We start from the raw sequence: 139459 nt of genomic DNA, 5'->3' as shown, positions 1-139459 counted from the left end.
TGGTTGGAAGTCCGTTTTTTTTACGTCGTGTCGTTGGTTTCGATGATGAAAAAAAAACACGGGAAATTACCACGGAACCCGTTCAATAGGCCCGTTTGCGTCGAAGCACTGCGGTTGGAAGTCCGCTTTGGGGCTCGAGCTGATTCTTCGCCGAACTTCGCTCGTAACGTACGCCACGAGAATTCGAAAATTACTTTTCGTGTCATTTGTATCGCCTTTCAAGACGAGTTATGCGCAATTACAGGAGCAGTCTTCACTTGGGGTAGCTTAGAAAATGCCAGCAATAAACTAGGTTATGTTGATAAATGTTTTTGTGCTCGTTTGGTCATCGTTTTTGCTGTTTCCCGACAATCCTGTTTTTGCTGTTTGCCGATTATCACAAGGTGCAAGGTGTAAGGTGTATAAAATTACGATAATGGTTGCAAAAAAATGTTAATAGTATCAACCTTCGCAGATGCTCGTTTTGTTTGCCTAAGTTACCAAAGTACACTCGGCCCCGTTGTGCACTTCCTTTTGTAACAGACACGATTCAACATCAGCTTTCGAGAGGATCAATTTCCATTCCGAAGATCAACACGAGAACTCCACCATCGGAAATGTAAAGGACGAAATTCGGCGTGAGTCCTTCGGCCGCCGCCCCTTTCAGGGTCGGCCACCGCCTGGTCGCTGGTGCAAAGGAGCTCCATAAACAAGGTCAGCGACTGTCGCGAGCGACCATAAGCTCGCATCACGTGCCCTGCATTCGAAACAGCGTCAATTCGGGCTGCCAGTCTCTCGGACGTGCCATCCACTCGCATCCCGGCTCCACCCGGGGGCTGCAGAAATCTGTCCTTTTATCGGTTTGCTCTCGATGGCCGGAGAGTGGTTCGCCCTTCACGGTGCCGTTCGTTCCAAGCCATCATCGTCGTCGTCGACCTTTTCAATCGTCCTGGCCACAGGCACGGCGCTTCAAAACACCACTCAATTCGCTTCCGTTTGCCGAGCGTGAGGCGAAGTCGGAAGTCCAGGGCGGCCCCGCCAGAAATCGATGGCTGTGAGGACCGGCAAAATGGGCACCGTTAAGTGGATCGTGGTGGAGCGCTGGGGCAAATTATTCGGAGGTGATTTCGAAATTCCCTCGGCACCACGAGCCGGCTGGTGCCGAAGACTTAATCCCTGCGTTTTGGCAGCAGGATCTTCGTTGCCTTTTTCGTTTGTTAGATGCGATGTCATATCCACCAGCTACATTTGGTGCCAATTTTTATGACACTCCCCTTTCCGAGCTGTTTACAGTGCCGGCGCATGTTTCGTTGGTGCCCTTACAACATTTTCGCGAACTTTCGGTATTTGAACCGTTTTTGACAATTGTTAGTTATGGTTTTACAGCTTTCGTTTACGTCCATTCGATGATTGCCACCAATTAATGGTCTTCTCGTTGAATGTCACAATGCAATTGATTGGATTAAAGAATTTGGCGATTTGTTTACAGGCTTTGCTACTTACCTAATTATATTTGTCCGTTACATTCAACCGGCGCCTTTCCATCTTGAAACTAGGCTCAGTTTCTCTCTTTGATACTGAGTTCTTTTGTTTCTTTATTGGATACTTTGCTTCACACGAATATGTTTGTGCTTTACTTGTAATTTTGCAGTCTACATATAGATGTATCTGTTTACTGATCTCTGTCGAGGATCATTTTCATTAGGTTTATCTGGACCCGTCTTCTAATTTATTACGTTGTTTGAGGTCTCATGAATTCACTTTCGGTTTGTTAGGTAAAGACGTATCTCATCGTTTCAGGACCCGGTTTACTTTTACAAATAATTTAATACAATCTAGAAACAGTATGTTAACACTTTACTCGATTGGACGTTGCGATGCGCTTGGTGGTGTTGCTTACAACCGTTCCCCACTGTGTGTGTGTGTGTGGGGCATCTCGGTTCGTCCCCAGTTTATTTGGGAAGCGACTCTTTTTGTTCGCTTCTTCCGTTTCTTCATTTCCACCGGCGAATTCGAACACGATTTTTTCCTCCGCTGAGCAAATCCCCCATTTCCGTGGCCATTTCCTGCCTTCCGCCTTCCCGCCTTCTGCTCAATATTGCACATTTTTATCGGAAATCTCCAGTCGGCCGCGAGAGCAGCCGCTCGTGCTCGTTGCCGACACCACGCAGACCCCTCCAGCTTGGCGTTCTGGGAGGATAAAATCGAAAATCGACATACAAAAAAAAACAAGAAGAGAAGAGGCACAGATCGCACAGGAGGACAGGACAGAACACCAACGTAATCAGAAATGCAGCACCAACAAGAAACAGCGACTCCTCGGAGCACGCACGGGGCGGCAACGTGTGCGACTCTCTTGCCCACACGGATGCACGTGGGATGAAGGTAAGGATCAGCGTCCGGGGACACACGTACTTTTTTAAGACGTTTTTTATTTCATTTTCCGCCCATGGCTCATGCCACCCCCGCTCCGCAGCATGGGATCCTTCGTCGTGCAATGGCGATTTCAGCCGAACTGAGGCTTCCAGCGAGAGAACAGTGAAACAGAACCATTTTTTGTGTGCCCGTAAGAGTCAGGCATTGGTTTTGGTGAAAAATTTTCAAAATTTTTTGAATAAGATTATGAAAACGAAATAGAAACAAAGACTTACGAACAAAACCTACTAATAAACTAATACTAATAAAACTAATAATTCCTAAGAGAGAGAGAAACAAAACATAATAAAAGAAGAGGGAAACAATTATAAAAGGTTAACATGAAACAAATTACACAAACAACGAAAACCGTTAACAAAGACTTACTAACAGGACCGCAAAACTAACCACTCCAAACCAGCAGGACATTCCAAAAAAGTTCTTACAAACTACAAAACATGGTACGTGCAAAGTTAGCCCCTCGGCAGACTGTAAAATCGATGGCACGGCACGAAACGGAACGGAAGGAACCAACCAGCCGTATGAAAAATGAAATAAAGGTTGACCATCTGAGCAAAAACTAAAACATACCACTCGCCAAACTGGTGAACACGAAAGAAAGAACGACAGTGAGAGAGAGAGAGACAAAGAGAGAAAAAGAAGCAAACAAACCGAATGCTGGACACAGCAAGAGGGCAGACAAAGCAGGAGGAAAAAAAAGAGCATAAAACGCTGCCAAGGGCGTCGACACGCGGCGAATGATCATCGGAATAATAGTAAAGGCATCGTTTTTTTTTGTACATTTTGGTTCCTCTCTTTTTCATGTTTCTCATGTTTTTTCATTTTTTAAATTATGCCAGGACGGTGGTCCTGACAGTTCCCGGTTCTGACGGCCGGCAGGACAACGGCCGGGTGAGCGGAAGAAGCGTGAGAAGAACACCGTTGGCCAGAGCGTTTCGCCAGGGAACGGGAAGGGACCGAAGAAGCGGTGGCTAAACGAAAGCGCAAAAAAAAAGGAAACGAATTGCTGACTGCTTCTCGGCTCCATTTCTCGGTCCCGTAAACGCTTCCGAAGCCCGCAAGGATGCTGCAAACGTCCCATCTCCCGCAGGCCACACGGCCGCGACTGAGGAGGACGGAAGAAGTGCACCTTGGGATTGAATTTCTGTGCCAAGAAGCCCGACGGCGACGACGACGGGGCGAGTATTTCACATTCTCACTTGCGGCGCCGCGAGCGGTTGGATGGAATCGAAGACCGAAGAATGGCTCTTCCGCTTCGCATGACGAATGTGCATCTTCCATTTACCTTGCCAGGAACGACCGAAGTAGGGAACGCCATGAAAAACGTCTTGGAAAATAGTTTGGCACAGGAATGGGCCATCTTCATACCACGGGCACGGGCGATAAGCGACGGCCATGAAATGGGAATGCTTCCGCTTATGATCGATCATTTCCATTATTGGACCATCATTTCTTTTTTATGTAATACATTGAAGGTTTGGTTAGTTTTGAATGTTTTTGTTTTATGGAAGTCAGGACTTTCTAATCAAACGTGTCATTTATTTGTGACTTGTTTTTTGAGAAGTATATTTATTCAGTTATTGGAGTTGACGGACTTGTAAAAGAGTGTTCATCTGTAAAAAAATATTAACTAAATGCAATAACTAGTGTTTCTCGACCTACTCGACCTTACGACCACTTTACCACCAACTTTAGATCCGCAGCACAAGTCATATCATTGTTCCAAACAAGAAAACCACTACCATGTGAGTTATCTTAACTCTAATCGATCTGTTCGTCTAATTAGGCTCGATTCTTTGCAATATGGACAACCCTAGACCCAGGTACCCAGTGACCGATAGAAAAAGATTCCAGGTGAACCAGGCGAAAGTGGATCAGCTTCAGTGTCAGGGGAACTCTAATCTCCCTGTATCCCTAGCCTGTACCCTTTATAGGATCCGAGACTCTGGAGTGAAGATCTCAGGGATCATCTACTTCAAGTTCAGCCAGATCTTGGCATATGCTGAGCACATAGACATTATCGTTCGCAGGTTCTCCGATGTAGCTCGGGGTTTCATAGACATTGAGCTGTCATCAAGCTGAGGACAATCTCGGTTCACAGATAATCAAGAAATGGACAAAATTTATAGTTGCACCACCAGCAGCAGGCCTTCCAACAACATCGGTGCACATACGTGACGTCCTAATAGATGACCAAAATTCGAAAGTCATCTTCGGCTATTTTGGTTCAAAGGTTAGCACCAACAAAAACATAATGGAGGTGATTCACTGATAAGGTGCTAGCAGGTCATTCTACAATCTGAAGAAACTATTTCGCTCACAGCTCATGTCGAGACAGCGTATACGCCTTGCCAGGTTCCGGTGGTCTAGGAAGATCGTGACGACGTTAAGAATGACAGGCCTTCCAGAAGGACAGAGTCCAGTATTGATGTAGGGATTAGATTCGGGTCGGAAATGCACCTACTCCAACTAGAACGCTGAGAGGTGGTAACAATGCATTAGCGAACCGGACTTAAAGCCTTTGATTGTGCAGCACTGGAAATGTTAGGGGGCCATCTATCAGACCTCTACGGGACCAGAAACATTAGGCCACACCTGCCACTGTTAATTTCGCGTATCTTTGGCAATGCTTCATGGAATTTATGTGGTTTCTACAGTCAACAGCACCATTGCGGTCCGTTACTAAAGGAAGCGCATTTCTAGAAAGGCAATCCACACACACAGACACACGGCAAGATCGAACAACAGGTGAACCCGGCGGCGAAAGAAGTCAAAATAGAACGCTCGCAGGACATGGGCGTAGAAAGTGCAACTGACCCAACGACCGGTGAAATAGAACCGGTGCCGTCGGCGTCTGGTGAGGTAGGTAAAAAGCGACCCAAAACGCCAAAACTAGAAGCATACTGCATGGCCTGGAACAAATAGAATAAATGCTGTGATCCCCGAACCCGCGGAAAGTGATCCCGTCAGCGGAGGCTGGCATCGTCTGGAGTCGCCGGCAAAGCAAAAAGGACGAGACTCAACGGTGCACCTCTGCCTAAACCTAAAAGGAGAGGCGCTTCGTGGAAGAATCCCCAGACAAAAGTAAGGCAAACTGGAAAGGCGCGCTTGGGAGAGACCAGGCACACAAATGGCACGCCAAAGTGACGGACAAAGGAGACGCTGAGGAAGGGAACCCCGCCGCCCGGAGTGTCCTTCCGGGCCAAGGCACACTGGCACTCCTGCCAACCTCTAACGCCAAGAAACTGTAGGTGAAGAAATAATCCTGAGAGGTTTGTGTCATCTTCGGGCGAATGAAGCAGCAGAAGAAGAAGTGCAAACGAAGCGGCGATGCAACCACCGCGATGCACCGCACACACACACACACACACACGCAGGGACACGCAAAAGGACTCACCAAACCGCGCGGCTCACTCACTCGCGGGAAAGTTTCTCGCTTCCGGCTGGCGGGGCGTGAGAAGTGCGAGAGTGAGCGAGAGCGAGCGCGGTGTGAGTGAGCGAGAGAAGGGAGGCACGGGCACGGAAATCGTTAGATGAAGTGGTTTATCAGAAAAGGAGCGCCGAGAAGCAGCAGCAGCAAGAAGCAGCAGAAGGCGAAGCACTCCAGCCGGCCAAACGCGCACAGAAAATAGGATAAACTCTCTGGCTCGCGCTGCCCTCAAGTGTGTGTGTGTGTGTCGGGGTTGTTGTAGGCCAGGGGGGTTGGGTAGGTAGGTGGTGGGTAACCATCCGGTGGTGGTCGTCGAGTGATGTGTTGAGGTTGGCCCCTAACAGAACACGAAGCAGCAGAAGCAACGGCAGCAGCAGAAGAAAACGAAGAAGAAGGATAAGAAGAAGAAGAGGAGAAGGAGAAAGAGGCAACGGACGGGGGGAAGGACAGGAGGGAACAACTGTTTGGGTTGTTTCGCTTTTTTCCCATCTTCTCGCTGCCTGCTGGGTTCGGGCTCCTGTCAGACGAAGAAGAAGAAGACCAGGGTAAGAGCTGGTTGGGCAGGGCAGGGCAGGTAGTGCTCAGCCGACCCTACCTACCCCCTTCCACCAACAACACGCAGCAGGCGACGGCGAACAAATGAAAACGTTCCGTCCGACCGTCCCCCGACCGCCCCGTCCAACGACGCGCCGGTCGGATCGAAGTAGGCGAGTGTGTCTAATGGGCTGCAGAAAAGGGCGGTGGTGGGAAGGGAGAGGAGCCCTCCGCACTCTGCACCCCGCACCCTTCCCCATGACAAGGGCGCACACTCTGAAATGAGTTTCGGAACGGCGACGGCGACTCGAGTGTTGCGTGTAAACAGAGACGGCGACTGTGTGAGAGCGAAAGAGAGAGAAAGAGAGAGACTCGGGTTCGGTTCGACTCCACGTGGAGTCACCCCTATGGCAACCCCTATTACAACGCAGCCACGGCAGCAGCAGCAGCAGGCGGCGAGGCTCTCTCGACCAATGAAAATCCGCCGTTCGGCGGCTATTTATGAAAAGAAACCTCTCTTTTTTCTCTCTCACTCTCTCACTTACTCTCGCCTGCTCGTGGCCTCCCGTTCACTCCTGTGTGGGCGCGCACGAGGGTTTATGTCAAGCGTGAAGGGGTTCGGGCTGGGTGGCGGCGGTGCAGGGTCTTCTTCGCTTCGTTTCGCACCCTGCCGCTGCGCACACCATCACCTCTACCTGCGTCCTCGTATCTTTACCCAGCTGCCAGCACCACGGTTCCCCCTGCCCACCACTACGCCACCTCATGACACGGACCAGACCCAACCCCCTCCCGACTCAACCGACCGCCAACGACATACCGGGGCCTGCGCCACCCGTACCGCCCACCCGCCCCATCCCACACCACCGCACACCCACATGGCAAACCAATCATTCTAGATCTCGTGCTTACACCCTCCCCCCTCGGACCCTGCCATCCTACCCACCCCCTCCCACCCGGCATCGCCTGCGTCGGGTGGGGGCTTTCCGCGTATTTTAGTCGTTGTCGCTCCTCGACAATCTCACCCGCCGTGGTCCCCACCGCCATCGCCGATCACCCCGTCGTTCATTCAACGTTTCTTCAATAATGCTCCCCCGACCACCCACCGCCACCCACCGCCATCCAACGCCATCGACCGCAGAGCACAAACCCGAAAACCTCATTCCTTGCGCGCGCGCGCGCTCTCGAGCGCCTCCCCCCCTGCCGGGGGCCCTTCCCGCGGGTTGGGGTTTTTCGAGCGAAAATATATTTCTCTCCGCCACCCACACGCCCCCCCACCGGGTCCTCGGGCCCGGCCAGGGTGTTGTTGTTGTTGGGGAGAAGTTTTTTGTTGATTGCCGCGAGCCGCGGATCGATTCGCGGCCGACGGTGGGTTGATGGTAGGTGGGAAGGGTCGCGCGGACTCGACGAAATCTCGAACCTCGCGATTGAGTTTCGGTCGGTCGCCCGTCCTCCCGTGTGTGTGTGTGTGTGCGAGTATATTGACATTATTAAAGCATAGGAGCGTCAGACGAGGGGGCGATGTGGTGCGGTGCAGCAGAAGGACAACAATTTAAATAAATAAATCGGAAACGATTGCCGCCGCCGCCGCCGTCGGGCGTCGGCGATGATGATGAACGGGCGGCGTCGGCGGCGTTGGGCCTTCGGGAGGTTAACAGAAGAGCATCAGCCGGACTGGTGCATCTTTGGGTGCTGCACTCCAGAACCGCGGTCTGGGCTGGTGGGGGTGGGTGCAATTTACGTCGATCAAAACGGCGGCTCCACGAAGCGGATGCACACACACACAGCTAACGCAATTTTGTAGATAAGTAAAGCCTTATGATGGATTTCAATTACAGTTGAGGCTCCGATTTTAATTCAAAAAAAGGCTCTGAAACGCCAACTAGGGGCTAGGTTAAACGAAGAATTGTCCATTGTAGGAGATCCGCCTGTTTTAGAATAAGTAACGTGTAGTCACACTACACTTCAGTTTGACTGTTAGTTTTATTGTCAAGAAGTTTTCAAAGTTGATTGGTGACAGTTCGTTTGAAGTTAGTAGAGAGCGACCAGCAATAGTAACACCTTTTTCTGTGTCAGAAGTGCACACTACCTAGCAACACTGGACTTTGACTGGAACACTCTAGAAATCTGGACACTTTTGGAGAATCTCAACTTTTCGTGTAAACATCAATCTGGCAGATCAATCAATGTACACAACGCAATGAGACGTCAAGAATTAGGATAACCAAAAGTACAAAAGGATAGCGAAACCAAGTCCATCATCTGAACATTTGGATATTATGAAAACATTCGTGTCCATCTTCCTTGGGCAGGATGTTTAATGTTAGTTCAACTAATAGCAAAACTTTGATGAATTATTGACATTTTGACAGTTGACAAACAAGGTTTATTTTGCAGTTTAAATAGACAGATAGAAGAATAGATGGCAAAAACCTAGAAATATTGTAAACTAATCGATGAAGAACGTCAAATGATCATAAATATGAGTTTGCGTGACACAAGTAAGGTCAGTTTGAAACAAAGAATCGCATCTTAGCGACACGCTTTAGCAACATGCTTTGAAACCTCCCTTATTCAAGAAGCTCTGGAATTGTTGGTAAGACTCAACTCCAGCCTTGAAGAGCAGAACTTGTCTCCTATAAGCATGCTAAATTAACGTTGGGAAGCATTAACCTGAACCTGATGCATTAGGGTCTAGGGATGCATTTTTGTTAAATTCGTGACATTTTCTGATAGTGTTGAGAAAATAACATTCATGAAGCTAAATGTCGTATTGGTTAAGATTTCACGCTCCACAGTTCAATGCACCAATCCACAGGGAATAAATAGTCTTGTACTACCTGAAGGATGATGAAATTAGGGTTAGGAACTGTCGACCAATATGCTCGGTGCATTGAGACTGTCCGTCAACCATTGAGCACATATGGATAAAACCTGGAGTAACTGAGAAGATCCCACGGAATTTAACAGAATTCGTTGAATTAAGTAAGTATCCGGTCAACAATAATATCCGGTTAAGTATCCGGTCAACAATAATAATACCTGGAGACCTGCGTCTAGGCGATCATACACGCGATTACAACACAAACATTCCAATTTATCAATTTCTCACGAAGTGAACCTCAAAGCGCCAAGACAATTCAACCCTCAGAATGGCTACCCACAGTTATTTCTTGTCTTAAATATTGGTTAGAAAAGGTGACGGACACTCTTCAGATACTGGTGTCAAAGCCAATGCCACTTTTTACGGGAAAATGTTTCTGGAACAGTTTAACTAGAAACATTAGCGAATCGTTTGAATATTAAGGTTCTCTCAAATACATGTTATCACCACAGGACAATACATGGGAAAGGTGACAACTTCGATCAAATAAATGGCAGATAGGTAATTTCACATCCGTTCTACTAATAAGATTACGGTATATTGGACTATCAATTCTCATAATGAAATTGTATGAAAAAGAAAATTAACTTTCTCCTCACGTTGGTACTCGATTGGGGGTTATGGAAGAGCGTAATGACTTTATGGCATCCTGAATGTCACCTTTTCGATCCGAGAAAGTAATAGATTTCCTCTCCAGACGTAGCCGCCACTCGGGACGGGATTATTGGAATATTTTACGGACATTAGTCACGAAAATTAGACACATCTCAGCCCCGGGGTGCCGCGTGGCGAATCGTGGTATCGATTCCAGCCCCGGAGCCCTTTTTGGCGAACCGCGGCGAGCGTATGCTCTTCGATGCCGCCGTTTCTGTTGAGGCGGAGAGCGGCAACATCGGCGGTAACATAAAAAAAAACGCCATTAACTCCCTATCATCAACAATCTAAAATGGTTTCGAATTGATTTCATACATCCACTTTGGCCGTAATGTTTATCGTTATTGCGCCTTGTGGGGGGTTGTTTGTGGTGTTAACACCGTCATCGTCGTCGTCCTCGTCGTGGGTGCGTTCCGCGATAGCACGCAACAAGAATCGCCTCGAATTGGCGACGGCAACGACGATGGGAAATTGAAGGAAAGAAATTGGAAAATTAAATCGGAAAATGATTACTCCGCGGAAACTCCGCGTTCAACCTTGGTACCTGACTTTAATAGCTTTATTTGATGGATTAGATTAGATTGGAAAGCGAGCGTAATAGTTTTCCAATCAAACACTTAGCACGTTTAAAAGGTTGTGTGTAGAATAAAGTATTTTTTCGATTTACTATTTACTATTTTTTACTGTTTTATTCATGTATCTCTCAGTATATCAGTATACCAGTTTCTGCGTTCATTTCGCCTGTTTTGGTTAGTTGTGCTATTTGTTCCAAGTTAGTTCTGTTAGTTGTAAATCGGGCTGCGTTGCCCGTTGATTGTGTTTTTTGTAATTAATGAATAAACAAATAAGTCAACAAGCGTCGGGATAAAGAAAAATGTTTCAAAAGTCCAGTAAGTATAAGATAAAAATCATTAGGAAGGGAAATCATAAATAAATTATTGAAATGACATAAAAAAACACACACAGGCAGAAAGAAAGAGCAAAACAAAAACCCTCACAACGAAAAAGGTGATAAATGTAATGAATGTGAATGGGCGTCCGAGCATCCGAAATCAAATAAAACAGAACGAAACACTCATAATGAAAGAGAGATAAATGATCACTCATAATCGGATCAAATCGAGTCAACACCACAAACATTAATCAACTCAAATAAGGATATGCGGCACACAACACGCGCCTGAATGGGGAGTAAGCAGCGCAGAAAAAATTCGGCAATTCATTCGACGATCGGAACAGCGGAATGAATTCTTAACCATATCTTGAAAGCGGCAGATCGTCCGGGTGTCCGGGTTTTTTTTTGTCTGTAAACAAAGTCTTCGATAAGCTATCAATCGTATCGTGTATGTGTGTGTGCGTGAGTGTGTGCTAGTTTATTATCTTGTTTCGTCTTGTAATATTCGCGTCTTTTGCGTCCATTGGCCTTCGTTTTTTGTTTTCGGGTTTTTTCTCTCGCTTCGAACTTGTTTTCTTGTTCTTTGTACTCTTTCTTTTCTCACTCCTAATGAAGGACGAATTCACACGAAGGACGGCGATGACGGCGGCGACGGCCAGATAACGGTTGGGAAATTGGGAAGGAAAAATAAATAATGCAACACTAATTTCGCCCTTTTCTGTCTCGGCCACGGCCCCCGGGGGTAACGCGCGCTGTTCTTCTTGCTGTTATTATTAAAGATCCTTTTTCACTCTGCCGTTAGCGAACTGCCCGTCTTCTTGGTGTTCCGTTTTGCCTCTTCTTCGGTCCTCAGCACACGGCAGATTAGGTTGCTAGGGCGCGGGTTTTTTGTGTACGTTTCAATATCCTCAAATCCCTAGCCGGCTTTAGTCGAGCGTCATACATAAATGCTGCTGCCAGTCAGATGTGCGCACGAAATCCTGTTTGCTGTCACACTCGCTCTCTCTCGCTCTCTCTTTTTCTTTGTGTTGTCTAGTTTCCATCCGTCTTGTCGCCGTTGCTCCTTGCGCTCGGAAGGGCGATAAGATCTTAAAGAGGCGACTAACGACGATGGCCCAAGAGGGTCTCCGGCGACGAGCGCGAGGTAAGCGGAGCACCATTGTTGCTGGCAAGAGCACAGCAGCCACAGCAGGCGGTGCGAAGGGAGGGACAGAAAACAGAGGAACCGTAGCGAAAATAAAACGAAAAAAAAACACGCACACCGAGAAATGGGGAAAAAATGGCCAACAGCCACCGGTAAGGGCGGTCGGTAAGGTGTTTTTATTACCTAGCAACAGAGAACGGGGTAGAGAAAGGACGCGCCAGCCGCCGCTACTGCCTCCGTCACCTCCGCCCCCGCCGAAGAAGACTTTCCTTTTGCTCCCGGACCCTTCGGGGCCTTAATTCCTGGGTAAATAAATAATAAGGAACCCGAGCTCGGTGGCCCGTGCAGGAGGCGACCCAAACAGAAGCTCTACTCTACCGGATCCACTCCTTGACCCGGACTCCCATACCGCGGATGCCGGCTCGTCTCTCGAATCGAATCTTTCTTATCTCCTCGTGGAGATGGTGGATGAGTTCTTCGTTCTTCGCATTGCCATTTCTGAAGACTTCGGGCGAGTTTTCTTCAGTTGCGGACCACTCAAAATGAAGACAGAACTCGAGAGGGGGCCCGGCGGGGCGTTCTCTGCTCCACGTTGACGAGGGTCCTTGAGACGCGTGGTCCTTTGGTTGCGCGATCTGCGACCTCTCGGCCGAGGCCAGAGGCCAGAGAAGACTCTTCAATTATACTTTGGTTGAATGATTCAAATCAGCTCCCACTTCCGGGTGCCATCGTCCTCGCCAAAAGGGATGGCTGAATTTTTCAACCATGGAACCACCCACCCCACCGCCGACCCGATTGTCATCCTTGGTTTTCCGTCGGGTGCCGGGAAATCGGAAAAGCGACCCAAAAGAGGCACGACTTACAGGCATCGCTCAAAAGGTTTTGGTTTTTAGTTTAAAGTGAGTTTTCGAAAAGTTTCTTTAAGTGCTACAAAACATTTTGCTAAGCCAGAGTATAGGAAATCCTCCGCTACAAAGGTACATAAGTCCCTATTTATCTATTTGTGTAGTAAGTTTTCAACTAACAACCTTCTTTTAAACGCTCTCATAACGGTCTGTCGCTGTGGTAGTAAGACATTTGTTGTGATGCATCAGAAAGTGATCGATAAAGGTATTCGATTGATGTCATTGATTTGGAGCAACACGTAACATTGACAATTGACACATGTGTAACGTTGGCCTGGTTGTTGTTGCTTTTTCGTGTTAAAAATGAAAGACACAAAGTTGGGTACGACGTTCGCTTGTCCACTTTGATTTTCTCGTTCAAATGCCTGTTTCGGATTGAAAATGTTCAAAATTATCGAAGCGTGTAAAGTTTTGAAACAAAACCTGATGATTCGTCATTCCATCATTTTCATCATCATTTTTAAAGACGTCATTTTATTTTGTGTCAGTGATCCACAATTATAGCAAAATTATTACTTACAAGCCTTATATAAAGTTGTTGATTGATTTTTGAGAGACTAAAGTAAATATTTCATCATCGTAATTCATAAAATCTTTTGTGCTCTTGAACTAAACTTCTTTTCGCTATCTACTGTACTAAAAAGTCCAAACCATTCTGTTTATAGTGCTCCATTCTCGCTACCAGTGTGCCGAAAAGCAAAGAACAGGATGACCTTCTTTGAGTGCCGTTTTACAAGAGCGTGCCGATGTTGCTTGAGGGCTTTTAGATATTTTAGAAAATTTGGACAAATTTTCGATTTGAATAGTTGACAGTTGGCAGCCAAATGAGCGGACATTATAAAAAAACCCAAGCCCACGGCGAAAATAAATGTCAAGCCTACCAATTGAAGCTTCCATTTCTGGTATTTACTCAAAAAAGAACAGAAAAGGATCTGTAGAGATTGTCTGAAGTGGTTTGCTAAATGTATGAAAACCCAAATAAACCACTGTTAACAATTCAGCTTAACGACTTACTGACGACGTAATTATCCTTTTGCCGTTAAAATACTACAACGAAAAGGCACCAATATTTACAAGGACTTTTATTAACGGCACGAGTTCAGTAAATGGTCGGATAGGCTCTAGTATTAGCGTTACGGTCATAACTATTTGTTAAATCACACCATCTGTTTCCCTTATCGTCGCCAGTTTTGATCACATTCGATAGCCAAAAAAGCCTATCAGCGATGTCCTTGGCCGTAAGGCTTAAAAAACAACTTCCAAAAACGCACGTACCAATCCACATCAGGGTTCCGAGAGAGAGAGAGAGAGAGAGTGAGTAAATTGGAAATCAATTTACCGTCAACATCGTCCCATGGGCCGGGCTCGGCTTAAATCCACCGTCACCAAGGACATGGCCGCAGGAGCCACCCTGCGATTGCTGGGATCGCTTCGTCTCGCTTTCACCAACCGCGCCCCTCGTGAGAGGGTACCGGCTCGAAGGCTCCGAAATGGCTCTGGTAACGATCGGGTTAAACGTCGTCGTGGTCCTTTCCTCAAGGATCAAGGGTGCTTGTGGGTACCTGTAGAGCCCGGTTATGATAGCACCGGCCCGGTCCCTTCGGTGTTACGGGGGGAATTATCGAGCCACCCCGCACTCGACCCATGGAGAAGTCAAAGCAATCAATTTCGGTTCGTTTCGCCCGTTGCCGTTGCGGGAAAAGGATTTGGCGCCCCGATGGGCGCCGGATGGGAGGCTTGTCTGAAGTGTGATGAAGTGAGGTGGAAATTAAAAATGTATGCTGCCCCTCCCTGTAGACCCATGAGGTGGGTGTGTGTGTGTGTGTGACAGAGAGAGGGTGCGCAATCTGCAGCGCAGCGCAGCGAACTGCTCTGCAGGACCCGGGTTCCCGAAGGGTCTAATGTAATTAGTTTCCTGGAAGCCCACCCGTAACCGGGGCTCGAAAGTGCTAAACTTTACCGTGGACATCACCGTGACACCGTGGCCGTCCTTTCCTCCATACACACAGATTTCCACACCGTCCCTAGGGTGGTTAGAAAATGAGTATAAGCTCACTGACCTTCGATGCTAGCGGTGGTGAGGGATGTAAAACAGTCACCACGACCCGATTGCTGACCCTCCCGTCCTCTCTCTTTCTAATTCCGCCGGGTGTCGGTGGTGCGCTAAGAGGCCTTGGTCGGCAGGCAGCCCAAGCTACCACCGGTCGCATCGGTTCGATTCGTTCCGTTCAATTGGCCGCTGGGAGTTTAGGACCGAAGGAGGCCGTCTAAGTGCAAGCCGGCCGCCGCAGGGCAACATGTGTTTCACCGGGTCTTACCTGGGCTTTCGGGGCCTCGAAATATGAGTGCCCCGGGACTCCGGCGGACCGTTTGTTCGGGCATTGTTTTCCATTCTCCCAACATCTATATGCAGTGTGTTTCTAATTAATAAACTTTGAGCGAAACATCTGTTCGTTTTGGCTTCCTTTTTTTGCTTCTTGCAAGTTTATTGTTTTTCTAATTGCACAACGGAATGGTTTCATATTTTGACCTTTTTTATTTGACTTTCAACGTTATCAGTCTTTATGGCTCTGGTGCTGGCATGTCTTATATTTTCGTTTACTTTTGTAATGTTATGTTTCTCGATACAGCTTTAGTTTGCAGCTAAGCTTTGAATACTGTAAAAAGTTTTTATTGCTCATGTTTTCTACTTTTCATTTTTCATTTACTATCTTCTTGTTTCATGTTTCTTATTTTTCGTTCTTCATTTATTGTTCTTCACATCTTCCAACATTATAATGGAACTTCCTCTCGACTTCACTTGACTAATGTTTTATTTTTACATAACTCATAATTTCTTATTAATAAACAAAAACAATCCGTTTCTCAACTCCATTCTACACCTTTTTTCGGACATCCGATTGCTAACGCAGCGGCCTACGTATCGGTTTCTACCGCTCAAAGCCTATTGTTTATGGCCGCACATGTTTGTCACATCATTGGCCGGTGTTGAAATCTCCTCTATGGACCAAACTCCAGGCTAGCCATCAAATCCCATGAATATTACCTCGCATTTAGTGTCGGCGTGTCAGCTTCGGGACCTTCCGAGCCCAACCAGAACGGTTCCCCGTAAAACCGTTCTGCGGCGACCGCGGCGACGTAGCGAATTCCTCACCCTGAAATCGCCCTAAGGACACCGACACACACACACACATGTGCAACGGTTAGCGGTTCGCTCAACCTTCACCCAGTTCCCAGAGGCGGGTGTCTTATTGATTTTCTTCTTTTATTTACCACTTGCCTTTTTAAGCGACAAATATTTGGGGTGCCATTCGAGCGAGGCTTAGGACCGCAGGACCTGCCCATCCTGTCCCGAAGGCCCAGCAGCCTTCCCTGGCCTCATCGTATTTTATTTTACGACAGCACACCCCGCCAGCCTGGGTTTCTTGGCGGTCTGATCCCGGGGACAACCTTCGGATTAAATCGCCCTCCTAACCCTCCGGGAGTCCTTACGCGAACCCGAGGGAGGAGGGAGTGAGCCCCGCTCGACTTTGGGATAATCTTTGACGGGTGCGTTTCGTCATTCTCATCCCGACATCCTTCTCGGCTTGGTTTCTCTTCTTGGGCTTGTTGGCTTAATGGAGCCCCTGGCACCGTTGCGGAACCTTTCTCGAGTGCGCCTCGAGGGCGCAAACTCTGGCACCCTCAATTTATGCACAATCTTCACGGGAAAACTGTGAGAAAGAAAAATAATGGTACGTCTCGAGTTCGCGCGAATCCACAATCTTCGCAAGGGACCAAACTTTGCCCGCTCGTGATTAGAAATGTACCGCCCGCTCGAGCGCGCTGTGGAATGCGCAATAAGAGAGCATAAGTGGTGCCGGGCCAAGTGCCCGGCGCCTCGGAACGGCGAGCGTTCCATTTGAGAAAAACAGAAAATTAACTTCGAAGTGTTGAGCATGAAAAAAAACAACGACCCCATCGACCGTGTCGATCCTTGGCGCTGGATGGCCGATAATGTTTAATCATTAAATTATCACGGCTGCTGCCTCGACGACGAAACGACTGGAACGAAAGGACCAACATCGGATGGAAGCAAAAACCATGGCCGAACCATGTAATACGATTCCTCGGGGAGGTGTTGGTTTGTGTGGACCTTCGGGACTTCAAGAAACTCCCACGCGTTCCCGACGTTTAATTAAATTCTGTGACGCGAAAAGAGCTCATTTGCCGGTAATGCTATTCTACTTCAGAAATGCTACGGAAATCGCGAGTCACATTTTGCATAACACTGTGGCCCAAAAGTAGTGGGAATTTTTATGTTGAACTTGTTTGTGAACCCCATTCGGTCTTCGGTTAACTTTTATTTTATTTGCTTTCAAATAGTTTACGCTAACATCGAGAGACGTCCTTATAATTTGTGTTTTGGACATTTTTAAACTGAGTATAACACAAAATATATTGGTTCCCTCCGTGTGACTCGTGACGAGAGAAAGTCTGCAAAACAAATCAATATATTAGATCAAATCGATCAAATCGAATCTAAAAATGCGCTTCGCCACCCTCTACACTCGTGCCCGGGCATCAATAACTGCCACCAGTGCCATTCTTCAGCGCTGTTTTAATTTGATTTGGGTGTGGAACAGCACTCAGCCCAGTTTGGTCGTGGCTCGGGAACTCCACCAGCAACTTCATCACCAGCGCGCCGGATGCAGGAACAGAACTGAAAATGAACACTTTAAAACACGGGACGCCTTCCGGGAGTCGGAAACGAAATGGCTGCGAGCGGTTCCGGTACCGCCGGGACTCAACTTTTTCGCTGGCAGCCCGCGAAGTGCCTGGGCAACCCGGGAGGCTACGTGGGACGATATGAAGACGAAAAAGAAAATTACAAAAATAATATCACTCAAAGAGTTGTGCGCCGGTGCTCCATCCGGCTGGCGTAATTGGAAAGCCGAGCCCTCTTCTGGTAAGTAATATGACGCGCGGATTGCACTCGGGACTGCCACTGCCGGGATGCGTGCCGGGACTCCGAAGCACTTTATGAAACGGTAGGACCCAACTTGGCACACGGCAGCGAAAGGGAAATGATTTTATGCTGGTACGCTTTTCTCGTTTTTAAATTAAATTAAGTGGAGATTTTTCCTCTTTCTTTTGCAATTTGTATGATCGCATGTGTTTTGTACTTAAGGTTCTGTGTTTACGTAGATTTTTTTTTTAAATCTAGGTTCTTGACTTGAACATTATTGTCGGAAAGCAAATTAACAGAAAGAAAACTCTAGCAAAAAATTAATTTTACAATTTAGATAAAATTTTGTTTATCGTGGAGTATGTCAACGAATTGCACAACAAAACGTCCATTTGCCACATGTTTCACATTCATTCAACACTCTAAAGCAACAAGATAAAGTTTTTTTTCTCCCAATACTTGTTATTTTACTTGTCGCACAAGGCCGCACATAAGTGTTTTTCATTACACACAGATGGTATGCAAAAGATACGGATTATTGTATAAGCTTTGCATTCAAGTTGATGCATTGTCCGGGTCTTAAGTGATGTATTTCGCATATGAACCGATTGTTCCATGCATCCTACACGAAGAATCTGCTACACTAGCAAACGGACTACTTTTTCTATACTGTCAGGGCGCATCCAAACGTAACTGCTTACTTTAAGGACCATCTGCGCTATCGCCTCACTGAGCCACCGTCCGAAGGTAATCAATTCTTCTGGTTTTTAGCTGGGCAGATTGTGACGTTCCTTTCGGGCTATTTACTTGGTTCAACGCCACACCCACCGAGCGAGAGAGCCGCAGATCCGCCCGATAGTGCATGTCCTGGCAGAGTGGGTCCATTATGGGTAATGAAAGTCGAATAAAAACCTTTCCGGGTTTTCACTGGCCCTGCCGAAGCATGGGAGCATAAGAAAAAAAGAAACACACAGAAAACATAGCCCCCTGTGGGAGGTTCGCTTGTCTTCCCTGTTTCTGTTTCTTTTTTCTTTCGGTTATTATCTCCAAGTCCTGCGCGCCAGCGAAATGTACATCCGTACCGTACACCTTTTTTACACCACACTTCCGGTACTGAATCATCGCCACCACGGGAGAAGACGGGACGGGAGAGGACATTACCCACCCCGGTGGCAAAGTTCGGACCCGGACTCTCTGGTTTTAACCGGGCTCGGTTCGGTCGTTATCCTGTTGCTGGCTGGCAGCAGACACTAGATCTTCGCTATCGTGCCGTTGGCCCGGACTAATGGGCGAGAAATTGAAGTGGCAAATGTGCCCAGGGAACCCTCGTTTTTTTCTCCGCCCGGGCGGTGTCCTTCGGGTGTGTCGAGTGTAAATCTTTTACATTTTTTATATCCCCTCTCTTTCTCTATCATGAGAGAGAAAGAGCCAACAAACGAAGAAAGTAGCACTTGTCACACACAAAAAACGAGACGACATTGTCACAAAATAAATAAAAAACAAGTCCATCTGACAAGGTATCGCTGAGCGTGGGGTCCGAAAGGATTGCGAGAGGGGAAAACCCAATTTCCCGAAGGGATTACACCCGTATCGTCGTCCCCGTCGCACACCGAAAAACGGGGTGAAATTAAATTTTATAGCATTGCGTTCGTGTTTTCGGTTCACCATCCCTTCCCGGTCCGGTCGTAGTGGAAAGTAATTATCTCCAACCGACACTAACCGGGGCCGTGGAACCACCACCGAGGGCTTGGCTTGCCCAGCTGAAGATGGCTGGTTCCCGCAGCCCTCGGGTGCTACGAGGAGGCGATTCGGTGTCCTTTAAATTGATATGATTGCCCGCCATCGTTAAGTGATTAAGGTCTGTGTATCGGAGTTTGCGGTTCGACAAGTGGACCCCTTTTTACAAGTGGTTGATTAGTGTAATATCCCTTCGCTTCGAAGCAGCTTTTTTGGTGTCGGTTCATTAGGCTGCTGTTTTATTCATATGGCTAGTTAGTAGCGTCCATTAACAGGTTTTTGACGACGACAGGTTCCTTGCTTGGAGTGTTGGAGATTTTCAAAAGAAGAAGTCACGTTTGGGTTTTTAACTTAATTTGTTGGTTTTTTAACACACTAAATGAATGATCAACAAGTTTGAATGAGTTTTACATAAGTTTAAAAAAATATTAATTAATCTATTTGTGATAAATGATTAAACGAACATTTTTCTATCATGATTTTAACTCTTTACTGTGCAAACGTCAGTGCGAACACAGTAAACCAATCGCTCTGGGTGACATTTTTTAACTTCTTTTACTGATGTTTTTGTCTGGTTTCGTTGGGCAGCTTCATTTCGGCTTCATCGTAGCCTTGGATGTCGGAATGCAATGGATCCAAAAGACAGTTTTTGAAGTATTTTCAGCAGTTAATTTGTTCGATGTACAATTGTGGACAAAAAAGGTCCGAAATTCGCTTATAAATCGAAAAATCTTTTCTTTTTCTTCTAAATCTATGACACTACTTTAAATTAATCCCTACTCGATCCAATACGTCGATGTCTACATTTGGTCCAATTTTTGAAACGGTTCGAAAAGTTCTGTTTAGCACATTCAACAATATGGCTCGAGTTTGTGGCAAAATGACCACAAAAATGTGATACAAAAACATCACGAGGAAGTTTCCGGTATTTTTTGGCAACATTGGTTGGTGCGTCGATCTCGGGTTGACTGTTGGAGCATTCTTCAAAAGCGATACAGATGGCAATTGTCCGCGACCGAAAGAATTGACAAAGGATCTTGTTGTTCGGTGCCGCGAGTACTCCGTTCAATACAAACAAACTGTAGAGCGGTGAACTTAAAGAACTTAGCTCTCCGATCACCTCTGCTTTGTCCAAATGCTGCTGCCCAAAAAAATTAAAACCAAAGGTATGCTCTCTTGTTACTTTGGATATAATCTAATCAGCTATTGCGAGTATTAAAAACGAACGATAAAATTGCTAGTAGTCGATGCAATGCCACTGCCTGGACCTGGCTCATTATTGTGAGAGGTACACAAATATCCTAATTAGCATCTACCGCATAACAGGCCCTACACTGCAACTTGCATCGATCCGGTGGCCAACCATTACGCCAGACGGTACCGACAGTAAGCGCACAACGAGGTCCCGGACCGAGACGGTCAGAAATTCGTCTACGACCGGCAACGCTCGGACGCCATCGCCACATCGCAGAGTCACGAGCGGTGACCGGCGACAAATGTGGTCTGTGACCACCGCCAGGCGGCGAAGGGAGCGGTGACGGTGAGTTGCGGTTGCTAAACTACCGAGCATTGCACTCCCGCCCGCCCCAGAACCCCACCGCTGGTCTGTGGCTTGAGAAACTCTGTCTCGAGCCGCCCGACACCGAGCCGCATCTCGAGCGTCTCGGCTCGGTTTTGCAGTGTCACTTGACCGAAATCAACATCCAAGCGGGCCCCGCCGATCCGTGGTTGAGGCAGGTCATCCGACGGCGGCCGGGGCTCACGCCGCCTGACAAGAATGTGGCGAATTCCTCGTAGCTCCGCCTGGGGGATTATAATTAGCGAACGGGGCGAACGCGACTCAAGACAAGCGAACGTCACAGCGCCCCATCCACTAGCATTAGGCGGTTCCTTTGAAATGGACCACTGCGGACGGTTTCAGTTAGAGTTAGTTTGCTTCTTTTGCCGACATTTTATCAGCAAAACGTTCGAGCTTTTTTGGGTTTGTTTCATGCGTTTCATACTGTAATACAGAAACCACCTTCCCGCGGAAGACTGGTGGGCCTAATCAGGGGCTGCGTCTATTGCCTAAATTTCGCAGCTCGTTGCCGGTGAACCGGCCGAGACCGACGCTCCGAACCGATTGGATGGCATGAATCATGCAAATCGTAAAGTCAGCCACTTGAAAACCTCGACTACGGCACCAGCAGCAACGGCGGCGGCAGTCTCGCATGTGTCATATCAAATTATAGTGGGAATTAATTATTAATCGCTTCGCGTCAACGGTCCACAACCGCCGGTCTTTGGTTTGGCGCGAGCGCGCGAGAGTTCGGCGAGACCTGGTCTGGCCGACGCCGACGGTTTGTGGGTTTGCGGTTACGGTACCAACCGACTGGTAGGGCCGGGAGATAGCTCAGGGTAGGTGCACAAGGGTAGGTTAGGACGCCGAGGGCCCCCCCGACACACACACACACACTTGTCACAACACTCGCGGTGCGGCCCTGTTCCGAGCTAATGCCCCGTTTTGCAGTGTGTCTTGTGATGCTACCGGCGCGATTGAAGATACAGTTGAGCAGGCATTCCTCAACTGTGTGGAGAGGATACGACCGTTTTAAATAATTAATACTACGCCTTCTTGCTTAAGTTCAATTTGGCACAATTTCCTTTATTTTTGTTTATTAAATTTATACTACAATCACCGGAAACTAAAAATAAATTGTAACTTACCAAATACTGGGGCCAAAAAGTATCCAGAATTCGCCTATAACTAGAAAAACCTTTCTTCATTCTTCTAATTCTATGTTATTATCCTAAAAAAAATCCATATTCTTTGCAATACATCAATGTCTACATTTGGTCTAATTTTCAAAAAGGTCCGAAAAGTTCTTTTTAGCAATAGCCTTCAACGCATTCTTCGTTTTGACTCCGAACTCTGAACTATTGACCGCAAAAGGTTTCCACGGAGCGGCCTCTTGAGTTTAACGATTAACAAAAGTCACATGAGGTCTAAGTCAGGCGATTCTGGTTATGGCGTGTTGCACAAACATCACGAAGAAGTTGAACCAAGAACTATTTCTTGGACCAAGAATTGAAGAATTGACTAAATAATATTAGGTGTATTCCTAGTAGTCCATCGTTTACATATAGGTGGCGCTACTGTTGGATAGAAGGCACAAATATCATCAAATAACTGTCAAATGTCAAGCTTAGGCATCTGTCAACAAATTTGCATCATCACATTTGTCAATTTTTCCATTGTGAGATTGTTATTAACACGAAACCATGTGCAAATTCGAGCCAAAAAAGCGTCATTTGCGGGAAATGTTGTTGTATCACTTTCATCTGAAGAAAACAGCAGCCGAAGCATGCCGGTTGCTTAGAAAGGCTTATGACGATGCTGTTATAGGCGAAACCGGTTGGTTTGATCGGTTTCGGCGCTTCAAAAGAGGTGATTTTTGCACTGAGGACAAGGAGCACCCGGGACCAGTGAAGACGTTCGCAGATGAAGATTTGGAAGCATTGCTGGAAGATGACCCGTGCCAAACACAACAAGAGCTTGCAGATGCATGTGGAGTGGACTAAGGAACAACTTGCAGACGTTTGAAAGCGTTGGGAATGGTCCAAAAGCTGGGAAACTGACTGCCTTACGAGTTGAAGCCAAGGGATGTGGAACGCCGTTTATGCATGAGTGAACAACTGCTCCAACGACACATCCGCAAAGGTTTTTTGGATTGAATAGTTACTGGCGATGAAAAGTGGATTCATTATGATAATCCCAAGCGCAAAAAATCGTATGGATATCCTGGTCATGCGACAACATCGACGACCAAGCAGAATCTCCATGGAGCCAAGCTTCTGCTCTGCATTTGGTGGGATCAGCGTGGCGGAATTTATTATGAGCTGCTGCATCCAAATGAAACAACTGCCGGAGACCGCTACCGACTCCAACTAATGCATTTGAGCCGAGCATTGAAGGAGAAACGGCCAGAATATGGCCAAAGGCATGATAAGATCATTCTGTAGCACGACAATGCTCGGCCGCATGTCGCGCAACGGGTGAAAACATATCTTCAAATGCTAAAATGAGAGGTCCTAACCCCCCCGCTGTATTCCCCAGATCTGGCTCCTTCGGATTACCATCTCTTTAGATCAATGGCACATGGATTGGCTAAGGAGTGGTTCACTTCGTATGAAGAATGTAAAAATTGGGTTGATCGGTGGATTGCCTTGAAAGATAAGGCATTCTTCCGCGATGGAATCCGAAAATTACCAGAAAGATGGCAAAAAGTAGTGGCTAGCGACGGACAGTACTTTGAGTGACCAGTTTGTTAAGAGGTTTGAACAATAAACGATTCAATTTGGTAAAAAAACGATGGATTTCCAGGAATACACCTAATAGTTTCTCTAATTTTCACTTAGCTTCATAGTGATCTAAGGTTACACATGGAGTGATTTATAGGAATACGTTAATTCAAAATCATCAACGGCACAAACACGTATAAAGTAAGGGTTTTATTGAAAGTTATAGTTTCTATAGCTACAGTAAGTGTCCCTGGTACTTATCAACCCGTGGGGCGTTGAGTGATGCGCAGTTTCGTCGACGAAACTTATTTCTTCACGAGCATCCTTTCTTTAAAGCATCCGACAGCGGAGACGAGACACACACGCTGGGCCAACGCGGCCACGGCATACGCTAAGCGGCCCACCGAAGAATCCGGCCCACGGGTTTGGTACGTGTTGATTGTTGCGATAATGATAATGACTTAACCACAGCAAGCACCCACCGAGCTACTCAGTCGGTGGTATCTGTATCCTCTTAAATACTTTTCCACCCAACAGCGACCGTGGCAGTGCACCCGTCTGCTTGCCACCCGACAAACGTCTTCCGTCGGAGCCGGAAGACTCCGACTCCGGAGTCCGCTGCTGACGCAGAAGAAGAAGATGATGATGATGATGATTGTGTTATGTGGTGAATTTAGATTGCGCACCACAGCACACTCCACAGCCTCCGGGCGGGGCCATCGGTCGGGTGGGAAACGGTCGCCGCACGCGTCTAATGTCTCGGGCCGCTCAGCATAATTGTATGCTGGCGGTGCTGCGCTGGTGATCGCCCTAGCCACTCCTCGCCATTGCGGTGGTGGTCTCCGGCCGGTGATTATCTTGGTGCCTGGGAACGGCCCCGGAGAAAGTCGGATTGTCTCGAGCTACCGCCCGACCGAGCCGGGCCGGGTGACCGAAAATAAATCCGGAACACACACGGCATCCGGTGGCTCGGGACCGAATCTTGGGTGTGCTCGCGTGGGTGGACCAAAGCGGGCAACGCGGGTTCGGGGCAATCGAACCTGAAAGGTGGCAATTTCCCCCGGCGGTTACGTGGTCTTTAGGGACAGGAAACCAGTGCCGGAAGCCGTGCATGGGTAGCTTAATGGACTGATAAATTGTAACTGTTGCATCCAATCCGAAGCAAGGCTGCAATCCATTTGGGACTAATTGAATGTTTGAAGCTGAACTTTGCCACTTTATGTGTGAAAAAACGTTTAGAGCACTCGGTCACTTCCAAAACAATGTTGAACCCTCGACAACAAACATTCGTTGGGCCCCTATTCGTTGGGCCAATTCGTAACAAACGCATGAAAAACTTCGTAACAAACGCAAATAAAAACACAGAAAACATCGTGCATTGGAACGCCTTGTCTGTTACAATATAATTTTCGCATTTGGCAGTAAGACATGCTGTAATTCGGTCCGCAAATGATTCCCGTTTCGTTATGACCAACACCGTAATTTACATATCTCATTCAAAACCAACAGAGGATGGCAGATAAAGAATGGATTTTCTATCCTATTCCAATATATTCGTCAAATAATACTTTGATTGCTAATGATGTTGGATCTAACGAAACTATTTTATTACAACACTAATTGCCTGTGACTCGCGATTCGCGCTAGGGTTCTAGCAGCCGCAAGGTCATTCCGCAGTCTGAAGAAACTATGTCGTGGCGGTCGAAGCTGGGGTTACACAGAACCTTTATAATCCCAGTGCTCGCAATACGCATCTGAGACAACTCGCGAATCTCGCTTAGCCGCATTCAAGAGAAAGATGCTTTTTGCGATGACCTCACTGTAGTGCAGTGTATGTGTCTCGCTAGGCTTCGATAGGCTGGTTATTGTATGGGAATGGCGGATGACGAATCAGCCCGCAAAGTCTTCTAAGACCGTCCAGAAAGATAGACAGGTTATAGCTGTCAGATAAGAAGAACGGTCTCCGATTGAGACATCAACAAGTGATTTATCATGTCTCTGTACCATTGACCATTGATTTCAACGTGCTTATCACCATTGTTTTTGTAGATGAATTGGGCTTTCAAATCATGTCGTGCAAGGTCTTAGACGGTATAGTTGAACAACTCTACTTTACTGAACATTAGGAAAGATGTAGTTTCTTTTATCTAATTTGAGCGCTGACGGTCCACAATTGACCATTTAAAAAGTACGACGAAAAATATTAAAAAAAAACCGCTTACGAATAAGTTTACCTGTACCTGTTTACCACCCTGTAATAAAGAAGCATTAGGAAGCTCGGTAGAGTACATAGATCTACACTATGGTGGTAGGACACCGTCTGGAAAGTTCTCCTGTTACATTTGCTTTGCTGGAATTTTCCAAAATTCCTTGTTTCGAATTTTGTGAAATATGGAGGTATTTTCGTTCATTAAGCAGCTTTAAAAACCCCGCCAGACATCGTCGTATTCAATTAAATTTGTGGAAGATTCCTGCCCAGTTACGGTCGATTCTAATTCAGTTACTCACTCCGGTAGCCTGTCCGGTACCGCAGAGTCAGAACTCTTCTCCGCCGAGCGATGGCGTTTCGAATCGGGGGATAGTTTGTGAAGTGAACGGCCGTTAGGATCGTTACGCGTAATTAAGTTAGAAATCACTCCATTTCGCACCCGACCCGGGAGTCGCCCGGACTCGATCTCGTCTTCAGGGCTCATTCATCTTGTACCGCCGCCCCGGACCATCATCACTCGGCGACAAAGAATGTAAATCCCCGATGCGCACAATCACTGTACGCCCGGTCCGAATAGTTGTTTCCAAAAATCTCGAACCTAATTCGTGTTACGAATTAATTCTCAAACAACGACCCGGACCCGGATCGGATCCCTTCCCGACCCGACCACTACACAGCGAACCTCGGTCAGCTCTGGAAAAAAAGGAACACGGAGAGTGGAGAGCGGTGCCCGACGCCCGGTAGCTGCCTCGTTTCGCCCGCCTCTAATTTGATTAGTCATTGTTCCGGTCTCCTGAGACCGGTCCGTGGCGTCGGCGTCGGCGTACAGCGTCTTAAGCTCGCCAAACATTCGAAACATCTCGGAACGCAACGAGCCACAGCGAAGAAACGGGTTGAAGGAGAGCTGCACCTGAACCTCCCTGAGGGCGCTGAGACACTTGCGGCCGCCTGCGAGAAGAAGCAGCTCGTAATTTGTCTGCTACCAAGCCTGCGAGTGGGTTGGCCCGGGGGGTGCGGAGTCCCGCGGCAGTCCCGCGGCGGGGCCCAAGTACATCCCGGTTTCACAATTGGCATCTTGGAAATTTTCTAAACCCACTTGAGCCGTCGAACCGCCGCCGCCAACGACGGCAGGAAAGGGTGGATGAGAATCAATTTCCATCACTAATTTACTGCGAGTTCTTCAAAACCCACGGACCCCAGGCGGTGGGGATGGGCGGGCACAGGGCGGGCACCCTCCCGGCCCGGCCCGGCCCGGAGTTGAAGAATTCCGTCGAGTTCTCGAGTTTGGGCACGACCGGTACCGGGCGAGCGGTCCTGCCACCACAAAGTGGGGCCTCTTCCTTTTAAACGGCATGTTTGACGGCCGTCGAGAGCAGCGAGTGCTCGAGACCGACCCAACTCGAGAGCGGCGTCCGCACCAGCTGCGCCCGGGTGCGCCCCCTTCCCCAGCCCCCAGCCGAGCGTGGTCAGTGGCGCGTCTTTCGCGTGGATCCAGTTTTCTCCACTATTAACTCGGACCACTTAGCTGAAGAATGCCGGGCCGAGGCCGACGTTCCAGCGAGCGAACCGGAACCTAATCTGCCATATCTAACCTACCGCAAGCCGTATTTTGGAATCACTTGTCACCGCTGGTATGCTGGTGCGCGTCGTGCTTGGCTGGGCGTCTCCGGCCGAGCGGACACACCACAGTAAAACCACACTGGAAAGCACAAACTGAAAGAAAAATCGGTCGCTGGGTATCACAAAATTAGTAAGCACAAAAAGTAGTTCAATGAGTAACTGGCAAACCAAGAGTGAAATCATTCAAATCAAGAGTATCCACCAAAGCAAATGCAAACTATTTCTATGTTCCAGGAAGAAGCAATAACTTAAGTAAAAGTAATGACTAAAGAATTAGAAAACGAAACTATTAAACAGTGAAACACAGTACTGAATTATTGCATTGGATAGTAATTAATTAAGGGCAATGAACGTATAGATTACAACTAAACGCAAACACATTTTGTAATGAGAAGAAAAGTGCTTAGTTTACATTCCTTGTCTTTGCAATTGGATATTGGAGTAAAACAATCCAGGATAATACAAAAATAACAAAACATAAAGAAAGCAGAACATTTACAACATGAAAACAAAAAACGAAAACTAATATCACAAAACCAACAAAAAGTGAAATCATTATTGTCAATAGTAATAACAAAACAAATGCGAATTATTTAACTGTTCCAAGAAGAAGCAATAACTTAATTAATGATCAAAGGACTAGAAAATAAAACTATTTGATTGAACACAGTACTGAACTAACACATTGGATTCCGATCATTAAAATTAATTTTTTTTTTGTTTTAGCAATAAGTAAATCAATCCATGATAATATTAAGACATAAGAAGAAGAGAAAAGAGTAAAATACATCCAACATTAAAACAAAGTACGAAACCTAACAGCATATGAATGACAGAATTTATAAAGAAAGAAAAGAACATAAAGGCACATGAAAATTACACCCAAAATTATTCGAAACCAACAGAAAACAGTTTTAACGCTAACTGGAAAGTTTTTGACATCACACTGCGCCGTAATGTGCCGCAATGTGCTCCGCAGCACCAAAAAGCAAACGAACAAAAAACACCGGGGAAGGTTTATGCTTACGCGCTCTTTGTGCCGGGAAGGGTGCAAATGATCTGATCATTTACCAGCGAGCCGCCGGAGGCAGTCGGGCGCCCGTGAAGATTCAATTAAATCACCATGCTCGGCAAAGCATAACATGCCACCGCCGTTGCGCTGCGCTCCGCTGTCCACCGCCCCGACCCCGGGGCCTGGCGGTGATCGTTTGCTACCGTCGAGTGCGCTGCGTTCTCTCCCCCTTCACCACCTCACCAACCCTCTCTCTCCCTCCCTCTCACTATTCTCGGTTTTCTTTTATTTATTTACCTTTCTACATCCTTAGCCAGGAAAGGATTTTTTTTTTCAGAGGCCCCGTTTCGCCCCCTTATTGGTAGGTTTTACTGTACCGCCACCCGTTTCCCACCGATCCACCGGTCGGCCGCCGCGTTGGCCATCTGTTGATTTCTTGCCCCGTCATCGGGCTCCTTAACGCGGGCTCACCCGCCGGCTCGTTCGGGCGGAAAAATCAGTGCGCAATGAGCCGAGCATAAAAGGTGTCAAGGGATTTATGGGCAGGGGGCGCAGATTAGTGCCGCCTCGGGTAACCTAGGCCACCTACCCTACCCTACCAACCCACCAGCATTCAGCCCGCCTGGACCTGAGTAAACAATAATCATGGAGTGTTTAGTACGGTCTGCAGTAATCGTGACACCGGGCGACAGATTTCTGCGCCAATTGCGGGTCCCCCCTCCCGGGGTTTCCCCTTGACATGCCCTCCCTCGGGTTACCTTCGGTGCGCCGAAGCGCACTCGTCTGGCGCAGCGCACTTCTTACACAATTTGTTACGAAAGTTCGGCCACCGAGAAGTCCTCCCGGCTGCCACTTGGACTGACTCCCTGAGTGGAGTGGTCCTCGTCGTCGACTTCCACACCGCACTCCGGCGGCGGCGGCCGCGGCGGCGGTGGTGAGTGGAGGGGCTTGGAGATCGCCAGGGGTACGCCACCGAGCACCGAGGGCTGCCTCGGTCGGGCTCAAGTGTGTGCAATTGTCCAAGACGAACCTCTTCACCGTGGAGTGGCCGTGTGTCTGTGTGTGTGTGAATGTAACCTATGCTAAAATGGTGGCGACGGTAAGGTGGGCCCGCTCTCGAGGGTCGTGGCTCGAGTGGGTTGCACGGGTTCTGGACAGACCTGGCGACGGCGGAACAACTACTGCGATGGTGCTCTCGAGACGAGTTCGCTCTCGTAAACCACTCAGACCCAGGACCCGGTTCGGGGCGTTTTGTGGTGGCCGCGGCCGGTGCCGCTACCGGCCGGTGGTGTCCAGTGTCGAAATCAATCCGCCTGCCAACGATAGCGGGTCGTCGTCGCCGTGCTCGAGGAGCTAATCACTTCGCCGAAGGCTGGCCCGGGGGTTTTGTCTGACGTTTAATTATTACATTAAGCAATCGGAGGCAACTCACCAGAGTGGTCCTCTCGTGAAGCACCCACCCAAGTTATCGGTGTCCGAAGGTGAGCCGTAGTCAGGAAGAGGAGGAATTAGTTTAGAGAGCAGCACGACTGAAGTACTGCCCCGGACAACCTATATATCGGGACCTTGTAAGGTTTATTCCGGTGTTGCTCTGTCAAATGAAATTCCATAAGCTTTTTGCGTACAAAACCAGGCTTTCATGGTCTTCTAGGAACACGAAGACCAGACGGTTGAAGACCATTAGAACTCACTTCTATCAACCCCATTCTCATCAAATCTGATCAAATCTGCACCCTCCAAAAGCGATCCGATCAGAAGCGTCACACAGAACGTCAAGATTTTAATTGAAATAATAATACCCCACGACAGACCTGCTGCAGGGTGGTGCTGCTGCTGTCGCCCGGGGGTTTGGCCAGTCATCCACCGGGTGGCGACCGGGAGGCGGACTCGACACTCGACCCGCGCGCGCGACCGTAATTTGTAATTTGCTCTTCGACACACAAACTCACTCCGTCGCGGTCCGCGGGCAAAGTGAGTGAATCACGCGAAGCGGAGCACTCGCCAAGCACGGCCACGGCCCCACTCGAACTCCAACCTCCCCAACACCGGCACCTTCCCGGAGCCTTACGTCGTCGTCGACGGTGGTGCTCGAAGATAAGAGTCTTAAACCAAGCCAAGACTCGTCGCCCCGGCGCCCATTCGTAGACGCAAAAAGCTACCGGAGCGAGGAAAATGTTTCAATTCCAATGTAAACGACTCCGTGGGCCCCGCAGCATAGGTCGTCGGCTTGCGGCCCACTGGAAGTCCCACTCTCAGGAATATTATGTGTGAGATGATCGTTATAAAATGGAATGGCTGCAATTAAAGATAGGGCGCGGTGCAGGTGCAGTCACGGCGCTCGGCTACCGGTTTTTATTTTCTGCTGTGCGTGCACTTTCTTGGGAGAAAGCCCCTGTGGAGTCACCGCCGGGGCCAGTCTAATAGATTTGTACTTTTTATCGGCAAAGGAAGTGGCTAATTTTCACCACCTACCTACCAGCCACCTACCGTTTGAACTGCTGTGGTGTGGTGGGTTTCTGATTTGTTTCCCTCTATATACTTCTCATAAATATTGTAACTTTATCAGATCAATTTAAATGTTTAGCTTAGTTGTATTAGGTCTGTTGGGTCACAAACTTATACTCCCAACTCTCGGCAGGAAGTCCATAAAACAGCTACATGATCCTACCTAAACTCTAGCTCCAGCGTAAATGATATAGACCAACTCACTAGCGGTGAATGATGCCCGAGCTGGTACTGTGCACAAGGACTACCTCTTGGCTGCCTCCCCTCGCTGGCTGCCACTGTAACCACTCTACGGCGTATGGCGTCCGGTGTTCCAAAGTGGCAGCAAGCAAAAAAAAAAACCTACGGTCCCCTTCGAAATTGTCGAACTGGAATTTGTCAACTTCCAGTCAAGCTCGGTTCAAGTGGGCCCGAAAGTGGCGTTCGACGAAAAAGGGCAGTCAAGCGGCGGGTGTCGAGCTACGCCGTGTTGCCGGCTCAAGTGCTTCCCGAGTGCTTCCGCCGCCGCTGCCGCCAGAAGGCCACACGATGGCCACACAAACGGCATCGAGGCAGAGATCGATGGCAGGCAGGTCAGCGCGTCAGCCGAGCAGAGTCGGCGGTCCACGAAATCGTGTGAAGTGGATCGTTTGAGTGGATCAATTAGGATTTCTCCTACGCGGCGGGGCAACGATCAAGACATCGGTAAGGCGGCCGGCTCCAGTTACTAATTTGTCACCGGCGCTCGCGCGTTGATCATGCTACATTATTCACTGCCACTTGGAGCGCTTTCGAACGACATTTCGATGCACTGCGACAGATTGTTGCCGGAAGCGGGTCTCCATGGCGCTCGAGCCGCTTCTTAGTCTCGGTCTTTAGCTAATACACTTTGGAACGTGTTTCGCCGTGGCCCCGAAGATTAATATGTGAAGCGTATGTTCAATTTAACCGATTGGAAACGAATCATGTAAACAAAAAAAGAAGCGCACGAAACTAGTAAAGAAACACAAGACAAGTCTTTCATATAAACATGGCAACATTTCATGGCAACACTGTTTTATTTTAATTCGTAATTCTCTGCCCAGCAGAAGTGTAATTTGAAGCAAATTCTAGAAAAAAAGTGTGTTGTGTGTGATATAAATGAAGAATTCAAATGAAACTCATATATGCTCTAAGCTCAGTTTATTTTATGATAAAAAAGGATCAAATGTCTAGTTATTAAAGACGAAGAAAGCAAACAGAGGTTCAAAAAATGCCTCTTTAATGAAAACAAAGTAAAACTAGGGAACAAAATCCTGCAAACGATCAACTAAACACCAAAACAAACAAACGAACAACGGCTTCCAAAAGAACACTCAATAAGATAGAAAAGTAGACATGTACTATCTTCGAAACGGTGAATATGACAGAAAAAAACACGCACACAAAACATAAGCCCAACAGCCATTCCCTTAAACTCCAAAACCTATCGGTATGCTATTGATCTATTGGTCAAGCAATCATCGTGGAACATTCTTAAACACTTAAACAATAAATGCTTCTATTATTTAAAGAAAAGGTTCACAATAAAACCCACCTTCACGTCACATCGTCATTGGAGCGCGGCTCAGAAGTGGTGCCGTATTAAACAAATAGTAAACCCAACGTGTCCGTGTCTTAAACTCAACGGCGCTGGAGGTGGGCAAACAGTCGTTAAAAGTGAACGGTGACGATGTTTGCCCACGGCCACAGAGTGCGCGCGCGCATCATATCAGCTCGTCCCGAAATGGGAGCAACCGGGAAGGCCAGCCGAGGGCTGTAGAGCAAATATTGGGTTTCTTAGGTTCACCAAAAGGAAGGCAAGTCGCGTAGGCAAGAGGCCCGTCAATCGTTCGAGGTTCTGAAGAATTACTTGATTTTATTTTTCATTTTCTGTTACTTCACCAAGTCCAACTCCTGCTCCGCAATTACAGGAATCTCCGATGCTCAGCAAACAGGCCAATCTGGGGTGTCTCAACAGCCAGCCAGTCAGCCGGTTCACGTTCGCAACACATGTGACGGTTTTGTAAGCTAAACGGTACTTTTACCCCGCCACCCGACCATCGCCACGATGTGTCAACGCCATCGGGCGCTCGGTCGGTCAACACAATTTAGTCCCCGCCGTGGTCCGCCGTGGTCGGACCGATGTTTGCATACACATGTTTGTCCAGCAGTTGCCTCCGGGTGCGCCGTTCCGGGCGCGGGTCGGAAATCAAACAGGAGGCAGCGCCGTTCGTTTGCGGTCAAAGATAACAAACACCAGCTCTCAAACAGATCTTCCCGGGCGTCGGCGTCAGATAGCGAGAAAGAACCGCGAACCGTGCAAACAACTCATCCGGCAACAACACTGCGGAGACCCTGCTCCGGACCGCAGCTCTGGACGTCTGGACGGTCTTGCTTGACGCTAACGTCGGTGGTCCAGAAGCTGTTTCGGTGGACACAATCGATCGGGTCTAGCCATCCATCAGCCATCCACTGTAGTGACAGAGACCGGCTAGCCTAGATTGACGAGTCCAGCTGAGGTCTGCGGCGAAGTGAAGGAAACCAGAATAGCGAATCCTATCTACTGGCTGCCAGTGCGTTGGCAGTGCGACGCAACAACTGCTCGTCCCACTGATAACGGCTGATCAACAATGGATGCTACCCTCCCCCCGGGGGGGTGGGGGGACTGGTTGGTGGGGTTCGGTCGGAAGTAGTACTTGAGTTTTCATTTCGAAAATCAGTGTTTCGCCTCGTAGTAACACTTGTTTACGCTTGTTGGGCTCACGTTCCCACCCGAGCCGTCGGGGAGTTCGGTGGACCGATGTCTTTAATTGGCCGTGTTTAATTAATGATTGTAACGCGAGCGAACGAGCGCGGCCGTGGGGGTTCCCGGTGCGCGGTGGGGGTATTGCAGGCTGGCGGACGTGTGTACGCATGTGTGTAGAGTGCAGTACATCGGGTCCGTGGAACCGGGTCGCAAGGTGCTATCAGGCGCGCTGCGATAGTGTTACTTTGTTCAGCGTACTCCCGACGCAGCCTTTGACACGCTTTGACGGTTCCGAGCGCGTCGCGATCGGTAGTTTGTTGCGTGTTTTGCGCGCGTCTCCAGCGCCACTTGGAAGGCTAACTTGGTCGATAAGCCGTTCAATCGGAACATCACATGAGCGTGTTTTTATTACTGCAAAACCGCAACCGTACCATGCTTGCGGTGCCGTCAATGGAAATATGATGGATGAGGCACCGAGGCCATCCGAGGTAGTGCAAAAGTAACAGGAGAACATACTTTAATTTTCTCGCCGTCAGCCACTAAATGTGCGCCTAAATGTAGCCACCCGTGCGCCTGTAGCCACCCCTAAATGTAGCCACCCGTGCGCCTAAATGTAGCTTGCTTTCTTGTTATGTTCTTTGTCTATCCAATAGATTGTTTCTCATATGTTTTGTTTGATGAATTAATTTATATCCACCAAATCGAACCAAATGATCCCGCTTATGTCAAATCGTATAGGATCGAATTCGAAACCACAGACTCATAAACGATTTGACGTTAAAGAATAATGTCAAACCTTTTTTTTCCGCTTCGTGCGGCCCTCCAGTAACAGTTTTGCGACTCCAATCGGAGTCTCGCCAGATTTGTAAGTAGATGCTGCTTCTAAAAGCTGCTGAATATCAGAAAACGAACTGGTAACGAATGAACGAGCCTGTAACTTCTCATACTACTCAGCTTAGCATTGGGTATAGAATATTTTCAATGGCGGCTCAGATGCCAGAGCTTGGCCAGTTATGCCAAGCTCCCATCCGAAACCTAACCCGTTTAGGGATCCGTTATTTCATCCGTGCCGCAAAGTTGTGCCATTCTTCGAACTTTCTCTAAATTAAAACCTTCCACTAGTCTGAACACTTAATTACGACTGCAACAATAATCTGCCGACGGCGCTGGTGCCTGCCAGTGCCAGTCAGTGGCTGCAGGTCCCACCACCCCATTACGGTAGCCCTTTTCCCGGAACCGACAATGGCGGCCGCGAAGTGGCGCGAAGTGCGAACGCCGTCGTGGCAGCCCCAGACCGGCACTCATATTTCACCACCACGACGCGCCCCTGTCAGACGCTTCTGTTACGGCAGCGTTTTTTTTTGTCGTCCAACCCCCTTCGAGGCTTTGGCCGTGCCGCGGCGTAATCGTCGTCGTCGCCCTCAAAAGCCGGGTGTTGACGACTTTGAAAACTGTTGTTCAGCGTCCCCATTTCGCCGGAGCGGCCCGGGTCCCGGGGATACTTAAATGCCCCAATAACCGCCCACTGCGACGTGCCACTCGCCACTGCGTCCCCGTCGGGACCGGAAGTGGGCGTTTGCCATTTTACCATAACCGCCTCCCCCTGGCTGCCGCCGCCCCTCCGCCGGGGTGAGAACTTCTGCCATCGGTTTCCGGGGGGCCGCAGGAATCGAGTGTGATTTACGCAGTCGACGGCAAAAATTTATGTTTAATGATCGCGTGACCGACGCCACGATGCACGACGACGACGCGGTCTCGTCGTCGACATCGTCGTGCCACAGCCCAGCGCTGCCTTGTGGCTGCCTTGTGACCTACCAATCGCGGGCCGAACTGTCGACTGAAGAAAAAGTATTGCAACCGTGGCAAAAAGGGTGATCCGTTGCCGGCTTTTTGTAGAATAAATTACACTAAAGCTATACAAGAAAGAAAGGAAGGATTTGAAGAAAGGAAGCAAGAGTTTTTCGTTCAACTAAATCAATTAAATCGACTACGAAATGAAGTTAAAAGATGCGTGCAACTTAAACACAGAATAAAAACCACCAAAAGTTAATATTTTTACTTACAAAGTATAAGAACGAACCTTAAAACCTAAACGAAATTTCTATATTTATTATTAATACGAATTTGTTTGAAAAGGCACAAGAATCTAACTAAAGAAAATAAAGAAAAAGTTTTAAAAAACAAGAACTAAGATAAACGACAAAAAACTCATACATAAAATGCAAAGCATTATTTATTATATTCAACAATTGAAGTGTAAAAGTCGCATCGATTCACTGCACCGACTAATCGGACGTCAGAGCGAACCTTGAACTAATAGTAAGAACTGACTAGACTAGCAAAGTTTAATACGTTAGACGTACAACTCCTTCTCTTTTTAAAGAAATCAGAAACTACATTAGAACAAAACCTTATTTTCTCGCTCAAAAGGCACAATAAGTAAAAGTAAGCGAAAGACGAACGGATTAATCCGTAATACGAACATTGAAAAACTCACATCTTATAAGTAAGAGTCTAACCGCACAACCAATCAAATCTGAATAAACCATCGCAGCTAAGTGAAAAAAAAATTACAGGAAGCGACAAAACGAAAGTTACCAACTCTAAAACTCCATTTGGTTTTCAAAAGGAAAAAAACCCCATCAAGAGTGCTAAACGAATGCTCGAAACAATTACAACCGTTTAATTATCTTCCAGCCTGCTAAACACCTTAATTATCATCAACCCGCCCTCGGGCGGGACACTAATCCTCTGGGCGGCTCGGGGTTCGTTCCGTTTCTTTTTCTTCCCGGTCCGGATTAACATAAAAACGACACTTCAATTAGAAAATAATAGTCATCAACCAATGCTCGATTTGTTACTTCCTTTTGCATCCTTTCGGCCAACCATTAGTCATTGCCGGTGGCGTCGGCACCCGGTCCCGGGCCCGGGCCGACCCGACTGGATATGGGGTAATGAAAGTAAACACGCCGGGTCCGGGGTGTTTCCCCCCTTGTCATTCCCGCCCCCCTGGGTCCGTTGGTTTAGTTTTTAGCGTCCAAGGCGCTCGGTCGGAGGCTGAACGGCGCTGGCGGAATGAAATATGTACCACTTTCGGCGCCAAAGCCGAAACGGGCGAAACCCTGAAAATATGCGCAAAGCTCGTCGGGCCCTCGTCGGCTACCCGTGTTGACCTCCCCGTCGCCCGCACACGGTGGGTGCCCCTGCGAGGGGGATGTCAGGGCCTGACGTAATTCGCTCCGACGGCGGCACAAAGGTGACGGGGACCCCCGTCATGGCTTCACAGAGAGAGAAAAAACCCACACACACACGTACTGCGGCGGCGGGGGGCCAGTGGAACAGGGCAAACATAACAAAGTGTTACTCGAACATGAACATACGGACGGACCTAACCGCCAGTACCTCCGCGGACCTCCCCCCACCCCGCCACACACGCACGCTACGACACTGATCGGTACACGACCCCGCGACGCGATAGGCCGGCCCGGGGGGGCTTGTTGGCCACCGTTGTTGGCCGGGTCATCGTGTTCGGGGCGCAGCGCCAGAAGACGACGAAGAGGGCGAAGAAATAAAAGCATTAAACATCGGCGAAACAAGCGCGAACGGTGCATGCAATTTTGTGGCCGACCCCCGCTCGGTCCGGTTCCGTCCCGTCCCGTGGCGTGTCGTGTCATTCCTTCGTTCGGTTCGCGTTGTGCGCTTTTTTCCATGTTCTGCCTGTTCGGCGTCGGGTCGGGTTTGGTTTGTTTGTTTGTTTGTCTGTTTTTTTTTCTATTCCGTCTACAGTTCTTGTAAACATTTTCGACGGCTCTGTCCACCTTTCCGCGGAATGGTGGGTTTTGATTAATACGATTTCCACATTCACTTACTATTTGCTTGCATCTGTGCAGCAGCTGTGTTCGTTGCATTTCATGATATTCACAGCAACACTTTAGGAAACATTATGTAAATTACTACTAAACTGAGTGTTGCCAGTAATTTTCTCTTGTTTAACACACATATTTTCGAATTTTATTCTTATTAATTATTAATTGTTTATTGTTTGTCACTCTTGTCACTTCTAGAGGAACTGTTTGTTGTATTGTTTGTTTCGAACACATAGTTTTATGATTTGTTCTCATTATTTAACATTTGTTTTTTATTTATTGTCACTTTCGCAGCTTTGCTTTCTATGTTTCTATTCTTTCCTTCCTTCGCTTTGTTTGTGTTTTTGTTTCTATCATTGTAAAATCATTAATTAATTTACTCATCATACGAACTCTAAGTTAGCTACCTAATTTTATCATTTCTAAGTTATCTCTTTCGATGCAAATGCCGATGTTTGTGTAAACCCCGATAAAGGTAAACAAACCTCCACGTGAACCGAATTCCGATCAGACCGATTTGTGGGCCACAAAGTCTGTGGGGTTCTCGCATTTCAGATAGCCGAGTGTGTTGTTTCGTCGTTCTGTTTGCCGTTTTCTTTTTGCATTTTGCAACACCTTCGTCAAACAACCGATTCAGCCACGGCGCGTAGGCCGTTGACAACTGCTGACGAGCCTCGCCGTCGCCGGCCCCCGTCAAGTCGCGTCAAACGATCGCTCGCCCGGAACAACCAATTTCTGTTTCTCGATTTCACGTGCGCGGCCCGTTCCGGTGCTTGGCGTTGTTGTTGTTGTTGATGGTGCTGTTTTCTTGAAACCGCCCCGCCGTTGTTTGTGTACGCGGTTCACTTGCGCCTCCTGTTTGATCAGCCATATTTTGCTCGCCGATGTTGCTGTTGCCCGTCGTCCGCCGCCGCCGCGGGTGAGTTGACTCAAGTTTTCTTTCACCATGTGCGTCTTCACGGGCTCTTGGTGGCCCCAAAAAGGAGTCCGAGAGCGCATGAAAACGCGAGCTGCTTTGCTAACAACCAGACAGACAACACACAGTTTGCACGTCGTCGGTCGGCAAAACTTAACGCAAACGCAAAAAAAATGGGTGGAAAACAAAACCCCCAAACAAGAGCGCGCCCAGGTTCACAACAAAACCTGTTATTTGGAAAACGATCGCCGACCTCCTGAGTCCTCCCCCCCGAGTACCACGAAGAAATAGAAACAAAACAAACGCTTTTATGGGACGCTCCTCGTGTTGTGCTACTCAAGTTGTTTCAGGTCTAGTTGAAAACAAACCCCCCCGGGAAGGGTGTTTGGAGTTAGGTCTGGCGGCTTTTATTATGATTTATTTGATTCGCTCTACCCTAATAAGCCGTTCGGGGTTGATATCGAGTAATTTTATGTTCCCAACACCCCTTCGAAACCCCACACGGTGGGTAACGTGTTGTTTCACGCACTTCCAGCTTCTTGGTCAAATGTTTGCCCGCCGCATTATCATCGGGACACACATTTTTTATTTGTTCCGTTCACATCGTCCAATGTTTAGTTTTTCTATTATCGTGCAATACCTTCCCGTTTGCTTGACTAGTTAGCGCACAGCGCTCCACTTCACCGGTGACTGCAGTGTGTGTTTCTTACCTTCCTTTGCGTCTTCGGGTTTCCTGAATTTTCATCTTATGTTTCACAGTTTTACGTTCTGTTTGCACTCTGTTCTCACGTTTCTTTTCCCCCCGGGTTTTTTTTACACTCGAGTGTTGTTGTTTGTTCTCGTCCTCACCCCCCTCGATTTTTGTCTTCTCCGCGCTTCTCATTTGCCGGTGTTTACTTAATTTTATTATTCCATACCCTTTCTTTATTAGCCACCGTTGTGTGCGAGGGGGGGGGGCCCGAGAGTTTACTGTCGTTTGCTGCGGATATTTTCTCACTTTCCTCCGCGGCCACAGCGGAAACATACCGCAACACAAAGCCACACGGCCACAGAGCGGAAGCAATTACACTAAAATCACAGGCCCCTTCTTCGCCGCCTTTTCGGCCACCCCACCGATCCGGCCCCGCATAAATGTGTTCTTCTTATCGTCCTTCGCCTTGTTTCGTCTGTACACAAGTTAATGCTGCTGCTGCTGTTTGCCTTCCTTTTCTCCGTTCACCTCTTTTGTCTTTCGCAACTGGTTCTCGCCGCTGCTGCTGCTGTGTATATTTTATTGTTTTCGGGCGGCTTCTCTTGTTTGCTTATCTGATTCGCATGTTCTGAATCTTTCGGCCTGTTACTCGCTGGCGCTGTTCGCGCGTGTACTCTGCCTCGGCTCTGACATAGTTCTCGCGTTGATTAGCCCCTCTCGGCTTTCGTCGTTTTGTTCCGAACGCTGATATGCACCACTTTCAATGCCGGGGTTTTTGTGGGGCGGATTCTCACACTCACACACTTTGTTGCATGTTTTATGCATGCGCATTCATCAGCAAGCAAAAAAACGGGGCAAATTTTAAATTAACCACAAAAATGCATTGGAAAGTTCCGTTTGCATAAGTGGACTGGAACACCGTCATCGGGAAATTGATGGCCAATTAAGCTTACATTCCGTGGCATAAGTCACAATCAGGGTTGCGCATGTGGGAGGAAAACCACAGCCTTGCGTAGAGCGCCGCCATATGGGACAATGTGACTTCACATTGACGACATCATCGCCTCACACTGTAGAAGGTTTTAGTAAAAATTAGTAATGGATTAGTATTGCTCAAAATCGATATTGTCTCCTTTAAAGTAGTTCTCACTTATGCCAACCCTTGATTCAACAAAAGAACTGTGTCAAAAAACGTTGACAGCTATACACGATACCACAGAACAAAATATTAAGAACTAAATATGTGATCAATAAAAAAGAGTTATAAGGAACATAAAAATAAATTGCGTAATTTAATAAAACATTATTTATAATACTGATTTTCTTCTTATTTTACTAGAGTTGCACACACTCGTCAGTGTTGGTAATTATCACAAAATAAAAAGAACGTAATCTACAATAAGTGTGTATATCGAAGCATTTTCGAGCAACTTTTCCGTTTTTCGGTGAACCTCAGTGAACTTCAGTGAACAAATTGCACTTCAGCAGGTTGCCCGTCCGTTTTTTTGCGCTTCTTGGAAAATCGATCCACTTTAACGGGATTACAGGAAACAACAACAACCCGTGCCCGACGGAAGTCCTTCTTGAAGTGGCAGCGCTGGCGGAGGGCAACAGCAGCAAAGGGGAAGGAAAAATCGTCCCTTTCACCACCCGCGAGCAATCGAACTCCACACCGAGCGTGCCGAGCGAGGCCAATGCAATGGAGTGGAAATCGAATCGAATTCAAGTCACAATCACGACAGAAGCCTCGCAAAAAATCCTTCCGCCCACCTCGCCACCCACCTCGGGCCAACCTTTCCTTTTTTTGGGTCCATCCCCCCGTTCCCCCGTCGATTTTCGCCCCCCACCCGTTTGCCGTCCACGTGCTCGGGAGGACACGTCGAATCAATCGCCCGGTTTTCCGCCCGAAAAACTCACGTCCCAACCTCAGACCCGTCGCAACGGTCGGTCGGACGGTCAATGGCGAAAGGGTTTCCGGTTGATCGACTCCGGTCGGCGGCCAGGATGGCGTTTTTTCCAGCCCCATTCGAGGTTTTCCTGGCAACCCCCGACAAAACAAAAAAGAAAAGAAAAGGAAAATGGATGGATGAGAAAATGCCCAAAAAATGACAGCCACAGTGATGGCCGGATTTTGTCGGCAGCCCAAGTTGGGCGACGGAAGTGACACACTTTGTCTTAGTCTTTGCAATTTTATTCATTTTAATTGGAAAAAGAACTTAATGAAGGATAAGCTCCACGAAGAGTTCTTTTAGCAAATAATTATTGGCCCAAAGCGCACAAAGTGGGAAGTGCAATCCTGCGGAGGGACCTGTGGAGCAATTGAACCGCATGTAAATCAGCCCTTATGGCGGCGGCCGCGTTGGGTGGTGCAATATATTTTCAACTGCCGCACTCTTATTTTGTCTCCGTATTTCGAATTTGCTGAATAGCGACCGAAGGACGACGGGGACGGCGACGACGAAAAGCTTCCGCTTCGCCCGGAATGCAATATTAAAATTGAACAGAGAAAAAGAAGTGCGGACTAAATGGGACGTGGAGTCGGTGAAAGTACTCCGGGCGCTGGGTGGGAAAAGTGGAAAGCGGATGGAAAAATCGAAAAATCCCCAATAAAGGGTGTCCCTGCTGGGCGGGGGTTCGCTGGAGCGGACTCGGTACAACTCGCAAAGGCCAACCTATCCCGCTCCCTCTCTCTCACTCTTTCTCTGTAACTCGATTTCGTCGGAGGTCGTTCCACTCATAGGAAATGATTGCTCGAAGCGCAAGTGGAAGGCAAAAAAGCGTATCCACTCCCAAGGACCTCTTAATAATAAACCCACCACCACCGTTGCCAACCGGCAAAAGCGGGGGGTTCTCGGTGAACCCGCCAGACCAGAAGTCCTTCGCCTTCGTTACGACAATACGCTCGGGGAGGTGTGCGGGCTTCCTACGGGCCGGGCACATCTTGGGTGAATTATGCAAAAGTTGGAAAACTCTCAAAGCTACTCCGGGGCAACACCCATTTCCATGGTTGCTTTCGTCCGGAAGTGGTCCGTCCTCTGCTCCCTCCTGGGTCACCGGGCATCGCATCGAACGCAATGATCAATAAATTTATAATCTTTTATTTCCTTAGGCGAACCGCGTTTTCCATGCCAGCCAGACAGCCTGGTGATGAGCTCCATAGTGGACCACCGCCAACATCAACCGTGCAGAGCCACAAACTGACAATTCTGTGCCATGGCGAATAATTGTGCCAGGGGGCCAAGGCGAACATTCTATTTGGTTAGTTGTCCGTAGAGGGGTTGATTTTTGTTAGTTTTTGGACAAATCTAGAGGATGATTAAATTGAGATGTTTGTGTATGGAAAGGATAGCCTGTCTCATACTGGAAATACTAAAGGACTCTCATTGTGGAGCAACATTTCAAACCCAGATTTCTGTAAACAAACTGTGTCAAAATATTGAAGAAAACATTTTCAGCATAAATCATGAGCTAACGTTTCATACAATATCTTCATAAGCAACCATGAAATGGCTAAGAATCAGTCCAAAAAAGTTATCTACTCGAGTTATTGGGATGCCAGTGTAGCCCTCAGTTATGCCGATGGACCGAAAATGGACCGTACAGATTTTTGTTGGAATAGCTTTCAACACATGCTTTCTTGCGACTCCTATCTTAACTATTGACCGCAAATGATGTCTACGGAGCGGTCTCGGAGTTAGCCCGCGGAGTTTAGCTGGTGGCGGAAAGATATGGGTCAAGTTTGTGACGAATTGATCACGAAACGATCATGAAAATGTGATGCAAAATCATTACGTCGTCGACACCAATCGACATTTCACTTTTCTGAGGTCCAAACAGTCACCCATTATGGTTTCCACTGATTTTTTTGATAACACAACAACGGACGGTCAATCGACGATTTTGGTCCACTAATTCTTTGAGCTCCTAGCCATGCCTTCAATGCTTTCCCTACACTCTTTGATCATTTTGTATCTCTTGTAGCTTTCGATAGAGTTTGCTCACCGAAAGCCTTTTGCAACATTTTCAACGTTTTGGCAGTAGAAATTTTATTCTAAACACAAATCTCAAAGGAACTGCGCTGTTGAAGTAGTTTCTGAAGTAATGAAAAACGAAGAATATACTTTGGCCATAGTGTTAATCAATGTTTTGTGAACCAATGAAACGCATTTGCTTTATCCATACGATAACTTAAAGCATTTAAATCATTCCTTCCTTAAAAAATCATCACGAAATTGATAGCTCCTGTCGTAGCAAATCGTGTACAATGTTGGTACACTTTCGCACTCGGGACACACACGGCTCGCCGTCGCACGCCTCGCCTACGGTGGTAGTGGTGCAATGTTTTGCCTCCGACTCAAGCTAGTGTGCGTTCGCCGCTCGAGTGTGCTGCGGTGTGTTGGTGCACTGCTCTCCGTTCACTACCACCAGGCCAGGACAACGGATGGCAACAGGGGAAGCGAGTGGGAAGCGGCGAGAGCTGAAATGGCTTCATCGCTTAGCGCACACACACACACTAGAGCTGGCGAGACGAGATCTTCGAGTAGCCCGCAACCCAAATAATGGCGCCGAAACGTGGCCAAATGTGTTTTCGGCGGCGGCGTTGTTGTTGTTTCTATTGCTACGCAGCGAGTGCCGCCGGACTTTGGGAAGAAACAATTTTCGCCCAGAGCACCGTCAGCAGAAAAAAAACCATTCGAGTACCAGCAGGAAAGGCGCAAAAAAGGAAGGAAACGGAGCCTCTTCTCTCGGAAGGCGACTGTAACACAAAAAAAAACCGAAACACACACACACACAGGGCGACCAAAAATTCTCGCTTTTCACGAAAGAAAAAAAAATGGGGAAAAAGGGCAAAAAAAACGGGCCACGGAGAGACAGAAGGCGCGCAAAGAAGGAAGAAAAAAAAAAGCAGAATGCGGCGGCGGCCCGAGAAATGGGAACCGATATTCGTGTTTTCTTTTTCGCTTCGTTCTTTTCCTTTTGCCGCCGTCGCTCGGTCATGACCACCCTGTGGGCGAGAGCGAGAGCCACCCGCGGGGCGGCCAGAGTTCGAAGAAAGAGCGACTTTCGTGTGCCGAAAGTCGTGTTTGTGTGTCGACTCACCCCCCGTGTGTGAGAGCGAGAGAGAGAGACTCAACTTTGTGTTCCGCTCCGCGGTTCCACCACTCCGCATGCCTCCGCGCCCCACCCTGTGACAACCACTTTACCAAATAACTGCCCTGACACTCGCTCGCACCGCCCGCCTGAGCCGGCCACCACCACCATCACCACCAACATTCGTGGTGGCCTTCTGCGGGGATCGCGAGGGAGCGGGACACGCAAACCAAACCCAAAACCGAAGCCATCGTCAACCAACACAACCAACAGCAGCAACAGCAACAGCAACAACAACAACAGCACCATTGGTGAAGGCGACGGGACGGCGGCAGCGGAGACGTCTGCGACGACGATGGCGTGTTGGTTCCAAGAACCCCGCCACCCCGGCATCCACCGACGGTCCAACATCCTGAACCTTTTTTTATGCTCTCCCCGCAGCCTGCCCAGCGGTGGCAACCATCATAGCAACGTACGGAGTAAAGGCATCACACTCTCTCGCTCACTCTCCCACTCTTCCTCTCTCACTCTCTCTCACTCGGCACCAATAATACGTTCGCGCGAACCGAGTGTCCTGATTGGTCGCGCCGAGCACCGCCACGGCCACCGGCGACCGACTCCACGTGGAGTCGACCGCCGCCGACCGACCGAGAGCATCGGTCGCGCCGTGTGGTAGCGGACGAGGCGAGGAGGAGGCGCGCGGACCGCTATGTAGGGAACCTTTGGTTGAGCTGAAAAATGCGCCCCCGGTTCCGTCCGTCCGTCGGTCCCCGCGGGAGGGTCGCTCTCTCCTCTCTCTGACCACCCCTCATACCCCGTGCACGTCCTGTGAGGGCCCTTCGCTAAGAGTCTCACCCCGCCGCCGCCGCCAGGGCCCCGTTCGCTTCCGTCCACACTGCGCACACTTTAATCATCGCGCATAAAAACCGTTTCGAACCGTTTCGACCTGCCCGCCGTTCGCCGTCTCGCTCTCTCTCACTCTCTCGCTCTCTCTCTCTCTGTCGGTTGTACTACACCCCGCCCAACCCCACCGGTTCCACAAACGAAAGCCCATTTGGTAGCGCGACGTCGACGTTCTTGAAGCTCTCGAAATCGGTCGAGCGAGTGAGAGAGCGAAGCATCTATCGCTCTCTCTCACTCTCACACATGGCAGCGGCGGGTTGCTGTTCGCATCGCCGTCTCTCGGTGGAAAGGGTATTGGAATCGGGGTGATGATATTATGGGAATTTCAAGGCCCCCTCGTATCCCTCTTCCGACTGGGTCCAGAATGGGCGAGGGGGGTAGGGGGTGCGGAACGGCAGAAAGAAGTTTGGAACCAGGCCCAGGCCAGGGGACCACCGGTGGCCCCCGTCGCTCCTGCCCGTGACCCTTTCGGAACCTTTCCGGTGGGGCTCTCGATGGCGAGTCGATTTCCTCACGTAGTTTTCCCGCCCACGCCCACCTACTTGCCAGTGCCGTCCACCCACCCACGCTCCTTCGCCTCCCCGGGGGGACGGTTTCATGATTGGTCTCCCCTCGCGACCGACCCCGCTACGCCACGCCACAGCCTAGCGACGCTCATTTTCTCGACGTTCGTTTCCTGCCCGTCGGTTGATGGTGGGCCGCTGGGGATGGGGTGGGGACACTATCCACCCCCCGTGGTACTACCTCGCCCGTATCGGCACCACCACAGCCCACGACGACGACTTTTTCACGCGGCCACCATCGCAATTCCGCAAGCCACAGCCCCCACTCCTCTGCCCACCGCGGCAAAATTCTTCGAACGTCCGCAAAAACCGTAAACCCCCCGCCGGGCCTTCCGCGACCACCACGCACCACGCAATCCCTTTCGCCGGGGCCTTATTATTATTTTGCTTCTTTCTTTCCGCGTCTTCGTGTCTTCGACGGTGGCGGCGGCGGCGGCGGCGAAATGAAACGAAACGGCAAAAAATGCCACAACGACGATGGTGAAGAAGAGAGGAAGAGGGAACGGAAAGGGGAAAAGGGGAAAATATACAACCTCACCCGCGCGCGCGCGCACGCTCGCGCTCGCGGGTGCGCGCCACACTCGCGCCCGGACCTTTCCTCTTTGACGGATGTTCTACGCCTTTTTACGCGACCAACCGGCGGAACCGAAACGAAGGCAAAGAAGAGGCGAAGAAGACGCGAAGAAGAGGCGAGCCGATGATATTACCACCATCAGCCCCGGGTCGGTCGGTCGCTTATGAACCCCGCGCGCATTATAAACGGCTGCTGCCGGCCACACGCGGCCTGCTTCGCGATTTGCGCTGCACCCGACGTACGCCCCGCATCCCATCCCATCCCGTTTCCCACCCGCTGGCTGCGTGGGATTTTTTCGGGGTCCTGGGCCACGGGTCCCCACCGACACCAGCGCCATCTTGCGGGGGGCTTAGTTGAGAGCATTACAACTGTCGCGACTCAACTTAATCGGGTAATTGGGATTAGCTGGCTTTCGGGGAATCGCCTCCTACAATAGTGCCGTGAGGCGTGTCAAGTGCGTCTAATCAGTGACCCTCTCTCAGCGATATGGACCGAACACGGTTTTGTTGGAATAGCCTTCGACACCTACTTCGGTTCCGGCTCCAAGCACTCCACTTGTCGAATGTAAACGGAGTGGTCTCGGAGTCACGAAGTCAGAAGTCACATGTGGTGACTGCAAGTCCTCGTCCGAGAACGGGATCCAAAAGTCAAGAATTGGACACTGGAAGTGTTCTTTGTTGAAGGTTTTGGGCCCCGTTGGAAAGAATTCCTACTGCACTAGAGTCTATACCTCTGTTTGACGCCATACTAAATTTTGGACATTTGATGTCCATCTGGTCGACAAATGTCAAAGCTGTGGAATGTTCTTCGCGAGGGCAGTAATTTGTTTCCAACGACGTCAGGACTCAAACATGGGCTCGCCGTTTTCTAACATTACCCAAAACTTCAGGTGTTTGTCCATGTAACGCTTTTAAGAAATATCGAAACAAAGTTCAGGTTGCTTTCCCCAGAAGAAATTGCGTAACCGAGTTCTACAAGAGAATGTTGGAAAATGGGTGCTCAGAAAGTAAAGTAGTTTCAACTTTTCGGTTCTAGAAGTGAAGTAGTTTGATAATTTGAATTCGTTCGATTCGTGCGTATGTATGGTAAGACCCAGTTGGAGTTTGGTTCCTTAACAGGGGAGACCTAACGATGTTAAGCTTTTGTACCGAACTAAGTTTGTAAGAGTTGGACATGGCGAGAGCCGCCCAGAACGCTTCTAACGACTGCAACCAGCCTAGTTCTAACATTCTTTCAATAGAAATGAAACGTACAAGTTTCCTTCTTCAGAATTAAAGGTGTTCATAGGTATCTGTCATATGTAATTCTGTTCTACTATTTACACACATGTTGATACCTCAACAAATAGAGGAGATTTAAGTTTTGTCTAGAAAAGTCTAAGCTTAAAGTAAACCTCAGTTGATTTTGAGGAGTTGCCCGAGTCCGTAGAATTTCGTCTTCAATATTGTCCTATATTTCCTATACCAGACACCTCGAAAAAAGGCATGACGGAAGTACTTTAATAAGTATTATTTCTTTCAAAGCTTCAAGTTCTGTCCGACCATTGTTTACATTGTTGTTAGTTAACCAAGGCGGAAATGCATCGCGTACGTGTAAGTGCTCCGTGCGCGTCTAAGACATGATACAAAGGCCCGTTCACAAGCATTTCTCGCCACGCCATTTGTTCCGTTGATCTACGCTTCACTGCTCTCGTTGTGATATGTTTCTAGGCTCTCCAAATCTCATCTCAAGTCAGGCGCTGTGGTCTACATCAAACTCCCAAACCTCAACCTGTTACAGCCCGAGTCTAAACTCCAACTGTCAGTGTCGGTAGACGGTAGCCAACGCCAAATGGCGCCGGCTTCCGGTATCTACTACTGCTGCTGCCAGACGCCGGTCTACGCTGACGGCGATCAGCGCCCCGTGGCACGTGGTAAGTATGAATTTACAGCCGCCGGGAAATGAATACCACGTGCAGCTGGGTGAACCCCATTTACCTGTGCCCCCACTGAGAAGAAGATGCCCCCGTCGAGGGACATCAAATTTTGCCACCAAAGCAGTAAAACTGTACCGCGCACCTGCTTCGGTTCACTCTTTCCGGTTTTATGCCTGGCCTGGGTTGTGGTCGCGCGGTCTTGCGTGCTCGTTGGCCAACGATTGCCGCGGTGAAATGGCACTCTCCCGGTTGCCGGATGGGAACGCAGATGCTTTAGGAACCTCCCGGCGCCGGTTGCTGAGCGGTCGATTAGGTGGCATTTGAGTGCAATAAAAACCAATTCGCACACAAGCGGATCGAGCCTGTGAGAGTTGAGCTGCGCAAAAACGGAGTACTAAATTAGAAAGGAGTGTTTATGGCTTGCTTACTAATTGTTTCACTTTAATTGCCTACTTTCTGGTTCTCTTTTTACCGATTATGGTTCACTTTATCACACTGCTTCATGTTTACGCTACGCTCCTTACGGAGCGCTCCTTCCCGGGTCCCTTTTGCCGAAAGTGAAGCCCTTTCTCGGCCGACAGCGCAAGAAATCGTAATCGCATTCAATTGCTCATCGTCACGTCGGTTCCCGCTCATTTACGCTTCATTACCGATTTAAACGGTCCGAACGGCTCACCACTTTTTCTTCTACTTTGGGCGTCCGTTTTCCTGTCTGTTTGCCCTCTCTGTTCGCCTCGATGCATGACAAATTTGTCGAACCAATCGACTTGTTGTTGCGGATTAGTCGTTGCGCTGTTGCGTTTGTTCGTTTAGGCGTTTTTTCTCTCTTGCTCACTCCTATTTGCTTCCCGTTTTCCTATTCGCTCTTCACTATCATCTTCTTTGACTCTTTTTTATCCTTTTCCCTTGGTTTTATACCTTTTCTAACCTCTTTTTCGGACCCCTTCCGTCTGCTGAGAGTTTATATCGCTCCTTTTTTGTCTGTTTTACCTTTCCGCTCAATGATGCTTTCGATTTAATTTTGTCCCACAACATCAACCGCCGTTCCCGATCCGTTTCATTCCCTGTTTCGCTTGCTCGGCTCAGGACCGGGCGCGTTTGCGTAAGTCGGGTCCCATGTCGGGATTCTGGCTTCTCCCGTGCGCGGCGACTTCTAGCATCGCATTAATGGTTCTAATAATAAATTATGAGTTTCCCTCTGCGTTCTTCTGTCTCTCTCTCTTACACTCTGCCGGCACGCTCTGGCGCTTACCGCGAATGTACGCAATTTGTACGGGTAAACTAGAAACGGCCCGATCCGAAACGGAGATACAGGAATGATGGATAGCGAAAGCGAGATGCAAGCCACCGCGCCGTATTCGCCGGCGGCCGTCCGGCAGGATCGTGCCGGACCGGATCCGTATAATATTAGATGGGTATTTAATTGTTATCTTGGAATAATTTACACTTATGTTCCGCCCCTTGTGTCACTCGCGCGTTTTTGGCGGGTTTGGCCCGCTCCGAAGAAGTTTGTGGTTTATGTTTTTGCCTTTTTCAGAAGTTTCACTCCCCTCGTTTGTTCTGTTCTCGCCGATTCCGGGCCTTGTTTTCTTTCGGTTTCGCTGCTCTTCTCTTCAATGTTGGCCCTGGAGCTATTGAAAAAAAGAAAAACCTGCGAACGAAAACGAACGGAAAAAGGAGACGGTTTCAGCAAAAAGACCGACAGCGAACAAGACACACGAAAGACGTAAATAAAGTATCCGCGAAAGATGTCGGAACGACACGGACCGGCTTCTCAAGACCGCCCCACGGTGGAATTGTTAGCAAAATTGATTAGTGACGGGGCGATATTAGAAGGCGACCCGTGTGTGTGTGTGTGTCGTGCGGGATGCACCGAAAGCGATCCGGATCGCACCCTACCGTCGGGACAAACGGAAAGCATAAAGAGCATAAAACAGAAGTTCTCGAACGATCATCGAAATGTGCGAACGAAATTAAACGGCCGAAGACGCTGTTGGGGAGCGGACACTGCCACGAAAAAAAAACCGAGCCCCCGGTTTTTGTTTTTTTGCACATAAGAAACGGTGTGCCCCCGATCCCTTCGGGATCCTACCGGCCAGGGTGTCACCGAAGCCGGACGAATTGATGTTGAGTGAAAAAGGGCGTAACGGCAAATGGGATCGATTAGGGAGTCCTTTTTGACGCCCGATTTTCGCCAATAATCGGGGCATTGCGCTCCGATTGGCACCCATCCTTACCCTTTTCGGGATTAATGTTTAACTCGCTTTGCGGCCTGATTGAACGTTGATTGGATTTTTTGTCCCGATGCAATGCGCTGTTGCATCGTTAACTTTTACTTTTACTTCAACCAATTGTCAAACTAATGAAACGCTTCTTTCTTTTCAACATACACTTTGATAGTTTACTTATTAGTAACTAGTACTTTACTTCGTCTGTTGGTTTTTCTTTATTTTAGTTGCTTCTACCTCTGATCGACTTTTAAATTTTTTATTACAAGCCTATAATGTTGCGAATCTTTCCAATATTTCCTTTATGTTCGCATTAATATAGCGCAAGGCTCTGATTTGATAAACTAGTTGAAACACTGATCACTGAAACACTAAATCAATCAACATAAAAATAATAAACTATTGAGAATGTTTCAAAAACAAACGAAAGGAAAATGAAATCCGAAATACTATTATAAAAGTTACGTTTACTTCAAAATAAGTTAACAAATGTATTAATACTTCAAAAGATTTGAGGCGCTCAAACGAGAAATAGTTTAGTGTCTAGGCAAAAAGAGTAGAAACGAAGAGAAACGAAGAAAACAAAGGCGCATTTTTAAGTTCTTAATTTACGAGACGAAAATGCAGATCCAAAGCAAACACCTGAAAATACTTTTGGGCAGTAAAGAGTAAAGAGGATGAAAAAATCGTCTCTTTCATTCTAGCAGAAATTGTAATGCAAACCTATCCACTGCCGGTTGGGCTCATTAGCCATAGGCTAACGATTTTATTTCTAGCCCGAAGCCGACGAAGCGGGAGGCCTAAAGGCCAAGCCGGAGTAGTGGGTGGGCGATCACCCGCCCTCAACTTCCTCCGTGCGGCAGATGCTTACGTCTGCGTGTTTAATTTTTAATTTCATAAATTACCATTTCAAAAGTTACGAGCCGAGAAAATATCGCGCCTCCGTCGCGCCACCGGAGTGTCACCGGAAAGCTCACGGTGGAGGTGCTCGAGGGAGCCAACCACCAAACGGGTGGGTTGGGTCTGTAGCATCGTTATGGTGGGCCGGGGAACCTTGAACCGCGAACCTCGGCTCATCATTTCCATTTCGTTGACGTCCGCCGGCGGGCAAAGGTCGCACACGGAAAGTGTGCGAGAGAGAGAGAGAGATGTGTGACGGGAAGATTAACTACCGAACCATTTATTGTAGTCCACCTTCCGGCGGGGCGTTGGAAGGTGGAAATTCACCCAAGAATTTCCCGGAGAGCGAGTCTTGATTGCTTAATAGGATAGGAAAACCCCGAAGGACTTTTGCTGGACAAGAAAAAGTGGAAAAGAAGGCAACGACAGCAATGGGGCCGTCATCGAAGAGGGGCGCCAGGGATCAGGGGCCAGGGACCAGACCGGGGTTTCGCCTCACGCCCCGCTTCCAGGCGGAGAACGGCGAAAGCAAAGGCAAATCTGGATAATTTGAATATTCCCTTCGCTGGGGCACACTCCGGACCGAAGGACTCCCGACGCAATAAACCGGACGACGGGGACGACGGCTACTACATTTCGCCCCCGGGCCGGCGGGACGGGACGGGGTGGGCGGTCTAGGGTGGCTCACACCCGGGCACATTCTTTCCGTGGTTCCGAGCGAGGCCGGCCCCAGGATTTTACGCTTTTCCAGCTGCCTTTGCGTCCTGCAATTTTCCTAAGTGCCATAAAACTAATTAAATTAATTTTTGCACTAATTTGGTCTCGTTCGGGCGCAACTTGGGCCCCGGGAGCGCGAGCGAGAAAGAATGTAGCGCGGTCCCTCGGATGCTCGGAGATGCCGAAAAATGTTTAAGAAAATGTTGCGAAACTATTTTTCTATTTAAAATTCAATACCGGTTTTCTGGAGGGGCCGTCTGTGTGACGTCAATGGGGTAGGAAGTGCCAACATTATCTCCATTTTAACGAAAACTGCATGTTATTTGCATAACTTTGTGCTAACTCGTGCACCGGAGCATAGCCCGAAGCGGGAATAGCAGTCCGGGAGGTAGTGGACAGTGGCCTGTGGCAGTCATGGGCGTGCATTGGCAACGATGCATCCGCCGCGAAGAAGCAGGAAATGAGTGTTTTGGGGGCGTCTATAATTATCATAATTTGCACTCACACATTCCGCAGCCCCCGGGCTGCCGAGCCGAGCGTCGATCGCTGTGGGATGGAATTGAAATTGCAACATGTAGATGGAACCCAAGTTTTGCTCTCTAGCCGTACGCTTCAGGTTTCGGGTCCGACTTTAAAACGGAACTCGAAGGTACGGTGGCATGGACAGAACAGTCAGTGGCCGTTAAACAGAAAATGCAGAAGCACTAACTAAAATGTAAAATAATAAAATGGTTCCTACATTAGATTAAGCACATGTTGGATTAGGAACGGTAGACATGCTACGTTAGTAATCTTGGAGTCTGGAAACTTTGACCTATATTGGGTGTCATATCAATCATACTAGCCAATTAGAAAGGACGAAGATAGTGCATCAGTGAAAGACATTCAGCACATGAGGCACAGGTAGCGTTTGTCAGTTCAAGTTTGTCACCAATCAAGTTCATCAACTAGACTCTAAAACTCTTAAGACACTGTCAAATTGAACCTGTATCAATAAACTCGGGCATCAATGTTCAGTCTTGGTCTCTTGGTGTACTGGCGTGGACAGCTTCAACCTCGGACACAGAGCGCAGATCTGACTGTAAGAGTTCCACTGGGAGCGTAAAGGTTAATCACGTAAAGTAAGGCTGATAGACCAAATTGACCTCAGAGGAGTTGCGATAACTGCGTTACGTTCTAAGGTGTCAAGTCTCAGAAGAAGGCCATAGGAGTTCCTGTGGCCAAGAAAATCGGGTACGTCCATAGGCACTGTGGCACTGGTCTTCGATGTTCCCGTGGGTCAATTCCTGACGGTTAATGTCTAGTTCGATAGTTGGGAACGATTCCTGGCACTGGAATTGAGCACCCAAACAATGCTAGGTTATTCCAATGTGATCCTGGCGGACGGACTTGGAATCTAGACATGGAATCTCTTAGAATATCCAGAATCTCCAGATTGACACTACCCAGAAATAGGAATGTCTGAGATGACACCTCAAAGCTAGGCATCTTCAGTGCAGGCTACTAATGATTTCATGGCGCAATGGGCTCAAGAAGTAATTGGGAATCTTTAATGCTTTGCCTCGTACGTTCAATATCGCAACATAATTGCCGCACCCCTCAGTGAGGTCCCAAGTGAGGTCCCCTGTCAGCGAATCAAAAACGGTAAACACAAAACACGCGTCAAGGTGTGTGTCAACCCACCTTGTCGCCTCCCGCATCACTTGATTGAAACGGGGGCGCGGGCGGGGGCCCGTTAATTACCCGCCGCAGCGCAAGGCTCCCTTCGGCTACACAATATAACGCCAATTTACAAAAGGGTTAACAACTCAGGAACATTATTTGCCTGGTTGACCTCACCTCGGTTTGGCGGTGGTGGGGACAGGGGCGTGACACATATTTACCCACCACCCAGCCAGCCCAGCCGACATGCGACCACGTGCCACGTGTGTGTTGGTTGGGCTCCGAAGGTGGCAGGCACCTAAGCCGCCCGGCGACGGCGACAACGTCGTAAATCATCGTGGTGGCGGCGGCGGCGGCGGCTGAGGTGCTGATGAGGGAGGTGTGGTGGGCGATAATGGGAAGTTTGTGGGGTCCCCAAACATGCTACAACCCGCACCCGGTGGGTGGTGGGCGAGTAATTGATTAATTATGTAATGTAAAACCCTGCACACCGGCGGATTCGGCACGGGCTACTCTGTGATGATGATGATGATGATGGGGGCCGTTAACCTCGCCCGCGGTGGCCATAATAAGGGCTCCCGAGTGGGTTCGTGACACGGTGCGTGCGTGCGAGTTTGTGTGTGTGGGCGTGTGATGTGGTCAGCTGGATGGTAATTGGAAATTAATTAACGAATGCCAGGTGCCTGGGAGTTGGAGTGGTGCTCGCGAATCGCTGAGATCGGTGCCGCCGCCAACTTAACTATTGTTTTGGGAGTTAAAGTTTTTAGGAACGTTGCCAATTACACTGCCAATTTGCCCGATTGCCACCTCATTCATCCGCTCGGAGGTCGCATTTAAAGGCGCCAATTACCATGTGAGGTAACGGAGCTGTTGGAATGTATAGAACAAGCACGCGACCTTCGCAACCCACAAGCCTAAAGGATAATCACATTACATTAAATTAAAGAAACATTTCTACTGATAACATTTGTGATCTGTGATCAATAATGCTAGTAAACATCTTCTCGGTACAGCTCTAAATACAGGCCTAGTGTTTACATCGATAAATCCACAATGCAGCAGAAACTCACAGACAAATTCGAGAAGCTTTTGATTTCAATTTCAGTGTGGTTTCAAAAAAGCTTCGTAACTTCGGACTCGTCACTTTTCACGTCAAAAGCATAACGAATAAAAATACCATTCTGTGAGTTGCAACGACTGAAACAAAAAGGAGTATCCGTAAAACTGAATAATAATTTCACTTGATGAAATTTTTTAAATATTTTTGAAGGTGGCGCAGTACGATTGACCAAAATTACGTCATACGGATCGCGCTTTGACATTGAAAAATGATTGGAACGAACGAAACCAAAAGTTGGCAAATTCCGTCCCATTCCCTACGCTTGGCGGACGGGGCACTAATCCATTCCGTAACGCAAACGTCACGTTTCGAGAGTGTCCAAGTGGCCGGCTCGGTGGCCGGCGCGTGCAAAAACCTCCAGATGAATCTAATAACCGGGGGCACAACCGGGGGTGAGTGTGTGCACGCGCCCATGAGTGAGGTTTGACGAATGATACACGGGATTGACCATCTTTCGTCCGTTCGTTCGTCCGAAAAGGGTCTCCCGACTGGCTTAGGCAGTGACAGTAATCCGCCATCTGACACGTGGTGGCTTCCTCGCATTTGAATGTTGGCCAAAGACGGTCAAAGGAAAAAGAACGATCCTTGATTCCGAAACCCGAACCTCCGAACGGTCATAAGTGTACCAGGCGGCTCGCCGGTTCGCCGACACCGGGTTGTCCTTTTCGTGTGTTTGAGGAGGGAAATTTAAAAGTTAGCATTTCTGATCCTTTTATCATTTACCAATTATTCATAGCTTGTGCTTTGGGTTCGGTTTGGACGCTCCCTGGCCACCATATGTTCGGCACCATCCATGGAGGGAATGGAGTTGTTAAAATTGGAACTCTTTGTTCACGAGAACTGAAGTACTTTGCGACGAAAGGAAGCGTCATTTGTTGGCCATTGTGTCGGCCTTTTTCTTTTCTGCTTTTTCTTGTGACTTTATCGAATATGTTTTCGTCTTTTTACCAAATCGTTGGCCTTGTTTGTTCGGGAAATGTTTTATCATCCACCGCTCACTGCAGGCGAAAGTAATTTTCCCATTGCGACATAACGAAGTTTGGCCAACACACTGAGACCCACTTTAATGAAGACCATTGTGGTACGCGCGCCAGCCAGTCAGCCAGCGTGGAGTAAAGTCAACCCCTCACATAATTTCATTTTATGCTTCCGATTCCGGCGAACCAAAAAAAAAAATCGCGGCCGATCACTCGACAACCGATATGCACCGTTTCGTGAGGATACCCGTCCGGCCGTCAGGAATCAGGCGGAGGCCCTCGGAAAAATAATAATGGCAAATAATTTAATAATCCACTTATGATTGTCCTGCTCGCACCGCGGGCTGGCAGCATAAGCCCCTCTCCGGGGACCACGGGCAAAAGCGGGCCAAAAGGCGAATCAGGGCTGTCACGGAACCAGAGGGCCTCCGATGGCGTTTGATTCGATCAATTGCCAACAAAATGAACCGCGTGCGCGCACAAAATGCGCAAGGGTGCCGATGCAACATCATCATCATCAGCCGGGACCGGCTATCATCGGGCCCCGGCGGGGTCAAAGTTTGGTAGCGGTTTTTATGCTCGTCAGGAACTGAAGAGCGGGACGCTTGGCCACTCATCACAATGCAGATGTCATAATGCAACGCATATGAAGTGCCCTGCATTGCCACGAGAAATAGAGCGAGCGGCAAAAAAATGGCAACTTATTCGTGTCGTAATATTATATTATGGATCCGATTGTTGTTCCGGTGTGTGGCATAATTTACGATTGATGTCCTGCGACGAATGAAGCCTGGCTCCGCGAAACAGTTATTATAATTAGGAACTACGTTTGTGCGAATGAAGCGGCGTTTGCTGTCGTTTTCGGGAAACTGCACATAAACATCGTTTATAGCAATTGCAAGAAAATGTCACACCGGCCGTATGTGAAGTTGACTGTTTACAGTTACCCAACATTCAAATGAACGATGGTGAGATACAGAAAGAAACTTCATCATTTTGAGCTGTACTTATGGACTTATCTATTATTATTATAAAACAAAGTCAACGGGCAATTTAGCCCGAGTGACAGCTTACAGGACTAACATAGAACTGGTGAAACGATCGCTGAAGCGAAAAGAATTTCTAGTAAGTACTAGGTACTAGTACTATTCCTGTTTGTAAAGTTACAAAATTACGTTAATTCCAGGTTAACTTCTAGGTGATCTACGGGGCATAGGAATGGAAAATGAAGCATCAACCGCAGGAGCATGAATTATCATTTCTCAGTGTTAGCAAAATTATACAATAATCACTTGCTGGAATTATTTATCTGTTAATTTTAATCTCTTAGTAAAATCTGTGTTAACTATGCGACCACTGTTACCAACTTAAAGGTCGTTCGTCAAAATATTTTAAAACATATTCAATTATTAGTAAGCAAATAAAAGATGAAAACTTCAAGGAAAAGTTCCTGCAAAGAACTCGGACTCTCGGAATGGAAAAGAACAATATTATCAATAAACCAAACAAAAGAATATTTGTCGATAAACAAGTTTCACGAAGTGACTTTAAGCACAACGTTTTTAATGTTCTACAATCGCTCAAATTTTAATTGCCTCCGAACCGGACCAGCAATAAATCGATTCCTGTGCCAATCTAAAACAATCGCCACAAAGGACGGAAATAAAAGGTGAATAATTGAAATTTTATTCGATAATTTTAACTGGCCCTCGAAGTTTCTGCAACTCCTATCCGCCGACGGGAAAGAGACAGCCAGCGAGCGAGTGAGAGAGACAGGGAGAAGCGTAATGAACGTCGCAAAAAATGGACAACGTCTGTAAAAAAGGCAGCAGCGCCGCTGCAAAGAGCAGGTTGTAAAAGTGTCATAAAAAAGTGTTTTATCTCTTGCGGCATTCCGAGGCCGAGCGCGGAGGACCTCAAGGACCGAGAGAACGGGCGGGCAATGAGAGCAGCCTCTCTCGAGTGGCCTCGAGTCCCCCGGGGGCGGCCACTCGTGCACGGGAGGGCCGTGGCCGCGCACATAAATATGGGGGTCAGTGCTGTTATCTGATTACATATGCATTAAATGTTGCACCGCACCAGCGCGCCGCCCCTCCACGGCGGCACTTCATCACTTCCACACTTCCCGGCGTGTAATGACTGGCCGCTCCCTGTTTATGTTTGGTCAACGCTGCCCTTCGTTGCTAGCGTCCGTTTAACGCACAAACGCCGTGGCCTGCTGCCGCGGTGGATGGATGCACCGGAATGCAGGGAACGACGACGGGAAGGGAGAACACGGTGGGTGCAGTAGGACACAATGCACACCGGTTGACATGGAGAAACCGCAAAAAAAGGAACATGCAAAACTGCTACCCGGAGGGGCCACTGGTGCAACGGGTGCAACGGTGCACATGTCGGTGGGCTGTGTTTTGGGCCCACGGTGCATGCGTTAGGCTTTCAGAAAATGTGCAACAGAAACACCTCACTACGGAATTGGAAACGTGGAATGTGATCATATTCGCTCATAGGATTCATTGTATCGAATGTAATGTGTTGGAGCCGATCAACGGAAATGTTTAAACGCTCTTTACTAAAACGCAATAGCCATTGAGCTACATCTACCTTATAAAATAAATAATAAAAGGTAACAATTCAAACAAACTTAAAAAACAGTCGCAGTTATGGAAGTGATATTTATGGAGAAAGTACACCAAATATTAGTTACATAAAAGGGCATAGGCCCATGTCACTGTGTAAAGTCTTGCCAGACAGACAGACCTTCGATTTTCTGCGCAGGAGTTTAAGTGTTTCAACTGTAAGTAGCTTGTTTTAATTACTCAATGTAATAAAATATATATTGAATAGGAAGGAACTTGTGCACATCAATAGTTCGCCGTCAACTTCTTATTATGAAAACTCATATTATAAACATTTAATCTAACACCTTTAAAGTAAGCGTTTTCTGAGCCAACAAAAATACACCAGCGATCCCAATTTAAATCTTTCGATTTTTCAATATAATTTTTTGGTGTTGAATATTTCGCTGAAAACTCCGTAAAAAGGGTAAGTTATCGGGAGGGCTCCTGTAACAATCCTTGTCAAATAAATAAATTCCTGCATCTTTGAGATGAGTATATTCCGAACTCAACGCCCATAAAGAGCTCTAGAAATTGATTTGTTATTTTGTGTAGCAACCTTGAGCAAGTTTAAGACTCCTAGCACTACACTTTACCCTTCGCTCAATTATTAAAAAAAATCGAAAACATGCTCACCGTGACACGACCTGAGCAGACAACTGGATCGATCGAGATCGCTGTCATGAGGCTAGAAAATATAATACCAAACTACCCAAAATATGTGGTGCGCCTCTACGCCCAAACGCTTAACTGGTTCGAGTACCAATCTCCGTTTGGCTGGACTTTTTGCGATGAATAAGTACTAAATTACCAGCCAAAAGGCACGGTTGACGAGCGTCTTCTTGAGCCGCGGCATGCGACATGTAAACGATGGCGAAAACAAGAGCACACACGCACCGAAGCGACAGCAACCTGAACCTGGCCCTGGTGGAGCAGGACGAAGATGATGATGATGAGTCGTAAAAGGGGGCGCTTAAGGCGGTACGCGGCACCGGCGATGCCAAGTGGCGCCATTGCTGGCGCGGCCACCTCGCAACGAACATCCCAGGCGCTGGCTGGCGAAGGGATCAATTGATTGGTAGTTAGCGGCGACGGAAAATTGGTCTTTATGATGATGATGGCCCGGTTTCCTTCCGCTCCGGGGCCGCAGGACGGGCCGGACCGGCCCCCGGCGAGCTGGAAGATCTTCGATAGGCGGCATGATCGACGGTCCGTCGGCGGTCGTCCGCCGATTGGCAGCCGAAGATTGGCTCCGGAGCCCAACGCCCGTTGCCCCTGTCGCGGTGACGGTCGAATTCTGAAAATCGGAGTGGGCCTTCCACACGGGCTTTCGTCAAGGATACGGCCAACCGCACCGCGAAACATACATGCGATATCGCGCGAAACATAATGATGGGGTTTCGGGGCTATTGTTTTCAGGTGTAGCGCAGACCCGTGTTTCGTTCGATTTCTTCGTTTCTTTCCAGCCAGCCCCGGGGTGATGAATGTGGTGACTGAGACAGGACTGAGCGAGTGCAAGAAAAAACATTGATGTGGAGCACGACAAACCGCGGACGCAGCCCCTGACGTAGAGTGTAATGAGAAACCGTTGCGAACTGAATTATTTTTAAAACACCCGCTAAATCGGCGCACAAAATCAACGCAACATTATGAATATTATTGTAACATTATGTGGGACTGGTTTGAGGTATCGCACGCGGCCGAAGAATAATGTTCAGGCTCCGAAGGGTTCAGCCCAAAAGCAATTAACAAACACTCGGTCGCCGCTGGCAGCCCGCGATTGCCACAAATCAAAATCGGTTCGCATTAACTTTAACGCTTCTCATCCGTTGCAGGGCATTAAATATTTACTCTAAGCTCCACCGCTGTGTAAACATACGGTTAAAATCTGTTCAAACACAGCAAAGTATACACACACGCGCAGTACCCGCGGAGAGTTCTCGGGAATCGCTGATATTGGAACGGCTACAGAAACGCTGATGAAGCGATTGGGAAGGTTGCTTGCTCAGCGGTAAGTTGGAGTCGCATTTTGGAGAGTTAAAAAATTGTTTACTGAAAGGAGTTTTGGATTTGAACTGCAATCCGTCCGTCGAATTGATCCCTCATAAGTTTCAATAAATCGTTAAAACCAATTAAACCGTTAAAATTAAAAACCAAAGTGTTGTGTTACGGCAATCGTGGAGAAAGGTTTTAATACATTTATTCAATAATTCAATGGTTTTTTTTGGTTGTATAGCTTTTATTAAAATTCTCGAATTAGTTTTCCTCTTAATAATGTTACCTTTCAACCGTTTTACCCTTCAAAAAAACTTAGCCTTAAGGATATTACTCCCAACAAGAGGGAACAGCTTAACGTTAAATATTCAGTTTTGAAAAATTCACAAACACAACATGCAACGGTTTGTTTAGGAACGAGTTAGTTTCAATGCTTATGTTTATACATACAGACCAGTTAGTGGGTCATAAGTTGATCAACGAACTAGATAACTTAGGCCGTAGGCTAAAATAGTTTAATGGAATACCCTTGAAAAACATTATTCTACGCCGGCCAAACCTCAATCCTTCGCCATTCACTGCCAGCTTCGTAGTCAACAACGAAAACAATGGAGAACAAAATGGAAAACAAAAACCAGCACAGGTCGCCGCAGGACTGTTCCAATCGTCATAATCCGTCCGAACGTAAAATCCGTTCCAACCACACACACACACACACACGCCAGCAATCCTTTCACCCACCGAGGCCCGGCCACAAAGGCCCGGGGACGGAGGATTTATCATCCAGCAAATTCATCAACATAATCATGATCACTTTCGCTTGCATGATTTTCATGCAATCTCCCGTGGTCCGTGACCCTCCGTGCCCTTTTACCCTCCCTACGATGGGCGGGTTGGGCGGCCGACGGTCGGGCGGGTGCGATGCGATGTTGGCGCAAGTGTGAACATTACAATCATCATTACTGGAATTGGCCGGGAACGGAGCCGGGAGAGCGAAGATTGGATCTGCGGAATGTGGCAAACGCGGGCCCGGATGAAGAGGATACTGGGAACGGGACGATGGAGGAGCAGGACACTCCCGCTCACTCCCGGCACCCTCCGATGTCCTTCTCGTCGAGCCTCGCCGAACGGATTATAATCATATCAAAGGCTCGCAGACTTGGCCGCGTGCTTGCCGGCAGCGTAGGCAGGCCCCCTTTTCGGGGTCCCCCGAGCGGTCCTGTGCGAAGCGCCCTTTGGTAGGCGAAGCAAAAAAATGGCGCAAGCCCGGGAAGGTTTTACAATTTGCACGCCAACCGGGCGGAAAAGAGAATTGAAATTACTTTAAATGAACGGAGAGAAGCAAAAAAAAAAACACCGCACCAGCACGCAGGAGGCACCCAAGATTGGGGGCGGCAAAGGATCACGAATGGCGAAGGCCCGAGCGCCACAGGATCACCGGACGCGCGGGCCGTTCACGCCCTTGCCCGCCGGGTCGACGGGGGGGTGGCCTGCGATACTCGGCCGCAGAAGGAAAATCATTTTCAGTCACGCAAAACGTAATCGCTTCGCTCGAAATCACGACGCTGCGCCATCCGACTCTAGCCGTGCGGCAGATCTTCTTTTCCCCCTCTCTCTCTCTCTCTCTCTCTGCCAACGCCAACGTTGCCGAAAAGGTTCTAACTATGGGCCCATTTTTGAACTTCAGCTTTGAGCAATTCAATCCCTACTTTTTGGATGTAATACTTGAATTTCGATTAAAAATAGTAACACAAAATGAAAGGGATGTTAGCTTCTAGACAAACCATTACATTCAATCTGTGAAACTATTAGTTTGAGTATTGTTTCACCAATGAAATGGCTACAACGCTTTCTTTTCTAACAGAGTTTTGTTTTATTTGTTTTCATATTGCTTATTTTGTCTACTTTACTGATTTAACTTTACTTAACTTCTTAAATTTTTCCTCGTTTCCTTACTTTTGTACTTTATTGCTTTCCTATCTTTCTTATTTTCCTTTCAGTTTCCTTTTACTCGCAGTCCGTTTTTCTAAGATTAAAAAGAATCCTTTCACTATTTTAAATGTCCTTATTGTGATTTTCGTATATACTTATTGTCATTTCTGCATTTTTGCTATGCCTTGAACTTGAGAGTTGTCGTGTTATCTCTCTCTTTTGTTGTGGTTTTACTATGTTGTGATAAAAATAATGTTTTCGTTATTGTGTTTTCCGGTATATTTGAACGACAGATGTTTATGTTTTAAAGTTTGTTCTTTTGAAGTAACATTAGATCGTTTCATACTTTTATTGCTTGAAACTTGTATAAACATTTCGTATCCTCGCGAAAAAAAGGTTACAGTTTGCGAAAAAAATTTAGCTTACTCAATATATTGATTTGAAATGCTAACTATATTGTTAACGGCGACAAACGGGCATTTTTGCCCAGTTCATCGCACCCGCTGTGCGTGTGCTGGGCGTTTGATCGTTGAGCCCGAACCGTATAGCAGCCCGTCAATCCCGTCGAACGTGTTTTCGTTATTTATTATCGTCGTGGATATAAATTAAATTACATTAACATGTTCCCGGCCACCGGCCCGCCACTCGTACGCCTCGCGTACCGGCGAAACAAATCAGTGAGCCACAAATCCGCCAACCACCCGCCTAACCACCACCACCATAAACCCCGAAAGCACCCTTCGGGGATTTCGGTGATTTCCGTGGAAATTGTACCCACAACACCCCGGAATGGGTGAGGGAAAACACATCGGCACTAGGCAACGGAGGGAAAATCGGCATTACCGAGAGGCCCTTCGGGAGGGCAGCGTTCGGAGCATCATCATTATAAAACCTTTCATGTGACGGTGGCAGGGCAGGGGTGTGCTGGAACCGGAAATCATAACAACATCACGTGTAACCCCTCGGCGGACGGTCCACCGCCAGAGCTGACCCTAGCAAATAGCCGCCCATCCCCTAGGCGCTCTAGCACCGGTTAATCAACTTATTGCTCAAGGACACACGTGATTTATGCGTTGCCGGTACCGCCGGCATTAGGGAGGTCTATTGATCCTTCGCCCAGACACTTCGATAATTTCACCAAAATCGCCGCTGACACCTACTTCTTGATCACCATAAACAAACCATATGATAAATGATCCTCCGGCATCCTCCGAGGTGGGTACGGGGGCCACGTGTACACGCACCGGTGGGTCGCCACGGCCACCGCCGTCTGCCGCCGCTGGTCGCGGTTAATTGGAAGCCGTGGGGCCGTGGCGAAAGGCGTACCGAATTCAATTTCATCGAAATCTCGTTTCAAACAATAATAACAAGCTGCAACATTGTTCGGGTTCGGGGTGTTCGGCTGGCACTCGGAGGGACGGGATTAATGGCCGGTAGGGCGGTGGCACCCCGTGGGAGGATGATACGCGCGTTGGTGATTAACCTTGCCGTGAACCCTCTCGCAGGGGTTGGAAAATGCAGCGCAGCAGGGCGGCTAGGCAGTCTGGCACACTGATACGTTTAGTGTTGTTTCGTACAAAAATTACGGACTTTGGCACTGTTTTTCATATGCCTGTACCTGCCTACCTGCCTGGCTGTTAAAGAGTGTCCATCCACAAATTATTCATGGAGCATTGATTTTTTGTAACGCGTCACAATGTAGCATGTCGCGATGGAACACAACGGAACGCACTGTTTAATGATTTAAAGTGCTGTTGTTTTCAACAACTTTTCAGTTTTTGATTCTTACTTTGTCACATTGATTTGCGATAGTCAACTTTTATTGTTTAAAACATTTTACATTTTTGCATTGATGTGTACATTATCTATTATCAGTACACCTATTACTATTAATTCAACCATTGGTGATAGTTTGAGTTATAAACTTTCAATTATCGTGAAGCGAAAACATTACTTCAATGCCTTAGAAATAAAGTTTTTCGTTCCTGTTTTAAGAATGATTGAGGTTTGAGCAAATTGTTAACAAACGTTGACTAAGTTATCAAATGGGCGTCTGCGGTGTATCGGCATAGAATGAAACACGAATGAAAAAACAGACAGAAAGAAAGAAATGAAAGAAAAAAAGAAACAAGCGAACAAATAAGAACATGAAGAATGTAATGGTAGCAATGGTAGTACCTTCAATTTAAACTTTGGATTCACTTATTTGAAGTGTTACATTAAGCATTAATTCAACCAACAACGCTGTAACACTGTTTTTTCATGTTTTGTTTTGTTTTATTGTCTATAATATTTTGTATTATTACAATTATTTGTATTATTTTGAAAAAAGAAAGAAAAAACAAAAAAGAAACGAAGAAAGAAAGAAAGAAAGAAAGAAAGAAAGAACGAAAGAAATAAAGTAAGGAAGATACCAAGAAAGAATGAAATAAATGAATTGATAAAGAATAAATGAACGAGAAACTTTTTTCAGTAATTCTCTGACCTTGGCGGAAACATGCATAGTCTTTGAGTGCGCCAGATGTCTCATTGGGGACGACAGCAATGCAATAAGAAAACAGCAAACAATAGGGGCGATGAAATGTAGAACAAACGGACCGACAAGCGACGAGCCGTAACTTCACACACCTGAGAACCCGTTGAAGGAGTTGCGTTACTAAATTAGAGGGGCTTGGAACTGCGAGAGCTGCTCTCTTCTCCTCTGTTCGCCCGTTGGAAGGTGCGCATCGCTCGTTATCGCCTCCGAGATAAGCACCGAGGCGCACCAACAGCATGTTCGACAGCAAACTTGTTGTAAAACCTCCCCTCCGCGCGCCGCGTTGGGACACTTTGGCGACAGGAATTGGGAAACAACCCGCTTTCCTTGTAGCTGGAACCGGGACTCTCGATTTGGGGAGATACTTATAATCCACTTCGATGATTTCTTCCGGGACCACTTCTGGCGCGCGGCGTGGCCCTGGAGTCGGAAAGGTACCGCGCGCGAACCATTAGCGAAATCGATTACCCGATAAGTGCCGAGAGTCGAGCGCAAAATGGCCCCCGGTTCGGAGGCTATCGGCCACCCCGCCGTGGGCCCACCTCCCGATGCCGGTTACACGGGTCGTAAATCGTGCTGAAACGTGCGATGGATCCACAATCAATCATTCAGGTCGATGGTGTCACGTACCGTACCGCTGCGAAGTTGACGGGAGGGAACCGATCGCCTAACCAGATGTCTGGGCCACCCGTTGGTGGCCCCCGTACCTCTTTGTGATTAAGGCTCACGGCGTCACGGGGCGCGTCTGGCCGTGTACACGAACAAATTAAGCTTGGCGCCTAGGGGACGACGGCGTTACACATGTCGACTTGCAGCTGTCCGGGTCCGGGTCCGGGTGGCAGAAGGTCGCTGTGTGGGAGTTGTATCCTTCTTCGCTGTGCGAATCAATTTCGGTCAGCCATTGACCAGTCCTGCGGTAATCAGCTCGTGACAACTCGTTATCTGACCCGAAGTTTTATAGCGCCCCAGCACGACCCGTTTATCGCGCGAAACCCACAACTGCGGTCACAAAAGGGCTTCCGCCAGGTTTTTGTTTTGACATCATTCAATTGATTTATTTTATTTTTTGCCTTAAACGTGATGGCACGGTTCGATTAAGGCATACGATAAAGGCAAAGTGTGTCGCTACACGTCTTTATTTATTGCAACCCGTCGGCTACGGGATAATCAGTTTTTGGTGATAGCGACGGTGAGATTGACAAAGGAGCTTAAGTGAGTCACGGATGGGCTGTTACCGCGAGTCGAGAGTGTCCTAACGTCAATGACACATCCGTAATCGATGATGGATTATGATTCAATTATTCGCTCTAATTATAAGCAATCGTTGGAGGGTTCCGTGACTCCTAATCCTTGCTCTCAATCCTATCTCAACGAGTTGATTTAATAAACGATTTGCCTTTGAATGACTCTTATCTTCAAGCTGTTGACGATTGCTGCGCTTCCGGTTGGCGCACTCGGGGTAATTTGAAAAAAGAATCAACAGCCTCGTAGCCTTTTTTGATCCTTTGCTAAGGGCAAATAAGACGCAAGGGTCTGAAACTGTTTGAAACACTCGAATAAACCTAGGTTCCGCCATAGTAAGATTATGGGGCTAATAGTGTTGGGCCCTAGCAAGGTATAAGTTGCTCAACAAGATCGACTACAAACCTTAATTCACCTAAACGACGGGCTTCGAATGAGAACAGAGTTCCCTCACAATTAAACACAAAAGGATTAATGTTAAAACAAGTTTTGTTCAATTTTGTGACATGTAAGAAATTGAAAATTATCTGTCTACTTATTTCAGTTTGATGGTGTTTCTAATACTGTTTAAGTATCCGTATAGTAAAGTGTGTCGAAGGTTCTCCTGCTGATTTCTGAGGTCATGAATTACTGACGTTAGGAGTACTTAAAATAATTTTGCAGCTACGCACATACGAAAAGATGAACGGTGTGGCTACGTACAAAGTTGCAGCGTTAGAATGGGCCGGTCAATGTCAAAGTATGACAAAAAAAACATGATGTAAATTTGCAGTAACCACTATTGACCATGAAACTTTAATGAACCTTATCGCAGCTTGAAAACACTAGACGCCCGGTAGCCCCCTTCGCGCCATTACGGCGACTTTTCTCCGACGACTCCTCTGCGATGCTTCCAGCCACCCGAGCCCACCCCTACATTCGCAGCCTAATACGCAGCGGAGTCATTAGGCTTCCGCGCGCCCTAGTAAGCAAATCGACTCTCGTGCGCGCGCGCTCTACTGCAATAATTCAACCATAAATTTTTAATTACTATATCAGCTGTCGACTTAATAACAAAACGGTTTCACCTCCGCCCGAAAGCTGCGAGACCCTTGGAGCTGCACTGCCTCGGCCTCGGTCATAAACCAGGCCGGCCCGTGGATCAGGCCGCGAGCCATCGCACTTCGAACCGCGATGCGATGGCTGCCCCCTGCTCGCTGATTAAAAGATATAAAAATTTATGATACCCATTAACGCCAGGGCGGCCGAACGGCTCGGTCTGGCATTCGGTTGTCGATGGGCACAGCCTACTACGCACCCCACTCGAGAGTGGCAGCTCTTCTCTTCCGGGACTTTTTATTGTATCTTTCCGATTGATGATTTTATTGTCCGTTTTTTCATCTTACTTGTACCCGCCGCTGGTGCTGCTTGTTTGCATTACGAGGAGCATGCGAAGTGCAAAGTTCTAATTAATTTGTATTTTCACCTCTCATTAAATTATTAATTTTCTATGAATTTTGTATCGCGCTCTTCTTCAAGATCGTTAACTGCGAATACAATGTACTACTGATTCTGTTTTCTGTTTGAAGTAATCAACTAATTTTTCGTAATTTCTGTATTTATTTCTTACCTTCTTTCTAACTTTGGCACCGTTCTTACGTTCTTTTGGCGTCAACAATATTCTAATCAATTTGAAACTAGATTTTTTTTATCAATAAAACAATTTATTAGACACTGTGAATATGTTAAAGCGATAATTAGTTATTAAATAAATTGACCAATTGTGTTTATCCAATTATTTTCTATTTGAAAATGCTGTGTGCAGATTTCTATAAACATAAACAATGACAAAAGTCGTGAGCAATCGTTGCACTCTTAGCTACGTTTTGTTCATTTTACTTTACTCAGTGTTGCTTCTTTGTTGGAAATCCATCCCGCATCCCAGACACCAAGTTCCCGGAGGGCAGCATAAATAGCGCTCTTTCGTCAAATCACTCTTTCGCTGATGTGACGAAGATCCGCATAAGGCGATGTTTGAACTGTACGGTTGAAGTCGTGTTTGCCATGTTGCCGGGCCCGCTGGAGCACCCTTGTCTGCCCGCTCCGAGCCCGTAGGCCGGTGTTGCCGGTGTTTCGGCGCTAATTAAACACAAGAAGTTGTATTGTTTACACGGAAATTAACATTTTAAAAGTATGAAGTATGGGCCACGAAACACCGGCAAAGCCGTGATCGCGACGATGGAGGGAAGACGATCGCTGCCCGAGGCTGCCGGGGAGAGGGGAAGAAGTTTGTGGCATGTTGTGGGTTGTTGATTCAAGCACTTGAGCGCCGTCCCCATGTCGCGCGAAGTCGGCCGGTTTATGGTGGTAAAGGTTTGCTCACCGCACGACCGCACTCAGCATTGACGCCATGTTGGGCTTAGCGAAATTGTAGAAATTGTGCAGCCCTACGGAAGGCAACTTTAACCAGATGATTGTTTCAATCCGACAATAATTCAAACGTCAACTTGTTTACTCCTTCAATGGAGGCGCATGGTGCTGTCAGTGCTCTTATTATTCTTCATCATTTTAACTTTGCCATCAAAGGGTGATGTTGCGTAATAGATTTATATTGACATATTTTTACCCTATAATCGGAGTTACCGAAAGTCCCTGTTGTCGTTGGTGAGTCCTTGGCGGTTTGTCTTTTTCGTGCCGCTTTAAACCGTAAAAGGACACCCATATTGAGAAGTTCAAAGAAATGTGCAAACAGTAAAAGAAATATGTGGTCCCTCTGAAAACAGATGCTCGGAACAGTTCCGAATGACATAAGCAGACCAGCCTTAAGTGTTTTATTTCCCAAATAGCCTTTACCCGTAAGGGTTTTTACTGTCCGAAGACGACAGTGACCATAAACCAATGGGACGAAGTAGGCAACCGTGGCCTTGACCTTCGACGGTACACTGGACAGGTTGTAAAATTCCATTTCGTTTAACCAATAAGCCTCAGAGAGCGTTAATAAAAACACAGATGTTGTGTTCCTATAGTGCGATGGTCCACTACTTTATTGCTTCACCAACACCAGATCGGTGACGTTGGTGACTTTTTGATATTTTAAATTTTAAATCCTATTTATGCTTCTGTTTTGCGAAACTTTTTTCCCCTTTTTACATATTGGCCAAACGTTTAAAAAATGTTTGTAGTGTTTCTAATAGTTTCTAATCTGTTACTTATGCAATTAACTATAAGTTATTTAAAAGATAAACGCACTTTTCTTGTTCAATGTGTACATTTATTACTCAGTTCCAAGCTATAGAGGAAGTAGCAAAAGAAATAGTTCAAAGAAAGTAGCAAACATTGCAATTAGGTGGAAATTTTGTTGAATTTCTTCAGTTCGTATAATTTAGGTTATTTTTAATTCTCTTTCTTTTGCTTAAATGAGCTCAACAAGTTAGATTATGTTTTGTAAACATTCATCTTCTTTCTAATCGTGTTTCGCAATTTCTTGGCCCCTTTTGTCCACCGTTTGTCGGAAATGGTGTGACTCCCAACGTACTCGCACTCCTGACCGGCACTCCCGGGAGATTCGCTGGATGATAAATCCGCATCGGCAGGCTTCTAATTTCCACTTCCTTCCTTCCAATGCCAGACTTCCTGCATCCCACGTCGCCACCGTCACGACCCAACCGACCGAGACCAACCGTAAATATGACCCTGTTTTTCTTCTTTTTGGTGTGTGATGTTGACTTTACTATTTAACAAAGTTTTATTTACTCTGGCGCAGCCGAGCAGGGAGAGAGATCGAGAGAGAGAGATGGAGCAGCGTGCTAATAGCAACACTAAAAGGAAGCCATGTGAGCGAAACCACGTTTTGGAACCGAACCTACAAAGAGCGGATTCTTGCTCTCTCTCACACACACCTTCCGCTCGGGTGCTCCTTCAGCCTCTTTGTGGGTCAGATGTAATGTTTGTTTGTTTTATTTTAACGATTTATTGCTTGTGCGGCACCAACTCGGAGTCGGAGTCGCCGCCCGTCGAACGGGGTAACTGCCCCAGTGCCTGCCGCACAACGCAAACATGCGCTCGCCCTCCCCCGAGGGCACCCAGGAGCCATTCCATAGTCCGCCCCAGAGATTCAAGGGAAAAAGAACGCTATGTCGGAAGGAAGGAACATTCCAAAAAACCGAACCGTTACGGTGGCGTTTCTCGGTAGGCAGCATGTGGAATGTCCAAACCAGAGTTCAATAGAACGCGCAACATATTGGTTTCCGACCCCGTGCGTCACCCAGGGTGCGGCCCCCTTCCGGTGGGGTGTGATAATTACTCAGATGTTTGCCTTTTTCTTCGGGCTGTGTAACAACTTCACCTTGTTTCTTCGCTTCTTTCGTCGCCTAACCTCGAACTCCGGTAACGCGCGCCGGGAGGCAATGTTTGCTGTTGCAGCCAGCCTGCCCCCGTTTTCGTCTGCCGAAGGCCGGGAACGTTCCTGTTTGTTTTCGTTCCCGATTATTTTTTTAACCGATTCCCCGTGGAGCTGGCGGAGACGTGTCTGCTGCACTTCCGGCGGGTCTTGTGGCCTTTTGATCGTCTCATTGTCTTGCGGCGGTGCGCGTGGATCGATATGCAGTACTTTGAATGTAATCACCCCCATTGCCACAGGGTGTTACAGGTTACTACAGGGCCACCAAACGTTTCGGTCCGCAAGAGCGCGGTCGCGGTTTGGTAGAATCCGAAGCATCCGAATGATTCGTCGGCGGCCGTCGAAGAAAGCAAACAAAAATGATTTGGATCACAAACAGGTTCCCAGTGTTTTTGAAGCTTTTTGGCGCCATCTTGAACCGCACGAGGCAGGGCGGCGAACCGCGGCCGCGCGTACTTAGCTGGTACTTGTTTGGACGCCGACACGCCACGTACTTCGCGTTTGCTTTCCGCGAGGCTCCCAGGCTTGATATGTTTGAACAATCGTTTGACGCTGGCGGTCGGTTGCGGTTGCTATAAGTGGTCAATATTTGAGCCACACGGTGACTCACTCGCTGCAGGCGGCGGGTTTGTTGGAATGTTGAAAAAGATGTGTGCATACTCCAGCGAAGGCGTTCCGGCGGCGGCAGTTGTTGGCGCTGGTTTGTTTAATCTGAATCCGAGCGACACACCACGGCACGCCTATTGATCAAACATGCCACAACTGGCACAGCCCTGGTAGTTCTTGGAAGCGTCAGAAAATGGCCAAACCCTGTTGGACGAGGTGATAGAGAGTGTAGAGAGTTTCGGTACGGTGATTGCAATCGGATTGCGTTAATCATTAGGACCCAGATTGTTGAGCTGTTAACATTCGCGCAAAGAGGGGCGCCTTGGAGGGAGACATCTTTGAACGTGAACGACACCATTCGGAGCATCTTCACGTGGCAGAGGTTGTGGGATGAGGACGATCTCCGAAGGTTCTTCTGTATTATAACTTGCTCTCCAACACCGAGGTTTGTGGCTGTGGCTTCGGTAACATGGATCATCTTCTGGGGTCGTGTCTATAAAGTAAATTTAATAAACTCCGCTCAGCCCATCCTTCGAAGAAAAAAGGAAAACATTCGGGAACATAGATTGTTGGTACAGTCTGGCACTCGGGAACAAGCACGATGGCCGACCGGGCAACTCGAGCGCCCTCGAAGCTGTCACTTTGTTTCGGATTATTGCTGGCCATGCGCCCAAAACGAGCTTTGCAAATCTGTTTGGTATCAGCAAAGGCTCAATATAATGCGGAAAAGGAAACAATCAGCAATGTTTCGCGAAACTCACAATAAACAAACGATAAAGGCGAATTCGTTTCGACTTTGAACGTGGTTCGAACGCCCGAAACATGCGTTGTAAACGCACCGGGGCGCTCCGTCGTACGACACAACGTATCCGTACACGAGCGTTGGCCAAGCGCCTCCACCACTACATACGAGCGCGTGTACGCGTCCGTAGTGGTAGTTAGTCTTACGCCGTGGTTCGGTGGTATGCGTTAGGTCTTTCACTCGTCCGGCGTTCGTAGGTTGACTCGGGTGTCAGGTTCGAAAACTCAAAGTCAGGTTCAAAAATCTGTCCCAATCCAGAGAAGGAGAGAAACAAATTAAAAAAATTCAACTTCCAACCGAGAAGGTTGCGCTCCTTTTTGCGCTTGATTTTCATCTTACGCCGTGGTTGAGTCGTCGTCGTCGTTCCGTGTTATTCGTGCGTGGCCGACAGCGTCACATCAGTTGATTTCGCAGTTTCGTTCGTCAGCAGCAGCAGCATCGTGTCGTCACTTTGGACGTGGAATCTGGTACGCAGCTCGTTTGTACACACGCGAAGCTTTCCGCAGATCGGCTGAAACATGGCCAAGTGATCCCCCGCCGGGTTACTGTTTTTTTTATCTGGTGTTCAGTGCAAAGCCTTCTACGGTGGCTCCGGGCCGCCGACGGCTATTTGTATGCGACGTGGTGCTTGGTTCGGTGAAACATTCGCGTTCGTTTCTGCATCGTGGAGATGGGAAGATTTTTCCAACACAACACGGGAGACCGGCTAGATTCCGGGGAATGTAGTTTTTACCTCCACTAGGCCGTTATAGTGTGTGAATGTGTGTGTGCATGGGTAACCGGGCCCTTTTTTCGGTTCATTTCATTAGTGACCAGCAGCAGCAGCAGCAGCGTCAGCAATTATTTTTCTCTGGAAGCCCCCACGAGAAGGAAGATAGTGTGTTTGCGCCTTTTTGTGTGTGCGTGCACGTCCGTGGGTCCCGGTGTGTGCTCGTACCCGCAGAATTAAGGGCACCCGGGAGCAATAGTCGGGCACCTAGAGTGAAAGAGGGAGAGAAAGAAAAGTGAAAAGGGCAAAGCGGCGCGCCATTGGGTTGCCCGGTGGCCGCCGCCGTAGAGACCTTTTTTACGGGTCGCTGGTAATTAATTGCCTCACATCACACACAAGCCCGGCCAAGAAGTGAGTCAAGCGCGACCGCGACAGAGTGAGAGAGAGAGCGCACGCGCTAGCGACTTATTTTCGAAGCAATCGATGTGAACACGGAGAAAGAAAATGGGCGAAAGATCGAGTGTGTGTGGTGGCAATGAGGTGCCCAGCAGCACACGGCGCACGTTTGTCACCGTCCGACGACGGCGTGAATACGCGCATTAGCGCGTAATATGGTGTGCACAGCGCGCGCGGCCTGCTACTGTCACCTACGGACCCGGTCAGAGTGAGCGGTGAGAGAGCGAGTGAGCGAGCGAGAAGGAACGCGTGTGAACACGAGTGGAAAGTGAAATCGGTTGATAATTGAATTTGGCGTCAACGTCGCCGCCGCGCCACCGGAGGATTGTGGGCAACGACACGAGAGAGCGACCATTGTACCGCGAAGAGGAGGAAAAAAACAAGGATCACTACACACCGCCGCCGCCGCCGATGACCCCGGGTGGGTGCGAGGGGAGGTCCGCCCGCTCGCGACACAAATTGGATTACTTCGGTTGCTCGCTTTGAAATGCTTGAGCGCACTTGACGTCGTGTGCGCGCGTGCCTGTGCGTGTGCTTCTTCGTTTATAAAAATGTTTTGTGAAGAGTTCCTTTTTTCTGTGTTTAAAAGTGCTTAAAAAACGAAGAAGAAGATAAAAGAAGTCATTGTTTCAAGTTTACCTTCTATTTAGTAACCAAAACGGGTCTTTTGGTCGGAAAAACTCGGAACAATGTGGTGCGTTATTTGGGTGAGCGAAAGAAATGTAAGCCCGCGGGTTGCTTTGACAAGTCAGCTCAGTAAGTGCGTGGCTTTGTTGTGTTCTGCATTTTGACAGTTTGTTTAAATGTAATCAAACCGAATGGTCGTCAAAAGTCCTTCAGAGTCCATTCGAACGATCGAAAAGTATGATTTATGACTGTAGAAAGCATAATTGCAACGGTGTGTTTGTACGCGTCACACGAATGCCGTCGGCCGTCGGGGTTTCGAAGGATCAACCGTTTTGGTGACTTGTTGGTTGCTCACAGTAAGGGTGACCAAGATACGATCCGATAATTTACCAGCTTTCAATCAAGGTGTCAAGGTCAGCCACTAACACTCAAGATGGGTGGTACCAGGTGGCCGATATATGATGGATTACCAGTGAACGCAGCAGGAGGACACGAAGCAGGGATTGGTGCCTTTTAATAGTAATCCGTTTCTTTCTCCGATTTCCGTAGATATTACTGTCAACCTGAGTTTGGTGCAAGGTGCCGAAATAAATGGGTGGTAGTCACCCGGAGTGAGGAAAGTGTCCGATCCGATCGGAAGAGAGAGAGTGTTTCAAGCAAAAAAACCCCCCGTGGGGTCACAAAACCCCCATTGTGAATCACCGTGTGGAACTGTGCAGTGCAGTGTGTGCTTGCCACCGAAACATAATTCAAACCGTTGATATTACGCGCCGTCGGCGACCAAGAAGATGTACCCGAATGCTGGCATCAATGCGGCTGCGGTTGCGGCCCGCCATCCGGTAAGTGTTGATACACACACACACGCGTGCGTCGTCGTGGGTGTGCTCTAAGCCAACATACATTGCATGCCGTTCCAGGGGGACGTCCAGGTTTATTTTAGAATTTTGCCCGAAAGAAACGTCGGAATCGGAAGCCCCGGTGGCGGGCGGAATGGAAATACTACAACGCGGTACCGTATCACGCATTTTGTGGCGTACTTCTTGGCGGCGCCCACAAGTGGGATGTTTCGGTTTTTTCGGTTTAAGAAAAATCCCCGTTTCTGCCCTGTCATCACGTTGTTAGTTGGGACCTTTCTGTGGAGGGCCCTTTTTTAAAATCGCCCCCCGAGGGAGGGTCTTGCGGCGTGGCCAAAAATAATACCACACACACCGGAGAGACGGAGGAGGGAGAGGGCGCGAGCGAAGAGGGCCCCGTGAAGATTGTGTTGTGAGATTCCGATTTAATTACTATCTCACACCGCGCGCCGAGTGCGCCGAGAAGGAGACAGAGGGAGGAAAGGCAGCATAATCTCTGGCATCGCTCACAACTTACTCGCCGCCGCTAGACGGAACCGAACCCTTCACCGGCCCGGCCCACGACGGGCGTGTATAATTACCTCGCCGGGTTCTAATTCGTTTTTCCTGCCTACGCCCGCTCCTGGACGCCGGCGGGACACGCGGGATTGCGGTGTGGCGGCTGCGGCGGATGTTTTCGGTGCAGAACAAAGCGCGCGCCCCGGCGCGGAGCCCCCATCACTTGACGGCGTCGCTATTTAGGGGTTCGCAGAGCGAGCAAGAGAGAGAGAGAGTGTACGAAAGAGAGGGAAAATTAGAGGGAGAGAGAAGGAGTAAAAAGCGGGACGGCCAGCGGGGAAGAAGGTTGTATTTAATTAACGGTGCCGATTAGCGCAAAGCGTGCAAACGCCATCTCGTCGTCGTCCTCGTCCTGTGTATTCCCTCTCTTTCCCTCTTCCCTAACAGACACACTCACACATGATGTGCCCTGACACATCTCCTGTCACTCGCTCTCTCTTTCGCTCTCGACCGTCGGAATTTTTTGTGCCTTTCGTGGATGGTTAACCTCATGATGAGACGAATTATGATGGAATGATGATGATGATGACGACGACGATGATTGTTGATCGGTGGCTGGCCGAGGCCGAGTGGGTGGCGAAGCTGATTATACGCGGAATTTGTGTAGTCGATGCAATTATGTCCCGTGGCGGCGCGGGAGAAGCGACCACCACCACCCGTCATCGTGCCTCGTGGTGTGACCTCACGGGGCGTGAAACCCCCCGACCCCTCCGGTGGACTTGGTGGTTCTATCGGTCCCCCCTTTGGGGGGTTCGTTCATTAAATCGCACTCTCGCGGGTTTCGTGGATTCCGGAGATTGATCGTGAGGTGGAACACCTTTAGTCGGATCCGGCGTGAATGGAACGCGACAAACTGTGTGTGGATTAACAACTAAAGCGTTCGAGCCATCTTGATTTTAACAACATTATAAGTTTCTCGTACCTTCCGCTCGCGGACCGGTTCCCGACCGAGCTCGTGTTCCGGAGCGCGCAACATTGACATATTTGGCTACCGTTTAATGATGATTGGAGCTCCCGATGGGCACGACGATGGCGGCGGCGGTGATGGGGCTGACGGTGGCGGGTTTGTTTGGCCAGCATAACGAGGTGTGGAACGGCGGGCGGTGTGTTTGTGTTGAGAAACAAGTTGAGCAAACACACGGGCAAACGTCAAGATTGAAATTCGACCTTCCCCCCCCGACGACGACGGGGACACCGGGTCAACCTCCCACCGACGACGAGGGACCGTTGAACGGAGAACGGGAAAATATTTCCAACCACGACGACGACGACGACGTCGAAGCCGATTTTACCTTTCGTCACCGTTGTTTGCTTTGGCCGTTCCGCGTGCTCTCCGTTTCCTTGTTTTCTCCCCAGCCCCCAGCCTAGCGTTTGCGTCAGATCCTTTCGCAGGTACGGCCGGTGGGCCACTCTGTTCGTTAAAGTCAACAAAATCCGAAGCTTCCAGGAAGAAGGCGCGGGACATGCTGTGTGGGCCGCCCTCTCTGCTGCCACCGTCAGCCAGCAGCATCGACGTCGACGGGGAATATGTTTTCCGGTGGCAGTTCGGAAATTGCTAGAACGTGTGCGTGTCTGTGGCACGGCATCGGGAAAACAGCGGGAAAATAAACAGCGAGTGACGAGAAAAACACACACTTTTTTTGGCGACTCGTCGGTCGGCGGATGGCGAAAAGATTAGGCCAAAACCTCGTACCTGGAGGTTTCTTTGGCTTCCGCATTTCAGGTTTTGGGTGGCCCTCTCACTCTATCGCGCTGCTGCTTTCTCGTTTTAGTGTGTGCGAGATGAAGTTTGCCAGGCATCATCATCTCACAGCCTCGTCGATCCTGAGGAGACCCGAGGCACGTTTCCCATAGCAACCGCGCGGCTATGAAGAGCCGGATCCTTGCTTCTGGGAGAGACAGAGAAAAGAAGAGAAAAAGAGAGAGCGAGAAAGCGCATCGCTTGCTGTGCTCAGCTGTGGGGGCCAGCAGACGGTTTGGTGGCCGATTTTCCTCCGCTTTTCATCGCTTTTTACCGAGCAGAAGATCGACGGAGCTGGCGTCGTCGGGAAGGTTTTTTTTTCTGTGTGTGGGGAAACCATTCTCGTTCGTTTCCGTGGGGTACAAAATGACGGGTTTCAAACTGGAAAGTATTTGTACGCGGTCGGTTGTCTGTTCCGTGCGCCGTTCCGTTTCTTCAGTTCTCGCTAAATTCGGGAAAATCCGTTTCAATCACCTCACGCCCAAAATCCTTCACTTCCAGCGGGTTTTTTTGTGCGCTTTTTCCGTTTGTTGAGTTAAAGCAAAATGCGCCCTCTCAGCGTTTTCCGGCTCCGAGTTTTCCTCCCGGCAGCGCTTTTCCCCCCCTCTGTTTTGTTTACCCAGAACCGTTTTCAAAGGGGGTGGGTGGGTTTGTTGATGGGTGTTTGTTTATTTATCTGAGCCACTCCCACACACGCGCGCACAGAGCGTAGAAAGGGAATCAGGGTCTCGGCGCGTCGTGCCGAGCCGCATTTAGTCACCCTTCCGGTGCTGTGGGTTTGAGCGAAGTTCCAAAGCTTCTCTTTTCCAATCCTGTGTGTGTGTGTGTGACGTTGATTTATTTCAGTAAAACGCATAAACAGCAACTCACTCGTCGGGATCGGACGATTGGGGCAAGTTGGCCGGCCTCTAGCCCGCCCGCCGAAATAATACAAACATATTATTTTGCCAAATGGAATCCCCAAAAACTGTTGCTCCAATGTCTCGGCGAGTCTCGTTTTAGCAAACGTCAGGTTCATTAAAGGTCACCTAAATTGCGGACTAGTAACGAGGGAAAGTTGGCCTCGGCTACTCGGACTACCCTACCAAAAATCACCATACCCCACGGCCCAGGGAAGATGAAGCGTTCCAAAAAGCGGATTGATTGACCGAAATGATCTGTGACAGGGGCTGACTGCGGTTGCAAGGAAATAAATTTTCAATCCATCAGGAAAAAAGGGGCGAAAAGGATATACCCCGGGGGCTCTCCTCTCCGGATGTGGAACAGAGAAGCCGATTGACTGACTTCCGGGGTTTTTGGTCCGGTGGTGACGGTCGCCCATAAAACGGTCCAAAAACCACCACCACCCCCCGGAATCGTTGGTCTTCGGGGGGGGAACGCATTAGCCCAACGCCAACTTGGGGCTCCCGGAGCGGCCTTCGAATCTTTCGTAGATTTTGGGACGACTTCCCCGCCGCCCGTCCGTGCCGTGTCCGTGGTTTTGCCGCCTCTCACCACCGCCGCCACTGGGTTTCTGGAGCAGCAGAAGGATTACGCTCGCTGTGAGAAGCTGGAGTTATGAGAACGGCCAAACACCGCCACAACCCAAATACCAAAAGAGTGCGGTTACCCGCCCCCGAACTACGCCGCCTTGAGCCTCCCATTCCGGGAATTCTTTGCCGGTCCCGTCGGGTTCCGTGTGGACGGGCTGAGCTTGCATATTGGCAACTGATACCTGCCAAAGAGCCGGCTGAGAAAGGATGGTTTTTCGGTTTTCTGGGTGTTCCGCCCGAGCGAGGGGAAGCGCGCGAGGAGTGAAGACAAGAACAGCTTTCAAACCTCAAAATGAAGAAACTTTTCCCAAGAGGTTGAGGCGGTTGACGACTGGTGGTACTGCTGCTGCGGGAGTCGGAGGTACAAATCCTAAACCGAGACCGAACCTAGGGACCGCACCGCAGCGCAGTGACTAGAGCGCAAGAGCGCGGAGACGTGCACGACGGTGTTGGAGAAGTTTTATTGGAGCCACTGCTGGGAGCCCTGGAAACCTCTGTAAATTCCTCGTCAAAACCACAGCAGCAGCATCAGAAGAGAACGATGCAGAGAGAGTGTGGCCAGGACTATAGGGTGGCGCTGAAAGGCGCTTCGGTTGCATTTTTCGGTGGATTTTTCGAAACTTTTTTCCCTCCCCGGATCCATCGCCGGATTCGGATCGCCAGAAGGGCATAGAGGAAAATGTGCTAAATGCCGGCCGTCACCTTCCAACAGCCCCTCAGCAGAACTTGTGCCTGCCCCGTGGTGGATTGCGGTTTTCGATTATTTAATTCCAGGAGGCTAGCCCCGGGGCTGTAGCAGCTTGCCGCGTGTGTATTTGCATACGTTTGTTTAGTCCTTTCAATTAGTTTTACTACTCCTTAGCACCTAATGCTGTTGATCTTTTCGCTGCTCATTATCACCTTTCTTGCGAGGTGCCACATCTGTGCTAGAGTTTTCGAAAACAATTTATGATTTGATTGTTTTTCTCTTTTTATCTCTTTCATAATTCATCGGTCGGTTTATTGGTTCGTGTATATTTTTGTGTTTTGAGTTTCAATACTTTCTGTATTGTGTATGTTTTGTTTTGTGTTTTTGTTTGCAAAAAATAATATAGTAATAGAATGATTTTGAACACTGTTTTGGTTAAGTCCATTATCATCTTTCCTTTACCAGAGCTTACTATTTTATTTGCTCATGATTTTGCGGATTTCTTATTTTGGCTCCCTTCTTTTGTTGGTTTTTCTTCTTACTATGCTTTCTATGCTATCTTTTGAATGTTTTCTTCATTTGTTATTGATTTGATTTATTTATTGAGTTTACTCAGACACTTTAGTTTTTTTGTGTGTTTTTTTTCAATTAAAAACATAACAAAAGCGAAGTGGCCACACGGCTCCTTCGAAACAGCATAGGAAGAGGATTAACACTTCCCTAATCGTAGAAGTTACACTTTTGCCCACACTGCCCAACAGCTGTCAAGGCCCGGCGCCGCTTATCCCCCCCGTATCCTGACAAAGTCAAAAACCGAAGGGTGACCAATCGCGCGCGACCGAGGCGAGTAGAGGAGACGTGTGAACGTGCTCATGCCCTGCGCATTAGTTTTGCGCGTACATAATTTAACAACATACACACACGCACGCCTCGGCAGAAGGCTCCCTGGTAGCGGTCGAAAGAGAGGGTCCGAACGGTTAAACTGCCGCCTTAAACTACGGTGATTTGAAGCAAGCCAAACACACAGCGAGCGCGCGCAACCCTCGTCCTCGGTGGCGCTGCCGCAACCGGCAACCTTTCTTTCCCGGGTTTTTTTCGCTTCTGGGGTGTAATTTAAAAACTAATAAATTATAATCACACAACATGACAAGGCATCGAAGAGTGAAAAAGATAAATAGACGGCGAAAAGGGAGGGCGCTACTCTAACTTGCAACACACAAACCCACCGACCGCGCGCGTCCGTCCCTTTTCGGATGTTTTCGACTTATGTTTGGTCATCTGTTCGCATTTGGACGCCTTTTTTCGTTCGTTCGCTCGCTTGCTCGGTTGCCTGTTACTTCTCTCCGGGTCGGTTTCCGGTCATCTGGCGCCATTTAAGCGAGGAGTAAAATTCCCCTTCGAACCAGACCACCCTTGGCCCGTTCTTCTTCGTCTTCTCTTTTGCGTAAAAGCCACTTCCGGCCGGTCGTTCGGTGTCGCGGTTCCGGTTTGGTGCGCGGGGCGAACTGAAATATATTTTAAACGCTTGTTTAGACACACAGCCAGTCGCCGTCAGGGACGTCCCTCCTCCGACCGACCGACCGACCGACGGAAAGTGCCCTTTTCCAAGTGGTGTCTCGGCGGACGGTAATTAATTTTTCACGTCTCCATCCTTTTTGGCCGAAGCATTCGCCCCGGCGCTAATGTTGCGGAAGAAAAATGACGCTAGACTAGCGTTGTTTTTTTTTTCTATTGAAGCGACGGAATTGATGGGCATCATCGTTACTGTTTTGCATATCAATTTTGAAGCCTTTTTGTGATAAGTTACATCGGTCGTGGAAAAAGGGACTCCCCGTTCGAAATTGATATTATTTCCGTGATGGATATTGTCCGTTTGGAATTGTTGCTATTTTATTTGATGATTTTTTAACACAGCCGTCGTCTGCATGGCGTTACTTGTGCCTGAAAAGTTTATCGATCCTCTACAAAGGAAACTGTTGATGTTTCTTTAATAAACAATATTTAGTTTTTATCATGCCATTGGAATTTCAATTGCTCTTACCTTAATGAATTCTACACTTTGTGGTGACTGATTTGTTCGTTGTCCTCTTTTGCATCTAAAACCTAGTTTTGCTACCTTAAAGTCTCCATTAAACGTTGATGAACACAAAATTTTCTCATGCTCTACACTTGATTGAAAAACATAAAACTTCCACTCCAGATACATATTATGTTAGAGCTACAGCTTAGCTATGCAGTTACAGATTGTGTTGCACAAGATCACGGTTGCATGATCCGTTCAAACAAAAGTAACATTCCACCATCACAACTAGAGGCAATCTGCCGGGCCCAGGTCCGGCCCATCGTTGAGCAGTCCTATGGCTTTTAAACAATGTAAAACTACTGTTTGGGACACATTCAGTGTTTATGCCAATTTTTGTGCTGTTAGGAAGGGTGCAGACCCCTCTAAACACTTTCTCGTCTTAAAACCTTTTTATTGCACCAAGACGGTACTTATCCTTCAGCTCGAAATGACCTTATTTGAATTGCCGAAAGTCACATCTCTCACATGTATTTACTGCTGGAGCATGTCCACAGTAATCTTTCACGACCAAACGATGTGCTTCGACGACTTTTTTTTAATGAAAAAGCAAAAGCAGTTTTTCTCGCAAATGTCTTGAATTCGGAACTGAACAACCATTTTTTTTTTAATTTTTCGAGAGTAACATTAACATGAAGTTTAAAATCAAACTACAAAAATGCCGTACATATAAAAACCGGAGGAATGCATAGAACGCTACTAGCAACATCGAAAGCCATCAACCCAATAGTTTCAACTTGTCCTTCTCAACTTTAACTCCTATCACAAAGCTCTTTCTGTTGGCCACTTTTAGTGTATTTTGAATCAATGTCCAAAAATGAACATATCTACGAGGAGGCTCGTTTATTATAATGCGTGGCTACATTCGTACATTGTACGCACGGCCACGCAGCTCCATTAAACAACGCGCCAACACGACGGGGCGGTTAAGTATGTAAATGGTTGTTGAACGAGCAACAACGGTACTTTGGCCATCACAAAAAGGGGGCTGAAAACCAAAATTAAATGCAAGTAGCGCACTCCCAACGGGGGACACCCTTCACTGGTCCTCTCGATCCCTCCCCAGGAACAATGGCTGCGGTTGTCGGGGGGTGGTCTCCAGAAGCATTGATCCGGGGATTGACAAAATCCACTGAAATGTAACCGATTTTTGCGCTGTCGCGTCCGGTCATGCTGCGGGCAGCCGTGTGCGTGTTCCGATGGGTTGCTGCGGTTCTGATGTTGCGGTGAGCGGCGGTGCTGCTGCTGCTGCGGTCAATCAAACAAATTTGGTGGCGATGGAACAAACATGTTTCACAGGTGTCGCAGGCTTTTCTCGATGGTGGATGTGGTTTTCGTGGTGCCGCCGGGCCGCCGATTGCATGTCCTTATTTACCACAATGGCCGCGTTGGGGGCCAAAGTTCTATTTACACCGATCCCCCACACCGCGGGTGTCTCTGTGCGGTTGCCGGCCCGTCACGTTTGTGTGTGGTCGCGTCTCGCGTCTAACGCCGCGCGCGCCCGTTTGTTGGTTGCCTCGGAAATCAGGAATTACCCCCCAATCATGGGCCGAGCGCGCCAATGTTGCATCCCAGTTAATGCCCAGTTGGCTCGGGTGGCTCACGGGCCGCCATGCTCTTAAATTAGTTTTCAATTCCGGTTAAATTTGTATTAAAAATAGCTTCGACTTCGACGAAAAGTAGACACCGGGACGAGAAGGGTTTGAGTAAATATTGTTTTAAGCCGTCTCTCGTCGTCTGGAGCATGCAGACCGTGACAACTGCGGCGAGCGGTGTTCTGTCTCCGTTTTTCCGCATCATAATAGTTGTGAAATGATGGTAACCGATCATACAGCAACATATATCCCCTTTGGGGCCTCACTCCACGGAACGTCGAATGGCATCGATCGCAGCACCACATGTCCCGCGGCGGTCCACAGGGATACGAGCATTTAGAGACAGACGGACAGAACCGGAGAGAGAGAGAGAGCGCGGGGAAGCATTTGCCGAATGGGTGGTGGTGGGTGGCCTGTGACAATAATAGGCGGCATCGCAGAATAAATACACACACGACGGACTAGAAATAAATAAACACACATAAAACTCACTCTCGCATGATGGCGATGGCATGGCCACTCGTGCGGCGCAGGAAGGGTTCCACTCCGGTAGGGTGGGCGGTGGTGCCACGGATGATGACGCGACGCGGTACGGATTGCATCGTTCTCTCTGCCGCCTCCTGGGTCGCCGCTGTTGTTGTTGAACAGCCCCAGCCTCTTGATGATGGTCGTCGTTGGCGGCGGCGGCGGCTATTTGTTTGTATGTTTGTCGCTCCATTGTTTGTCCAGGGGCGAGACGGAGAAAGAGAAAGTCATTTGTGGTTGTGTGGTGGGTTGGTTTGCCATGCCCGCGCCGTCGGAGAAGGCTGTATGGCATTATAAATAATAGAAAAAGGAGCGGAGAGACATAGCAGCTCCGTACCAGCAATAGAGATAGACGGCAGAGGGACCAGGGACCAGGGACCAGAGAGAAAAACAATCACAAATTATGTTGTGGCTTACGGGCGCGCGATGGCTTCCAGCTTGTGCGCGTAGTCGAATTAAAATCCGCATCGATTCGATCGTTGTCCAATAAATTTTTGTTTGCATTTTGAAGCGTCGTGTGGTCATCTTTCGCGTGCGATGCCAGCCGACGGCATCGATAGCTGGATCAATATTTTCATGATCTTAAAACTAGATTGGGTAGAAAAGATTGGACCGAGGGATTTAATATAAAATTCCAACACTCGAAAAATAAGATCAGTTTATTTTTAAGCAGAGTAGAAACCAATTGATGAAACCCACAAATACCTCTATACTTTAGCGTGAGTACTTAGAAGAAGGTATTAGAAAAGGTGTACTGTGTTTGGATGTGTTTAAGTAAAACATTTGATGGGTGATGTGCTTAAAGTAAATCGATGGTCTTGTATTAATTCTCTTGAAGTGAATGTTTTAGACAAGATTTATTCTTCTATATTATGGTTCTAAATTATTTGCGAAACACTTCGAAAAATTCTTTTTAACGACAGCCTTCGACACATTCTTCGTCTCGACTCCCATTGCAATTATTGGCCGTACAAAAGGTGTCTATGGAGCGGCCTCTTGAGACTAGCGATTGGTCATATTTCACATAGTCGCAATGGTCATAGTCTAGTCGGACGGATATTCCAAATGATGGAGATTTTAATATTGAGAGCAAAGAAAATGAAATCATCTGCTGCCGTTACTGCGCTCTATCCTAGATTATAGCAAATACTTCTTTGATAGATCTTTAAAGTATGCTCTTCCAGGACCTCGGAACGCCTGAAACACGGATGAATGGCAGTTAACACTCAATCCCGCCACACACACTGTTTCTTTGGAGTCAGCGAAGCACGAAGCGCAATGTGTGTTCCCGGCTGATAATGTGCTTAACGGATCGTCTTAGTTCGGCAAGAGTAACACAATTGGATGCGGTTGAATGGTGATGGTTCGGATAGCTTGCCACCCGAAATCTTCCACGAAACCATCTGTGGCGTGTGGAGTCTTAGCGCCCTGGCAAACAATCGAGCCCCGGAACAGACGGCGTGTTGGGTTTTGATGAAGGGTTGCTCCGACGAGTGTGTGTGCTCACTCCAGGCGCGATTTACGGCTCGTTGCGTCAGTAATCCGACGGGGAATTCCGGGGAACGCCCGTCATACGGTGGAGACACTATCTATCCTCCTAATCTCTCTTTAATACGGGGTTACACTCTCTGGATCCGGCGCGCCAAATGCCGCTCGAGTGTCCTCCTATTTAATATTCGTTTCCCGGCTGGCGTGATTGATAATCACTACTCACACATTATCGCACTTCGTTTCTGTTTTGAACAAACCCGGCAGGAACATAACGGCCGTTCGTCGTGGGGGAACCGAAAGCCCAACGTCTCACCACTCCCAGGAAAGGGTTCTCCCTGAGAGCCAGAGTCTGGTATCGCTTTCCGATCGTGGTGGTTTCTTGCCGCGGACATTCTTTTTCCGTATTCTGGAGCAACGACGAGAACCAGTTCCCCGCGTTGCTTTTGCTGACTGCACCCTCGAGGGAAGTACTCGCCGAGCAGGGCACTCGACGGATTGCGGTGCCCGGGGAGAGGTAACCTACCTCTTCAAGCGGTGCGGCGACCACCGATGCTAGCCCCCGAGGAGGGACCCTTGTGTCGAGTTTTTCGCCGGGTGACACTTGAAAAGTGCCATTAGAGCTCGTCGTCTTCGTCGTCGTCGTAGAACTTAAGTGGCGTGCCCTCTGCCGGCGGCGAAGAGACACGCACTGGCAGCGGAGCAAGTAATCGGAGAGTGGCCTCTTGAGAACTCTGGAGGTCGTCTTTGGGGACCGGAGAGCCCGGAATTGACAATTTATGCCGTTTGTTGTGAAAAGAAAATGACTTGTTCCGTGACTTCCCAAAAGAGTGGCACATTTCTAATTGTTGGCCGCGCGCGCGGGGTGTGATGGTGGTGGTCCAGACTGTCGTTCGAAGTACGCTTCAAGCTTTCCCGGCCACCCCACTTTCATTAGCCCCTGGAGATCAATCTGGGGATGATGATGGTTGCGACCGTCTGGCTCAGTCTTCATCGCTCTCTTTTTCTCTCTCTCCCTCTGTTTGGGTATCGGAGGATATCAGAGGGTATCAGAGGGTTCTTCCGTCACTTCGGCGGTTGGTCGGCGGCGGCGGCGGCCGGGACACGTTTCCACCTCGAAGTGTGTCGCCTCGTAATTGCTTTAAAGTTGTTTGGCATCATCGAACATATGGCGCATCCTCGCCCATGCCATGTGTGTGTGGAAAATCTCTTCGGCGCCCCGCGTTTCCCGCCTGGCCGCTGCCGGCCTTTCCAATGACCGTGAAGCGCACACAGAAGAAGCGTTCATTATCCCATCTTCTCTCCGGACTGTGTCCCCGTGTGCTGTGAAGGGTGTCGGCCCTTGTTTGCTGGCTACGCACACTGCGCCCCGCGCGAGTATGTGACCATCATCAGTTCCATGGGCTTTCCCCCGTTTTTTGTGTCCCTGATTTAGAGAGCGAGAGGAGGATCTGCTGCTGCTGCTGCTGCTGGTAGCGAACCATCGCATCAGGGCGAGGGACGATAAATCAATAGAGAGAGCGAGGGGACCCTTGGCGTCGTCGTCGTCGTCGGATGGTATTAATTTCCGAGGGATCTCCGGGAGGGGGTCAACAGCAAAAAATCGAGCAGGGATACACGCGTGAGAGAGGGGACCAATTTGCTGGGGTGACCCGCTGGCCCCGGTTCTACATGCCTTCCCGTTTGCCTGTCTGCCTGCTGCTGGTCGCCCCTATTTTCTCACCATTCCGCCGCGGTGTCACGAATGCATCGAGCATTCGTTGATGCATGAGCGGCACCCCTGGCCGTGAAGTACTCCCTACAGAGGGACTTGGCCCGGGAATGATTGAAGCCGCGCCGCGTGCGTAGGGGTGCCCGCCGTTTCACAGATAATAATTTCCGGATTAATTTGAGCGTCTTGTTTGCGTCCGTTTGCCCCCCCGGGGTCCCTCCGTTCCGATGCGGAATGGAGAGGAAGCGGACGGAGGAGGGGTCGTAAGTGTAGTAGTCGCGTTGCGCCAGGCAGACGGCCGGCCGGCGGTCAGTGGACGATATAGGACGACGGGGGGTGGGACATCATCATCTCACCCCAATCCGACGCCGATACCGATTCGCCCCGTTTTCCGTAGGGTCTCTGTCCCCCTCCACGTGGTGAGGGGTTTATTAGCCTAACGGGCACTGGTTTTTCATCAACGGGTGCGCGTGTGCCTTGGCCTTATCTGCTTTAAGGGGTTGCCGATGTTCCTGCGCCCTGTTTCTGCTTGACCGTTTGGAGGGTGTTTTGTTACAGTTACGGCGCCGCTGCTGGTTTTATGGTTTTAACTTTTCGATAGGATTTTATTGGCGTTTGGAGTTTTTTGTGTGCTCTGTCTGTGTTTCTGTTCCACTCCCATGCTTCACACTTCCGATATGTTTTCTCAATCATTTCGCTTCTTTTTCGATTCTCTTTCGGTTTGATATCTCATTTCCGTTTCTTATTGAGTTTGAGTATGGCAATGTTTGCGACTTTCCAATTTGTTGCAACTACTGTTTTAGTTCTATTGACGTCGGTCAACAGTTTGGAACTATCTTTTGGTTTTTATTTTTTGTTGCTTCTGTGTACTGTTTCTTTCGCTTGAGTTGAGAGTTGAGAGGTTTTATTTGATTTATTTCGCTTTTATTTTATTGTTTTTTCTCATGTTTCTTTACATTTTTCATCTTATTTCATTGGCTTCTTTTGTGTTTTGCCGTTTTGTTGCTGTTGGTTGTTGCTTTTCCGAGTTACTTTTCTTCTTTGGCGTCATCAAGCGGCGTGACATATTATTACCGTGGTTAGCTAACTAACCGTAGGCGCCGAGTTTTCGTTACTCAATAAGGTCGTTATTAAAATGGTGGTCGAGAGAGCGCCGCCGGGTGCGCGGGTAGGGTGATAATTTTCCGATCCTTTAGGGGTTAGTGCAACAACAACAACCATCATCATCATCCTCCTCATAACCACCAGCAGCAGCACCACCACCACCACCGGTCCGGTGAAGGATCGGCCCGCCTGCCCTTATTTGGCAAACAGCGGCCACATTCTAGATCCCTCATAGACCCTTCGCCGTTTTTTTTTCTCGCTGTTCCGACGATCATTACGCTCCCGCTGGTGCGGCAGCCCTTCGCCGTCCTCGCCTAACGGTTTCGGGTCGGGGTGATGATGCCGCTGGTGGCGCGGGGCGCGGTGTTCGCCTCGTGCACAACCCTCTTAATTAACAATTACTCGACGGCTAGAATTTTTCACTTTACGATGGTGGTGCCGTTCCAGGCAGAGAGGGGTCCGGGGCCCAGACCCCCCAAGCCAGACACGGTAGTTGCTCGGTTGATTTGGTTTTGCCGCGAAGGTGCCGCGCGAACGAGGGAAGGTTCTGTTCGGTGTTTTGCCCGCCGAAGGGGAGGAACACACAAAGGGCCACGGGGAGAAAACATAACTCATTGTTCAAGCGTGGCGGAGGGTGCGGTGCGGAGCGGTGCGTGCGTGCGATGGTTTTAAATTTGTTCACCCCGGGTCCGGTTGCTGGAGAGGGGATGCGAGGCGCCTGTCCCCCCGTGTTTGGCAGTTCCGGTTCTTTTTATTCCTGCTGCTGACGGAAGCGGAACGGGGTTGGCCGGCAAGGGAGAGGTAGTGACGATACTCTACTTCCGGGGCGCCGTTTAAAATTTGTTGGGAGGTTTTTTCCCCGGGCAGACGAGGGGAGGTGGAATGCGTTGTTGCGCAAGATTTACGATGGGAATCCCCGGGAGGTGCTACAGTTGCATTTTTTTCTTTCGGTGGCCCCGCTGGTGAAGGGTTACTCTGGAAAGAAGGGGACCGTGTTTTCGGAAGGGTTTGACTTTCGAAACTGCCGCCGCCAAAGTGCGGAACGCGCGGAAAGTGGTCCGGCAACACCATTCCCCTTGGTTTATCGTTTTCCGGTCACAGGATGAAGGGACATTGTTGTGGGGAGGGTCGGCACTATTTTTGTTGTCCTAATTCTTTCGCGTTCGGCTCGAGAGGGGGGCCCGGCCCGCCCGAGCGAGTGTGTCTAATGAGATATCGGAGCATCTGTCAAACATTTATGGGAAACGTGCTACGGCGGAGGACGCGGACGCGGCCGGCGCTCTGCGGTTGACGGCTGACGGTGCGTGTGCACTCTTGACGGCCGGGGATTGCTTTGTGAGCATCGTCGAGGTGTGTTTGGGATTTTTCGGTTTTTTTTTTCTCGGTTCCGATTCCAGTCCTCCAGTTTTCCGCTTGTTGTGGTGGATGGATCTCCGGGTGTGTAGCTGAATTTGTTGTCAACCCAAAACAGCCCAGGGACATGATGACGGGAAAAGGGGTCAGACATCAAGGGTGCTGTGGCTGTGGCGGATTATGCTGTGCGGCGTTGAAAATGAGAACCGATTATTTTCGATAAATTATTATTACTACACCCGGCCCCAGATGATATCCCCGAGATGCTAATGCCCAGTGCTTTGCCGATAAGGTTTCTATTTCTTTCCCATGCCTTTCGGGTTTTTTTTTATTCTGTAACGTTTCTTTCGATTTGTAGCGTTCTGCATCAGCTAAAGCGTGTTCTTCTCTTTTTGCTTGCTTCACTTTGCTTGTGTTTTCTTTTTAATTTGTATCTCTTTTCTTATGTTTAGTTTTCGATTTGATGTAACCAAGGAGGTTACTTTTTTTACTTTGATAGTAAGTTTCCTTGTCATGTTCTGTTTTTCCATTACTGATTGTTATTAATTGATCTTGTCGATTTGTGTTTAAATTCCGAGTACTTAATCGAAATACTGATCAAGTTCCGATCGTTAAGAATAGAATGCCGAAAGTCTATTATTTTCAAACTTTTTTTTTCCTTTCTTGATTGAACTGCTTCAGGACGCCACAAAAACCTCAAAAGAACCTCAACACTAGTAACGGTTTTAATGGAATTTGTTCCCATGCTCAATTGACCGATTCTAAACCCAACCGAGGGTGCAACAAGAGATTCCTGCCTGGCTGCTTGCTGGAGGTGGCGAGCAATTATGCGAGTAATTTCCGATCCCCAATCACACCTCTGCGGTGCGGTGTAATCGTTGATGATTCGACCTCAAATCGCATTCCATTACCGGGGCGCGCTCTCATCGATCTGCGTGCTTATGGCATTTAGGAATGCGAGATGCGATGCTCTGATTGATGATGATGTCAAGCCTTGGGGGTTGCATAGTTGTGTGTGAAGTTTATCGTTGGAGCTACAGCTACAGAAACAACACATCATAAACTACGAAGCTTTCGCTGCTAGGCTAAGCTAAATCCCCATGGCCCAGGGCGGAATAATGAAAACCAAAAACGACGCGACGAAATTTATAACTCGCGCGGGGGATGTCGTCTTGGTATTTGATGGTGCGGGGTCCACCCAGTATGAGACGCGCTAAACGCCCTCTCACGGGAGTAGATGGATCGACGGAAGTTGTCAAGCGTGCAACGCCGTTTCATGCGTCACCTACCTACCGGCGGCAGAGGTCGCCGAGATGAGGGATCCGAGCTGATTTATTTATAAACATTTACCAGATAATTAGCTGTAAAGCCTCATTTATTCGAATCGCTTCATTACGCGGTGGCGGCGGCGGCATCATCGCTTATGTTTATATGCGCCTTTGATGGGTGAGAGAGTGAGAAATGTTGTGTGACTGACACAACAACAGCTCCTCAGTCAGCAGCTCCGTGTTCTCGATGATAAACATACCGCTTAACGGATCCGTCACAGAATGAGCGAAAGTTTATTGTTCGAATTTAAACAGCGTACGGGAAATAGGCGGTGAATCGTGGTTGTTTTCTGTTTGTTTTGTTTACGTTAACCAGCGCGTCCACGATCACCTTCGATCAGTGTTTTAATCGAACATTTCAACTCTCTTTCTTACAGGGTCCGCCACAGTCAGCACAACCGTTCAAATTCACCATAACAGAAAACTGTGATAGGATAAAGGAAGAGTTCAACTTTCTTCAGGCACAATACCACAAGTAAGTGAAGCGGATCGGGGTCTACCTTCGGGGTGATGTGGGCAACAAAATTTACACACTACTCTTCCCGATTCATTGCAGCCTCAAAATGGAATGTGAGAAATTAGCTCAGGAAAAAACGGAAATGCAACGACATTACGTAATGGTGAGTAGAAAGTCGCTGTTGAATAGAAAACCTTTTACACTTAACTATTACCAGCAGATTTGTGTAAAAGATCATTGAGTGCTCATTTCTTCAAAATTTAAAATCAATTAATTAATCATCGTTTTACTCTCGCTTTCACAGTACTACGAGATGTCCTACGGTCTCAACGTGGAAATGCACAAACAGGTAAGTGATGCATCTACTGTGACCATCTCTAATCTAGATATGCTTGTTGTTTTAGCTGTTCCCTAGAGGAACCGCCACACTCTCTGAACCGAACTTTTTAATGCGTGCCGAGAAAAGGGCCCAACAGACGGTGGCTTCTAGGAGCGTTTCACGCGCGGATCTGCAAGTGGCAATAAACAACCGAAACCATTATTATCGACCGTGAGACCCCCCACCGGTCCTTAGATACAGTCGCGTAGAACCGAGTCGGAGACCAAAGTGTACATATGTAACACATCTTTTGGCGTGCGTTTTGTGTGGGAAGCAATAGATGTGCCTTCGACTGCCCCGATGATCCTTCTCGTGGCCCGACAGGGAGAAATGGGTGCAGTTTACCGAAGAAAGATCGCCGGATCCGCTCTCGCTGTTGGGCGGAAGCATTTTTACGAGGACGCGCTCCCCACGCTCGTCTGCAGCAAGAAGCGTGACCAATAAATGCTCTCGTTGCCACCGATCCGCAGCAGCAGCAGCAGCGCGTTTCTCCGACGTCAGAGATGCGTTCAGCTTGATGAAGTGTGGGTAGCGAACGCCCTGTGTAGCCCTCACACTTCCCTTTACTCATCACGGGGAACCCGGGCCGGGCCTCTTCCCATTTCATCCCGTCAGACGGACAGATGTAGTGTGGGCGCGCCGGAATGCTGCTGGGCGTTGTTGCGGATCGCGTTGCTTTCTTATGCTGCGCCCTTGTATCTGATCACCATCTCGCGTGGCTATTATGTGGCTTGTAATGCGATTAATCCGGCGATTCTACTGCTTTACCGGCAAACCGATCGAAAACGGTAGAAGTTGGTAGAATGTAAATTAATAGAGAAACGGACCGTTTTCGATTACGGTTCCATCGGTTCCTTCATTATAATTTTGCCAGATCCTTCGACTGCTGAGGGTAACAGCCCAGATTTGGGTAGGATTAAATTCCCTCTCGTACGTATTTAATTGCCACTGCGCAACGTGTGTACAAGTTTAACCACTGACTGTTGTGGCGTAGAGCGGGGTCGCCGTTCTCATCTTGAGACGTCTTTCAGCGCCCGCGTCCTAATTTTAATCCTTTGGTTGCACACGACCTCCGACAGGGCGCCGTTTTGACGCAAGGCGCCTCCACTACGGCACCAACAATTATGCTGCTGCGGGTTCGGTTTGACCAAAGCTCGTTCGCAAGGCGAGGCGAGGTTCCACTTTTTGACCGCAACCGTCCGCAATGGTAAACTAATTATCGACGCGGGGCTCTCGGCGCGGCCAGCCAGACCCAACCAACTTTCCAAAAACCTACAAAAGCAAGCCGGCCGCCGTTTCATGCTGCGGCCGCATTTGGCCGCTCACCCGAGTATTTAATGGTTAGTGGCGGCGGCGGCGGCGGCTCACTCCCTCCCGCACGCGGTGCTTTGAATACGCGCGCGTGTTGTGGTGGCCTTCGTGGCGGCGGCGGCCTGACCCCGTACGGGTGGCAGCCGCCGCCGGGGTGGTGGTGGTGTGTAGAACTAATCGCATCTAAAGTGGCGCACGGCAGCCCCACATTACTCATGTTACACCTCTCCGGCCGGCACCTTCCGTCGTCACGGACAGCCATCCGCTTCGCCACCGTTTTTTTCCATCCGCCACCGCTTCCATCCCCGCCACCGCTTTACTAAGTGCTAATAGTGAAACACGTTCCGGGGCGTGAAACTAGTGGTTAGGCACAGACGATTCGATGTTTGTAAACTCGTTTGGACACCGACAAACCCAGCCCGGCGTCGACGCCACCGCCGCTGCCGCCACCACTGTGTATCCGTGTTTGGTGGGGAAAGTGCTACCGCACGAGGTTTAATCCGATCGCAGCGTTTGTGGCGTTCGTTGAAAGGCTGCCAACCGCCAACCGCCGTCTGTGGGGTGTGCGGACTGCAAATGGCGAAAGAGAGTGTGTCCATCGAAGCTAATTAGATAAATACATTTCAATCAAAAAAATAATATATTAAATTACTCGAACCGGTTTTTCACGGGGTTGCGCTATGATTTTAATGGTTTTCCGACAACCGGCGCGCCATGTGAATTGTGATGGTGCCGTTTTTTTTATCAACCCCACTGCTCCATCCGCGAGTGCAGTTGCACTTTTCTGTGCCGACGAGAACGGGGTGAGTTGCTCTGTGTATCGTGTTGAGAGGATATTGAGTTGCCTTGTCGTCAGATTTACATTTGTGTGTTTATCTTTGCCAAACACAGATTGTCCATTAAGTACACAGCTCTCCTCGGTGCCAGATCCATACCATGTTGGCTCTTTTTGCGTTTTGGTTCCATTTGATTCATTGCCTCGAGTGGGGGATTCATTTTGATTTTAATCTCTTGCTGTTCTTGAAGTGTTTCGCGGGTTTGCAACAAAAATTAGATATCTTTTGAGTTATGCTTTAAGCTCTATGACGATTGTTTTAGTTGGATTCCTTTGGATGCTTCCGCTTTTCGGTGCTCTACTTTGAGCGAACTGCGCAATTTCTGGTCTAGCTGCTGAGTCTACACTGATCCGGCGCCGTTGTCACAGTGACGCCGGTCGTAACATCTGTATTGACAGTTCTTTGAAGTGTTGAGATGGCTGGATCCGACTGAGTTGGTTGTTTTTTTCCATTTATCATTTTATTATTTGGGGAGCTTTATAACTATAAGTTTCTCTTTCTTTTCGCAACTGTTTTGTTTGATGATAAATGTGTTTTAACAGACTTGCATCTGTTTTAGTATGTTTTGTTAACTTTATTCCTTCCATTGGTCTTTTAAGCGCTTATTTGGTGTTTCAAACCTTAATAAATTACTTTTAGTTTTGAAGAGCTAGTTGCATCTCTTCTACATGTTTCATTTTGACCTTCAAGAACATGGGCATAATTGAAAGGTCCCGTTTATCCATTCATGCTCTCTCTATTAGGATAATTAGGACCCCTCATACATTATTCCATTACCGTTCAAATTCTTAAATTATTCCGTTTTAATGAGAGGGCACCATTATTAATTGACGAAACCCCGCGGTTGAATGAAAGAAACTCTCTCTCTGTCGCGTTCTCTCATAGGAAATCGGATTTCACTCGGCCCCATCTAGGAGGATATGAGCGCGCGGGCGTGACCCACACCAACCCCCCAAAGCCTGGTCTGAGAGAGAGAGAGAGAGAGAGAGAGAGAGTGCGCGGGTCTAATGTCTAATTTGACCGCTTGTATGGCGCGGCCTTTTTTTGTCGCGTGCGGGGCGCGTTCTCTGTAACACCGCCACACGCGAATCGATACGCGCGCACCGTGCGGTGGATTATGCTGCTCCCCGGGCGGGCGGGGAGACGTGGTGCCGGCGGTGGTCATCGTGTGCGGTTGGCTAAGTCGCATCGGTGTGGTGTCCCGGTCGGTCGGTGGTCGGTGGCCAAGGACTTTTTTATGGCCGTGCGCAAATTGCGGCGGGAAGGACTGCACCGGCGGATGTGTATGTGTGTTTGTGTGAGGATCACGGTGCGCATTCCGGATGCATTTTCCCGGACCGGGTTTCCGGTGTGGGCCAACTGGCCGACGGGTGGAGGGTTGTTTGATTGGATTTGTGTTGATGCTGTGTGTTGTGTTGGTCCGTTTGCCCGGCGCGCTGGTCTCTGTCCCAATCGAAGCCGCAGCCATGTGACCGCAACGGATCGGAGAGAGAGAGAGGCCAGTGCTACGGGTCGAACCAAAGGTTTCTAATGGGTGTTCCATAGTAATGAGGTTTACCACCAGCATCAGCCCGGGGAGACACGACGCTGGCTGTTCCTAACCTATAAATTTGGCTTTATCAAGCCAACGGTGCCAAAAAACCGTCCGATACGGACCGAAGCGAGCGAGAAAGAGAGAGAGGGGGACACAGGAGAATTGCTGCTGCGGCGGCGGCGGCGGTGACCGGGTCGGGTGTCCATTTTGGTAAGCGGATTATTTCGTGTGCCTGTGTATGTTGCCATATTTATGCGTCCACCATGGAAACCGGAGTAGGGTGGCGGGTGTGTGTGTGTGTGTGTGCCGGTGGTAATTTCAGTTTGGCCCCGATCTCTCTGAAGACCGACCCACCCGACCCATCCGGCCCGGGACTTCCTCCAATAGATGCAATATTTGGTTAATCCTCTTGGTCTGGGAATTAGTGCGACTCGGAGCGAACCTTTACGGACTTCGGCCGGCGGGGAGGGGTGTGTTGTTGATTGTGGCGCATAGACACCGGGATTCGCGCCCAAGTTACGCATCGTGTGTGTGCGCGCGCTTCAATTAATTAAATAAGCTCTGGGGTCCTCGTGCGGTCGATGGTTGGGCGCGCAGCACCAACGTTGCGCGTTGCCAACACCGACGATGACAACGGATAATGATGGGCCTCGAGACCCCCGAGAGCACGCCGAGCGCTCGGTTCCACATGGCTGGCTACGCGCCGGGTGGCCAGGCGGACCGTCAGGGGGAGAGCCCACATATTACATCGGTTGTTGGAGCTGTGGACTTGCGTGGAGAGCTCATTAGACAGCGAAGGTGGTTTTCCTATATCAGCGCGCCCTTTGGTAATGACCGCGACCTGGACATCGCGACCGAGGGCTAGGATAATCATAATTCCTGTATGCCCTCGAAGAAGAGCGCCACCATCGTGGCGCTTCCACATCAATCATCCCTCCGGTTCGATCCGGTTCCGTGACGTGACACACCGCAAATCTGATTCAATGTTTTACATGACAACCTCTGCGCCGCGGGGGGAGGTTGTTTGCCTGGCGGGGCGCGGTTGTTGTGGGAGATGCCACAGCCATTTTGTTGCGCGATACACGTTGCGGCTGCGGAACTCGTTGGGTGCTGCGTGCTCGGTGTATAATTTATAATTTACCTTCTTCTATTGCTTCAGACTGGGCGGCCACCATCGTGGGGGCAGGATTGGAGGAATTTCATTCAAATGCGCCCAGCTACTAGCGGGGCCAGCTCCGAATCATCCAACTTTCACACTTGGCTTGTTGGCTTCTCCGCCATTGTGTGTGGCGTGTGTTTACTCTGCTAATTGAGTTATGTTCCAAATGACGGCACACGCGATGTTTGTGAATTTCCCCCCGCGGGCCGCCACCGTTTCCTTGGGCGAGTGAATAAATGTCTGCACGCTTTATCGCGCTCATCGCGCAACCCGATGATCTCGCGCGGGGCTGGCCACCCCGCTTGGGACCAGCCCCCTCCGTGGCTAATGATGATATTGGGCAAAACCCGTTCACGGCGTTTGTGCCGTTGTTTTGTGCCTCCCGCCACCGGGAGTTGTTTTCTGTGTGCTTTCGTTCAGCTTCGTTTTCCTCGTTTTGCGCGCGCGTTGTGTGTTTTGTTGTAAGGCGCTCCAACCGTGAAATGAACTGCCACTTTTCCTCACTTATGCTCGTTTCCGAAATTACCCCAAAACGCGAGCACAGAAGCGATGTGGTGTGGTGCAAATGCAAATGTGTCTGCACCACCACCTGGGGTTGGGCGGTCTGTGAATGCTTCGCTTTGCGTTGTGGAACACCGTTCGGTTATTAGTTCCGCCGTTCCGAGAATCGATCGATCGATCGATCGGGAGCTAAAATCGAAACAATAATGTATCCCAAATGGCGCGGCGTAATCGGTGGCCAAAATGGTGGAAGTTCCACCCCCCAACCGCGGGGTTGGCATCGAAACGAAAACGGGAAAAGCATATTAAGAAGTTAAAAGAGAAGTGGGAAATGAACAAGAAATAAACGATGCAAGTGAAAGGGAAGAGAGAAAAAGAGGGCAAAAAAGAGCAAAAGAGAGTAAAAAAGAGCAAAAAGAAGTAAAAAAGAGCAAAAAAGTGTAAAAAAGAGTAAGAAAGAGTAAAAAAGAGTAAAAAAATAATCAAAGGGAGTAAAAATGATAGTTGAATTATCAGTAGAACAAATTTAAATATCAAAAAGTATAACAAGCACAAAAATAAACAAAAGCAAACAAGACAAACAAAGAGACAAGATAAAACAAAAGTAAGAAACTGATAACAAAAATGTCACCATAACAACGCGAAACACCGGGACTTTCAATCTCGGTGGACCCGTTTTGACAGTGTGTAGCTTTTATATTGTTTTGGAAGCTTCTTTCGAACCGTTTGTCAATGATTAAACTGTATTATCTTGTTTATACAAGTTTATAAGCCTCACCTTTTGTAAAAGCCATTTTTGGGTTTTGGACACGGTTTTCGCATGGAATTTCTCACAGACACCGAAGTCACAGATTTGTGCCAACAAACCCTGTAAACGACCGACGCTCTGAAAGCTAACGTAACTGAACAATTGTATGAAGTCAAACATTATACTACATACAACAAAAACATACAACATAAAAAGAGCAAAACAGTAAAGAAGTAAATAGAAAATATAACAAACGAGGAACAAAGAAAGGTAAAAAAGAGTAAATGGATAGGATAAAGGGAATAGAAACTGTCAGAAAAAGGAAGGAAGCTACAACAAATGAAGAAACGGACCGAAATGAAGCTCGAGATTCGGAGAGTGAGTGAAGAAACCTTTAAGTGTTGTTCTGTCCGTGGCCCTTGGCTCGGCAATGGGTACATTATCCAATATCCAAACCATATCATGCCCCCGCCGGTTCCGTAGTTCACGGCAGACCTCCACTCAGTTTTTGCGCTCCCTCCCCTTAGCCCAACGAGGTATGTCCGTAATAGGGTTAGCAAGATTTACAACCCCCGGGGCGGCGGCATCGTCTGTGCGCACCGACGACACTCGATGGTGGGTAAAGTGAACTTCATTTCAGCGCGCGTGTTCACCCTAATGTGGCGATAATGAGACCCCGAAAGATGGCGGGGCGGGCGGGCGGTCCGGTGTACCGGTGGAAGATAATATTAACGGCCAGTTGATTGAGTTGTGAAAAGGGTCCTCGAGCGAGAGAGCGCCGGCCCCACCGGCGGCGGGTCTAGAGCTATTTTCATCTCATCAAATTCAACCACCAAAGTCCATGCTAATAGCTGCAGTTCCTTCCTTCCTTCCTGCGGAGTTCGCCCGACGACAACGACATCCGGCGGCGGGCGGGTAGGGTGGGGTAGACGCGTTCGAAGAACAATTTAAACATCCGGTCTTCTTCGCCCAAACGATGCCCGCCCTGGAGAAGTTCTCGATTGCGTCGTGTTCCGGGGCGCAGTAGTCGTCCGTGGATGTTGTTGACGATGCGCGCCGTACCGGAAGTGAGAGTACTCGACCTCGTCTTTAGTGTGGGTTGGGTTTCGGAGCATCAGGTTCGGTTCGGCGACGGTGCCGGATGTCTTCCTGCGGAGGGAGTATTCGAGATCAAGAGAGCAGAACGTCGTCGTCACCGCCGCCGCCGGTCGTGGGTCGGAGGAATTCCAACCGGAGGAGTCAGAGGGATGCCACCAGCTCGTCCACCTCTTGAGTTACGACGACTCGCCTCGATCCCAAACTCCTGCCACTGAAGCGCAGCTCCCACTTACCGATTCTTCCCCCTTGTCGCTCGCTTGAATAAAATAGTGCGGGACGACGTTGCCGGAATGGAACATTCGAAACGGTCGAACGGTGGGGGTGCGTGCGGGTGGGTCCAAAACCATTCATAGACCACCACCGACAGTTGCCACCACCACCACCACCGAGTCTTGCCTGCCGGTATCAGGTCTCCAATGCTGTGCCACCGCCGCAGAGACCACCAAGGAGATAGGGCGGGCAGCACCGGGCCGGGAGCTGTGAGTGTGGGCCTCTGTTCGGTTGGTTCTGTGCATCAGCCGCAACCCGGCCCCAACCCTGCCAACCCGGCCGGGGGGTTGGTTTCGCTCCTGCGGTTATATTTGTATCCTATATGATGCGGTCAGCCCGAACCGCAGAGCTGCGGTGGTTCTACATAGTTACTCAAACCAAGCCGAGCACCCCGCCGCGCCCCACAGAGACCACCCCGAGGTCGTCTCGTCCGGGTTGCGGAACCCATTGGTTTCAACTATTTCATATCCTTTCGCCCCTCTCTCTCTCTCGTGCCCTTGCGGTAGTTGATTTCGTATTCATTCATGGCGCCCACCCCGGGACGCCAGGTCCTCCGATCCGACGCCATTGTTCCGGACCAGGCCGGGAGGTGGGAGTTTTTGTGCTCCGTCCGACGACGAGCTTCCGAGTCCAACTCGCCACACACCGCAAACGCCACAATGCCATTCTGCCTGCCTGCCGGCCGGCCCAGACCTCAAGAAGGCTACAAAAGGAGAGGTTGGACCTGGTTTATCCGTCCCCGTCCTATGGCACACATCTGTGCGCGCACATGACGTCGCTTTTGGTGTGCCATGTCTGTGTGCTTGGTTGCTTGTGCGGCTTTTGCATTCGAGAGAATGTCCGCCCCGGCCCGGCCCGGCCCGGCCTGGCGCACTTCCTGTAACTTTAATTTTCCAACCTCCGTCCCAGCTCGCTACACGGTGAACGCCGGGACTGCGTCTCTGTGGGATGGACACGTGTAGGGGGGCGAGAGCCGCTTGTGGATGAAGAACTGGGAAACTACGGCCACCGAAACCACTTGATGTGCGCGCCGAGCGAGCAGCAGCAGCGGTCGGTCTGATGCCTCCCCACACACGGTCTCTGTCCTCTGTGGAGGATGCGGCTCCATCGTGATATGATGGCCGAGAACGAGAGAACGACCCCGTTGGAACTATCATTCCCCGAGGGAGGCCGCCGCGCCCATAGAATTCGCATTGCCCCCGGGGGGAGGGACCCCACCAGTCGGGCGCGAGCAGAGCAGATGGGCCAGGCAGTGGATCCGTGTACGATGTACGAGTTTTGCAAACGTCCCATCCCGTCAGTAGTGACTCCCTCGAAGCACCGACCAGAAGTTGGCGGAGCTCCAGCCCATGTGGAGCGCCCCCGGAACTAGGCTGCTCGCAAATAGTGGTGCGGTTTTTACATTTTCAATCTCACTTTCGACCCGCCACCCCGCGCCATGACGCGGAAGCCATTTAGTCCTCCGTGTGTTGGTCTCTCGGCCTCGGCCACTCCATCGCAAGTTCCTGGGGACATAAACACACACTGTGAATGTGGCTGTGCCGCCCGCGTGTCCTGTGGAACCGTTTCCATCTTTATGGTCACCACCGAGAAGTCAGAACCGAGTTTGGCTTTCCTATTACTTCCACACACCACGCGTCGCGGGAGGTGGTGGCCTAGTTCGGGTCGGGACTCTACGGGTTTAATAAAGTCATACTCTTCGGCCCTCGAGGCGACTCGGCTCGAGGGCCTAGAGGGTTGGCCCCAGAGTATCGATGCAGCGAGGATGGAGCGAGTTTTTGTGAAGTAGGTATGGTGGCTATGGCATGATCCCCGTGGACCCGTGCTCCGGTTGTGAGTCATCAAGATGGCCGCCACTCTACTCGCAGCGGCGGAAGTACTCTCCGGAGGTGATCTCGGGTTGAACACGAGAGATACATAGTTCCAGAGCGGGACGGGGGGTTCCAGCTGCGGCTGACAACTCTACGCGCTCCACGCGGTCCCCGGAAGACCAAAACCTGTTGTTGGGTTGGGTTGGGATGGATGTTAGTTCTTCGTCATCTGGGGGAGGGAAGGTTGTACACGGAGACGGCGCGATGTGGACTTCTTGTGGAGGTGTTGCCAACTTTGTTTCCGGAGGCCAGCAATACGGTCCTGAAAGCCCCCAAAGCCCTGGGGGGAGTTGTTGGACACAATCTTTGGACGCAACGTGTCGTTGTCGTGTTCCGTAATCTCGAGGTGGTGCGTTGGTCAATTAACAGCAGGCAGGCGGGGATGGTCTTGCTATTCTTTTCTGGACCACACACACCTCCTGCAGCCGGGGATCCAATTTGTGGTTCCTTGCTGGACGTAGCCAGTCCAGGCTCTTTCTGTGTTGTTTTAATTTGGCCGGCCCTTGCGTTATGATACCCCATCGGTGTGTCAACCTCAGCCGGGAGTGCCTTCTTCTTCGACATCGAGTTGACCTTGTGGACACACTGTCCAACCGGAGGGAGCCCCGGAGAGAGAGAGCGTGTCGTCGTGTCAGGCACTCTGTTGACTCTGTGCACGCGCGCCCCCTGGTGGAGGAACTCGTCGTCGTCGGTCGTGTTCACAATAATTGTACAACTTCCCGTGTTGTTCCCGAAGCCTGTGTGTCAGACGTAGTCCCGTACCACAACCCAAGAAAAAAACAACAAAACGGGAAGGTGTCACAAAAGAGCCTTTCTCCGATTGCACTTTGTGCCTCCCCGCAGCGTCCAATTGCTGCGCGCGCCCACCCGGAGAGGTCCGGAACCGAGGCGGTGGCGACACAGAAGTTCTTGTTTATGCTTCTCGTTTTCATGCTTTTGCAGCATGTGGGGCGGCGCGTCGTGTGACACCACCTTCCGTGTTCCGTAGGAGTCTGGGCCCCGAAGTGGAAACTACTGTTTGTTGTCTTGTCCCGCCTCCTCCGCAGTTCCGCGGACACAGACCCCGGGTAAGAACTGCTGCGGGACTTGGCGTCGACTGAAGAGACGTTTGGAACGGAGAAGAACATACGAGAGATGCACAGAGCACCATTTCGAGAACATCCTCCGGATGTGTCGCCAGAGTGCGTGCTCGCTGGGAGGATGGTGCCCTGTGGGGGGTGGGCCCGTCCCCGATCTGGTGTCGACTGTCGATGATCAGTATCGGACGACACCACACACACACACCACACACACTAATTGTACTCCTACACGGGGCCACGACGCCAGAGCAGGACTCCGGGACGCCTTTTATGCTGGTCGAACAAGCATGTTGTGTACACCCCAAGCCGACGGGTGGTGGGACTTGCTGGCTGAGTTCCTTCGCCCCTTCAGCAAGCAACCATCCCTTCATCACAATCAGACTCTCCAACCAGCCAACCGACCAACCGACCGACCGACCGACCGACCGAGTGGTGGCGCCATCGATGCTCTGCGGGTGGCAACAACTTCCTATCGTGTTGCGTCCTGCTCGGACTACCCGAAATGTGGCTCGGCCCCTGGTCTTCGGAGTCGAACGGAACTATAAAATTAAATTGGTGTCAAAAGTTATAATTGCCGATGCCGGGGGAAGGAAAATCTACGGTGCTGGTAGGGCAGGGCTCTAACTCTGCCGCGCACGTTCAGTACTTCCGACATCGAACCCAACAGGGCGTGACAAAATGGTCGTTTCGATTCCCCGTCGGTGGCCACTCTTTTTTGTGTGGCGTGTGTTGAGGTTGTGTCTCCCTGCTTGCCGGAGTTGGCTGCTGTTTATTTATTTTCAGAACCCCGAAAAGTGTGTAGTTTTAGCTAATGGGGCCTGCCGAATCATAATAGTTGACAGACGACAGGATTATGGAAACTTTTGCCTGGCCAGTGGAACGGGGCAATACATGTGTATTGGGCAATGCAGAAAAGGTCTTCGTGATGTTTTGGACAAATTCTTTTGTTGACCTGAAAATCAAGTCAAGTTCTGCCAATTTGTTCTGAACCATCGAAAAGGTGTGTATTCCGCCTGGTTTCAATAGTTCTTGATGGACAACGCGCTTCCAATCCCGTCAAACACACAGCATAACCTTGTTGTTCGTCAACCCAGACATTGAAGTCGTTTATGGAGGATCTACCTTTGGCTATGATCGTTGCACTTCCTCATATTGAATTCATCGTCCGTGATTAGTCGTTTAAAAAATAGTTCGGTTCTGGTGCGTTTCAACAGCGTTCCACTAACGGTGATTCGAACTTCAATCGTTCTCACAGAATCCTTCACACATGTTCCGTCTGCTTTGCCAGCGTTATTGCCTTTTTATGGTAAAGAAGGACCACATTCAGGCATTCCTATTACTTTCAAATTAATATAACTTTTCACGCCATCAAGTGACAAAAGAGCGTGGAGACTTCATGTGACCCAATACATGTCGAAAGAGCTTTAATAATAAAGTTGTACGAGAACTGGTCGCTGCTGGGCAACTGTCGAGAACTCTCTTGGGGGGGATCTTGGGATTCGATGTCCTCTCCCGTACTTGAAGTGGAAGAGACCAGTCATTTATTCCGATTTTTACGAGATCTCCATAACTTGCCATCATCAGCACAGAACAGAAGAACAGAACATGAGGAGCCGCGGTCGGGAGTCGTTGGCCACCACCATCTTTTCGACCACCCGCCGTTGGGGCCCCATACGTCGTCAAGGTCCCGATTTTATGGGTCACAAGAGAACGTCGTCGCGAACGAATCTTTTCTTGGTGGCCCTTTTTACGATGGCGGCCCTCCCGATCGGCGGCGGGAGAGCAGAGCGTGTACATGTTGTGTTGTGCGCCCCCAACGTCGGACATTTTATGCTCACCGCACGAAAGAGGAGAGACGGCGGTGGCTGCAAAGGTATCATAAATTGGCCCAGAGTAGGCCGCCAGCTAGTTGGGGGGGTGTACAAGCCCATTTAAGGAGAAGGCGCACTCGAGCGCGCGCGTATGTAATGCAGGTAGTAGCAGGGCCGGCACCGTGCGCGGTAGCAATGACAACAGCCGCGCGCCGGACCCAATCTTCAGCGCGAGGAGAACCCCACAGTAGCCCCGCTGCAATTTGTGGTCGTCGTAACACATTAACGAGGCGTGTAAGGTAAAGACCACCGCGCGACCTCAACGGCGGCCGAACCCGAGAGTGTGAACGACTCCGCGCGCGAGACACGCCACAGGCACACGCGCCGCGCCGAACCGCGCCGCGTTCGCGAACTTTATCGCCTTCAATCTGCGATCGAATTACTTAACTCCTAACTCCAGACACCCGGCGGCGGCGGTCGCCCCGCGACGGAGAGTGACCATTAAATCTGTTTGGTAATAAATTTGTAGCTACTTAAGACTCAATCAGGCGCCCCGACCTGAGGGCCCATTCTATGGTGGTCCGTGGGCCACACGAAACAAGGTAACAAACCTTGCCTCTCGCGTTCGCTGCTTTTCTGGACCACAAGACGGTTGAGTCTTTGGACCCACCACGTCCACGCCTGGCCCGGGAACTGGCCTAAGTCGGCCAACCGTCCGTGGTATGTGCCGTAAAGGGAATCAGAAGGGGACTGCAAACAGTCGCCAACACCACCACACGCGATGGTTGGTCGGCTCCACGGGACACGGTCTTCCGACACGGACGGCCGACCGGCTGGTGTGCACTTTCTTGGCCAAGAGCCACATAAATAATGCAATAATGACTCCTAACTTTAAATGCAATGCAACATTTTTCTCGTCGTCGTCGTCGTGCGCGCCATCATCGCCATTCCCAACTTCGCGGTGTGGTGTGTCGTGGCGCTGGTGTTGTCTTTCCTCGGGTCCGGCAATCACCTCGCCGCGCGGCTGATTGCCTGGCACGACGCCGCCTCTACGTGGCTGGCTGGCTACTTGGCCCTGTAGTTGGCGGAACTCGAAACAGCAGCAGGAGCTCCAGCTCCACACGACGCTCTTGGTCATCACATTCTCATAAAGCAAACAGCAAATTTAATAGATTCTCTCGTGTGCGCCGTCACGATCACGCCGGCAGACTAGGCGGGGGACAATCTTCGTCGGCGCGATGGTCGTAAAACGATTCCGATTCCAAACCATAACCTACCTTCACGATGCCACACGACGGCCACGGCGCGTCGGCAGGCGCTTCCGATTATGGTCAGCCGGCCAGAGCCGTTCGGGCTCTCCACCGTTCGCGGGAGACGTGGATTGAATCTAAAATGCATCCCCGCCCGATCCGGTCCGAGTCTGAAAATTGGTTTTAGTGACCGTTCGGTGGAGCGCACCATCACCTTTCAGTGCAGTGTCCTCTCTCGCTCTCTCGGTGAACGGATTGGCAAAAGGTAAACGTCGTCCGCGCGAGAGCTGCATTTCGATGAGGCGAGATCGAAGACGACGCGGATGGGCGAAAAGCATTAAACACTGAACGGTGAACGGTGTCTACATAATAATCGGCGACGACGACAGCGATGCTCGGGTGACAGAAGGAGCGCCCTCGACCGGGTATCCATCATTCCCGAACGCTTCGATGCGGTGCCGGGTTTGATCGTCGTTTTTCACACGCCATTTATCAAATTGCACTCCGAGCGTGACCTATGTCCCGTCCGGTCGGTCGCTGTTGAGCCATAAACATAGATGTCAGACTCCTGATGTGTGGCCACACGGTTGAAGAAGCGATGTCTCTGAACGTTGCCCCTGGTGAAGGTTATTTAATGAGTTCCGCAACGGAACCGGAAAGTTGATTTGTCGAAAATATGGCTTTATCACAAACCTATGGCCTTATCAACAGTGTTTCTCGTTCGTTTCTTTCTTTACAGACGGAAATTTCTAAACGGCTAAACGCTATCATCACCCAGATCGTCCCGTTTCTGTCCCAGGAGCACCAGCAGCAGGTGCTAACGGCGGTGGAACGTGCGAAGCAAATTACCATGTCCGAGCTGAACGCCGTCATCGGGGTAAGTTGTGGCGGTGATCGATCAAGCTCTGCGCGGGGCTTTAGTAACACTCGTGTCACTCGCATTTGCAGCAACAACAACGGCCGGATCTACCTCGCCTGCTCCAGCAGATGCACGCACAACAGATACCGGGCGCCCACGGAGCGCCCCCGATCCCGGTCGGAATGCCACACCCTAGTCTTGGCCCGGGCGCCCTCGGTGGGCCGCTCGGGGCTCTCGGCGGTACGCCACCTCAGCACCCGCTAGCGATCCTCAACAAGCAGGAACTCCACCGGCCGGAAGAGTCGAAGAGCAGCAATAGCAACATCATGCCACTCGACGATCGACACGTAAGTGATCGACTGCGGTTCGATTGACTCCCAAGCTGCTGCTGCTGCTGCTGCTGATCACTAAAGAGTCGTTTTTCCGCCCTTTCTTGCCAATTGTAGCGCAGCTCCATCTCGCCGAACGATCGTGACAAGTATCGGCCCCGCACGCCCGAATCGAGCCACGAGCTGAAGAAGGTCAAGAAGGAGGAGAAGGATATGGGACACGTAAGTGATCGATCGGATTGGCGATTGTCATTGGCCTTAATAAAATGATTTCGTTTCTTTTCACCCAACCCCTCGTATAGTCGGATGGAGAAAAGTCGGACCAGGACCTGGTTGTTGATGATGCCTCGGAGATCAACCCGATGAGCCCCATGCCCAATCAGCATCACAATGGTAGGTTGCCACACACCCTGACAGTTTCTTCTCTGTTTCGCTTCACTTAAATGAGTTCTCTCTATTTCTAAAGGAACGGCCTCTCCCCGGGAAAATGGTATGATGCAGAAAAAGCTGGACGTGCAAGATCGGGACCGCATCGGAACACATTCACCGCGATCGGGTAAGGATCGCCGCACGAACTGGCGGTTCTTCTCTTCTGCCTTCGGCTTGTTGTGACCCCTTTTGGCTGTTTTAGGAACCTCTTCGAACGCCTCCACCCCGTCGAACAAGAAGCTGGACGACAAACCGACGACCCCGATCGCGAAACCGGCCACACCCACCAACTCGGTGGCAAGCAATGGTGTGCCGAAAGTCGTCAACAAACCGCCAGTGCTGAACCCTGGCTACCCTCCGTACCTGGCCGGCCCTCTGAATGGTGTGTATATTCGATTCGAACTGCCACAAACCCAAAATGCTTACGTGTTTCGCTCTGTTTCTTTCCGTCACAGGTGCACCGCACGATCTGCAAGCAGCAGCGGCGGCGGCAGCAGCATACGGTGGTCCCGGTGTGCACAACAATCTGCCACACTCGCTCAACAACTATGCCCGCGCACCGCTAGCGTTTGATCCGCACGCCCAGATGCGGGCCCCGCTCGGTCCCATCGGGATACCCGGTGGCAAGCCGTAAGTCTAAGTCGTTCGTTCACACTGCTCTGGTGACTTCGCGACGAGTCTAACACTTTGCTTTCCTCTCCACGGCAGGGCGTATTCCTTTCACGTGAACGCCGAAGGTCAGATGCAACCGGTGCCATTCCCGCAGGATGCCCTCGTCGGTCCGGGCATCCCTCGCCACGCACGCCAGATAAGCTCGCTCAACCACGGTGAGGTGGTGTGCGCTGTGACGATCTCGAACCCGACCAAATACGTGTACACCGGTGGCAAGGGGTGCGTGAAGGCGTGGGACATCTCGCAGCCTGGCAACAAGAACCCGGTGTCGCAGTTGGATTGCCTGGTAAGATGCGCACGAAGGGTCGAGCCCTCTTTTGGGGATATTACTGATGCCTCGTACTCTCTTTGCATGTAGCAACGTGACAACTATATCCGCTCGGTGAAGCTACTACCGGACGGTCGGACGCTGATCGTCGGCGGTGAGGCGTCGAACCTGTCGATCTGGGATCTGGCAAGCCCAACGCCCCGAATCAAGGCCGAACTCACGTCGAACGCTCCCGCCTGTTACGCGCTCGCCATTTCGCCCGACTCCAAGGTGTGCTTCTCGTGCTGCTCCGATGGCCACATTGCCGTGTGGGATCTCCAGAACCAGACGCTGGTGCGACAGTTCCAAGGTAAGCAACGCGCCGTTTGCCCAGCAAATGCCTCGCGTTCGCCCTTATTGATGGCCCTTTTCTCCCTGGTTTAGGACACACGGACGGAGCGTCCTGCATCGATATCAGTGCCGACGGGAACAAGCTGTGGACGGGTGGGCTAGACAACACGGTACGCTCCTGGGACCTGCGGGAAGGCCGGCAGCTGCAACAGCACGATTTCAGCTCCCAAATCTTCTCCCTCGGTTACTGCCCCACCGGTAAGTAATGGCTCGTGGTGGTGACGCGATTGCGGGTTACTGCTCATTCACTAACCTTCCGACTTCTACTCCACAGGGGACTGGTTGGCCGTTGGCATGGAGAACTCGAATGTGGAGGTACTGCACGCCACGAAACCGGACAAGTACCAGCTGCACTTGCACGAGAGTTGCGTGCTCAGCTTGAAGTTTGCCGCCTGCGGCAAGTGGTTCGTCTCGACCGGCAAGGACAACCTGCTGAACGCGTGGAGGACACCGTACGGTGCATCGATTTTCCAGGTGAGATACTGGTTTTTACGGCGACCCAACAGACCCTAACGAGAACTTTTCTGCTTCGCAGTCGAAGGAATCATCCTCCGTGCTGAGCTGTGATATCTCCGCCGATGACAAGTACATCGTGACGGGGTCCGGAGACAAGAAGGCCACCGTTTACGAAGTCATCTACTAAAGCCACCACTCACCGGAGGACTATAAGGAAGAGAACCGGAACCGAAATGGAAACGCACTCACACACACCCACACATGTACATTTGATAGTGCTTGTTCGGTGGAAGGTGATAAGTTCTTGGCACCAATCGCGATCACCCCCCAAAACGTTCGTGTGCGCTTGACTGAACCGTGAATCTCCCCGAGGAATCTTGCAGCGATGAAGATGAAGCAACGTAGAAGAGGGAACAAAAATGAATAGAAAGAGAGTTTCAAAGTCCGGGCGGCTACAAGGCGATCGAGAAAAGGAAAGAAAGAAGAACACACCAACCAAGGCGAGCGCAAGCCAATCGGCGGTCGGTTGACAAGAAATGTAAAAAGTTAGTTCATAAATAGTTGGTTAGGAAGGTTGGCGCGACTACAGCGACGAGACAAACGAAGCAAAGGCACACTGCAAACAGTGTTTGTACAGAACTTGAATGAACATACACAGACACACAAAGGGGACTATAGAAGGACGCAGCTAAAGGAAGCGATTTTTTAGAGAGAAAAACGGAATGAAAAAGTGGGCGAAAGAAAACAAACGCAAATGCTAAATATTTGTAGAGTTAACGCGAGCAGCGAGAATCGCAAACAGAAACCGCTTATTTGCATGAAAACCTGGCGCCAAATTTGAATCACGCGCCGTAAAATTACTTTCCCGTAGGAGGTTAAAGCTTAAAAACACACGAAAATGCAAGGCGGTCGCCTTCGAAGCTATTATTTTGCTTCCACCGGTTCCGAAGGGCGGTTTTGGTTCTTTGTTTTCTGTAGGCTGAATGGTACAATAATCGTATGCCCCAACGGATTCATTCAATTCATTACTTTCGGTTAGAGGTTAGGTTTCGAGCGCAAAGCCGTGAGACGTGATTTTGGGGTATTCTAGGGGCGCGCGCGCTGGCACAACGTGTCCGGCGATGGTCGCTTTAGACTGATAGGAACATGTTTTCTTTTCCTTTTTGTTTTGTTACATTAGTAAGGACGAGTCGTTCAAAATGGCCGGGTTTTGTTCGCCACCGCCACATATCCCGAGTATGGACCGATGAAAACAGAGTAAGAGTAAGCAAGGACGTGGCGTGGACTGTTTGTTTCTGACCTATGCCCTCCTCCTTCTGGTGGCCCGCTTTTCGTCAGTTCTTCCTTTTAGTACAGAATAGTATAGCTTTACGTGAACGGATTAGTATTGTGGTGGGTTTGGAATGACACCACACTGACGAAGTTGCGAAAGTGCGCCCTCCAGGGGTGTCGTCGATACACGTTGTACAAGATGAAATACTGAAACAAGGGCAGAATCCCCATTGAACTCCTTTTTTTCGCTAAGTCTTAAATCTGTATGATGAAGTACGAAAGTGTAGCTTTCTCCCAGAAGCTGTTAAATGGAATTATTAAAAGAGAGCAATGAATAGATCGAAACGAGTATTATTTTGAGCGGTGTATTATTGAACAGTTCCGGTAATGTTTCAAATTGGCAAAAAAGCGGTTGGTTCTGCCTTAGAGTGGCTTCATTTGGTGTGCCGGGGGCTTCCCGTTACCCAGCTCAGCTTCCTCAACGCGCCCATCTGAATTCTTTGCGCCGGATCAGGATGAAGCAGATGGTCGATCGTCGCCTTAGCGGCGGCCGAAGGAGTCTTCGGTAGCAGAGGTTCGAAGCAGTAGCGTCGTTCGGTTTGTAGTTTGACCAATTGTTTCATGTTCGGCTCGCGGAATGGGAGCGCACCGTTGAGCATCATAAACAGCACGATACCCATCGACCAGAGGTCGGCCACCATCGGGTCGTACCGTTGTCCGGTGATCACCTCCGGAGCGGCGTAGGAGGCCGAACCGCAGAACGTTTCCGACCAATGGTGCCGTGTGCCGCAGCTGGCGGGCGGCTCCACTGACCAGCATTGTTTGGCGAAACCGAAATCCCCCAGCAGCAGCTTGCCGTCGTCGGTGATCATCAGATTTTCACACTTTACGTCCCGATGCGCGATGCCGTTCGAGTGGAGATAGTGGACGGCCTGCAGGAGCTGCGCGAACCATTCCTTTGCTTGAGGCTCCCGCAACGGTCCATGCTTGTTGATGTACTGGAAGAGATCTCCACGCCGGGCGTACGGCATAAATATGTAGACGCACTCGTTGCATCGCACCACACAATGCACCCTCAGTAGGTGAGGATGTTTGACGCGCGTCATAATGTCCAGCTCGCGCGGAAAGAACTTTTCCCTCGTCTGTTCGCTGCACTTGGCCAGGTCGACGATTTTGCAAGCCCAAAGCTTATTCTTACCATCACGACCGATATGCGTCGCCAGTCGTACGGTGGAGTAGTTACCGCTGCCTATCTTTGGGCCAAGATGGTAGCCGTTCCGTTTCAAACCACCAACGAGCGGCGCAGGATACATCACAAATTTGTATGCTCGGATCGGTTGAAGATGACAGTAAAGATGACAGTAGAATGACACTTACATCCGGAGCCTACTTAGTGAAGTAATCGGCGTCGAGGGTTTTGTGTTTGGAACTTATCTTGTAGTGTTTATTGGTAAAAGGGAGTGGTCTTATAAAACTAGACAATCCATATTGAGTTTACATCGCACGCGGCATGCCACCAGCGACGTATCTTAAGGTTCAGCTGCTCTGGAGTAAGATTGTACGCGCAAGGAAAGCGCGCTTCTGTGTCTACTGAGAAGAGAGTATATGATGCGTGCGGCTTGCTCGGATGGCAGCGTACACGGGATTTTATTTTTCCGTGTTCAAAGCGGCTAGCTCGTGGTTCAGTGGCTCCACGGCGACTTCCCGCCGGAAGACGGCTTTGTAGGCGAACGCGGTCAAGAAGGCAGCGCTCAGCGGGCCGACCCAGTAGATCCAGTGGGCATTGTAGTCACCGTTCCACAGGACGGGACCGAGCGAACGGGCCGGGTTCATGCTGGCGCCGGTGTAGGGACCCTGTCGGAAAAATGGAACTATCTGTGAGTTTCTGAACCACCTCTAACGTCCTGTTCTTAACTTACCGCCGCCACCGCCAGCGCTCCGACGGTGAAACCGAACTTCAGTGCCACCGAATCGTGATGTTTGGCGTTGCGCGGATCCCAGACACCGCAGCACACCAAGATGAGTACCATCGTGGCCACAAACTCGATGCCGGTCGCTTGCAGGTGGCTGATAAGACCGTTCGGCTGCGTCACGCAGAACCCAGCTCCGTTCTCTTTAGCGAGATCGAATACTGCCGCCGGGGTAAGTATCTTGAGGACACCGTAGCCCATGAAGCCGCCGATACACTGCGCGGCAACGTATGCCAGGGCCATCTAAAGTGGGGCACACACAAAGGGGACGTTGTTCTCAGAGCCACTCATGAGGATGCGTTGCGATCCACGTACCTTCGTTGACACCAGCTCGTAGACCCAGGCTCCGGCTGTCACGGCGGGGTTCAGGTGGGCACCGGATACGCAGCCAAAGACCTGCACGATGATCATCACCACGAGACCGAAGTTGATGCACAGCTCAAAGTGGGACGGTGTGTGGCCCAGTCCGGAGACGCACCCCATGCAACCGAGCATCACCAGCAGCCCGGTGCCGATGAGTTCGGCCAGAAAGACCGAAATAAAGTCGAGCGTTGATCGATTCATTGCTGTTTTCTGAAAGTACCCAGCAAAGCAAGTCAGTTTGGAACCAGTACCCTGCTCGGCCTAAGGCCAACCAACGCCATTCGCCGTCTTATCAGCACACGCGTAACCGCTCTTGCGCTGGCCAGGGTTCTTGGCCCGCATCCCCATCCGGGTGCGGAAATGTGCATGTGTTTTCTTTTCGGTTTCGGACCGTGATTTGCTGATATATGGCCGGCTATTGCCGCAATCATTGCAATCACTCGTACAAGGGACGCTTATCAAGCGCAGCGCAGCGGCAGATAAACGGACAGTAGCCGACCGGTGGCTGCTTTATGGTTCAGCCGTTGGTAAACGCTCATTACCGGCTGGGATTAAATGGTGCCATTTTGTTGTAACAATCACCGTAAGGTGTTGCTGTAACGCAGTTTGTCATTGACTTGAAGTGGTGCCAGTGGCGCCGTAGTTAAACCAACCGTATTAATGACTCTAGGCATGGTTGCGAATATGGAATGGATCTTGTAAACGATTAAGAGGACAACAGATGTGTGAGATTACCTCTAGCATATTGTCAGGAAGTCCAACGTAGTTTAGCGCAAACAACCCGGTCAACGTCACATGACACAGGGACCGAGTCTTCCGTAGCGGATGATGCAGGCAAGATGTTTACCTAGGCCTACACCGACTTGACTCTCTGCCGCTCTTCTAAGCGTACGGCACCTGGCTCGAAGAATCCGTCAAATATTTGCTCACTCCCTTCTTTTTTATCTACACTTCCAACACCCGACCTTTGTCGGACATGTTCCTTGTCAGCGTGTTCTTACTGACATCCGACAACCGACTGAAGGCTACGGTAGGCCTTGGCGGTAGCTCTTCGTCGTCGCCACACTCAGGCTTAGAGTTCGGAGGCCATCGGAAATATCTGAAAATTAGATCGCTGCGTACTATCGCACCGAATCGGTCCCTTATCGGGTCGGTCGAAGAAGCCGTATCAACCGCGACCTTTGAGCGTACAACAAATTAAATTCCGGAACATCGGAGAGGGCCCGTGCTCGGTGGCCCAGTTTTACAAGTGCGTGTCGATCCAAAACGAGGCATCGATAAAAGTCGTCCACGGTTCAATTGAACTCAAGCGGCACATCCGTCGGGCGCGTCGAAGTCGCGGTGGCTTATCTTGGAAAACGGCGCCTCACCTCACATTCTGTGTCACGATCCGGAGCGGGGCGCGACCGGCTTCAAGTCGATGATCCACGCAAGATGTCCAGCATCCGGGCCGCAGACACAGTTTGTGATTGTGCGTTACGCCACGCCACGACGAGCCCCGGCTATCAGTGGAGCATTTTTTGTGTATGAACTGTACTCCCGGGTAGGTAGTTCGGAAAGAGGAAGTAAACAAATAACCGATCCGTGACGGCGGGGGCCACGGGCGATAGCGAAGCCGCACGGTCTGTAGCCGGTGACTGGCTTTATTGGGTCTTGCTCGCTGATCAGGAACTGGTTGGCTTGTTATGTTCTAGCAACACCCTGGCCAGAGGCCTCGTGATTGTATCAGGTTTACAGCAGTCACCCGGCTTAACGACAGCGATAGCACCGTTGGCCCCTTGCGCCGCCCGGGACAAGTCTCGGTAATAAGTCAAAGAAACTTGAATTCATCTTCTATGGTTCTGGAATGGTTGGAATGCCTGCTAACCTTCCGAAGTCCCTGTTGTCATACGCCGGGTCGGGTTAAGTTTGTCATGTAAACAAATTGAGTGGTTGGTTGGTTGGTGTCGTTTTGCTCTCGCATAGTGACACGAAAGGCGGGAGACCATTAAATGACGAATCAAATAATTATTCAATGCGAATGGCGTAGTACTTGTCGACTGGTTATACATTCCTCATTGGTTATTATTGCAGTCTGGATGATGTGCGTAAACCAATGGTATTTCAAATAGTGTTAAAGCCTCAAGTTTCTTAATGATCCCTTCATTAATTTCTATCGCACCTTTAAACACATCACTTTTGGTCCACGAAGGATTAAAGTAATAAATTATTGTATCTACAACCGAAATGGGAAGATCAAATAACAGTAGATGAACAAAATGTAGTACAAAATAACCAAACTAAATACTGAATAACGAAAAGAAAACCCCGTCTAATTGAGAACATGAGGTCCACGTATCCCACAACAGCTCGTTTGTCACTTGCATTTTCTATCTGTACTGTACTCTTCCTCTTGGCTTTGGTTTGCCTTCTCTCTACGGGGTGCCAATCGATCGCTTGATCTCTTGATCTTCTCGATCCCGGTGACCGCGCTAATCGCTTGGCAAAAGCAGTCCGTGTGTTCGATCCGGTCCGTCAGATGCTGTGCGGCTCAGATCATTGTTTCAACTTGTACACAGCCTCTCACACTCTCAAGTGAAAATGCGTCACCGGCGGGTCTAGATCTAGGGGTGGCGATAATCGAAGTGACGTTCTGATTGACGCTCTCAAACATGGTCAATGCGGGCTGCACTGTTAGCTGCAACGTGCTTGTCGGAGCAGGTGGTGCATGGATAAGATTGCCAATTTGAATGCTTCCTGCAACGAGCGATCTCGCCACCTCAGGTATTGTAGCTGAGTAACGTCGACCCAGGCAAAGATGCTAGTCAATCGCGCATTGACGTAATCGCGTGACAGGGGCCCCGCGTGTAAGTCTGTCTCCAAAACCAAACATTACTCTGTTGCCATTATCGGCTGTCCATCAAGGTTTGGGCGGGCGGGCGTGTAGTCCTGTGACAGATCGGTTCCGATGGTGCCAACGAGTAGGTTGGTCACCAAGCGCGGGCGCACAGAACGCGATATACGTCAACTGCTTCGCCACCCGATCGAACGCCACTCGCAGCGGGACCTTCTTCTGCCTTCTTTGGAACGGTCCCGAGGGTCGTTTTCCGCAACTCATTTGAACAAACTGTTTTCGAAAAGCGCGCACAAAAAAACGGATCGGAACGGAACGCAACGTCTGTCGACGCGCTCGGGATGCCCTCGGACAGTTCTCGGACGGTCGACCGTGTGTGTCGACGGGTGGTTCACTATCGCGCCGTGGCCTTTTTTAAACCGCGGGTCATCGAACAGGCGAACATTGTCGGTCGATGGTGAAAATGTAAATAGCTTGTCCCGCACACACAGTGAAAGTTATCAAGCTGTACGCTGCCGCCCGTCCGTCCGCCCGGCAACGGACCCGTACCCTTTTCCGATCACAAGATACGACCGCGGCAGTTGGTAAACCGTAACCGTTTCGACACCAAAACTTGGCCACCAATTTGAGGTAACTGTCGAAGGGGGTCGCCGCGATATTCTATGCGTTTTCTTCTTAATTTCCACGGTTGTGTAATAGGTGGCCAGTATCCCCCGGTGTGTGTGTTTTACTGTCAGGCGGGATTGAGGATCACTTGCGATCACTTCCGTCACTTACCGTGAAGGGCGTGAATGGTAAGCCTACACGTGGCCGCAGAACTAGGGGTAGCTCCGGTGGTAGGACCCAGTCGGACGGGAGGGATCGTTCGCGCGGCACCGACGACTTGCAACGGCTGGGACTGGTGGCGCTGCTGCCGAGTTCGAAGCTCCGAGCACACTGATAGCCGTCGGCACTTGAGGCCACCGAAGGACCGCCGCTTTGCCGCTGCTGTCTTTGCGGTTGATAAGTACCTTTCGTCTTCGCTGTCGTCATCGTCTCGGCCCTCGTCGGTGGCGGGCTGACGATCTTGCCGGTCCCGCGTGACGCGTGCACCTGCACTAGCGCCATATGCTGCCAAAGACGTTACACTCACACCGACCTACCGACCGCACAGCCAAGAGTGTCACAAGGCCACACTCGCCGCGGCAGCGTGTCCTGTCCGGCTGCTGAGAGTCGGAGATTGGAGCAGGTTTTTCGGTTGTTCGAAACGAGACACAGAAACGTCCCGCGTGAACCAAATTCGATGCGCGCCACGGAACGGTCCAATGTGCAAAGGGCGGGCACGATGAGCGTGATGTTGATGTTGTGATCTGCTGCCGGCCAGGCCAGCGGTGACCGTGCAACGGAACACACGGTTTGGAATGTTGGAATATTTTTAGACACACCCCAACCGCCCAAACCGTGATCCGTGACCTCGTCTAGTTTGGCTTCCCCGTGCAGTTTGCCGATCGCGACGCACGGCTCACGGGGTTTGGTTTGGTGTTTATTTTTTATGCCGGCCCTGCCGCCGCGGTAACGCGGTAACGAGGCGTTTTTGTTTAGGTTACGACTACCTTTAATGCGTGTGTGACGATTATAGCTCACGCTGCACGATCGCGCGCGTCGCCTATCGTGGTGGCGGAAACCGTTGCTTTCCGCGTGAACAACCGAAAAATGGTGACCGATCACTGATGATCCGTTCAGCAAAGTCTTGCGGCAGATCAAAGCGGTTTCTGTGCTAATGGATTTGGCAGGGAATTTGATCTGCCGCTGATCTTGTGCCGCTTCTGGTTCGCGCGCGTCTTAAAGTGCGCGATTTTTTAAACACAAAATAACTTGGTCATTAAAACGCCTAACAGTATGCAATAGGTGGTCCACTGCTAGCATATTTGTACGCGACAGTTGAACGAGTGACAAACGTTGATTTGAAACGAGACTTATAAGGTGGTCCATCTAATGTTTTGATTCCGAAGATGGGGGCCAGAATTGTGACTTTTGTTGTATGGTACGTAACGCCGTCCTGTTGAAACCGAATGTCGTCCAATACCAAGTCTTTGTGTTCGAACGAAAATGGGCCAATGATGCAGCTAGACCAAAATTCACTCGTTGTGGATGAATGGGATTCTCTGTCGAACACATGTTTTATTAAAAAAAAGTGTGACAAAAGTGTGAAAAGTGAGTAATGCTGTCAATTGTAAAGCCTTATGAATTGATTCAAAGTCCTAATAGTTCAAAGTCCTAATAGTCATTGAAACGCCTAACAGTATGCAATGCAGTTGAACGAATCACAAACTGTTGGCTTATACAGAAATCTTTAACACGGAAGATTTTTGTGTTTTGTCTCAAAAAATATATCAATATTTATATTAAAGTTAAATAAAGGCCTGATTATAAACATTCGAATAAAACCAAGTACCAAAAACATTAATGTTAGACACTCTGTGAGCAACAGACGTATGTTTTTATTTCCAGACATCATTACGCTGGATGCAGACACCGAGACATCGTTAGCATCATTACCACCAACACGCACTGGAATCGTTTTATGTGCAATGATCAGAATAACCACTATGAGATACCGTAGCTATGTTGGAATAGACCGTTTCTTAGAAACGGTCATTGAAATATCATTACGGAGAGGTTGGAATCGTTCCTGCAAAGTGGCTCCTATTTGTGAACGACACAAACGCACACTTGCTCCCGGGTGCCATCAACTTCGGCTGTGTCCGTGGCTTTGACTTCTTTTCGGAAAACGTACTTGTAGACGATCGGCATCACTATACCAGCCAACGGAGGACCGACAAAGTAGATCTGAAAGAGCGGTATCGATCAATAGAAGTTGATCACTTGATCCGGATGGCAGTCACGGCCTTACCCAGATTCTGTGGTAGCTATTGTTCCACAAGCAGGGTGCCAGCGTTCTCGCCGGGTTCATGCTGCCACCGGTTGCCGGGCCGGCTGCAACCGCAATAGCGGCCACCATAAGGGCGAACTTTATTGGGACCGAATCCTGCTGCTTGGCGTTTCGTGGGTCCCAAACTCCGCAGCAACCCCAGATCATAATGGCTGTGACGAGAAACTCTATGCCCAAGGCCGCCCCGGTAGATAGACTGGCGTGTGGTGCCGTAACGCAACTCCCGTGACCACTACCGAGTGCGTCGTCGAAGTATTCGCTTGGTGCTACAGCCTTTAGCAATCCGTACCCGCATATGGCGCCCGTGAACTGTGCCACAAAGTACACCAGTGTCATCTGAAGGAGAGGGATAGAGATTAGCAGTGGGCCGAATGCAAACGCAATGCCGACAACTTACCACCGCCGAAAGATCACCGTAGACGAAGGCGGCAATCGAAACGGACGGATTGATGTGGGCTCCCGAGACGACACCGAACGTGACGATCGCAACCATGACGGTGAAGCCGAATATGACGCCCCGGCTGAAGTTGCTGGTTGTATTGCCGAATCCATCCAAACAGCCCAAACAACCGAGAAACAACAGCATAGCGGTGCCGAAGAATTCGCCCAGGAACTTGGTGACGACATCGAACCACGCAGAGTTGGAAACTATATTGAAACGGATTAAATGGAAGTGACGTTAAAGAATGCCATCGAAGTTACGGTATAAGTTTCATAACAGATTTTCTTGATTTATTCACATAACTAGACGCCATGAGCTTTATATTATCTAAAAGAACGTTTCCCTTCGTCCATCGTTTGAACTTTTGTCCCAACCTTACATCGAGCAGCGAGCGACCCACAGCCAATCGACGGAGGAACCAAAACGACCGATTACCGTTGGGCGTAAATGGTCAACGCATAAATGGGCGGCTTTAACGGTCATTCACGTCGGGCGCCACTTTCCAAAAAGGTGAGACCTGAAATTAACTTAACCTTAAACCTTAACAAACTATGCATAAATCAGGCAGACCAAAGAAATAAAATAAGCCGAACATCAAGAAACTGTAGATGCCAACACAGACGGTAAATCTGGGTCATTATTTGTTAACGATGACGTTTTCTCGTTTCTAGGACCGTAAAGATGATTTGGTCAACTCTGGCGTCACCGTTAATGGTGTAAGCAAACCGCCTAATGCACCAATCACACAATCTGCCCAGCTGTTCGGTTATCTTCTTTACTCTCCTTTACCTCGACGATGCTGCCAAATGTGCGAAAGACGTTAACTTTGCTTTATGATCGCTGCTGTAATTTTAATGACATTGAAATCTCTTTTGATCTCCACTACGGTGAGCGTCTCACCTTTGATAAAAAGCCGGTTGGGTGCGGTAAAATGCGCCATTATGGTCACAGCTGTCCCGTCTAGCCTTCGCGCTTGTGTTTCGCGATCGCGTGTTTAGTTTTGTAGCTTATATCTCCTAATCAAAATGCACGATTCTATACCGCGGCACGTGTCGTCGAGCGCAGTTGATAAGCAAGGCTGAGCTGACCACAAGCAGATAGTTTTTCTATGGGATTCTGTTGAACGATTAATTAGGATGGTAAATACTCGATGCACAGTTGTTCAAGTTCACTCGCAACGGGCACTCTATAAATGAAAGCCGGTGTTTCGATGAACCAATATCAATCTTGACCGTGTTTACTAATGCTTTCTTGAAGCGCCCACGTTCGATCGAGTAGCTTTCACTTGCGGTAACGTATTGCCCCGGACAAAACCTTCTAACTGCCCATCGATAGAGGGCTGCGTACTTCAACTTGTGTGGCCGAACGTAGGCACGGCACTGACACCGGAAAATCGATTACACACGGTAGTCGATTGCGTGTTTACTACGCGCGATGATAAGAACACGAGAAATTAGGTAAAGTTCAAAATCTGGTCTGGTCAGACTGGCTCTTGAAATGATTCCGAAGAAGATAGGGAGTCTATTGCTTTATGATAGCGAAAATCGTGCGGGTAAAATGTGCCAAATTTTTGATTATCTTCCTACGATAACAACAGAACCGCGAAGACAGTCTAGGCGTTTGTGTCTATCTTGGGATTCCCGGTATCGTGGATTAACGTTCGATGGTGATGGTGCGCTTATTGCTTTTCGGCTATAAATTGTGCCAAAAAACGAAAGATTCGCACAATGGGGCAGATAATCCCTGCACAGAAACTAATTATCCCGTGCGGTTCGCCTACCCCCTACGGTTAAGAAAGAAAGAGGAAGAGCGTATCTTGGGAGAGAAACTTCAAAATGGAAGTTATGAACAAATGCTGCCAATCATCACACAAGCAAATATGAAGGCACTAAATTTACATACCAAACGAAAATAAATAGAAAATAAGACATAAGTACGAAAAGTGAAAAAAAACAGAAGGGGAAAAACATTAGACGAACAAGAAAATAGTCTCAAAGAACTTCCCTATTTGTGCCATATCAATGGTATGTCAATCCAATTAAAAGAGGCAACAAACTCCTGAACTGTGTTTTGTTTTAATTTTCTTAGTATCTTTTCTTCATAAGATATATACGATACTATCTCGAGATTGGTCGATTGCACAGTTTAATCGTTGTTTCGTCACATCAGTTTTCAAACATACGTCATGTTATTTAATTGTTCTTAAATGCTCTTTTATTATTAAATTCAACGTGTCTAACTGTAATTGCACTCTTTCAGCTGCCCACAGCGCTCTAGCGATTCACAACTCACTTTTTGTTTGCCAAATAACCTCAAAACTGTGGCCTTTCTGCACTGTTTTGCTGCTGAATGATGCTGGCACTTCATTGCCGACGGAACCTTCTTTCGATGTGGCTCCGTTTTTCGCCATCGCCACGCGAGCTCCACCAGGACGGGACAAGTTTGTTTAGGAGAAGAAGCACACTTATTTCCTCTCCACCGTACGTGCGTAGAATTACTTTATGCGAACTGTAGTGTACCCTTCCGGTTGGGGGTTTCTACCCAAGCCGGAGTTCGAAGATCGACCGAACCGCGCTGCCGACGAAACCTGACTGACGACTTCGGTGACTGCGGACATCGGGCGCCTTTGGGGCAGCTTATCGTAGATGATAACAAGGTCGATCGGCGGCACATCCGTCGGTCGCGCATGACGGTCGAATGCGGAGGGCCGACGTGCCGAACGAAAGGATGGCTGAATATTAACTTGACGCCGAGCCCGCCGACGTTCGGCGTGCGCGTGCGGATGGAACCTGATGGTTTGTTTTTATTACGACTTACACGATACTGAGTTCTTTTTTGTTACTGTCGACCGAAAATGAAGTGAACCGACTGAGGTATTGATTGATGATCAACCAAGCGGGAATACCGGCGCCACGTTAGGGCAAACTTTTGGCGTGTGACGGTGACTCCTCCAGGGGACAGGCGGACGGTGACTTCGGCATGGCGCACGGCTTTGAGTCATCAGTCGTTTGCCAGAAAACGTAGCGGTAGATGGTGGCCATCAGTAGCGATCCTACGGTGGGACCGGCAAAGTATATCTGCGACCACGCGTCGTGTGTCAGTGTCGAATTACTTGTCCATCGATTACCAGCGTGCGAGAGGATGCAACTTACCCAGAGTCCATGGAATGATTGATTCCAAATGGCCGGTGCGAGCGTGCGTGCCGGGTTCATGCTGGCTCCTGTGATTGGGCCACCGGCAATCGAGAGACCCGCAATCAGAAGGGCAAACTTGATCGGCACGGAATCACTGTCCTTGCTGTTGCGCGGATCCCACACGCCGCAGTTCGTCCACACGAGCACCCCGGACAGGAAGATCTCGACGGCGAGGGCCTCGCCGGATGACAGGCTCTCGTGTGGTGCCGTCACGCAATGGCCATAGCCGGCTTCCAGCGCCTGCTGGTAGTAGACCGCGGGTGTGACGGCCCGCAACAAACCGTATCCACAGAGGGCACCGGCAAACTGGGCAACGATGTACAGGATCATCAGCTGCGAGCAGACGGGAGAGAAGTTTAGGTGTCAGAAACCAGGAGAAATCTCTTTCTGGCCACTACTTACTGGGAACGACAGAGTGCCGCAGATGTATGCCGCCAGTGTGACAATCGGGTTGATGATGGCCCCGGAGGTAGCGCTGAACGTTATGAAGACCATCATGACGACCATTCCGAAGGCGAGCCCTCGGCTGACGTTCGTGGTGACGTTGCCGAAGCCATCCAGCCCAGCCATACAGCCACCGAACAGGAGTGTGCCGGTACCGAAGAACTCGGCCAGGAAGAGGATCGAGAACTTTCCCAGCTTGGAGCTTTGAACTGTGGAAGCGAACATAAAGTTGATCATATCAGGCATCGGACGATGATCGAAGTATAGCGAACTTGGCAGGGGATATCCATACATTGGGAAGTGGCAATTTACGAAGAACTAACTAGTTGAGGATCATGTTTGTAGATCCATGTGGATGTACAATAACCTTCGGCAACTACAAACTTAACATAGGCATCTGAGCGGCTGAAGTGGACCGCGTGATCACTTGCCTGACAGACAGGAATGCGGTCAACAATGCCAGAAGCGCGCATAGTGGTGCAGCATGCAAATCATGCAAAATGAAAAAAACGAACATCGTGGACAGTATTGTACGACAATCAACGTTCAGATAAGCGGCACCTGTTTTCATACATGACAAACTGCGAGAGGGCCAATATTACGGCCAGCCAGCTGCCGTTGATTGACTTTTGGCGTCATTGATAAAGGAACAGCGACTGTCGTGGACATCATCAGGAAGAAACATAATCAAAAGATACAAGCCAAGCCAGGTTCGGCTGCGGGGGAAGGTGGTAAGTGAACCGATATTGAAACTGATTTTGGGCCATCAAGCACCCAAGGCCAATGGTGTCGTTTGATTTGCCACAACATTTATTGATTATTTACATCGCACGCCATTTTTTTACCCCTTTTTCGTTCAGTTCTTAAGGACATTCGCCATCGTCATTCGTCTAAGTTAATGCATTAAATGTTAGTTGTCTAACACTTGCTATCTCGAAAGGGGTTTTAAATGGCACTCGCTCGACGATCAGTTTTCTCCATTCAATATTTAGGGCTTTAAGCTACAAGATTATTCAATTTACATTATAAATAAAAAAAATAGTAGCTTCTAATGTTAACACACCAGAACTCCAGAACCTTACAAAGAGGTTACTGGCGAAACTCATTTTATTTGCTAAATTTTTTCTAATTTTTAAACGTGTTGTGATCAAATGATATTTCAATTTTAAACAGAACAGAAACGATTTTTTCAAATACTTCGAGGATTGGAAAAAAAACGCTGGCACAAGTATATAATATCTGAAGGGGATTATTTTGAAGGGGACAAAAAGGATAATTATGAACTTTATTCTAACCAATATTAAAAAAAAAACAACACAAAAGTTGCGATACATTTTGAACAGCCCTCGTATCTATTCTTATCTTAACGACCAAATCTATATATTCAATCCAATCTCCAACAATGAGTTATATTATCAACTACTTCTCGGAATGCTCCAAGGCAAAGCTTATCTTCGAATCTATTTTAAACTAAATTTTCAATTTTCGTCCTTCGATAAGACTTAGTTTGATTCAAAGTTATGCACACGAGCAAAAACTGGATCCTTATCATTGGTTAGTACTCAGTTAGGTAATCTTTTGCGAAAACCAAAACAACCACCTCGCGTTGAATGTCGCGTCACCAGGCGATAGGAGCCCCACTCAACACCCCGCTTATCGACTTACACTTTGCAACCGATATCATGTTCGGGCTTCGGGGCGGATGCTAAATGTTTATCAATGAAGTAGACCACTTTCACTTTATCACTTTCACAGACCCCGGCACGACACTATCCATCGCCCAAACCGGGCGCTTCTTCACGAATGAAAGGCAAGCCGACGAATAGGCGGACCTCTATGTTGCACTTTGTGTAGCCGGGCTGAAGTAGTGGGCCTCAATTAACACCACGACGGTCGGGTTGCGACTAGCGATGCGCGATGTTTGTCGTCGATCTTAAGAAAGCATTTTAAAACTGCCACCGGTTTTTGTTTGGGCAAAATAAATCACGACAGAAACATGGAGAGATACGGGCAGGGCGTACCGAGTTTTATCACTCGACTAGACCACCGACTGCCCTTGTCCACGGGGCCTCGGCAGTGTAGATAAAACCGCTTAGCCGGCTCGTGGGGCCGCTCGTGGGTCCGTTCCTTAAGCCACGTTTCGGGACTAGCCTCCTGCAACGGACAGCGGACTCTCGTGTAGCAGACACTGTAGAGTATCGGGGATATGCCATCAGTTTATCTACCGCCCAGTTGAGCGGGTCAGTTCCTGCGTGATCCCGCGTATGGCCTACTTCAGAAATCTGGAAACCGTGGTCGAAGCTTAGTTTGGTGGCTTAGTGGCGAAGGTTAAAGTGTTGATAATTCGTCGTCGGTCTTTAGATCAAACCGCGCCCGCGCGGCAATGATCCAATTTCGATGACCACAATGTCGCTCGAAACACTCCTCCCAGTGGGAACTAGACCACTCGTCCAGGGACCTGGACCTCGTCGTGCTGGTATTTTACGTTGCTATCTTTACACCTAAATGATGGTTCGAGGTCGCTATCTAGAAGAAATACAATTTGAGCCACGAACCTGGGGAGGATCGCCAGAATGTTATCTGGCAATTGTCTGCCTCGGGACCGTGCAGAGAGTGAGAGGTATCCTCACGATCGTACTTACGTACCAGGCGTACCAACGCCACTGTTTACGCCGCATTAAAATCGCACACTGTTAACCACGGCGAGGTTTCTTCTTCCAAATGTTTAAAAATAGTTATTATTTATTGGTTGCCTTAACAAGTTTATGGTCCACAATCGTTCGCAGCCCGGTGCGCCATTTTGCCGTATAGTCCGCCTCTAGTCGTCCTCGTCCGGCTTGAGTTGAGAAAAGACCAATGACCAAGTTTGGGAAAAGACCAAGCTCAAGTTTTGGGGCTTGGCGGCATTGACGCGGCAATCACAGCGCTGGCTGGTGCAGTGTACAGAGTTGCTCTATTGCTCTATGGTGTTGCCTCAAACCTCAAAAACATCACTCATCGGTGCACGGTGTGTGTGTGTGTGTGTGTGAAACCAAACCACAAGCGATCAACGCCGCGATTGCCTAGTATGTTGAGGTTGCGGGACTAAAGGTCTAAAAAGTGAGAGGATCATTTCCGTCGGAAGAACAGCTTGTCGTAGGTGCTTTCCGGTTTCTTGTCGACCGCCCGCTTCTCCGGCGGCGGCGGCGCGTTCAGGAACCCGTTCGAGCCACGGTCCGTCTCCAGCTCGTCAAACTCCAGACTCTGGCTGTCGCGCTCGTCCGGTTCCTCCTGCTCCTCGTGCGGGGCACTTTCCGACCGGATTAGGTTGGATCGCTTCTGAAGGGTCGGCGACTTGGCTGCAAGCTTCCTGCCGGCCGGCTTCGTGGTGCCACCGTTACCGTTCGAGCTACCGTAGCCACTGTCCCGCACCGTCGTGATGCCCTTCTGGCCGAGTGCCCCGTTCCGGTTGGCCTCCGGCACCGTGACGGCGGCCACCGAGCTAAATGCCACCCGCACCAGGCCGTGCGTGGCTTGGAGGAGACTGTGTCGGCCTGCCACCGCCGAGTGGCCGTTAATGTTGGGCACCGGGCTGTTGTTGTTGTTGTTGCCGTCCGTCCCGCTCACCGATCCCATTTCGCTCGGGCCAACCTGGACGTTGCCGGTGCGTGGGTCGATATGCTTGTGGGACGCTTCCTTTACAGTCGAGTTGATCTTCTTTTCGGCCTTCTCCAGGGCCGCCACCGACGATACGTGCCCGGGGACGGCGGTCCGGGACACGGTTGACGAGGGTGTCGCCGTGCCGGAATCATCTTCCTCCTCCTCTTCGGCGATCACCGACGATTGGATCCAGTCGCGGATGCGGTTCTTCTTGGCCGCCCGGTCCACCGTCGTTTCGATCCCGCACTGGGCCAGCGTCCCGAGCAGTTTGTTCTTCTCCTCGACGCTGCTGTGGAACGAGTACATGGACGGGCACAGCTCGTCCGGCTCGTTCTCGGCCATCTCCCGTTCGGCCGTCTTGCCGAGCCACCGATCGTCCAGGTACTTCTGTAGGTCGCTCAGCGTCTTGAGGCGCCGCTCGGACCGGGGGTCCAGAAACTTTTTGAACAGCTTGCACGCCCTCGCCGACAGCAGCTTGAACAGCTTCGGGCAGCGCTTCATCGGGAAGGTGAGCGTCGCCTGGTGCCACTGCTGGTACCGGTTGTACCGCGGATCGTCGCTGGACGCCTTCTGCCACGGCAGGCACCCGGTCAGACATACGAAGCACACGATCCCAAACTGCCACACATCGTGGGCCGTATCAGTCCTGCCGGGCGAAAAGCGAAATGAATTCATTCCCAATCGGATTGTCTCGCTCGCTAGGACACCCCGCCTACTTGTATTTATCATCCGTTTTGACCAGCAACACTTCCGGCGGGCTGTACGGTAGCCACTCGTTCCGCCGTAGGACCTCTTCGCCGAGTCGGCGCGATTCCCCAAAGTCGCACAGCTTGATGCGCGCAAAGTCCGACCGAAACACCAACACATTGTCCAGCTTGATGTCCCTGTGTATCAGCTCCCTGCGAGGGGAACAGAACGAGGATCATTAGATGATTAGACGATTGACCGCGCGCCGATGTTGGACCGTACTTTTGGTGAATGTAATCGATGGCCGAGGCCAGCTGCCTCGCCACGCGCTTGGTGTGTAGCTCCCCGATGCCACTGTCCGACACGTTCGACGTTAGGTCCCCTGGAACGCGGAACCGAAAACACTTCGATTACTCGTCTGGCCCGTCTGCCAGCCTGCCAGTGATATATTGGGGCTGCAAATTAATTCTTGCGGTTTTTATTCGACATTTGTGACCTAACTACAACAACAAAACATATGACTACCCTAATGAAAGTATTGTCCGTCGTTAGCTACTACTTTCTTCTATTTTTCAGGTAATGAACGGGTTTCGTATCGATAGAACTTCTCATCTTTAGAGGCGATCCAATCAGAGACCCGTTTTTCAATACCTCAGCTCAGTTGAAAAATCAGCTTATCATGTCCTTTGCACCATTCTGGTCCTTTTTTGGTCAAAGCATGCTTCAAACGCATTAATTGATGTCGATGGGATTGTCCATTAATATTTTCATTAGGTTTTAAAAGCTTCTAGTACACTACACCTTCCATATCTCACCATATGCACAACATAAGCTTTTCATCACTAGTGACGATTAGGTATAAGAATCCATTTATTTTCTTCACTATAAACATCAATTAAAATATGATTAAAATACAATAAAATACGACAAATTCATATGCTTATAAAAGGAGTTGTTTAAACTTTACCAAAAGACCTATACTGCGTTAGATGCGTAAAGCAAACACATATCTGATCTGATCTATCTCGAAAAAAATTTGTTACATTTAGTGAGTAATGTCATCTATTGTATAACCGCATGAATTAATTTGCATACCTTCTGAAACTTACCCAGCGGTGCGTACTCTTGCGTGAAGACGTAGAAACCGGCCGTCTCGAATGCCACGTCATACGTTGTCACAATGTTCTTGTGCTGCCCCAGCATCAGACTGAAGTGGAACTCTTTGTAAAAGTCCGTCAGCGACACGAACGGCTTCGGGAGCAGCTTCAGCACCATCTCCGTGTCGGTGGCTCGGTGCTCGACCAGAAGTATCTTGCCGAACCAGCCCTCGCCGACGATCTGCAGGATATCGAACTCATCCGACAGCACCACCTTGTCCAGCTCGAACTCGCGGATCTTGTGGATGGTGCTCGTCGACTTCTTGGTCGAAGACATGGCTCTCACAGAAGGGGGGTGAACTAGCGGCTTAGCGCGGCTCGATGCTTCCGGACTGGCTAGAACAGGGTTCTGCTTAATGTTTTACTCTTTCTCAGTACCACTTCCGGTCATTTGCTCCGCCGGTGGTTGCGTGTCGTACTCGGCAAGCCTTGGGTTGCGGGTCCGACATCAACAACATCACCGTCGCCACCGGCCCTGTGTCGAGTATCCTGAAAGACAAAACAACGATCCGAGTGACTGATGATGGTGAATCAAACGCGATACGGGGGTCACAGGCGAGTTGCGGCTTTTGAAGGCCACTCTTGATTGCGCGTTGCGCGCGCGGAGTGAACCGAAAATAAACGCACGTCCGACGCACAATAAGATTTGCCTGTTGTTTTGGGATGGAGGCACGGCCAAACAACAGCCCTATACGACAGTCGCCGTCGCCGAGAATATTTTATCGTCTGGGGCGATGCGGGACTTAAGTTCACTTGAACTTGATTCGATCCGTGCGAACGATCCGTGATGCGCGAAGATGCGGTAACAATCGCATCGACTCACTTGGCAGGTCCCGTCGGTCCCGTCGGGGTGTTGAAAGTTTTAACGCGAACGGGGAATGCGCCTGCTGCGCTTCTGCTGAGTCGTCCCGAGCCGATGTCCGGGGCGAATGTCCAAAAGCCGAAAAAATCAATTAGCGTGCCATACGCCGTGCTGTGCTTTGGTCAACCAAAGTCAACGCGACCTAGCGAACAGGTGATCGTGTTTCGTGCAGACACTTTCGATCGGTCCTGTGAGAGAGCCGAGAGGCGGCCGAGATGTACCGGGAGCTATTTTTAGTCCGGAACCGAACCCGTTGGCTGGTCCGCCGGTCGGTTATTTCCACGCTTGATTTCCACCGCGAGGTAAAGGCGTGTTGGAAAAATGAACTCCTGGCGCGGTATGTCACCTATCGACCAGAGCAACGACCATAGTCATGTGGATTTCCGGATGTGCAGGATTTAGAGAAGATGTTGCGGGATAGGTTTTTTGTATTTTTTACATTCATTTCCCTAGATTTTCCTAGTCTCTGCTTTCATACGATCGCTATACGAATACGAGAGTTCGCTGAATCGCTGATTATTGTTACCAACTGTTGGTACAAATACGCTCAGTTGTTCATTTCAAAGAGGTTTTTATTTGATTGATACTTTTCCATTTTGTTGCTTAGTTTATTTTTCCTTAGTCTCCGTTTGTCTGGGTGTTGGAAGGTCATTATCACTTCTTCAGCCAGTTGTTGTAGAGATAATTAATCTTTCCATATTTAGCTTCTGTTTTCTTTATTTATAACATTCAGCTGACAACGTATGGGTCGGTTTCACGATTCGACCGATAAAAATGTGCCTTTTCATTAAAGGTATTGTACTTGTTGCACCGATAGATCCGATACGAGGCCAAACGGCGACGAAGATCGCAATATGCCACTCAACCATTACGCACTCTACATCTTCGATTTTGATGAAATTAATTTATGGCTTCCACCGTGTGTCCAGTGTGTCCAGATTCCCGACAGGATAACACGTAACGCGTCAATGTCGCCCGCGCACATTGGGCGATAAGAGCTGTCCTACGGGAGCGCTGTTCGGGCCGGTCACTTATCTGGACCGCTTCGCAAGCGAAGGACCACAACAATATTGCGACAATCCGCGAACGGGTTGCACGGTTTACGTCGGTAGAGATTTATTTCGGGAATTACGGTAACCGCTGACGAAAGCACACTCCCCGGGGGCACAGCAATAGGGATTTCTATGGACTCGATCACCACACCGATAAACTCTCGAAGACTGTGTGTTGGGTAATCTTACAACAACTCGATAAGCCCTGTTTCGGTCATAAAATACTAGATATACCGTGTTATCTAATCGTAAGAAGTTTTTGTTTTTCACTGTTAAATGTTATTATTGTGAAGTGCACAGTCTATTGGCGTGTTAAAACGTCGAGTGGTTTAATTTCTGCATATCCCTGAAACGTTCCCAAAAGCGTCCTTTTCCTACGGCTGCCCAGAGGTTTTCCCTGTGAGTAACGCGGCCTACGTAATCCACTCACTTTTCTATGCCGCATTTCTCATCGCAAAGTGTCCGAGTATTCTCGTGCGCTACATGACGCCACGGCTTTCTGGCGTGGTTGAGATGCTTTCGTTTCATTAGAGCGATTTTATCGGACAAATTTGTCTTTCAGAATGAATAGGAATCGCTTCACGTTTTCTTTGTTGCTAAAGCGCTTCGAACTACGTGTAGAGAGCATCACCAAGTTTACTCACCGAGAGTGGAAAGTTCAGTGTATCCGATTGTAAATTGTATGTCACAAGTTCTGCTTCGTAGTTGAAATCACGGTCTCACGCTTAGGCCCATCGATCATGCGCTCTTCTAGGAATTCTTTTTCTTCAATAATTTCACGCCGACCGGACCCGGATTCGGCCGCGATCACTTTCTTCCCGTGATCGTGCACTCACGGACAACCATTGTTTTCGCCGACACAATACTTTTTGCAACACTCGAATCGGTTAGAAGCCATACTGCATATGGTTTGCACTGGTGTGGCATCCGGGTGTGGCCACAGCGACACAGCCGAATGGTATGCGCGGTGAACAAAGACCAACGCCACGAACCAACGCAACGCAATCGCACAATGCACAATTAAAGCGCGTTTTCCGCGAATTTTCCTGCAGCCAATCGATGTCGTCGAAGGCAGAGTGTATCGGTCGGTATCGCTTTCACATTTAACCACCAGATCAACCAGAGGCAGGGCCCCTCTGCTAAGCCCCGCAGAGGTGGTGTCGCGGCGTCACCGTTGCCGCGATCGTCGAGCGTGCCCGAGCTGATGATATTCTAAATTTATAAATCACTCGAATTTTACACAACGTAGTTCGCACGAACGGGCCCTTCTTTCAATGCACTGGCGGGCGCGCCGAATCCTGCCTGGGGATGGCGATCAAACGCAGAGTCACTGCAGAGTTTACGGCACTTCCGGGTGCTGATGGACTCCGATTCACCACCGATCTAAACGATCCGGCATCCGGTTTCTGATACCCGGCCACCGAAGAGGGGTTCACGGAAAAGTTGTGCGGAAGCTGTCCGATTGCGATCCGATCGCGAGAGCAGGACGTACCGAACTGAGCGCCAAGACAGAGATCATGTTTGGTGCTGCACCCTCCGATTCTAAGGAGATCGTGGCCCGAATTCACTCTCACATCTCTCGCTCTCGTGCCGGTGGTGCTATTTTTAGTGTTCGGTCCGACGCATTGGCGATCGACGCCGATGCTCCAGATCCGTGGCCCCCGATGCTGCGCGATTATGATCGCGCCGCGATGGACGAGTTATGGACCCCATTGAAATTTAATGGCACCACTCTCATGAGCTATTATGACAGAAGATGGCCTGTAGGACACACCCCGTCGATGCTGGGCCACCGCGACCGGGAAGAAATTTTCTCCAAAAATACAGCCGCCCGGCCGAGCCGCCTTGCTTGAGGGTGACTTGAAAAGGGGTGCGGGGTGACCATTTGTCAAGCCACACCCCGCCGACGGTTGGTCAAGATTTATGGCGTTTGCTTGACGGGCAGGTGCCGAGCAGCTTATTGATTGCCTGTGGCAGCAGATTTGGCATCGTGAAGTGATGCGAATGTGCATGGCGGCTGGATTCCTAGCTGTCACCGAGTGCAACGTAATCGGTTTTCTATTTTTTAACCTGTGCTTAGTTTGTTTGATTGTTTGTTTCATGGGAAGCACAGTATCTTTCGTTTGAAGATTTTTTTTTTAAGTCGATTTTGTTTATCATTGAACCGGAACACCTGATCGCTAGTGTAATAGTTAGACACTTTACGCTAATGAGTGTGAGAAGGCAAGCTTAATGTTCGAGGAAAATGCAAGGAAAATGTTCCTATCGGCTCCGACCGTTCTTCGCGAATTCGAGTTGGAATTTACTATTTGTCATCTCTGAAAAAGCTCATTGGATTAGCTTTCCAAAGGTCAAATTGCACCGCACGTGATTTATCTTTATCTTATCTTTCCCTGTAAATTTAAGAAGAATTTAAGGAATTATGAAAAACCGAACTAAAGAAAAGCACATTTTCCGTTGGGTTCGTTTTTTGAGATGAAGTTTGTGTTTTGAAATATTTCGCCCGTAATGAAAGGTTTCGTGCGCAGTCTCGGCTAACACGAAACGCTTCCCGCGGTACAACAAAACGCTTCCTGGTAATGGGTGAAGGTTCCTAATTCCGGAAAATGTTAACAATAACGAAACGAAATTATTTGATATTCCACGAATTACCAGCAGTGCTGAGAGTCGGTACGGTTGTGAAAGAATGTTGGGTCACCTTTGCTTTCTACGAACAGTGAACACCCGTCACACGCTTGGCTAACTCGTTAGCGATCCAAGAGAATGTTTACATTTGAATTTTAAATTTGGGCCAGATCCTTCGCCGAAGCACATTGTTTACAATGGAGAGGAAAAATTATTGCGATGAGAAAATGCGGATGACTTACTGATTATTGTTGCTCCAGATTTAGCGTTGAACACCTTTCGGTGAAGAGGTGTTTAGACGGTGACAACTGTGACAAATTTAGTATAATTATTGGGTAAATTGGGTAAAGTTAAGGAAGAAAATGGGTTGATGAAGAATTCGTGAATGCTGTTATCTTCCAAATAGTAATATGTATAACAGTATTTGAGCCGTAGTAAGTGATACACGAGAAAACAACATAAAATACGATAACTCTTTTGAATCACAGTATGAAAAACTTTTGATCTGTATTTTCATTCAATTTATAAGTGTTTGAAGACCTCAACGTGCAGCTTTCGACATGATTTGATTTTTCAATAGAGAATGATGCGATCCTTCTGTAACACGTGGATAATTTTCAAGATGTTATTTATGAATGATTTAATAAAAACGGTTAAAGTAATTATACCCATTTAAAATCAGCAATGAAAGAAATATCTCCCGAACCGATGGCCGTTAAGTAGATACTTCTGATGGAGATGTACGAAGGTAATTAATTAATTCACCACACGCTTCTCGGGCTCCGCCAAACAGCTCAAAATTGCAGTAGACCGATCACCATCGGGTGAGTTATAGGGCCGAAAAGGTTCGCATTTATTCCAGAGTGAGAGTGGCACTCATAACAATAGTGTTATGAGTACCACAAGCACCACAGCGACAGACAAAGTTCTGGACGTCCGGAAAGGTCAAAAGTAACGTATGCAGTAGCGAAAAATGAAAAACTGTAATCTAATGCCGGATCGGTGATACATGGTGCAGCTACTACCGAACGGCCAACAAACTGGCCAACTGGGGGAGTGGGCGTGGAGTTTCGGTAGAGCCGAATAACAGCTTTTGATTAACGGTATTAGTGACCGGAAGGACCGGAAGAACCGGAGCCAGATAATGTTACGACAAAGTGCTTAATGTTACTCCAACCGCTGGCTGGTCTCCATAAAAGCCACTCGGGGATGATTGCGGTTGCGACGATCCGATCATGTGCCTGTCGTGAGCCTGAAATATGAGAGAAATTTATGTGAGAATGTAACAAGTTACCAAGCTGCATTGCATAATGACATGTGTTCCGAGTCGTTCAGGACGGTTGATTTGTACTCGTAATAAAAATGTTACTTCAAATATTAAAACCAACTGTTTCTTTCCAAAAAGTTTGCCCAAAAAACCGCTTGTTGATCATAAAGTCCTGCTCAAATCACAGCTTCAGAACTCCATATGGCACGGCACTGAAGGACAGTTGATTGATTGTTTTATAGATTTTAGCTTTCTAACTTAGCCTGAAAGTGTGCAACAAGAGTTTCAAAATGCTTTGGCGCACCTCGAATGTTCTCCTGTGACTACAGCCGAAAATAATCCATTAGATAAAGAGTTTAATTTCCCACTAAATTCAAAATTATACACTTTGTGTTTGGTTACCTAAATGCCGATTTATCACGACCCGAGTGATGGGCACAATAAATTAGATTTTATCGGTGACGTCGCAAGCGTCATTATTGTATACATTATTCCGCTTTGTGTGACAGGATGTACTATTTTCGAAGCCTTTTCCACTCGCGGCTCGGTTTCCCAGCACGCCCCCACGGAACGCGGTCCCAACCACGTGCCGCACTTTAAATCTGAGATTAGACCTTCAGGTGGTGGAAAACAAGCACTTGAAGCTCACCGCACGCCCATGTCGGGCGTGTGTCTGGCGAGTGTGTGTTGTTTTACAGACTGTAATAAAAATGATTAATGGCGTAGAATACTTTTATATCTCTGCTCTCGAGACATGGCCTTCTCTGTGTGTGTTTGTGTACTTACGACCTGGCGCTTCCAAGGGAGACGTGTAATCATCAACTGCACCGAGCGGCCGCCGTCGTCGTCGGGAATGATGCTACGGGGTGTCGTTAAGCCGATGGTCGACGCTTGTGACATTGAGCGTGCAGATTGAGTTTAGCGAGGCTCTTTCTCCTTTCAGCTCCCGATGATAAGAGTGATGTGTGCACCGCAGCGACTGATATGTTGCTCTTCGGGATCGCTCTCAGCATGGAACACACTGTGTTGGTTAGACGCAATGCATCTACCGCAGTTCTGGCGGTTTGGTGAGTAATTACCGGTCGCCGAATGATTAATTACGGACAAAATTAGCCGGGGTCGTTTAACGGTACTGTAAACTGCGGACTGTCGTTTCCCGGCCATCCCGATGGTAAGTGATTTAAAAAGAGTTTATCAAATTACGGTGCCACACACAACACACACACGACAGTGTGACAAGAAAGCTTCGGTACTTTGGCCCGCCAAAATTAAACGAAGCATTTTTTTAAATTATGAATTGATTTAGTTTTAGTGTTCCTTAATTACAACTTAAAATACTGTTAGTTAAATATAACAACGGTTTAAATGGCTTCTTTAATTTTAGGCAACGACTTTAGAGTACCATAGAAACGTTTCTAAAGGTCTTCAACGGGGTCTGTAAATCCTCGGAAGAGAGTTCTTCCAATTGTCCAATTTTTGTAACTAGCCTTAGTTCACGAACGATGTAAATACGCTGAATGATGCATCACACTGACTGTATCAAATCAGATTGTTTGTTGATCAAATACTTTGCCAAATTTTGGCATTTTAGGTTTGTCGAACCATTATTATTGCCCTGAACCTTCAATTCTTGTTTGATGGTGTTGAACGTTTTCGTTGGTGACAGTAATTCACTGATCGTTCTCAGTCGAATCGAATTTTCGATCGTGAAACATGAGCTTTTGTTTTCTCTAAAAATATATTTAAATATGTGTTATTTAAGCTTTAAATGCGTTTAAAAGTTTCTAAAAGCATTGACATTTTGATTTAATCTCGTGTACTGGCAAGTTAATTTGAATGAATTACATGTTGATCTTTTCTCCTAAGCGTGCTCCTAAGCCCCTAAGCTCCTTTTACACTTATTTCTTAAAATCGCAAAACTTTGAGAGCTATTGAACTGTGCAAAAAAAAAAATGGAAAAAATTCTTCAATTTTCATAAAACACTTAGCTTACATGGCACCAGGCTTCTGAAGATGTCCACCCCATATGGATGACACAGTATCCCCACAGTATCGAAACACGCTTGTCGCACTGTCTGCCATGACTGCCAGCATCGAACAGCGATCGAATTCCAAAGTTTATGCTTATTACTAGGCTCGGGTGTCAACGACCGAATTAATATTTCATGTTTTAATGCGTCATAAATTCGCGAGATTTTATTATTCTGGTCTGTCTGGTTGAAAGTGAACGAAGCGCCGCAACCGGTTGATGTCCACAGAATGTTGCAACTGGTTTCTGATGGTCCGCCACCTTATCATACTCCGTAGAACGGTCTACGGTGCGATGATGGTTGATAGAGCTGAGCGAGTGACTTCCTGACACAGACACCGCGACGAGTGGGGATGATTTCAGCCAGCCACCGTCGTCAGCCACCGAAAATAAACTGGAGAAACTCCGCGGCTCTAGGGCGCCACAGGTGGAGTGTCAGATGAAACGGAGCGCTTCTTAGTTTGTAGGTTTTGTTTGTGTTTTTACACATTTGCCTAATGTCGCGCCGTTCCGACTCCCCTCCGGTGACCGAGTTTTTGGGGGGGCGTTAAGGGGCCATGGACAGGTCTCCGACCTGTCACGAGACTAATTTGGGGTGTTCACGCGACGCAAGAGAACGCGAGGAAATAGGTCGGTGCTGATAGTGAGCTCTTAGTTCCGGTCGCCGTACTCGTAGGTGGCCCCGCGGCAAGGTATAAGAAGGCGGAATGGCTGGAACCATCTCCGCATTCTGAAGGCGACCAGACGGTGTGAGTGAAGTACTTGGGCAAGACTCCGGTGACGATGCAAGGGTGGTGCACGCTGTGGTTGGCGTTTGGCTGGTGTGGCCTTGTGACGCTGGTCGCCGGACAGGAACGGAGCTTTTACGCGAATTTAATCACGTTCACCATCCACAACAGGTAGCCAGCCCCCTGGCGGAGACGGCGGAGAACTAATCAAGACCTGGTCTGGCCCCGTTACAGCGAGCAGAACGTGACCACGAGCGTGGTGTCGGAATTTAAGGATTTCGGAGCCCTCGGATGCAATCCATCGGATCCGTTCGCCGTGATCGTGCACGGCTGGAAAGAAAGCTGCCAGACGGAGTGGCTCCTGGACATGGTCTCGAACCTGTCCCTCGTGCGGGGCGGGTGCGTCTACTGCATGGACTACAACAACTTTTCGCGCCACGACGACTACTTCGGCATGGTGCGTCAATTTCTGCCCATCGGGATGGTGTTGGTCGAGAAGCTGCACCAGCTGGAAGACTTTGGGTACGACTTCGATCGGGGCCACATGTTCGGCTTCAGCTTCGGAGCGCGCCTTTCACTGGAATCGCTGCGCAAGTTTGGACCCGGCAAGATGGGCTCGCTGGACGGTAAACTTGGGGGTCTGCTGTGGGTTCCCGACACTTGACGTGACGTGGTCTATCCGTGTGTTTCCAACAGTTTGTGAACCGGCCGGCCCCGGGTTTGACGGTGATCCGGTCCATCTCGAGAAGGATCCCCAGGAGGCGGCCAAGACGGTGCAGTGTATCCACACGAGTGATAACTACGGCACGTCCCAGCGCAATTGTCACCAGAACTGGAACCTGGGCCGGTGCGGTCGGTGGCAGGATGCGGCCGGCCCGTACCCGAAGGGATCGCACGGCCTCTGCCCGTACATGTACAACAGTGCGTTCCGGCACGACTTCCTGGCCATGCCCAACCGTTACAACTGCCCCACCATCCGGCTCGCCCCGTCCTGGCCGAAGGGCTTCCGGATGGGCTACTTTATGGATCGTAAAAGGTAAGCCGGTCCACCGCCGCCGCCGGGTCCCGGATTGTAATCCAATCAAATCAAAGGCCTTCTCGGGGCCATCTTCTCTAGCCATCGCCCATTCGGGACCGTGGCTTTGAGCACCTTTCGCCGGGTCGCCGTTTTCCTGATTTGGCTGCTCATTTTGGTTCTTAGTTTGATGCGCTTTACGGCATTTTTTAAAACATTTTGTTTCTTTCCGTTTTACGCTTCATCTCTTTTTTTTATTTCAGCGACGTTAACGGGGATCTTTTTGCTGCCACTTCGCGGGAGTATCCGTACTTCGACAATACCTTCGCTAACGAAGTCAACGAGGTTTAATTAGTTCGTAGAAGTGCACCATCTCGTCCCGGAAGGGTGGAAATACCACGAAAGTTCACAATTAGCACAACATCGGTTCCCGCCGATGAGAGAAGCTTGCAGTTTGGCTGATTGATCCCCTGATCCGGCGACTGATCTGCTGCGGCCGGGCCTGCGGATCTTAGGAAACGGATTTGTGGAGGAATCCTTTTTTTTTGGGCATCCGATTCGCCGTAGTTTTCATCTTATTTGATTCGAGCAAAAACTCTAATAAAAAGCACGCCGAGCTTGGGAATGTGAAACAATTGCCTTGCATATTTTGCCACTCGCTGGACTTTTGGTTTTTTGCGGCCCAATAGGATTTGCTGGTGAGTTTTTTTTGTTGGGATTTACAGGTTAATTGGAAAAGTTTATTTTGTAATTTGGTTGGCCCTTTAATTGGTGGCCGCCTTCTTATTTGACGGTCCGGCTTTACGAAATCGCTATTGCTACTGTTGTTCTGGTAACTTATCAGAAAAGAATCGGTTAACAGACCCCTAATTTAATCAATTGAACTATGCCGACTTGCATGCTTTATAGATAATTTTTGCACTAATCTTGGCTGAGCATATTTTTGACAAGCTTTGAACTGATTATCTTCTTCTTCTTTGGCACCTCTGTTGTTACCCAGCATGTACAACTGTATAGCGTTCCCGGGATTCGGTTATTTTGACTGCTTTTAGTTGCAGAGCCTTGATGATACTTGAGGATGAATCCCACGAGTTCGATGTTCTTCGTAGTTTCACCCTTTTTAAAAGCGTTTCGCATTGACGACTATTTGAAACTCACTTATACCATTAAAATGTTTCTGGTTATGGTAAACCTGATTCATCGTCGTTCTCATACAGCATTTCCAGTGAAGTGTATTACAAAACTTTGAATAGATAATTTTCGATACTTAGTTGCCAGAATTTAATTTGACAAGTGACAGCAGGTAATGAAATTTCTTTGTGAAGCTGCCGTTAACAGGAGCTTTCCTTGCCAACGAAAACGGAGGATTGACGAGCGAATAAATAAAACATCTGGAGCAGCTCCGGCAACTGTTTAGCGATAGCTGTGCCAGAAGAGCTTGTTAATGTTGCTAATGAACCCAAGTAAGGCATATTTACTTAGCTGCCTCTCAGGCAAAGGCAAAACCTGCATTTGACTCAACCACAAGGCGGTGTATTTGACCTATTTTTGTTTTGCATCTCTACTAGTGCGCTATTCAGATAACTGTTTCCACTTTCCGATGAAGTTGCGGTAGCCAAACGAAGTCTGACATGAAGCGAACTCGAATTGGCCATATCTTGCCGACCCCACACGACACACGACAGCTTCCATTGGCGCTAATTGTGAAGACACCTAAATCGTTGTAATTCCCAGCGTGCGAGTTACGCAAACTGCCGGAACTAAAGCCGGAACATAATGTGCTTTTAATATGTTAATTTAATTATTTGATCTACGGTCCGGGCCCGGGTGGAGGGCCCGCCATAGCTGATTATGGAGCCCTGCAGACTGAGCACCGGCCCGAAATCCTTTCCCTGTCGCAGCTGCTGTCCCAGTGAGCCAATCAGCAGGGAAAGTTTAATTCGGTTAGTGTTCAGTTTTCATAAAAGTTTATGGCTCCCGGCACCGTCCTCGGGTTCCGGTTCCCGGGTGCTGGTGCCCGTGGTGGCCGCCGCGGCCGAAGGAGAGTATTTGTTTTCTTGCGTCTCAACCATCGGCAGTTCGATTAGATTTTAATCCAATTTACACTCGGATCGAGAGTGGGGCGCTGTTGTCGTGTGGCCGCTCAATGATGTTCCGGAAAAGCCTCACAAACAGAGCGGAAGTAGCGGAATAAATTTGAGTTTTCATTCGGTTCGAAAACTTTAAACCACCACCCGATCCGCAGGTCCCGATCACGATAGATGGCGGAAATTATTTCTTCCGGAAGTAATTCCCAATACCGACGACCGCAGCCGCCGGCGCCACCGCCGGTCACCGTTTACCATTTCCGGTTGGCGTGGTTTGTCGCGCCCATCCATGGGGTTTGGGGTAATCCTTTACCCGCCTTGAACGTAAACAGAGCTTACGCTTAGCAAGGACTCTTTGTGTGTTTGGTAGCACATACAGACGCACACACGCGCGCGCGGACCAATAGTCAGCCTGTGTAAACCGTTTCCGGTCGATACGCGGTGGCGGCGGCAAACGGCTCACATGTACGTGCTGTGCGATAATAATTCTTTCTCGAAAGACCATAAAATACATTTCAATTAAAAGCCAACACAGCTCGGCTCTTCGCGAACGCTCTGGCGTGGGATGGCCTGGTCTCCTCGACTCCGAGCACTTCCGAGAGGACCCGGAGTTTCCCGGAGTGTTTGAATGCACATTCTCGGAGCCTTCGTTCCAGAGTC

The 139459-nt window shown here is 49.1% G+C and overlaps 7 protein-coding genes across 7 annotated transcripts; 2 read left to right on the top strand and 5 right to left on the bottom strand.

Annotated features, from left to right (window-relative positions):
- Positions 1-74668: 74668 nt before the first annotated feature.
- On the top strand, positions 74669-109802 carry LOC128268227 (protein groucho-like). Its single transcript, XM_053005265.1, has 16 exons — positions 74669-74776; positions 90872-90969; positions 91051-91114; positions 91256-91300; positions 105538-105675; positions 105747-106004; positions 106104-106208; positions 106289-106379; positions 106453-106542; positions 106618-106797; positions 106871-107045; positions 107124-107373; positions 107446-107704; positions 107779-107943; positions 108020-108219; positions 108281-109802. Exons 1-16 carry the CDS (start codon positions 74726-74728, stop codon positions 108386-108388), a joined length of 2277 nt encoding a protein of 758 aa, XP_052861225.1. The 5' UTR covers positions 74669-74725; the 3' UTR covers positions 108389-109802.
- Positions 109803-109822: 20 nt separating this feature from the next.
- On the bottom strand, positions 109823-110844 carry LOC128268226 (testis-specific serine/threonine-protein kinase 6-like). The gene has a single exon (XM_053005264.1). It carries the CDS (start codon positions 110784-110786, stop codon positions 109908-109910), a length of 879 nt encoding a protein of 292 aa, XP_052861224.1. The 5' UTR covers positions 110787-110844; the 3' UTR covers positions 109823-109907.
- Positions 110845-110915: 71 nt separating this feature from the next.
- On the bottom strand, positions 110916-115746 carry LOC128278677 (aquaporin-like). Its single transcript, XM_053017409.1, has 4 exons — positions 115417-115746; positions 111759-112016; positions 111393-111686; positions 110916-111327 (listed from the first exon to the last, which is right to left on the bottom strand). Exons 1-4 carry the CDS (start codon positions 115744-115746, stop codon positions 111121-111123), a joined length of 1089 nt encoding a protein of 362 aa, XP_052873369.1. The 3' UTR covers positions 110916-111120.
- A 1578-nt stretch (positions 115747-117324) lies between these two features.
- On the bottom strand, positions 117325-120479 carry LOC128278675 (aquaporin AQPAn.G-like). Its single transcript, XM_053017407.1, has 4 exons — positions 120306-120479; positions 117969-118219; positions 117533-117907; positions 117325-117468 (listed from the first exon to the last, which is right to left on the bottom strand). Exons 1-4 carry the CDS (start codon positions 120421-120423, stop codon positions 117325-117327), a joined length of 888 nt encoding a protein of 295 aa, XP_052873367.1. The 5' UTR covers positions 120424-120479.
- An 87-nt stretch (positions 120480-120566) lies between these two features.
- Positions 120567-123457, bottom strand: LOC128268535 (aquaporin AQPAn.G-like). Its single transcript, XM_053005658.1, has 4 exons — positions 123317-123457; positions 121610-121860; positions 121166-121540; positions 120567-121090 (listed from the first exon to the last, which is right to left on the bottom strand). Exons 1-4 carry the CDS (start codon positions 123333-123335, stop codon positions 120929-120931), a joined length of 807 nt encoding a protein of 268 aa, XP_052861618.1. The 5' UTR covers positions 123336-123457; the 3' UTR covers positions 120567-120928.
- Positions 123458-124408: 951 nt separating this feature from the next.
- LOC128268534 (serine/threonine-protein kinase meng-po) lies at positions 124409-130479 on the bottom strand. The gene is made up of 5 exons (XM_053005657.1): positions 129693-130479; positions 127087-127623; positions 126260-126359; positions 126007-126189; positions 124409-125936 (listed from the first exon to the last, which is right to left on the bottom strand). The coding sequence occupies exons 2-5, from the start codon at positions 127409-127411 to the stop codon at positions 124760-124762; spliced, it is 1785 nt and encodes a 594-aa protein (XP_052861617.1). The 5' UTR covers positions 127412-127623; positions 129693-130479; the 3' UTR covers positions 124409-124759.
- Positions 130480-135752: 5273 nt separating this feature from the next.
- Positions 135753-137063, top strand: LOC128278674 (pancreatic lipase-related protein 2-like). The gene is made up of 4 exons (XM_053017405.1): positions 135753-135868; positions 135932-136323; positions 136394-136733; positions 136976-137063. Exons 1-4 carry the CDS (start codon positions 135753-135755, stop codon positions 137061-137063), a joined length of 936 nt encoding a protein of 311 aa, XP_052873365.1.
- Positions 137064-139459: the final 2396 nt, after the last annotated feature.

Source organism: Anopheles cruzii, chromosome 2 (genome assembly GCF_943734635.1).
Source record: "Anopheles cruzii chromosome 2, idAnoCruzAS_RS32_06, whole genome shotgun sequence".
Taxonomy (NCBI): domain Eukaryota; kingdom Metazoa; phylum Arthropoda; class Insecta; order Diptera; family Culicidae; genus Anopheles; species Anopheles cruzii.
Note: the sequence above shows the minus strand (reverse complement) of the source record. Positions and strands in the feature narration are given on the sequence as shown.

Bases quoted from the DNA above. Each gene is read 5' to 3' on its own strand.
- LOC128268227 (XM_053005265.1), top strand. From the start codon at position 74,726: ATGTACCCGAATGCTGGCATCAATGCGGCTGCGGTTGCGGCCCGCCAT. The intron at 90,970-91,050 runs GTAAGTGAAGCG...GATTCATTGCAG, and splicing joins CTTCAGGCACAATACCACAA to CCTCAAAATGGAATGTGAGA. The intron at 107,705-107,778 runs GTAAGCAACGCG...TCCCTGGTTTAG, and splicing joins GCTGGTGCGACAGTTCCAAG to GACACACGGACGGAGCGTCC.
- LOC128268226 (XM_053005264.1), bottom strand. From the start codon at position 110,786: ATGTATCCTGCGCCGCTCGTTGGTGGTTTGAAACGGAACGGCTACCAT.
- LOC128278677 (XM_053017409.1), bottom strand. From the start codon at position 115,746: ATGGCGCTAGTGCAGGTGCACGCGTCACGCGGGACCGGCAAGATCGTC. The intron at 112,017-115,416 runs GTAAGTGACGGA...GGGTACTTTCAG, and splicing joins TACCATTCACGCCCTTCACG to AAAACAGCAATGAATCGATC. The intron at 111,328-111,392 runs GTAAGTTAAGAA...TTTTTCCGACAG, and splicing joins GAGCGCTGGCGGTGGCGGCG to GGTCCCTACACCGGCGCCAG.
- LOC128278675 (XM_053017407.1), bottom strand. From the start codon at position 120,423: ATGGCGAAAAACGGAGCCACATCGAAAGAAGGTTCCGTCGGCAATGAA. The intron at 118,220-120,305 runs GTGAGTTGTGAA...GTTTCAATATAG, and splicing joins GGTTATTTGGCAAACAAAAA to TTTCCAACTCTGCGTGGTTC. The intron at 117,469-117,532 runs GTAAGGCCGTGA...CCGCTCTTTCAG, and splicing joins ATAGCTACCACAGAATCTGG to ATCTACTTTGTCGGTCCTCC.
- LOC128268535 (XM_053005658.1), bottom strand. The intron at 121,541-121,609 runs GTAAGTAGTGGC...GTCTGCTCGCAG, and splicing joins GCGGCACTCTGTCGTTCCCA to CTGATGATCCTGTACATCGT. The intron at 121,091-121,165 runs GTAAGTTGCATC...GCGTGGTCGCAG, and splicing joins AATCATTCCATGGACTCTGG to ATATACTTTGCCGGTCCCAC.
- LOC128268534 (XM_053005657.1), bottom strand. From the start codon at position 127,411: ATGTCTTCGACCAAGAAGTCGACGAGCACCATCCACAAGATCCGCGAG. The intron at 126,360-127,086 runs GTAAGTTTCAGA...TCCGCGTTCCAG, and splicing joins GCAAGAGTACGCACCGCTGG to GGGACCTAACGTCGAACGTG. The intron at 125,937-126,006 runs GTAGGCGGGGTG...TTCGCCCGGCAG, and splicing joins AAAACGGATGATAAATACAA to GACTGATACGGCCCACGATG.
- LOC128278674 (XM_053017405.1), top strand. From the start codon at position 135,753: ATGCAAGGGTGGTGCACGCTGTGGTTGGCGTTTGGCTGGTGTGGCCTT. The intron at 135,869-135,931 runs GTAGCCAGCCCC...GCCCCGTTACAG, and splicing joins ACGTTCACCATCCACAACAG to CGAGCAGAACGTGACCACGA. The intron at 136,324-136,393 runs GTAAACTTGGGG...TGTTTCCAACAG, and splicing joins CAAGATGGGCTCGCTGGACG to TTTGTGAACCGGCCGGCCCC.